The sequence below is a fragment of the Microtus oregoni genome, unplaced genomic scaffold (genome assembly GCF_018167655.1).
Source record: "Microtus oregoni isolate MIOR12 unplaced genomic scaffold, Mior012 000104F_ref0000108, whole genome shotgun sequence".
NCBI lineage: Eukaryota > Metazoa > Chordata > Mammalia > Rodentia > Cricetidae > Microtus > Microtus oregoni.
Window position 1 is genome coordinate 3,390,799 of NW_024544718.1, and position 137,493 is coordinate 3,528,291.

The 137,493-nt window shown below is 47.6% G+C and overlaps 5 protein-coding genes across 7 annotated transcripts; 3 read left to right on the forward strand and 2 right to left on the reverse strand.

Moving 5' to 3' along the window:
* The first annotated feature begins 16,689 nt into the window (after window positions 1-16,689).
* LOC121443306 (forkhead box protein O4-like) lies at window positions 16,690-22,559 on the forward strand. Its single transcript, XM_041645012.1, has 3 exons — window positions 16,690-17,376; window positions 20,831-21,887; window positions 22,172-22,559. The coding sequence occupies exons 1-3, from the start codon at window positions 16,924-16,926 to the stop codon at window positions 22,177-22,179; spliced, it is 1,518 nt and encodes a 505-aa protein (XP_041500946.1). The 5' UTR covers window positions 16,690-16,923; the 3' UTR covers window positions 22,180-22,559.
* Window positions 22,560-24,116: 1,557 nt separating this feature from the next.
* LOC121443286 (uncharacterized protein CXorf65 homolog) lies at window positions 24,117-26,802 on the reverse strand. The gene is made up of 6 exons (XM_041644990.1): window positions 26,778-26,802; window positions 26,572-26,658; window positions 26,233-26,367; window positions 24,998-25,066; window positions 24,365-24,531; window positions 24,117-24,209 (listed from the first exon to the last, which is right to left on the reverse strand). The coding sequence occupies exons 1-6, from the start codon at window positions 26,800-26,802 to the stop codon at window positions 24,117-24,119; spliced, it is 576 nt and encodes a 191-aa protein (XP_041500924.1).
* Window positions 26,803-27,763: 961 nt separating this feature from the next.
* Window positions 27,764-31,259, reverse strand: LOC121443322 (cytokine receptor common subunit gamma-like). The gene is made up of 8 exons (XM_041645042.1): window positions 31,129-31,259; window positions 30,776-30,914; window positions 30,376-30,557; window positions 30,031-30,170; window positions 29,286-29,448; window positions 28,718-28,814; window positions 28,284-28,353; window positions 27,764-27,949 (listed from the first exon to the last, which is right to left on the reverse strand). The coding sequence occupies exons 1-8, from the start codon at window positions 31,241-31,243 to the stop codon at window positions 27,764-27,766; spliced, it is 1,092 nt and encodes a 363-aa protein (XP_041500976.1). The 5' UTR covers window positions 31,244-31,259.
* Window positions 31,260-37,907: 6,648 nt separating this feature from the next.
* LOC121443292 (mediator of RNA polymerase II transcription subunit 12-like) lies at window positions 37,908-62,226 on the forward strand. 2 transcript variants are annotated; one of them, XM_041644996.1, is made up of 45 exons: window positions 37,908-38,006; window positions 38,508-38,612; window positions 38,813-39,004; window positions 39,137-39,296; window positions 39,739-39,920; window positions 40,081-40,191; window positions 40,302-40,556; window positions 41,182-41,328; window positions 41,650-41,749; window positions 41,865-42,001; window positions 42,230-42,361; window positions 43,265-43,391; window positions 44,365-44,594; window positions 44,989-45,069; window positions 45,183-45,353; window positions 45,773-45,917; window positions 46,085-46,135; window positions 46,431-46,549; window positions 46,735-46,878; window positions 47,313-47,476; window positions 47,687-47,818; window positions 48,161-48,388; window positions 48,545-48,689; window positions 48,860-48,980; window positions 49,388-49,489; window positions 49,588-49,701; window positions 49,955-50,130; window positions 50,293-50,472; window positions 51,488-51,559; window positions 51,988-52,121; window positions 52,241-52,402; window positions 53,667-53,778; window positions 53,949-54,038; window positions 54,561-54,670; window positions 54,871-55,006; window positions 55,750-55,911; window positions 57,081-57,458; window positions 57,673-57,823; window positions 57,959-58,167; window positions 58,329-58,406; window positions 58,495-58,712; window positions 60,809-61,073; window positions 61,538-61,681; window positions 61,873-61,954; window positions 62,137-62,226. In XM_041644996.1, the coding sequence occupies exons 1-45, from the start codon at window positions 37,908-37,910 to the stop codon at window positions 62,178-62,180; spliced, it is 6,597 nt and encodes a 2,198-aa protein (XP_041500930.1). In that variant the 3' UTR covers window positions 62,181-62,226. The 2 variants fall into 2 exon arrangements, with proteins under 2 accessions (XP_041500930.1, XP_041500931.1); XM_041644997.1 differs by having other exon boundaries at window positions 57,959-58,158; window positions 61,541-61,681.
* A 1,834-nt stretch (window positions 62,227-64,060) lies between these two features.
* LOC121443324 (neuroligin-3) lies at window positions 64,061-88,128 on the forward strand. 2 transcript variants are annotated; one of them, XM_041645044.1, is made up of 7 exons: window positions 64,061-64,185; window positions 68,798-69,460; window positions 74,053-74,112; window positions 75,752-75,901; window positions 82,970-83,155; window positions 85,551-86,340; window positions 87,001-88,128. In XM_041645044.1, exons 2-7 carry the CDS (start codon window positions 69,004-69,006, stop codon window positions 87,842-87,844), a joined length of 2,487 nt encoding a protein of 828 aa, XP_041500978.1. In that variant the 5' UTR covers window positions 64,061-64,185; window positions 68,798-69,003; the 3' UTR covers window positions 87,845-88,128. The 2 variants fall into 2 exon arrangements, with proteins under 2 accessions (XP_041500978.1, XP_041500979.1); XM_041645045.1 differs by lacking the exon at window positions 74,053-74,112.
* The last annotated feature ends 49,365 nt before the right edge of the window (window positions 88,129-137,493 follow it).

Sequence of the window (137,493 nt, forward strand, 5' to 3'; positions counted from 1 at the left end):
CTCTCTCTGTCTCTCTCTGCTCATGGCCTGGCAGTCTGCTGGCCCTGTTCTGTCTACTACTTTCTCTCCTGATCCAGACTCTCTCCCAGATGCCTCTGGCTGTACTCTCCCTCATCTCTACAGTAAAAACCGGCCCCTCAACCACACCGTGAAGCAGTCACGTCCTCATGTTATACAGAGAGTAAGGTATAGAAAAGAGGATCACTCAATTGTCTGGACAGGGAACAGGAGGAAAGGTTTATATCTCAAATGGACAAGTGTTGGACAGCTAGAATCAGTCCCCATGGAGATTGTGTGTGTGTATGTATATATATATATATATATATATATACATATATATGTGTGTGAGTGTGTGTGTATATATACACATTATATATATACAACCTCCATACATTATATATATATAATGGAGGTTGTATATATATATAATGTATAATATATATACAACCTCCATTATATATATTATAATGGAACATTATATATATTTGTTCTGGGAAATAGCAGAATTTGTTTTGTTTTGCTTTGTTTTCAAAACTCTGCTTCAGGAAGATGTGAAAAAATGAAAAGGCTATGGAAGCTCCTTTGATTCCAGATATGGTGAGGGGGAAAAGCCACCAGGAAACTCCCCAGGAAGAGAAGGTCGGATCATCTCCGTGGCCTCGGCCTTCCCCCGATGGCTGGTGGATGAGGAAGGTAAATGTCTGCTCTAAGCAACACACAACTAGACATGCACAAGCATAGAAGGAAACCATCAAGAGGTGAAGAGCCACTCAGCTGGCCAAGATGAAGGTGTAAGTCTAAACAAGCATTCTGTGTCGCCTTAGATAATGAGGTCATGCTGGGGACCACAGCTGCAGGATCTGGCCTGACTGACAGGCAATTCTATAAATGTACCTATTTGTCTCCTTATCTTTTCTTGTATAGTTTAGTAAAGTATTTGTATAACTTACTAAAGTACTGATAAAGTTTTAATAAATCCTTTTAGGTTGCAAGCCTTGATTTGTCATTGTTAGTTGTTGAAATCTGAGCTGAAAGAAATAAAGCTCACATATTCAATCCTGGAAGAGAGAGAGAGAGAAGGAGGAGGACAGGAGAGGAGAGGAGAGGAGAGGAGAGGAGAGGAGAGGAGAGGAGAGGAGAAGAGGATCTAACTCAAACTTGGGACAATCTAGAGGGCATAACCATAAACTTTAAACATAAGATTTAAAACCTTATGTTTTAAACTTTTAAAAATCAAAGTTCCTTCCCCTAGTGTATGAGTAGTGCATCTATTTATTTATCTATCTGTCTATTTATTTATTTATCTGTCTATTTATTTATTTGTTTGTTTTTCAAGCCAGGTTTTCTCTGTGTAACAGTCCTAGCTGTCCTAGAACTCACTCAGTAGACTAGGCTGGCCTCAAACTCACAGAGATCCACCTGCCTCTGGCTCCTGAGTGCTGGGATTAAAGGTGTGCACCACCACCACCTGACACAAATTATTATTTTAGGGCTAGCAAGATGACTCAGTAAGTAAAGGTGCTTGCCACCGGGCCTGGTGACCTGAAGGGAAGACCTGACTCCATGAGCTGTTCTCTGACCTCCACATGTGGTGCACACACACACACACACACACACACACACGTAAATGAGCTGTTCTCTGACCTCCATGTGTGGTGCACACACACACACACACACACACACACACACACACGTAAATGAGCTGTTCTCTGACCTCCACATGTGCGCGCACACACACACACGTAAATGAGCTGTTCTCTGACCTCCACGTGTGGTGCACACACACACACACACACACACACGTAAATGAGCTGTTCTCTGACCTCCACGTGTGGTGCACACACACACACGTAAATGAGCTGTTCTCTGACCTCCATGTGTGGTGCACACACACACACACACACACACGTAAATGAGCTGTTCTCTGACCTCCACGTGTGGTGCACACACACACACACACACACACGCGTAAATGAGCTGTTCTCTGACCTCCACATGTGGTGCACACACACACACACGTAAATGAGCTGTTCTCTGACCTCCACGTGTGGTGCACACGCGCACACACACACACGTAAATGAGCTGTTCTCTGACCTCCACGTGTGGTGCACACGCACACACACACACACACGTAAATGAGCTGTTCTCTGACCTCCACATGTGGTGCACACGCGCACACACACACACGTAAATGAGCTGTTCTCTGACCTCCACGTGTGGTGCACACACACACACACACACACACACGTAAATGAGCTGTTCTCTGACCTCCACATGTGGTGCGCACACACACACACACACACACACACACGTAAATGAGCTGTTCTCTGACCTCCCCATGTGGTGCACACGCGCACACACACACACGTAAATGAGCTGTTCTCTGACCTCCACGTGTGGTGCACACACACACACATATGTAATTGAGCTGTTCTCTGACCTCCACGTGTGGTGCACACACACACACACACACATACACGTAAATGAGCTGTTCTCTGACCTCCACGTGTGGTGCACACACACACACACACATGTAAATGAGCTGTTCTCTGACCTCCATGTGTGGTACACATACACACACACACACACACGTAAATGAGCTGTTCTCTGACCTCCACGTGTGGTGCACACGCGCGCACACACACACACACACACGTAAATGAGCTGTTCTCTGACCTCCACGTGTGATGCACACACACACACACACACGTAAATGAGCTGTTCTCTGACCTCCATGTGTGGTGCACACACACACACACGTAAATGAGCTGTTCTCTGACCTCCACGTGTGGTGCACACGCGCACACACACACACGTAAATGAGCTGTTCTCTGACCTCCACGTGTGGTGCACACACACACACACGTAAATGAGCTGTTCTCTGACCTCCACATGTGGTGCACACGCGCACACACACACACGTAAATGAGCTGTTCTCTGACCTCCACGTGTGGTGCACACACACACACACGTAATTGAGCTGTTCTCTGACCTCCACGTGTGGTGCACACACACACACACACACACACACGTAAATGAGCTGTTCTCTGACCTCCACGTGTGGTGCACACACACACACACACATGTAAATGAGCTGTTCTCTGACCTCCATGTGTGGTACACACACACACACAAACGTAAATGAGCTGTTCTCTGACCTCCACGTGTGGTGCACACACACACACACACACGTAAATGAGCTGTTCTCTGACCTCCACGTGTGGTGCACACGCGCACACACACACACACACGTAAATGAGCTGTTCTCTGACCTCCACGTGTGGTGCACACACACACACACACACGTAAATGAGCTGTTCTCTGACCTCCACGTGTGGTGCGCACACACACACACACACACACGTAAATGAGCTGTTCTCTGACCTCCACATGTGGTGCGCACACACACACACACACACACACACGTAAATGAGCTGTTCTCTGACCTCCACATGTGGTGCACACGCGCACACACACACACGTAAATGAGCTGTTCTCTGACCTCCACGTGTGGTGCACACACACACACACGTAATTGAGCTGTTCTCTGACCTCCACGTGTGGTGCACACACACACACACGTAAATGAGCTGTTCTCTGACCTCCACGTGTGGTGCACACACACACACACACACATGTAAATGAGCTGTTCTCTGACCTCCATGTGTGGTACACACACACACACACACACGTAAATGAGCTGTTCTCTGACCTCCACGTGTGGTGCACACGCACACACACACACACACACACGTAAATGAGCTGTTCTCTGACCTCCACGTGTGGTGCACACACACACACACACACATGTAAATGAGCTGTTCTCTGACCTCCACGTGTGGTGCACACACACACACACACACACACACGCGTAAATGAGCTGTTCTCTGACCTCCACGTGTGGTGCACACACACACACACACACACGTAAATGAGCTGTTCTCTGACCTCCACGTGTGGTGCACACACACACACACACACACACATGTAAATGAGCTGTTCTCTGACCTCCACGTGTGGTGCACACACACACACACACACACACACACACGCGTAAATGAGCTGTTCTCTGACCTCCACGTGTGGTGCACACACACACACACACACACGTAAATGAGCTGTTCTCTGACCTCCACGTGTGGTGCACACACACACACACACACACACATGTAAATGAGCTGTTCTCTGACCTCCACGTGTGGTGCACACACACACACACACACACACATGTAAATGAGCTGTTCTCTGACCTCCATGTGTGGTACACACACACACACACACACGTAAATGAGCTGTTCTCTGACCTCCACGTGTGGTGCACACACACACACACACACACGTAAATGAGCTGTTCTCTGACCTCCATGTGTGGTGCACACGCGCACATGTAAATGAGCTGTTCTCTGACCTCCATGTGTGGTGCACACGCGCACATGTAAATGAGCTGTTCTCTGACCTCCACGTGTGGTACACACACACACATGTAAATGGATACAAAAAAGGAAGCTACAAAATCTCATTTTAATACCTACTTCAAGTCAGATACCTAACAAAGCACTAACAACACAGAACTGATGAGACATCCAGCCTACAGAATATATTTAAATGTATATTTATGAAGTATCAAATTTATATTTATGAAGCCCTACAGTAATTTGAAAACCAGCTTATTAGTAAATGGAAAAGACAAGAACACAAAATTTTATGTATGATGTGATTACAACAGTCATTCAAAATCCATATGGAATGAACAGCTGATCCCAGAAGGGAATACAAAAACTCTGGCTGTGGGGCTGGAGAGATGGCTCGGGGCTTTAGCGCGTGTACTGCTACTGCAGAGGACCGGGGTTTGATTCTCAGCATCCATGTCGGAGAACTCATAACTGCCTATGAGTCCAACTCCAGCTGGACCTGACCCTTCTGGCTTCCAAGGGCACTTACAATCACATGAATATGCATACACATAATTACAAATAATTTTTAAAATACTGACTGCAGTTTTCAGTGGGTAGTGTATCAGTATGAACTTTTTAAGTACATTAGAGGTTTTTCTTAGTCAAGATGTACTACTTGTGCCAGGTTGTGGTGGCCCACACCTTTAATCTCAGTACTGAGGAGGCAGAGGCAGGTGGATCTCTGTGAGTTCAAAGCCAGCCTGGTCTACAGAGTGAGAGAGGACAGCCAGGGCTACACAGAGAAACCCTGTTTCTAAAAACAAACAAATTAATAAACAAATGGATAAATAAATAGACATACTACTCATACAGTAGGGAAGGAACTTTGATTTTTAAAAGTTTAAAACATAAGGTCTTAGGATAAGTGGAAGGGCCCTGGTCCACCAAACCACTATCACAAGTAAGTGGTGCTGTGTTTATGCCTTTCTCTTTAACTTATATCTTTTTTTAATTTATTTATATTTTCTATGTGCATTGGCGTTTTGCTATGGGTATCGGGTTCCTTGGAGCTGGAGCTACAATGTGGGTGCTGGAAATTGAACCTGGGTCCTCTGGAAGAGCAGTCAGCACTCTTAACCACTGAGCCATCTCTCCAGCCCCTTTAACTTGTATCTTAATGGCCTGGTATCACTTACAGGTTAATTGAGTGCATGATTTTATTGAAGGATGCTGTAAAGCTGAACCCAGCGGGGAAAAAAAGAAGGGGGATCAAGAGTGGAAACGGCCAAAAGCAGAGGGAGAAAAGGACTAAGCAGAGATCAGAGAAAGTAAACATGAAAGTGCAGGAAATGGAGGCCGGGGGTGGAAAAACAAGAGGATAGGTACACTTTCTATGCCCATATGAGAGGAGCTAGTAATGAGTGTTTATTACAGGCATAGCTAGCAAGTTTCATACCATTTTATTGTTGTCTGTATTAAGACTATATGTATCCATGCCTTTAAACCTCTTCTTATTCCTCCCAGGAGCAGGCTGTGTATTTCTTCAGCCCACATGAGCTGTCATAGCTGCCTGATACTACCGTCAAAGACACTAGATCTGGACATTGTGGAGCCCACTCTGGAAGCAAATTGTATAGCCTTGCGTGCCTGTGTGCGTGAACTAGAGATTTTGCAGGCTATCTGGAAGAGCCCGGAAACCTCTGGTGATAAAGGAGATCTAGCTGGGGACTCAGGGAGCCCCAGAGGCATTTACAGACAGCAAAAACACCCGTCAGTTCCCTCTGGATCTCAAGCCCGTTTATGACACACAACCAAACTAGCTGAACAATGCTGACTCTTAGCCAAGACCATTTCTGTAAGATGTTTATACTTTTCTGTTGACTTTGGGACATACTCTGTCATCCTCCAAGCTTTCAGTGAGCTAATGGAATGACTGCTGGGGCTTGGTTTAGTAAATGTCAAGTAAAGGTGTTGGGGTGAATTTCTACATAGACTAGTTATTTCCCAGAAAGACAGATGTTCCAGGAACCTTGTCTTTTCCATAGATAACACATGTTTTGACCCATAGAGAAGCCAGGAAAATAGAGACAATCCTAAAAGACCAGCACGTACAAGGACAAAGACAAGATCTTAGTGTCATCGCCCTGACCTTTAGAAGGTATTGCAATTGTCTCAGAGTTCTGATGATGCAACTTATAAAATAATTTTACCCTTACCATCCAACAAGATAGCCACATGTGGCCTAAGTTAGATTTAAAAAATCTCCAGCTAAGTACGTTGATACATGCCTGTAATCCTGGCACTGAGATATGGGCAGGGGATTGGGAGTTCAAAGTCATCCTCAGCCACATAGTGAGCTTGAAACCAGCCTGGGTTACAGAAGATTCTATATCAAAGAAAAAAAGTCTCCAGCTTCTCAGTTGCGCTGGCCACATTTTAAGTATTCAGTGGTGATATGTGGTCACTTGGCTATCTCCTTGGATAGTACAGATATGGCATTTCCATCTTCACAGAAAGTTCCACGGAAAAGCTCTGTGAATCTAGATGTCCAAAGTTATGTTAGGACCAAGTCTCTGCATTTGCATGATGAAGGAGTTCGTTTTTCTCACTTAGGTTGTCTGTTTGCAACTGGTGTTGCAGAGTGATAAGGAGTCAAGCAAGGCATCTTAACAGATGAACCCTCTTACCATAATGTAAAAAGTGAGAATTCATCCGGGAGTGGTTAAATAAAATATGGCAGATTTACTAAATGGTATAGAACATAAAAGTTAAGGGGAACAAAGTATATATATTAATAAAGATGGACCTCAAAAGTATCTGTATGGGAGGGACACAACTTGCTAAATGTAATTATTGATGCAAAGAAAAACACAAAGCAATGGCTATAGTTCGAATGTGTTGGAAACGTATTGCCTAATTCAACCAATTCAATAGTTTTCACAGATGAGACTTGAGAAGTGATAGGTAGGGAGGCCTCTGCCTTCACGAACGGACTAAAGCCATTATCATGACAGTCTCTTTGACACTATGGGAACGGCAACCTTAGGAAGGCTGAGTGCCTTCCCTGTCCCTCTTGAGTGCCCTCTAGTCTTGTGACCCCTTTCGCCACCTTATGGTGCAACACAAAGGCCCTCTCCAGGTGCAGTCTTTGATCTGGGATGTTTCAGCCTTCAGAACTGAGGCCAAAGCTTCTACTTCTTAGAAATGACTGAATCTGGGATGTTCTGGTACAAGCTACAGTAGAGAATGTACTGAGACAACATTGCTTCATTTTCCCTGTGCAAGAGTGAAAGTGGAAGAGCTGAGTACATGAGGTCCAGAGATCCATCCAAAAATAAAAACAGGTACACTCGGGACAGGAGTTTCTTCAGGGAGGAGCGGACAAAAAGGTCTGCGGGCTACAGGGCCAAAGGGACTTTTAGTTTTATTCTATAATGACCAAAATTATCAAGAAAAACACATACATGCATACTTGCGTGATTACCATTATCAAAACGGGACCCAAGCTGGTGTGAGCACAAATACGTAAAAGTGTGATGAGAAAAACAAGGGAAGCTTGTCAACCTTAGTGGTCGTTGTGTTAAAGTGCAGGATTGGAGTTAGATTCTTCATTTTCATTACTTAAAAAGAAAAAAAACCCTTTGCACTTTGTGCTGTAATGTTTTTATAATAAAAAATTTAAAGAAGAAACTTTATGCTACTAACATAGTTATCTTACCATAAGAGGTACGGCTCTGTTCATATTTAATTATTATTTCTACTGGGGGGATGCAGAGAGACCCGGAGGACAACTCTGTGAAGTCACTTCTCTTCTCCCAACTTTATGTAGGTTCCGGGGATTGACCTCAGGTCGGTGGGCTTTCATGGCAAGTATTTACCTTGTTGAGCCATCTCACTGGCCCTAGGTACAAAGAAGACACTGGCTCCTGGCACATGGTTAGTGCTAGAAATATCAACTCAACATCATTCAAGTAAAACAATTCGTATCATCCTTGGTGACAGGCTCCAAAATTCAATTGGTCAAAAGAAAACCTACTCAGTAGCTAATCTGTACTGGCAGGCACAGTGGAACACTACAGCTTCTAAAGCCAAAGCTTCCATTGGGACATTTTGAGACTTCCTTTTTAGACATACACAGACCACATGACTGGTTATGGGCTTTGCAACCAGTTCAAATAAAAAATAAAATCTCTCCTTTGTGGCGTGAAACTCAGTTTCAAAAGAAACTGCTTAAAAGAAAAAAAATCTGGATTTACCTGCACCCTACCTCCATAGGGACATGAGGTAAACTTCCATGCAGGCAACAACATTAGCCGGGGTTCTCAACTTTCAAGCCAGAATGGTAACCCTGTCACCAGGCCACCTGTTCATGTGACTCCCAAAACATATGGATCCTGACTGGGCCAACACTAGGTCTGGACTTCCCCAGAGAATAAATGGAAGTTGGCCTCTGAAGTCCTGTCAAATGCCTGACTCTGAGAAGAGATATTTATGGAATATATTGTAAGGGACATTCTATCCACACACTCCTTTAGGTGGCATTTTAAGTTGTGTCCTCAGACCAAGTTAGAGCACCAGAAGGTTACATGCCTGAACCATCCGAGCTCAGTCCCAGCAGAAGTGTTTTAATGTTATGCCCTGGCTTTCGACCAGGGTAGTTATGAGAAAGTAATATGGAAATCTCTTCTGCACATTATTAAACTGCTACTGAGGACATTGTCCCCTACGTTAGTCCCACAAGAGATATTTCTTATAGAATTTAGTGCCAGCAATGGCCCATTATGTAGCTGTTAAAAATTGTAATTATGGAAGACTAAATGTAAAAACCTGTTTATGATATATTCATAGAAAAAAGCAGGACACAAACTGGTATATAGACTCTAATTGCAGCTATGTGAAATTATGTGTGCCCATGGGCAAAGACTGAAAGCTGATAGGAAGGACAAAATTATACGAGGGCGATGGGACTTGAAGTATTTTTGTTTTGTAAAAACAATTTTGTTTGCTCTCGTTCTGTCTTTTCAATTGGGAAAAAAAAGATGTTAGTGACAGAAAAGTCTCCTTCTCTCTTTCCCCCTTTCTCTCTCCCTATCCCTCTCTTTTTCCCCACCCTGTTTAAGGAATGCTTATCTTCTTTCTTCCTGACAGTCTTGTGTAATTTGTTGCATACCAGGTTCTTGTTCCTATGCCTCAGGTTTGCTGGTTAGAGGCTTAGGACTGTGGACTCTTCGAACCCCTTGAAAATTTTGCCTCTAGGAAGAGGCAGAATTTAAAGTAGTTTCCCCAGTTTGAAATCTACACAGAAGCCAGTGAGACCCTGGTTTGTCTGTTTGTTTGACTGATTGATTTTTTTTGAGACATAGCTTCTCTGTGTAGCCCTAGCTTTCCTGAAACTCTCTGTGCAGACCAGGCTGTCCTCTAACTCACAGAGATCCATGCCTAAAACCAATAACTTTTTTAATTAAAAACTTCTAAGCTATGTGTGATAGCGCACACCTTTAATCCCAGCACTCAGGAGGCAGAGGCAGGCGGATCACCTGTAGAGACCAGCCTGGTCCAAGAGTGAATTCCTGGATAGCCAGGGCTGTTACACAGAGAAACCCCATCTCAAAGGAAAAAAAAAACTTCTGCCTATCATTTTCAATAAATCTTAACCAAAATTATGAACCGAAAATAATAAACTAGTCTACTCTCTTAACTGGTTCTTTTCCTGTAAGTTTAAAGCATGTGCATGTGCTCATGATCGGTAAACTCGTCTTGTCCTGTCTTTTCTGTACGACACATAAAACCATGGGCCTCACACATGCTAGGCAAGCACTCTACCACTAAGCTATACAATTCAGTTTTTCTTTTTCCTATTTTTGTGTTTGTGCCCACAACTATCTCAAGTCTTAAAAAGAAGGAAAAACAAGCCAACAAAATAGAAAAGAAAAAAACCAGCCAGTGTCATTGCCCATACCTGTAATCACAACACTTGAGAGGTGGAAGCAGGATCAGCAGTTTAAGGTCTTCTTCAGCTACCCACTGAGTGGCAGGCCAGCCAGAATCATAGGAGACCATCTCAAAAAGAATAGAAAAAAAACCACTTGAGGCTAGAGAGATTGCTCAGCCATTAAGAGCACTTGTTGTAAAGGACCTAGGTTCCGTTCCCAACACCCACATGGAGGTTCACAAGGCCCTTTTCTGACCTCTACAAGCACCAAGCACACATATGGTACACATACATGTGTGCAGGCAAAACACACATAAAACTAACAAACTAAATTTTTAGCAAAGGGAAAAGGAAACGGAAGGAAGGAAAAATTGAAAGCAAGAAGGAAATAGTAATCGCATTTAGCTTATTTAGTTGCGTATCTTAAGCTAGATAATTTGTGTAATACACTTAGGAAAGGCTCAATACTTAATATAATCCAGTAAACATTACTTATTAATATCGGTGTAACTTGCAATATTACTCAATTAGTTCTTTTTTTTTTTTTTTTTTTTTTTTTTGGTTTTTCGAGACAGGGTTTCTCTGTGGTTTTGGAGCCTGTCCTGGAACTAGCTCTTGTAGACCAGGCTGGTCTCGAACTCACAGAGATCCGCCTGCCTCTGCCTCCCAAGTGCTGGGATTAAAGGCGTGCGCCACCACCGCCCGGCTTCAATTAGTTCTTAACATGACCAGGATGGCAACTATCCCTGTGGTTACTACCAAACTCCTAGAAAGCCGGGCGGTGGTGGCGCACGCCTTTAATCCCAGCACTCGGGAGGCAGAGGCAGGCGGATCTCTGTGAGTTCGAGACCAGCCTGGTCTACAAGAGCTAGTTCCAGGACAGGCTCCAAAACCACAGAGAAACCCTGTCTCGAAAAATAAAAAAAAAAAAAAAAAAAAAAACAAACTCCTAGAAAACCTCAAGTAAGGTTTTCAGAACTAAATAGGGTACCAAGAAGTGAAGAAATGTCTGTCTTTGTTCAAATTAATAGAGCCAGTTTGGCAGCAGGCTTGGGGATGGTGCCAGAGAAGAGTGGGCAGTGGCAGCAGTGATAGCAGTGATAGAGGCAAGACAGCCAAACCCCCATGACCTTCAAGGGAAAGAAAGAAAATGTAACAAATGGGATCCATTTGAGAGCATGGACTGTGGGAGAACAGCCTTTGCCTCCCAAATCCTGCTGTGTCTTGTTCATCACTCAAACAGCCTCCTGTTGCTCCACTTTCCTCCTCTACATCTCTTCTATTCTCCACTGCCTCCTTGCTGACTCTACTTGACTACTTTTGTGTTGTTTTTTGGTTGCGTTTGACTAGTTGGATTTTGCTTGGTTGGTTGGTTGATTTGGTTTGGTTTGGTTCTGTGTTTGAGGCAGAGTCCTTCTGTGTATCCCTGGTGGGTCTGGAGCTAGCTAGCTAGATCAGCTTAGCCTTGAACTTGCAGTGAGTGATCTTTTTTGCTTCTGCCTCATAAGCACTGAGGTTGCAGACATATCAGCTTGACTAACATTATTCTAACACTCCCACAGCAATGAGTTGTTACCCTGATCTTCATAGCTTCAAAGCCATGTTTTCTTTTTCTTTATCATTCCGCCAATCCTTTTGCTCACTATCCTCAAACATCTGGTTCTACAGCATATCATTCACACACACACACACACACACACACACACACACACACACACATGTATGTGTATCTCCAGGGTTTTGCCATGCATGGTGGTGCATGTCTTTAATCCAAGAACTTGGGAGCCAGAGGCAGGTAAATCTCTCTTTATATAGACAAATCTCTATAAGCTCCAGACCAGCCAGGGCTACACTGTGATACCATTTCTCAAAAATAAAGATATGCTTTTATCTTGTGACAGCTTGACAAATTTCTGTTGATTGATGGAAGAGTTCGAAGTCTGATGAGGGAGACAATAATACTCCCATGAGATAAAAAGTCATGCAACCACAAGCACAAAATTAAAAAAATATAAACCAAGTTTATAGAGGCTCAGGAGGTACAAAGTAAATAAGTGATTTGTCAGGTTGGGCTAGTTAAGAAAAGTTTCTAGGAACACTCAAGTATTGACATTTGAGTTGGAGATTTAAGGGGGTAATGGGCATGAGTTAGTAGAGAGATGGACCTTTTCAAACAAATAGACCAAGGAGACAATGCAAGACATAACTCAAGCCAGGACAGATTCTTGCCCCACCCTACCATTTTTCTATCTCAGCAACTCTACATGATCTGACACCACACCTGCTTCAGTTAGAGGAGTGCTTCCTGTAATGTAATGCCCACTAGACTCTTGGCCATCAAATTTGATATTCACAAAGCACTTATTAAAGACTCTAGGTGGGGCTGTAGGAGGAAGAAGCATATGCAGAAGATGTTTACAGTCATTGTGAGCAAGTATTTCCCATCTCCCTATCCTAGATCTCATGTAGGAGCATATGGCCTTCTGTATGCAACAAAGGTTGTGCACAGGAAGGAAACAAATCAATGTTGGAGAAGGGCAAAAGAATATGGAGGGGCTAGGAGATAGTTCAGTGCTCGCTGTACATGCCTGAGGACCTTAGTTCAAATACTCAACATTCAGGTAAAAACTGGCCTTAAGGTATGCGTAGATACCCCCAGCTTTGTGAAGAAGACAGACAGGAGAGTCTTCCTTGCTGGCCAGTCAGTCTTGCTAAATCAGTTAGCTCTGGTTTAAAAAAATAAGGTGAAGAGTGAGTGATCGAGGAGGACACCTGACATCAACCTCTGGCCTCCACCCACATATATGCACAAATATGCATGCGCAAACACACGAATATATGCACATTATTTTTTAAGAATATGGCAAATCCAGCCCCTCCAAATGTTTCTTCCTCTTGCAGTCCCTCCTGGAGTCCTTGATAAGTGCTTCGTGAGTATCAAATTTGACAGTCAAGAGTCTAGCGGACAAAAACAAGATGGTTTCTCATACCCCTAGCAGGCTGATACCACCACATTGAAGGCCCAGAGTGTCAAGACTGCTGAAATATCATGGTTGTGTCAACATTTTTCCTCACAGGAGGAGAATCTTTTTTTTTCTTCTTTTGAGACAGGGTTTCTCTGTGTAACAGCCTTTGTTGCCCTGGAACTCACTCTGTAGACCAGGATGGCCTCGAACTCACAGAAATCCACCTGCCTCTGCCTCCCGAGTGCTGGGATTAAAGGTGTACAACACCACCACCTGGCACAGGAGGTAGAGAATCTTAACCTGACAGAAAATCAACTGGGCAGGTAAGACACCTCAGTGAGTAAAGGCACTTGGCCCCAAGCACCTCACAACCTGAGATTGATCACAGGAACCCACATGGTGAAAGTAGAGACACCATAACACCACACACACACACACACACACACACACACACACACACATTTAAAAAAAAACTTCATCCATGACGAATGCCTCTGATCCCATCACTGGGTGCTGCAGCCTGCACAGCCTGGATGCCGAGACTGGCGGGTGGTGCAGGGATTGAGACACGGAGGCTTTTTTTCAGGTGGAAGAACAGCAACCTTTATTTTGTCCTGAACTAAAGCCTTTTATACCTCTACTGCTTCTGTGGAAACCCACTGGCCAGAATAAACACAAACATTCTTGTCAATTACAGAACACAGGAAGTTCCACTGTTGGTCAGGAGTGAGGGTAGCTGGATCGCAGCAACTGGGGAGGCTGAAGCAGACGGATCTCTGTGAGGTGGAGGCCAGCCTGATACACAGAGAGAGTTCCAGGACAGCAAAGGCTATACACAAAAAAACCCTGGCTCAAAAAGAGCCAAAAGAAAGAAAACTATTTTTTTAGTTAACTGTATAAGTGCTGGGGGAAAGTCCTATTATACTAGGACTTGAAAGGTAGAAGCAGGGTGATCAACAGTTCAAGGCCAGCCTGGGTTTGTTGCTTGGGATTTTGTTTCCAAAAAACAAATGAGTAAGGAGAGGGAGAAAAGTATATACAGCAACAATTCAAACAGTAAACAAGTTATAGTCTCTCTAGCCTTGCTATCTAGCAGAAAAATTGCAATATGACCAGGCAAAGAAAAAAGTATTTATTTAAAAGTTGTTAAATACCTAAGTGTAATATGTAATTCTTGATCTTATTGTTTATTCATTTGGCCAACGTTAACTGTGACCCAGAACTGAGATCACACAGACTTCTGCCCCCAAGGCCTCACAGTTTACCGTAAGAGCAGCAGAGATGCCCTGCAGCTATAGAACAGAAGTTTGCCAGAGGTGCTTTAAAATGCACGTAGGGAACAACAAGCTGTGCAGGAGGAAAACCTGAAACAATGGATGGGATTTTTCCCAAGATGTAGACTGGAGGGAGGGATGATAAGGGCCATCAGTTTCCTTGACTTGATTGCTGAGATCACCAGCATTTTCATCTACAAAATGGATATAACAGCAGTATCCACTTTGCTTGGTTATGTGAGGAGTAAGGGAGCTAACATTTGTGTGGTGGTTTGAATATGGATGCCCCCCACAGGCTCATGGGGACTGCTCTATTTGAAACTATTTGATCAGAAGAATTAGAAGGTGTGGCACTGTTGGAGGAAGTGTGTCACTGAAAATGCCACTTTGAGCCCAAGCTGTGCCTACTGTCATTCTCTTTCTCTAGATCAACAGACAAGGATGCAGCTTTCAGTTACTGTCCCAGAGCCGCATGGGCCACCATGCTCCCTGCCATGATAATAATGGACTCCTCTGAAACTGGAAGCCACCTCCCAATTTTCATAAGAGTTGCCTTGGTCATGGTGTCTCTTTACAGCCATAGAACAGTGGCTAAGACAATTGGTAAAGTAATTAGAACAGTGACTGGCACAAGTTTTATTTCGAATTACCAGGTGCTTCTTAGAAAAAACTGTAGCAGGGGTAATGGCAGTGTTAGGCTAGTAGGGGTGATGAATGAACAGAGCTCCATTTAGGATGATGAAGCCATTTAAACGCAGAGATTGTTGGTGTTGGTTGTTGGGGGTTTGTTTTGTTTCGAGAGCTCAAGTTGTCCTGGAATTCACTATGTAGACTAGGTTGGCCTCTAACTCACAGATATCTGTCCGTCTCTGCCCCCTGAGTGCTGCAATTAAAGGCAACACCACTGTGCCAAAGCCCTTAAACACAATTATAATGCCTCCATTTGGGATTTGGAAGTAGCAAGTTATGGAACTGGAAAGGTGACCAGCAAGTGTGATTTGGAAGGCTGTGCACACCCAGGACAGCTGCTAACCAAGGTTAGTAGTAGCAAGAGGAGTGGGTGCAGGAAGAGATTTCTTAAAGAGTTCAGTTAGGGATCTGTTGAATGAGAAGCTGTTGAAGATAGGGAAAAGGAGACTATCAATATCTCATAGGGGGCCAGCAGAGCCGAGGGAGGAAACTGGCTAGAGATGCGTCTGTGAACTGCACACGGAGGATGGATGGGGGGGGGGGGACCACCACCATCAGTTAACACCATTTCTTACGCTATACAAGTTCCCCACTCACCTCCCCAGCGTGAATGTATCTTATTTTCTAATCAGTTCCCTACTTGTTGATACTCATTCGGCTTTTTATAGGGACAATACTTTTCGTTTTGCTTTCTGAAGACGGGAAAGTCTAGCGCCTCTCCAAACAGTCACTTGGGCGACCCTGAAACTCGAGGAGAGGGTGGTAAAGGAAGGAATGAGGAAAATGATTTTTAAGAAAAGAGAGTCCGGGACGACCTCTAATTATTAAAGTTCCACCTCCCCCATATCCTGCAATGCGCCGCGGTCCTGCTGCCTATTTCGGACTCCTGCTCGCAAGGTAAGACGGGAGATGTAGTCCTCGAGACCGACCTGGGTGGCACGACTGAGGAACTCGGTTTCCCAAGTGGCTCTCGAGGCGCGTGCGCAGATGGCTGCCCCAGCGAGTGGTAAACAGAGACGTCAGGCGGGGGCTGCTGCTTGGAGCAAAACAAAAGGGAAACCCGGGGGGCGGGGGGTGGGGGGGTCCGATAGGGGATTCTGTGCGGGGGGAAAAAGGGAGGCTGGGGCTGCAGGAACCTTGACCCTATCAAGAGTGACCTGGAGGGAAGAGGAGAGGGGAGGGCGAGCCAGGGGAGGGACAAGTGACGCTAGGGAGTGGGGGCGTGGGGGAGGGCAGCGATCCGGGTGGAGGAAATTTGGGAGGAGTGTGGGGGGGGGGGGCAGCAACTTGAAAGGGGGAGGGAACTGCGCTGAGACGTTCGGTGATGGGAGCGCAATGTATGAGGGGGATACAGTGCCTCAGGTTTAAAAGAGCAGGAAGCTGAGTGAGAGGGTGCAGAAAGTGCCTTCGCTAGGCGGAGGTTACAGGTGGTGCCTCAGAGTAGCGCTCTGAGGCTGCAGCCTGTAGTCGGGAAGGAGTTCGGAGAACTGAGTAGAACGGACAGTTTGGGGGTTAGAATCCTGAGACAAGGGAGAAGTTCTTGACTTTCTTAGAACTGGCAGGAATGTGCCTCCTGGCCCTCGATGCTTCCCCACTGAGGGGAGGCATGGTGAGGGACTGTGGCAGGCTCCACTGAACGCTGAGCTGCAGAGGTTCAACTCCACGTATGGATCCTGAGAATAAGAAGTCAGCCACAGAGGCTGCCGCGATCATAGACCTCGATACCGACTTCGAACCCCAGAGCCGTCCGCGGTCCTGCACCTGGCCCCTTCCTAGACCAGAGCTCACTACGGAGCCACCCGAACCGTCCGAGGTGGAGCCCAGTCTGGGACAGAAGGTACACTCGGAGGGACACTCCGAACCGATCCTGTTGCCCTCACGGCTCCCAGAGCCGGCAGGGGGCCCCCAGCCGGGAATCCTGGGGGCTGTAACAGGTCCTCGGAAGGGAGGCTCCCGCCGGAATGCCTGGGGAAATCAGTCATATGCAGAACTCATCAGCCAGGCCATTGAAAGCGCCCCGGAGAAGCGGCTGACACTTGCCCAGATATACGAATGGATGGTCCGCACGGTGCCCTACTTCAAGGACAAGGGTGACAGCAACAGCTCGGCAGGATGGAAAGTAAGTATGACCCTTACCTTCACGCCATCCACCCTTGGACCCCTCTGGGTACTCTCACTCCGGGACCCCAGTTACCGCCTCTCCACTCCGTTGGGAAGCCCAAAGATCCACCTTCAATCTTCAGTTAGACAAACATTTACTTAGTACATAGTATATGCCACACTCTGAGCTTGAAGCGGGAGGATCAGCGATGAATAAGACACTGTCCCTGCTCTGAGGAAAATCGAATTCTCTACTCCCTCCTCAGCACTTTGGCTTGAGCTGCTCCAAACATCTATTCCCACAGAGAAGTCTTTATCCTATGTGCAGCAGGAACTGTGTGGATTCTCCACCCGCACCTAGCCTTCCCTCCTCCCTCACCTCCCACCCAACACCTTTTGGTCCATTCCTGCGGGATTACTCGGATTCCCTGCTCGCCTTCCAATACCTCAGTGAACAGGAACTGTTAGAGGATTGCTCTGCCCAAGAGGGAGTGGGCGGTGAAGGGGGAAAAAAAGGGGTTGGTATCCACGAGGAAAGGTAGCTGATACTGTGCACTAAGGAAAAAGACTGTGAGCTGCTATCTGCCTCAGTTTACCTTCTACTGTCGAAAATTCTTCCTCGTAAGGAACTATCCAAACTCTCGGGGAAAGTCTTTGTTGTTGAGGAATGCTACTCGTGAGAAAGGAGGTCTCTTATAACTCTGATTTTAGAGCCTAGGTTGGAAGTTCTCATGGTCTTTCTTGAAGAAACTGAGAAGATCGCAGATGATAACTGAAATCTGCCAGAGAAATGAGGCTCTAACCACACAATGAGGGAATCGGAGCGTTCAACCCATAGCAGTGCCATGTACCTCTGTAGGTGGTTAGGGTTAGCGTACTAAGTACAGGGGACAGAATGAACGGAGGAGCTCTCCGTAGATGTTAGAGCGAGGGAACAGATCTGCAGTATGCGTAGGGGCCAGACAGAACAGAAGATGGGACAGCTGACTGAGACCCTTGGCACTATTTCTGGGTAGACTGCCATGGCACAATCTCAGGCTCACAAAGAGCTCCCCCTCCTTGGACCCAGCCTGTGCAGCTGTTTTTCTTTTCTCTTAAGTTGACTTTCCAGGGTAGAATGACCAGGAGTTAGTTGCTTGTTATACTGTGGGAGTAATCCCTCCTTGTGATTTATGCTTAACACAGCCTTTATAGTTTATGAAATCTTTTTTTTTTCTTTTGGTTCTGGGAACTGAACCCAAGGCAGCGCGGTTGCCACTAAGCTGAATCTATAACCTGTGAAACAATCCGTGAAATAATTTCAGATTTTTTTTTTATTTTGTTAGTCTCGGTGGCAGCTTAAGAATCTACATCTTGAAATTCAGGCACTGGAAGTTAGGTGCTACTTTCATTGCCAGACCTAGTCAGATGGGGTCTAGAGCTTCCAAAAGCCCCCCCCCCCACCAGCAGGAAGCTTCACACTTCCCTGGTGTTGTGCCAAGGTCACTCCCACCCCACCAGGGGGCGGCACTCACTTGAACAAGAACGCTTAAGTTGGTGGCTTAGTGAGCAGTTTATCCCCCCCCCCGCTCCCCCCCCCATACACACACCTCAAAGAGTTCAAGGCACCTGGGAACTGACCTCTCCTACCTGCTTGTCCCAAGATGTGACAGAGTGGTGATGTGGATGGAAAGGTAGCTTAGTAGTTAATCCTTGCACAGCGTGTGTGAGTCTCTGGGCTTGACCCCAGCACCACCATACATGCACGCGCACACACGCGTGCTCAGTTACTGAGTCGATGTGGATGGACGGGCTCAGGGAGGCAAGAAGTCTTACCCTAAAGGACCCTGGCTCAAGAAGCTGGTCAAGCCACGTTCTTTAAGACAAGGGTTACCATTCAGAGAGAAATGGTTTCTCTCTATATAGAGCCTCCGTTTCTTTTATTTATTTATTTATTGGTCTTTCGAGACAGGGTTTCTCTGTAGCTGTGGAGCCTGTCCTGGAACTAGCTCTTGTAGAACAGGCTGGCCTCAAACTCACAAAGATCCGCCTGCCTCTACCGCTGGGATTCTTCATGGTTCTTATCATGTAGCTTCCTCCTGAACTTATTTCTAAAGTAAAGAGCTCCACGTGGGAGGTCAAAAGACCTTTAAGGTGGAGGGATTATTAGACGACTGGGGGAGGGGGGACTGGGAAGGAGCTAGAGAAGTGATGGGAGGTGGGGCAGACAGCGTATACCAACCAGTAAAAACAAGCAGCACCAGAGGTTCAAGAAGTATCAGTCTCCATCTTGTACCATGGACTACTAGGAGGAAAGGTATATTTTTCTAAATGTCACCAGCGAAGCAGAGTAAATAATAGGTAGGTTCCAATACCCAAGACACCCGAGAACTGACAGAGCCTCAAGGAAAATCTCACTATAGATATTTAGGGGCTACCTACCAGTTAGACAAGTATTGATTATATATTGTGTACTTGATACGCTGTGGCCTTGGCACTCTGAGGGGGCACTGTTGGGAACATTGGGATTGGGGGGCATTGTCCGTGCCTTTGGTATTTACAGTTCACAAGACTAATTACATGAACCCCTAAACCATGTCATATAGATTGGGGAAAACTGGAAAACAGATGAAAAAATACTAGACAAGAAATTTGGGTATGGGGGATAAGCAAACACTTTTTTATTAAAAGGCATAGGATTTAAGCTTGGCCTCCAGTAGAATTTTGAGAGGGAAATGTCTTCCTAGGAAAGAGGGACAGAGAAATTACACCTCATGAAAGTATTGTGTGTGTCCCCATTGGCAGAAAGAAGACTGGGATTTTTTTCCTTCTGGTGTTTTGAGAAAGGGCCTCACTCTATAACTCTGGTTGTCCTGGAACTTGGATCTGTAGACCAGACTGGCCTTGAACTCACAGAGATCCCCTCTCTGCCTCTAGAGTTCTAGAATTAAAGGCCTGGCTTGGGATCTCAGTCTTAGAGAGTTATCTGGCTGACCTAAAGGGGTCTAGAGAAGAAAGGAGTACCAGCTGAACTGAACTTGTAGCCCTTTAAGCTTATTCAGAGAACCAGCCAAGGACAGGTCATACCCAGGCTGGTATGGCCACCATCCTGTACCCTCCACCATCTTGTATCCTCTACCTAAGCCTGCACATCAGGAAAAGAATGATACTATGGAATGCTTTTTCCCAACTGAGTCTATTTTTTTCCAAGGTCGAGTACTCCTCCGAGCCCATCAACCCAACCCTACACCCAGAGATCTGAAAGGAGCTATTCTAGAGTAGATAGCTGCTCTCCCTGGAGATTAGGTTGTTACTTTGTCTCCCTGTGAGAAGTCTGGGGGAGACATTGAGCTTGGGAAATGTGTATTTCTCCCCTGATTTGACTTTTGAGTCTTCTGCTGCTGTGTCCCAGCCTCCCCTTAGATAGGACTACTGGCTACCAACCTCCCCTACACATACCTCATGCCTCTTTTCTACACCTCTGTCCCATCCAGAACTCCATCCGTCACAACCTGTCCTTGCACAGCAAGTTCATCAAGGTTCACAACGAGGCCACTGGCAAGAGCTCCTGGTGGATGCTGAACCCCGAGGGTGGCAAGGGTGGCAAGGCGCCCCGACGCAGGGCTGCCTCCATGGATAGCAGCAGCAAGCTGCTCCGGGGTCGCAGCAAAGGCCCCAAGAAGAAGCCATCGGTCCTGCCAGCTCCACCTGAAGGTGCCACTCCAAGGAGCCCTCTAGGCCACTTTGCCAAGTGGTCAAGCAGCCCTTGTTCTCGAAACCGCGAAGAAGCTGATGTGTGGACCACTTTCTGTCCACGAAGCAGTTCAAATGCTAGCACTGTTAGCACCCGACTGTCCCCAATGGGGCCAGAGTCTGAGGTGCTAGCAGGAGAGGAAATGCCAGCCTCAGCCAGCAGCTACTCGGGGGGTGTTCCTCCCCCCCTCAGTGAAGATCTAGAGCTGCTGGATGGGCTCAATCTTGCGTCTCCCCATTCCCTGCTGTCTAGGAGCAGTCTGCCTGGCTTCTCGTTGCAACATCCTGGGCTTGCTGGCCCCTTACATAGCTATGGTGCCTCTCTCTTTGGCCCAATAGATGGGTCTTTGTCAGCAGGAGAAGGGTGCTTTTCAAGCTCCCAGTCTCTAGAGGCCTTGCTCACCTCTGATACACCACCACCTCCTGCTGATGTTCTCATGACCCAGGTAGATCCTATTCTGTCTCAGGCTCCTACACTTCTGTTACTGGGAGGAATGCCTTCCTCTAGCAAGCTGGCTACTGGAGTTAGCCTATGTCCTAAGCCGCTAGAGGGTCCAGGTCCCAGTAATGTGGTTCCCAACCTTTCTGTGATGGCACCACCTCCAGTCATGGCAGAGGCTCCCATCCATAAGGCCCTGGGGACCCCTGTGCTCTCATCTCCTACTGAAGCTACCAGCCATGACAGAATGCCTCAGGATCTAGATCTTGATATGTATTTGGAGAACCTGGAGTGCGACATGGATAACATCATTAGTGACCTCATGGATGGCGAGGGACTGGACTTCAACTTTGAGCCAGGTATAGCAGCCCCTGATCACTACTGCATCTCTGTTCTTGAATGCTCAGCTAATTCTATGATCTGAGCCAGAAGGAGCATTAGAGCTGATAACAGGTGTTCCTGGAGAGTTGGAGGGAGGATGGCATATTAGCTAGCATCACTTCTAAGTGGGACTTCCTGGCTCCTCATCACAGAAGGGGGAGGTGTGCGGAGGGAGAGAAGGAAGTATCTGGTTGGTATAAGTCTGGATGGTGCCCCCAAATGAATCTTTTATCTTGTCCTCCGTTTCTTTATTTTCCAACAGATCCCTGAGTCACAACCAGAAGCTTTGTCCCCTGCTTCAGAGGTGGAGCCCGGCCTGTCCTTACCTACCCACTTTTTCCCCTTGAGCCCTCACCTAGAATTTGGAACCCTGCTTTCTAGCTAGGGTTAGGAGGTCACACACATGAGTGCTGAGGGAATCATAAGGCTAAAGCTATGGCATGTAGGGATTGTGGAGGAGGGCGATGGGAGGAGAAAGGGGAGAGGGCTTATTCTCACTGTGCCAATTAGGGGGCAATTATGGCCCTTTCTCAGGAGCCATCATTGATTTCCCCATTCCCACCTCCTAGGCCTTGTAGCAGGGGCTAGCAATGCTGTTAGAACTGTGAAGTCACCAGTGGCCTTATTACCCCTGCCTTTGGGAGCAGGATTTTTTTTTCTTTTTTTTTTTTCTTTTTTCTTTTTTTTTTTTTTTTTGTAGAGAGTCTTACTAGAGCCGAGCCAGGCCAGGTTGGGCCTGGATTTTTATGCAGTGGGGTGGGGGGTGGGGGGTTAGGGGACCTAGAAAGGCCAAGTTTTGAGCACTGGAGTGGCTCACCAGGCCAAATCACTTTTGGAAGGATACAGATAACAGACAGGCTTTTTATAAACTTTTAAAGAAATATAAACACAAATATAGAGATTTTTAACAGTGGTGAGGTGCTAGTAATGGGGAGAATGCTTTTTTTTTCTTTCTGAAGGCTTTGGCATAGTGACATGATACAAACACTACAAATTCTAGGAGGGAGACACAGGAAGCTGGGGAGAGGTGGGTAGCAAAGGCGACTGGAGGGAAACCCTCCCTTTTGGACCAGGTCTAGAAAAAGTTGCATGCATATTTAGGTTAGAGTTTAAGGAAAGAAACCTAAGGCAAGCCCCTGCATCCTCTCCACTTGTGCCTAGAAGGTCCTGTTGTGGAGTGGGCACTCTGTCTGACTACCAGAGAGCATCCGAGGCCAGAAATTGGCTTAGGGCCTGGGAGGGGCGTGAAAGAAGGAAGGATTTAGGGTAGTAAAGTTAGGTACAGAGACCTCCCTGTTCAAGGCTTGGGACAGCTGTCCCTGCCCTTCTTCCCAGTCATGGACTGCCAGGGTTCTGTGGAAGACTGTGTGGTGGCAGGCTGGGCTGTGGAGAGGAACAGGGAAGGGGGAGCTTGGGGAGTTTGGCTGAGGGTCTGGGAAATGAGCAGGGATGGGGGGAATGTGGATCAGGTTTACTAGCACCTGCCAGAGAGGCCATCTGGGGCTCCTCCACCCCAGCCCCCAAGCAGCCCCTCCCCCTAGTGTCCTTTGCATTGTCCCCTCCCCCACCCCTGCTGTGGGTTCCCATCATTTCCTGTGTCAGCGCCTGGCCTACCCAGATTGTATCATGTGCTAGGTTGGAGTGGGGAAGTGTGTCAAATCAATAAATGAGTTCAATAAATGTCTATAATCAGATCTGGTTTCTGGTTTCTGCAGCCTTGCTGCCCCACTCCAATATAGGGGAGGGAGGGAGGCGGAAAAGCAAAGGGCAGTTAGTTGAAGGGCGGGTGGGGAGGGACTGCCCACAGGCTGGGAGGTGGGGGAATTTCAGCCTGGGAGGTAATGGAGTGTGGTGGGGGAGGGACACCTAACCCCAGCCGGAGTGGGCGGCTGCGAGATAGGCTTCCCCAGAGGGGAGGTAGTCTGGTTTGAGAAGACCCCACCCCCTTCTCTGGCCCTCAAAGGCTCATTGTACTAAAAGTCTAGTAACCAGACTTCACAGTCATTCCTCACCCCCCACCCCACAAGTGTTCACTCCAGCCCTCTGTTGTCGCTCAGGTCCACCCTCAGCGTCCCTGGTGCCTACTGAAGCCTTTGTGCAGATATGGGGAGAAGGAGTCTTTCTAGAAAAAGAAAGCCTCACATAAAATTCCACTAATTTCATGCTCTCCCCTGGTAGTTGCTGCTCTCAGTTGGTCATTTATTGAGTTAACGATGTCTCTTGAGAAAGTCTGCTCTAGTCTTATAGAATGGTCTGCGGGTGGGAGCTGGCCCATCTTCATCTGATCGTCCAGCTTTAGACTAGAAAAGAGAAATAAAGCTATTAATATCGAGGCTCTGCAGGAAAGGTTTCTACTGTCTAGGGCCGAAGGAAGGAGAAGAGAGGTTGGAGTCAGGTGATGAACATAGACATGAGATTTAGACAGGAAATTCTGAGGGGTCAGCAGGGCACAAACCTTCTGTTGACTGCTTTGACTAGCGCTCTGCTGGGTTCCACCACCCTTGGGGGATCTTGCTGGAAGATTTACAGAGGATTCCATGGCTGCCAATCTCTTAGCCTCTAGAGTTCTAAGCATCTTTATTCGGCTTCTCTCCAGGAAGTCACATTGTGTGCGCAGGGACTCTAGAAAACAAGAAAAAGCAGCATCACCTCTGAGGAAGAGATATGGAACCCACCATGACCCTCCATCATTCCGTTGATTAGTCAGGGTAACTTGACCTACAGAGGAAGTGAGGAGAGGGTGGTGTTTGGCTGGCTCCCACAGGTGGTTGGGAAATGGAAAAGACGACAAGGACATGGGGGAAGGAGTGACATGTATAGTTAGTTTAAACTAGACAACCCCCTAAAGAGTTGACCTAGACCCTTGTCCCCCTTTTCCTAAGCTCCTATGATCCCACCTACCCCAGTGTGCTAGCCCCACCCCCACATTCATACTCTCCCTTCCCTGATAGACTTCTCCACATCCAGCCTTGGCTGCCTTTACCTCAAAATCCTCTGGAGTATCAGGGTTACCAGTGTTGGTACTATGCCCAGCACACAGCTACATACACAGCTTCCTATGCCCTTCCTCCCCCATCACATGACTTACCAACTAGTTCAGGTTCTGGATTCTTCAAGAGGGGCACAACAGCTTTGTAGGAATTCTCGATCCTGGTGCCTGTAAACATAGCATTGTGCTATTTCCAGCCCCTGAGACATACCAAGTTTCTATCCTTTTTTTGGTTTTTTGAGACAGGGCTTTTCTGTAGCTTTGGAGCCTGTCCTGGAACTTGTTCTGTAGAACAGACTGGCCTCGAACTCACAGAGATTCGCCTGTCTATGCCTCCCTAGTGCTGGGATTAAAGGCATGCACCACCACTGCTCAGCAAGTCTGACTTTTTGAAGCCCATTATTTCAGGATTCTTCACTAAATATTTACTTGAGCTCGTGCACATTTCCCTCCCCTTTGGCATAAACCTACAAAAATCGTAGGATGAAGTAGGGCGACATGATATATACATGAACCTAACCTACTGCCATCAAAGCAATGTCCCTTCTTTGAGCTGATTAGACATGGTCAATTTGGATCTGATTAAGGATACCCTATTTTATTTACTAATTTGTTGTCGGGGGGGGATAGGATTTCATATAGCCCAAGTCCACTTTGAACACCCAATGTTCCTGGCTCCAACCTGTGGGTGTTTTCTGAGGCAGTGTCTTGCTATATGGCCCAAGCTGGCCTCCAACTCTCAATCCTCCTTACCTCAGTTTCTAAAGAATGTATTTATGTTGTGTGGTGGTTAGCAGGGGCAGGCAGGGAACTAGAGAACTATGCGAGTTCCAGGACAGCCAGAGCTGTTACAGAGAGAAACTGTGTCTCAGAAAAAGAAAAAAAAGAATGTATTTATTTTGAGGCAGGGTCTTATGAAACCCAGGCTGTCCTCACAGTTACTGTATGGTTAAAGATGACCTCAAACTTCTGATTCTCCTGTCCCCACCTCCCAAGTGCTAGAATTATAGGCATGCTCCACCACATAGAGTGTGTGCTGGGGATGGGACCCAGAACTTCATGCATGCTAGGTGAGCACTCTGCCAACTCAACTGAGCTACATTCCAGCCAGCCCTGCTTTATGTTTGTTGCTGTTGGCGTGTGTGTGTGTGTGTGTGTGTGTGTGTGTGTGTGTGGTGGTGTCTGGAATGAGATTGTGCTATGAAGCCCAGGCTGCCCTGAATTGAATTTACAATCCTTCTGCCTTAGTTCCCCGAGTGCTGGGATTACTAGAGAAAGGGGCCTTATTTTAATCCCTTTTGTGGGTCTCTATGGCGAATACCCCAAGCCTCTACCTGCAGCTCCACGCTCTACTTTACAAACGTAGTAGGTATTTCGTGCTGAAAGGAATTTGCTGGCGTAGTCCCCAGGTGTCTTTGTTAAGAAAAGTAACTTCATGGTCCCAGTTTCATCACACAAATCGATGGTGTCTAAAGGAAGGCCACGGGGTAATTGAGACAAGTAAGAAGAGAGAACGCGAGTGAAAAGGGCTAGTGACCCAGTACAGAATGGGCTGGAGTTGAGGAAGGCTCAGGGATATGAGGATAGTTCTTGTTGCTGGGAGGAAAGTTTAGATGCCAGAGTCAGCTTATGGCTTCTGACCTTCAGCCGCTGCTCCTCCCCAAAGTACTTACCTGTTTTACGCAACCCCATTTTCTTTCTAATGTAATGTAGCAACAGGAGAACAGAGCAGTTGCTGTTGACCAGAAACTCTTGGTTATCTAGAAGAGATGGGACAGAGGTATGCGGGCCCTTCTCTGGGTCCATCCCCTCTGTGATCTCTGCCGTCCTCAGCCCTCCCCAGGTCCATGCCCAGACTTGCTTTGTGCTTGTCCCTCACCTCCATGTTTGATGAAGATAAACATGCTATCAAGATCATCTCACTCTTCAAAGATCTCCTGGTGAGTCATGCAGAGGGCAGGTGTTCTAGTGGCCCCAGGCACCTGAGAGTGCCCATAGGGTTGGATGACCAAAGGGGCAGGTGTTTCTTACAAGGTGAAGAAGGCCCAGACCGGGCAGACAAGAGAGTGCTTTTGGCAGCTAGGGATGATCAGCATCTGGAGGGGTGGGGTCTGAGGCTGCAGCTGGAGGATTGTGAGGTCAGAAGGGGCACACAGACTAGGTGAAATGTGACCAAGAGGCGAAGACACTGGCTGGAATCTGTAAAAGAACTCTGAGGAGCTGGAACAACACGGCAAATGCAACTCTAAACTGGCCCCCAGAATAAGCCCAGAAATTTAGCAGAGAGAAGTAAGTTAGAAGAACAGTCCTCCCTTTCGTTACTTTGTAGCGCTCTTGCTCTGTACTACCATTGTCCATCCCTCCCAACTCCATGCTTCCCCTGCTTCCGGACCCCACAACAGACATTTCCGATGATCATTGGTAGAAACTTTATTTCTTGTTGGTTCCTGAACAATTGAATGGTAGGTGGGAAAGGGGAGAAAGGATCCTGTAACAGAGAAGGGCCATGCTGGGCATGGTCGTACATGCAGATAACCGGCACACTCTGGAGGCTGAGGTGGGAGGGTTGCCTGAGTTATAGGCCAACCTAGCCTACATAGTGAGTCCCCAGCCACCCAGGGTTATAGGGTAAGACTGTCCCCAAAAACAGGGGAAGGTGCCAGAAGGGGGTGGGGGTGGGGCTTGCGCAGGGAAAGGGGGCTAGGGGCATTTCTCAAGTAGGGCATATTGAGTGGACGAGCAGCTATATGGGGGCATGAAATTGAAATTTAGCCACAGGGAGGAAGCAATGGGCATTGGATTCAGACTGGCAAGATGAGCAGGGGGAAGTTAGCATCACTTAGGGTTCCATCAAGGGTTTGAGTCTTAGGCTTCAGGCTTCAGAGAATAACATGGAGGAGGCCAGTAGGGGCTATGCAGACTGCAAGGAGACCCTCCAGGCCCCTCTCCTAGGGCCCCTCCTTTGGGAGGAATCTCACTGACGAGGCAGAACCGTTCACTGTAATCTGGCTGCAGACTCTCAGTCAGCCCTTTAGACACACCACTCCAGGCCTAAAGACAGATATCCCCAGGTCAGAGGTCAATTAAAGACAGGAAGCAAAAGACCCATGCTTGGGGCCAAAGGAGCCCTCACAACTCTGCAACCATTGTGATTACAGAAAGGATACCCAAGTTCCAGGGCCCCTAATACCACAGTTGCCACCTGCATCACAAATCTCTTTTGCTCTGTCTCTTTGCCTAGCCCACCCTCCACTTGGTCAGCCACATCCTGATGATGCAGGCCCCCTCCTGCTTCCACTCTGCCCCCCTCACAGTCTGTCTCGCTAGCTGCTAGCTGGCAGTTGGCAGCTGATAGCCTGCAGTATGCGTATGGCAGTGTTCTCACCGAAAAGTTCCCGTTGTATTCAGTAACCAGATCCTCTAGATTCTTGATGGTGGGAATTCGAGGCATTGCCCTGAGCAGAAAGAGGGGGGAGCAGAAGCATTAAATTAAAGCTCCTTAGCCGGGCGGTGGTGGCGCACGCCTTTAATCCCAGCACTCGGGAGGCAGAGGCAGGCGGATCTCTGGGAGTTCGAGGCCAGCCTGGTCTACAAGAGCTAGTTCCGGGACGGGCACCAAAGCTACAGAGAAACCCTCTCTCGAAAAAAAAATAAATAAATAAATTAAAGCTCCTTTATGACCCTGCATTCAACTGGTCAGCGTGGAACCTATAGCTTCCTCTCCAAGCCCTCATCATAGCTCTTGATGCTCTACCTCTGCCAATCCTGAAATAACCCCTCCACCCCCCACCTCATTTTCAGGGCTTCCTGAACTCTCACCGTTCCAGCCAACAATACACAAAGATCAGGGTAATAATCAATCCCATGGAGCCAACAGAGATGAGCACAGCTTCCAGGGCAAACACGGAAGGATTCTCTGTAGAAGAAAAGGAAAGGAAAACGAGCCTTGCGTTTGTGGCACTCATAAGACATGGATGCCAGACACCCTGCCAAACACACTCCTTATGCTTACTTTCTCCACAGCTCCTGAAAGGGAGGAACATTGTTTATCTACATTTTACAGACGGATAAACCAAATCAAAGAGGTCAGCCCTGATCCAAGGGCATCTCCACTATGCAGATTCTATGGAATGCTGTCCAGACCTCCTACACATTCCATATTCCCTTTGAGCACTCTTTGGCCTCCTTGGGGAGCCACTCACCTACTCTGGCTGCACCCCTTCTCATCCCTACATAGAAAACGCTGCTTCATAATGATTGAGTTTGAACAGTGGGTGGAGGTAGAGGCTTAGGAATAGCGAGATAAAGCAAACAATAGTGGTAGTGTGTTACAAAGGTTGGGATACTGGGTTTATGATTTAAGGGTCATGTATTTGGGTCACTTTACCCTTTGCCGTTTGGCTTCCCCAGTGAATAGGTTGGCTCCATTTACTCCAGTGTTGAGCACTTCCACAGAGTGGGTTAAAGCGGCTCCGAACCCGGAATGTGTACAGTTTCTGCCCATCCACACTAGGCAGGGAGAATCTAGGGTTCTGATCCACTATTTGTTCCTGGAGAGAAGAAGGATGGGGGAAAGATGGTTGTCTATAAAGGAAGAGAGAATGGAAACATTCTTGCCTATACCTTAATGTCATCTTCTGATTCTTCCAATTTATCTTCGGGATCTTCTGACTTCTGGTTCTTTCCAGTTCCAGGAAAACAAAACAAGAAACTGGTTCTGGTTCCTCCCAGGTTTACTTCGCTTCTTTCCTGACTACTCACAACGCGCTGGTCCCTTTTCTAACTTGGCTCAGAAGTGGATCTCCCCTCCAGATCCACTCACTGTCTCCCTCATGTCTGCATCAGGAAGAGGAAAGCTCACTGGCGGTGATAGAAGAAGAAATGAAGCCAGGCGGTGGTGGTGTACACCTTTGACCCCAGCACCCAGGAGGTAGAGGCAGGTGAATCTCAGTGAGTTCGAGGCCAGGCTGGTCTCGGAAAACCAAAGGCAAAAAGAGAAAGAAAGTATGGCTAGAGGAGCTGGGAGGCAGAGAACTGAAGCTTAGCATTAGGTCCTTCTATCTGGCTAGTTGAGTCCTTTCTCCTCTCTTGCTTGGCCTTAGCTACCGCATCCACACCCGCAAGTCTCTCACCGTCCAGCTTCGATCTCTGTCACTCCGGTACTGCACCAAGTGTTGCAAACAGTGTTCCGTGTATGTGCTTTTCCAGCTCAGCTCTAGCTGGGATTCACTCAGGTTGTAAAGTGTTAGATTCTCTGGAGCCCATGGGATCACTGGAGATATGTGTGCGTGTGGTCATTGCCCTGGCCTAGACAAGTCAGGATCTTGGAGGTAATTCTCCTTATCCCTCCCCCTCCCCCATCCCAAACCCCTATCTTCTCCCTTCTGCCCATGGCCAACAACAAGGAAGGAAAAAAAATCCTTAAAGTTCAGTGCCCTCAAACTCCCTGGCCTCTTGGTTACTTCTTTCCTGATTACCAAGATTCTGCAGGTTTAGCTTCTGTTCAGCCTGCCTCTGGGGTCTCCGGGGGTCCTGGAGCTGGACCACAAATGTCTGGTAGAGCTGGATCTCCTCTTTTTGTATCTGACAGCCGGAAGTAATCTCTTCTGAGAACAGATAGTGGCGACACTCCCGGAATTTATTATCAAATCTCTGGTACCTAGAGAACGGTTATAAGAAAGAAGGATGACGGGGCAAACGTGGGCGCTGCATACATCCATAGCCTAGCCTCATCTCATAGGAACTGACAACTTAGCCCATGAGAAACCAGTATGGTGCCTGAGAAGCTGGCTACCCTCTTTTTGGATTCCCATGCAGTCTCTCTCAGCTAGTCCACCTTCTTTTCTTTCCTGTGCTACCCACCCTCCCTTCTCATACCTATAGTGCAGAGTCAGGTTGGTTGGCTGGGGCTCAGAACTGCTATTCCAAGTACAATTCATATACTCGACATTGAACACGAAGCATTGAACCTCTGGGAGGGGCCGAGGAGGAACACTGATGTGTCCATGGAAGAAACCTAATTTGGGAACAAAATGAAGTAGTGGAGTAGAAGAAAAGAAATCCTGATCAGGAGAAGCAGAGTGAGGCAGAGAGCTCTTTCCTAGGCCCTCCCCGCTCTACTCTTTAGAGTCATTATAATGGCCACTATCAGGCTCCAGATTTCTTCCATACAGTCCTTTCCCCATAGCCTTTCTCCTCTCAACAACCCCCTCTGGTCCTAGATTTCCTACCAGTTTTGGTGTCTTCATTTCCACTGGGCATGAGAACCTTGGAGCTCCACCCTTCCCCTAGCAGGAGCAGCTGAAGCAGTAAGAAGGATCTAGGTGGCAATAATGGTTTCAACATGGCGCTTGCTCCTCTTTCTCTCGGTGTAGTGGTGTAGTCTGTGTGGTTTGAACTGGTTTCTGAAAACCCCGCCCCACCCATACATTTCCTTTTGTCGTAGCATCCGGTGGAAAGAACCTTAGAAACCACGTCTGTGGGGGGTGGGGTGGTAAATGAGTTCAGTGACATAGGCTAAGTCCTCTGGGAAATTGGGTTCTGCTGCAAGGTGATGTTAGGTCAAGATTAATACTTGATCAACAACAGTGTTGCAGAGTTAAGAATCTTCAGGCCACCTAGGTCAAAGAAGGGGCTGCTGAATCCCCACCCCCCCACTACACTCCATCATTCCCAATCACCTTCTCCACTAAGTTATCTTTTAGAGTAGAGGGCCTGAACACCCCTCATTCTGTGTTATGATCCTTCCTTGACTAAGTCACCCTTAAACCTCTATCAAAGTTCTACAGTCTTGGGAGGGTGGAAAATGCTGGCTTGATTCATGTGGGCACATATATAGCTGTTTTTCCTCTGACCTAACCTGAACTAGAATAGCCACCCCTGGCTGTTGCCTGAGCTTGGTCCCTCTTAACACTGCTAGAGCTGGCTTCTCAAATGAAGGAACAACAGTACTAGCTTCAGGCTCCTCCATTCCCTGCACATCTGCTTCTCTTCCTGTCTTTCTTGTCCTGGTTAAAGGTATCATCACCTGCCAAATTTGAAACCTCAGGATCCTCTTCATATCCCCCTTCTCTCCCATGCTGAGAATCCAATCAGCCCTGGTTTTGTGGTATTTTTCCCAGCAGTTTCCTCTTTTCTGGTACCACAGCCACTGCACTAAATCAACCTCTCATTACCTCTAAGTCATGATTATCCCTGTCCCCTTTCTAAAGGGCCTGCTCTCTATCTAGTCCTTTCTTCATTCCGTGGCTAGATTTACCTTCCCTCAAAGCACAGGGTTGATTAGAGAAGCCATTTACTGAAATTGTTTATCCAGCCAACATTTATTGAGTCTTTATTATGTGCTAGGTACAGTGTTTATGTTCTGAGAACATAGGACAAATAAGATGTCATCATTTTAGAAGCTCATAGATAAGTGGGAGAACATATAAATAATACAATCTACTGTAATGAGTTCTCCAGAATAGATGTGGAGATTCTCTGAAACACAGTTGTACAAAGGTCGGAACCAGCCAGATGCTCTTTTCCTAAGCCTGATTTGCTACTCCATTTTCTCTCTGGTAAAATTACATTCATTTTTTTTTCAGATTCTGCTTTAAAAGCATCTCTTCAGTAAAGTGCCCTTGAACTACCCTCTTTCCATCTTGGTCAATTTAGTTACTTCTCTTTTTCTGGGAAAGGTGGGGTGGTGATGGTGAGACAGGGTCTCATGGACGCAGCTGGCCCCAAACTTGGTATGCAGTGAGGCCAGCTTTGAACTCCTGATCCCTCTGTCTCCCTCTCCTAAAGTGCCCGGAATTACAAGGAAGTGCCAGCATGCTTGGCTTGTGATCCTCACCTTAACCATACCTTCTAAAAACCCCTTTGGTCAAAGAAAATCACCAATTTGGAGTGCACATGTCTTTTGGGAGGCTACCATTTGGCCTATGACAGAGGGGGTTATTCACCTCAGTCTTCAGACACTATCCATAGCCTTTAGGATTAAGATTCCATTAATCTATACTAGCCACACTGCATACATGTTTGCATACTCTTTGATTTCGCTACTGCCTAACATAGAGAAGGATCCCCTCTTAGAATGGCCAAAATCTACCATCAAATCTGAGTTACCAGGGGAATCAACAGGAAGCAATAAGAACTCTTATTCAGTGCTGGTGGGAATGGAAGACTCCAGGTTAATTCCCGCTTCTTGATTTTGTTTTGTCTTTTTGAGACAGGTTTCTCTGTGTAGCCCTGGCTGTCCTGGAACTCGCTTTGTAGACTAGGGTTGCCTCTATCTCAGAGATCCACCTGTCTCTGCCTCTCAACTAAAGGCATGCATTACCATGCCTGGCGGCATTTTTCTACCCTCCCCTTAAAGCTCTCTGTACTTATATAAAAAAAAAAGCTCGCTGTACTTTGGGTGATAATGATGTACCAATGTAGAATATGAATTCAACAGTTTAACAAAATGTACCACTCTAGGGTGAGATGAGGAGGCCGAGGGAGTGAACTGGAGCAGTTTCAGCTTCACAGCAATATTAAGCAAACGGAACTAACTCTACCTTGCCAGGAACCTGAAATTGCTCCAATTTTTTCAAACAAAGTCTCAAATTCACTGTGTAGCTAAAGGTGATCTAGAATCCTGGTCTTTCACCTCCAGTCGAAAGTGTTGGGATTACAGGCATGTACCACTATCCTTAGCTGCCATTTCTGTCTTTGAAGGCCTTCAGAGGTGACTCAAAAGTCACACCAGTAGATTTTCCTCTACGCAATAAGATTATAGTTTTTTAAGGCGGCCTTTGTAATTCTCCTCCAATGGCCCCACTGCTAAGGGTTTAGATTTGTGGACCGTTATCAGTATTTCACTTGCTATTTATTCATTCATTCGTTCATTCGTTAATTCATCTATCTATCTATCTATCTATCTATCTATCTATCTATCTATCTTGCTGTTTGTTTGTTTGAGACAGAGTCTCTCTATGTAGCCTTGGCAGTCCCCAAACTCTCTATTGGCCTCAAACTCAGAGATCAGTCTGTCTCTCTCTCCAGAGTGCTAGAATTACTGTCATTATATCACCATGACCAAATACTTATTTTGTGTGCATGTGTGCATATTTGTGAGAACAAGTAAGTTCCTTCCAGCATATGGGTCCTGGGGATTGAACTCAGGCTATCGGGCTTGGTGGCAAGCACCTTTAGTTGATGAGCCGTTTTGCTGGCCCTGATTTTGGTACTTCAATTATGGCACTTTAACATTTTTTTTCTCTAAAAAAATTACCATAATAGACAGACTATCACCTATGTAATACTGGGCACGCAATTTTTTTTAAAAGATTTATTTATTTATTATGTATACAACATTGTGCCTGCATATATGCCCACACGCCAGAAGAGGGCGTCAGATCTCATTACAGATGGTTGTGAGCCACCATATGGTTGCTGGAAATTGAACTCAGGTCCTGTGGAAGAGCAGGGAGTGCTCTCAACCGTTGAGCCATCTCTCCAGCCCCCTGGGCACGCAAAATTTCACTCTTTGAAAACCAGCTTCCTTGAGCCAGGTATGTTGGTACACCTTTAATCCCAGCGCAGGAGAGGCAAAGGCAGGAGGATCTCTGGGACTCTATATAGTCTAGATACAGCAAGCTTTAGGACAGCCAGTACAACATAGTGAGACACCACCCCCCACCCTCCCACCCCTGTCTCAAATAAAGAAAACGAGCTTCAGCCGGGTGGTGGTGACGCACGCCTTTAATCCCAACACTCAAGAGGCAGAGGCAGATCTCTGTGAGTTCGAGGCCAGCCTGGTCTACTAGAGCTAGTTCCAGGACAGGAACCAAAGTCACAGAGAAACCTGCCTCGAAAAACAAAACAAAAAACAAAAAAAGAAAAGAAAGAAAGAAAAAGAAAACCAGCTTCCTCATCCAGAAAATGGAGACACAAACAGTTCTTAAATCACAGAGAGTGTGGATTAAAGGAGATAATGTCTAAAGCATGTGACATAGTAGGTGTCTCTCACTACAGCAAAAGTTCTTTTCTTTTCTTTTTTGTTATTTGTTTTTTTGAGTCGGGGTTTCTCTGTGTGATAGCCTTGGCTGTCTTGGAATTCACTCTGTAGATCAGGCTGGCCTCAAACTCACAGAGATCTGCCTTCCTCTGCCTCCTGAGTGCTGGGATTAAAGGCGTGCACCACTACCACCTGGCAAGTTCTTTTTTAAATTTATTTTTAATTTTTTAAAATTTATTTTTAATTTTTTTTAATTTATTTTTAATTTAAAAAAGATTAATGGCTGAGCGGCGGTGGCGCACGCCTTTAATCCCAGCACTCAGGAGGCAGAGGCAGGTGGATCTCTGTGAGTTCAAGGCCAGCCTGGTCTAAAGATCCTGTTTCAGGACAGCCAGGACAATACAAAGAAATCTTGTCTCAAACAAACAAATAAAAATATTAGCCTGGCCGGGCGGTGGTGGCGCACGCCTTTAATCCCAGCACTTGGGAGGCAGAGGCAGGGGGATCTCTGTGAGTTCGAGACCAGCCTGGTCTACAAGAGATAGTTCCAGGACAGGCTCCAAAACCACAGAGAAACAACAACAACAAAAAATATTAATAATTTTTTTTTAAAAAATAATTTTTTAGATTTATTTATTTTGTTTTTATGCATACTAGTGTTGGATTGCATGTGTATATATGTAGGACATGCATGTGTGGTGCCTGTGGAGGTGAGAAGACGACGTCAGCTACTCTGAAACTGAAGTCATGAAGGGTTGGGTGCCACCATGTGGGTGCTGGGAGTCCCATTTAGGTCTTCTGCAAGAGCAACAAATGCTCTTAAGCACTGAGCCATCTCTCCAGCCCTAGATGTATTATTATTATTTGGTTTTTCTAGACAGGGTTTCTCTGTGTAGCTATGGAGCCTGTCCTGGAACTCACTCTGTAGCCCAGGCTGGCCTTGAACTCACAGAGATCAGCCTGCCTCTGCCTCCTGAGTGCTGGGACTAAAGGCGTGCGCCACCACTGCCCAGCTCCAAGATTTATTAATTTTTACTCACTGTGTTTGAGTGTTTTGCCTGCATGTCAGTCTATGCACCATATGCCAAAAGGATCCAGAAGAAGGAGTCAGAACCTTAGGAACTGGAGTTATAGGCTATTGTTAGGTCATCAGATAGGTGCCATGAATTGACTCCTTGCCCTCTGGAACAGCAGGCAGTGCTCTTAATCCTTCTGCCACCTCTGCAGGTCCTCTTTTTTAAATTGATTATTTATTGAGACAGGGTCTCACTGTGTCGCCCTGGCTGTCCTGGAACTCACAGAGACTGCCTGCTTCTGCCTCAGGAATGCTAGGGTTTAATGCCCTTTGCCACCAAGCCTGGCAAATATTCTTTTTTCCATTTATTTATTTGTTTGCTTATTGTATGTACGTACGTGGAGGTCAGAGGACAGGTTGCAAGAGTCATTTCTCTGCTTCCATCATATAAAAAGGAAGGAGTCTATTCTGGTACTATGCAGTGGCAAAGATCTTCTGCCTTCTGGCTGGCCTTTAAATTGGAAGTGCATGGACACTTTGTGGGTTCATAGATGCAATTTTTCATGATAGAAAATATCTGATACTTTGTATAAACACTGTTCTGTGAAGAACATGACCATTTTCTCCTCTTCCTTTTCCCTTTTCCTTTTGATAGGGCCTGGAAGCTTTAGGGGGCAGGTGGCTCTCTGGGCTTTCTGTGAGTTCTAGGCCAGCTTGCACTATATAGAGAGTTCCAGGCCACCTGTGGTTACAGTGGGGTGACCCTGTCTCAAAAAGTAGGTGTGTGTGTGTGTGTGTGTGTGTGTGTCACTATGTAATTAGGGCTGGAAGTGAACTTGTCGGTCTACTGAGTTGTGGGAATTACAGGTGTGCAACACACTAAGCTACACCCTTTGGTCTTTTTGAGATAGGGTGTCAGTATGCTGCTGTGGACGGCCTGCTGACATCACCACATCTGTCTCTGTGTTGGCATTTTTTGTTTGTTTGTTTGGTTGGTTGGTTTTTTGGTTGTTGAGACAGGGTCTCTCTTTGTGTAGTCCTGGCTGTCCTGGAGCTAGCTCCCTGTGTAGAACAGGCTGACCTTGAACCCAGAGATTCTCCAGTGCTTGGATTAAAGGCGTGTGCCAGCAACCTGACTTTTGTTTTGTTTTTTGGTATTTTGAGACAGTGTCACATTGCATAGACTTGGTTGCCCTGGAAGTCACTATAGACCAGCCTGGTCTCAAACTCACAGAGTAAGCCTGACTAAGGGTTAATAAACAACAGAAAACAAGATTAGAAAGTTTTGGAGTAGAGGGGCTGTAACTGCCGGGGGGAGATGAAAGCAAGCATTTCAGCTTTATACAAATGTTTTCTTTTTTGAGACAGGATCTTTTGTATCTCGGTCCATAGGTGCTTTCTTAAACAATGGTGGTCTCTAATCTTTACGACTGTGGTTTAAAGGAAGTATTAGCATACCCATTATCCAGATGTGGAAACTAAGAAACTCAGTGATTAGTAAAAGAAGCAGTTATTAACCAAACCAAACATTCCTGAGCACTTATTTTAAGTCAAGAACTTAGTGAGGCGACGGGAATCCAGTTCCAGTTAGAGCTCAGCCCAGCGGCAGCCTTCCCCATTTCAGTTCTGCACCTCCAGCACAGGCCATGCCGGGGGGGGGGGGGGGGGGGGGGGGGGGGGGGGGGGGGGGGGGGGGGGGGGGGATTTTTAGTGGGTGAAATTGACTTTCCCTCCTAGGGCCCAAAGCTCCCGGGCTGTGCTCCGCCCTGCGCTGGCGAGGCCCCACCCCCTCTGCAGTCAGTATTGTCCGAAGGTACCCAGCGTCCCTCGGCAGTTTCCGGCAGTAATCGAGAGTTTCTAACGTGCCCCGCCTCCGCCACCCCCCTTCTTTCGGCCTCAGTCCTCTCCACCGCCGCCCAGCTTGCTCCCTCCCGTCCTCGGCCCTCCGCCCCTTCCCTCCCCACCTCGCCTGGCCCTGCAGGCGCCTCCGGCGGTACGGGCTGGGCAAGATGGCGGCTTTCGGGATCTTGAGCTATGAGCACCGACCCCTGAAGCGGCTGCGGTTGGGGCCTCCCGATGTGTACCCTCAAGATCCCAAACAGAAAGAGGTGCGTTCACAAATCCAGGTTCCCGCGGGGTCCGGGCAGGTGATTAGTATAGGAAGAGACACTGACAGTTCAGGGAAGGGGGGGCGGGGCGATTAGGTGAGAGCAAAAGTCCCAAAAGGGGGAAGAGTAGAGTGGACTGGTGCCGGAGTGTAGGGGCTGCCGGCAGTTCCGGTTGGTGTGCAGGCAATGGCTCGCGAGCCACGCCAGAGGTGCCCCCCTCCACACTCGTGCGGGCGCTCACACACAAACCTCAGAAAGTTGTTAGGGCCAGCTTGGTGAGGTGCCTGCAAGGGAAGAGTGCTGTTGAGGTATCTCTGGGGGATGTGGGAATCTCATTGACTGTGGAGGTGAGGGTGGGGTCCGAATGAACATTAGGGCTGGGCTTTAAATAACAACCTCTTCTACTCGGAATCCTCCTCCCTTTCTTCCCTTCTGCCCTTTTTTACACCCTCTTCTCCAAGGCGAATGGGGGTGAACTAAAATGCTGTTTTTCTGCCTTAGGATGAACTGACGGCTTTGAATGTAAAACAAGGTTTCAATAACCAGCCTGCTGTCTCTGGGGATGAACATGGCAGTGCCAAGAACGTCAACTTCAATCCTGCCAAGGTGAGAGAACCCTGCCAGGCTGAAGGAAAAGGCTGGAAAGCATCTGAGAAAGAGCAAAGGTTCTGGGTTGGGAAAACTTACAGGGATAACCTAAATGGCAGAGTTCATAGCCCAGGGCAGCTGCCAACCTGGTGCTCCCTACCACAGTGGCACCTGGCTACCCCTTCTTACCGCACTGAGGTACACTTTTCTTCCTCTAGATCAGTTCCAACTTCAGCAGCATTATTGCCGAGAAGTTACGCTGCAATACTTTCTCTGACACCAGTCACAAAAAGTCCATCATGAACCAGAAGGACAACTTCTGGCTGGTGACTGCACGATCTCAGAGTGCTATTAACACCTGGTTCACCGACCTGGCTGGCACCAAACCACTCACAAACCTAGCTAAAAAGGTGAGGTGCTGTTTCTCGTTCTTAGGGTCAACGTGGGGAATGTGTCAGGTACCTACCTATGTTCTGATACTAAGCTACGTGGTATCAACTCCTGGGGTAATAGAGACCTCACTGTTTGTGATGTCCATCCAGGTCCCCATTTTCAGTAAAAAGGAAGAAGTGTTTGGATACTTAGCCAAATACACAGTGCCTGTGATGCGGGCTGCTTGGCTCATTAAGATGACCTGTGCCTATTATGCAGCAATGTCTGAAACTAAGGTTAAGAAGAAAAATACTGCTGACCCTTTCACGGGTAAGTGACTGCACACCTGGTGTGCCACCGATGGCTTCAAGGAGTGACAGACGCCTTAGTCTATATTCCTTGCTTCTGCGTGAATCTCACACTCACTCAGTTGGTAAGCATGGAGTGATTTGCTTATCTACCATGGTCAGGTACTGGGCTGTAAAGATGACCAGCATATATTCTCTGCTCTTTGGATCTTAGTGGAGATGCGAAGGCATATGTAGCATAATTCATTATAGAAAGTGGTGAATGCCAACAGAGTAGGCAGACGATTCTCTGCGACTTCAGTGGATATAGTGATTACTTTATTTAAGGAGGTGGCATTTGTCTCCAGGGTAAGAAGATGAATAGAGCTCGGGATTGTGGTGATTGTGAGTGGAAGCAGGGGAGACAGGAGTATTCAAAGCCTAAGAATACTATCAAATAGCTCCCTTTTCCGTATTTTCTTTAGAATGGACTCAAATCATTACAAAGTACTTATGGGAACAGCTACAGAAGATGGCTGAATACTATCGGCCAGGGCCTGCAGGAAGTGGAGGCTGTGGTTCTACTATAGGACCCTTGCCCCATGATGTAGAGGTGGCAATCAGGCAGTGGGACTACAATGAGAAGCTCGCCATGTTCATGTTTCAGGTAGGCACAAGGGCATGTCGTACATGGCATTGACTTACACCTTACCCTGTGTTGTTGGTATAGAATGGAATTTGCCCATTGCCTTGCCCTCACTGTGGTTCTCTTCATCCTTCCATTTCCTTTATCTGCCTTACCTCTAATAGTTCCCTGCTATCCATAGGATGGAATGCTGGACAGACATGAGTTCCTGACTTGGGTGCTTGAGTGTTTTGAGAAAATACGCCCTGGAGAGGACGAATTGCTTAAATTGCTGCTTCCTCTACTGCTTCGAGTAAGACCTAGACCTAGAGAGGGAGTGTTTGAAGGGATCCGAGGAAGGGTTAGGATCAGAGCAGTGTCTCTTGGAGAAAACTAGGGGCTCTGTTGGTCATGTCTTCACAGTACTCAGGGGAATTTGTCCAGTCTGCCTATCTGTCCCGCCGCCTTGCCTACTTCTGTACCCGGAGACTGGCTCTACAGCTGGATGGCATGAGCAGCCACTCATCTCATGTTATATCTGCTCAGTCAACAAGCTCTCTGCCCACCACTCCTGCACCTCAGCCCCCAACTAGCAGTACACCCACGACTCCCTTTAGTGACCTGCTTATGTGTCCTCAGCACCGGCCCCTGGTTTTTGGCCTCAGCTGTATCCTTCAGGTAGGTACTAGAGGGCCGAAGAAAGTGTAAAGAACTAACAGCGCTCATCCTGGAGAATGGGGTGAGTCCAACTCAGAGGTGGGAGCTGGCACTGAGGATTCAAGAATTAGTGTTTCTCTGCTTTTTTGTTGTTTGTTTTTCCGAGCTGGTCCTGGAATTTGTCCTGTAGACCAAGCTGGCCTTGAACTCACAGAAAACTGCTTGCCTCAGCCTTCCAGGTGCTAGGATTAAAGGCATTCACCACCACCACGTGGCTGTTTCTCTGTAATAGGACGATCCCTTTTAGAGGTTTTGGAATTTTCTCTCAGAACTAAGTAGTAGGCCCAAGGCTTCTTAGGAAAGCGCTGAGAATGATAGTGTTCACAGTCCCAAACTTAGAAAGAAGAGGCAGGAGGATTGTGAGTTCAAAGTCAGCATAAGCGCCATAGCCAAATGAACCCTTGTCTGAAATACTATACAAATAATTAAAAAGAGGAAGGTGAGGAGGAGGGGATGATACTTGCCCCAAGGACTCAGTCATAGTAAACCTAATTCAGATGGGAAACCTAAGGGAGGTGGCTCAGAAGTGGGGATTCTAGAGAGGCATCCATGCTAACTGGGTTTGACTTATCTGTTCGTCTGGCAGACCATCCTCCTGTGTTGTCCCAGTGCCCTAGTTTGGCACTACTCATTGACTGATAGTCGAATTAAGACTGGCTCTCCACTTGACCACCTGCCCATTGCTCCCTCCAACTTGCCCATGCCAGAGGGTAATAGTGCCTTCACTCAGCAGGTAAGTTTAAACACTACCTTGGTATTTCAAAGTTGCGATGCGATGCTAAATTGTTTTTCCAGAAATAGTGGTTTGGGGGCTGCTACTGTTTTATGTTTCTGCTTTGTTTTTTGAGACAGACTCTTGCTAAGTAGCCTTTGCTGACCTGAAAGTTGCTCTGTAGACCAGGCAGGCCTCGAACTTAATGGTGATCCTTCTACCTCTGCCTCCCAAGTGCTAGATTACAGGCAGGCGTATACTACCATGCCCAGCTTTCGGCTATTCTTCTTTTAGCTTTTTATGTATCTGTTTCCTTAAAGCTTTTTTAAAAAAATATTGCAGGTGCGTGCAAAATTGCGAGAGATTGAACAGCAGATCAAGGAGCGAGGACAAGCAGTTGAGGTTCGCTGGTCTTTTGATAAGTGCCAGGAAGCTACTGCAGGTGGGTGTCAGAGGGCAGAAGCTAGGAAAGGATGGCGATGGGCACCTAGACATCTGAGACTCCAAATGCACGGAACCTCTGGCTAACTCCCCTCTGCTGTTTGTTTTGTCCTCAGGTTTCACCATTGGACGGGTGCTCCACACTTTAGAAGTACTAGACAGCCATAGTTTTGAGCGCTCTGACTTTAGTAATTCTCTTGACTCCCTTTGTAATCGAATTTTTGGACTGGGGCCTAGTAAGGATGGTCATGAGGTGAGTAAGAGAAACAGAAAGAACAAAACCCTTGCAGGAGAAGCAGTCTGGATAAGGGTAAGGTTAGTAACACATTGATGGTAGGAGACCCCTGAACTGATGATCTTCTTGGTGCCTGGTCCTGGTCCCAGGATGTTTTTAGGTGGGGCCTATGTTTTTGAAAGAGGAACTCAGTTCTTTTGTCCCCAGCCTTCCGTTACTTATCCTCATCAAATCCTTTGCTTGCAGATTTCCTCAGATGATGATGCTGTGGTATCATTATTATGTGAATGGGCTGTGAGCTGCAAGCGCTCTGGTCGGCATCGTGCTATGGTAGTAGCCAAGCTCCTGGAGAAGAGACAAGCTGAAATTGAGGCTGAGGTTAGAGGCTAAGAAAAGGGAGTGAGTTGCCCAATGGAAAGAATAACTAGGTTTGGACACATTGGAGTGATTGATTGAGATAGAAGTGGGACTGGGACTGGACCTGAAGGATTGGAAAGAACCCATAGAGAGCTCTCGTCTTGGCACATACCTGTAATTCCACCATGTGAAAGGTTTATATAGAGGATCATGGTTACAAAGCCAACCTGGCCTAGCTAGAGAGACTGTCTCAAAAGTTAAAAAAGCTGAGTGTGGTGGTGGACACCTTTAATCCCAGCACCTAGGAGCCTGAGGCATGCAGATCTCTGAATTTGAGGCCAGCCTGGTGTAATTTGGAACAGCTAGTGCCACATAGACTCTGTTTCAAAACAAAGTTTTAAAAAAATGCTGGGCTGAGCCATGGTGGTACACACTTTTAATCCCAGCACTTGGGAGACAGAGGCAGGCAGATCTCTGTGAGTTCAAGGCCAGCCTGGTCTACAAGAGCTAGTTCCAGGACAGGCTCTAAAAGCTACAGAGAAACCCTCTCTTGGGGAAAAAAAAGCTGGACATGGTCTTGCATGGCTTTAATCTCAGCACTCATTTGGGAGGCAAAGGCAGGCCAATCTCTTATGAGTTTGCGACCAGCCAGAGCTGCATAGTGAGACCTTGCCTACAAAACTAAATAAGCAAATAAATAAAAGTGGTAGAGACTGTACAGGGAATGTTAAGGACATAAGGCACAAATAGAAAAGAGCTGATGGATTAATTAGTTAGAGAAGAGATCAAGGCTGTAGTTGGGAGGTGGCAAAGGAAATGAGAAGTATGGGATGGAGGCAAGACAGGTGACTCTCCCGAGGTTACACAGTGAAGAGTGAAGAAGCAGGGAAAAGTAACTCCTTACTTTGTTCTCTCATCGTGCAGCGTTGCGGAGAATCTGAAGCAGCTGATGAGAAGGGTTCCATCGCCTCTGGTTCACTTTCTGCTCCTAGTGCACCCATATTCCAGGATGTCCTCCTGCAGTTTCTGGATACACAGGCTCCCATGCTGAGTATGGATACCTACAATCTTCTAGTTACCTTGCCTAAATTCAGTTATAAACTATGTACTCAGAAAACTTGAGGAAGGACCTTCTGGCACTGGACAGTGGTGGTGCACACCTTTAATCATAGCACTAGGGAGGTAGAGGCAGGTGAATTTCTGAGTTCAAGGTCAGTCTGGTCTACAGAGCAAGTTTCAGGACAGCCAGGGCTACACAGAAAAACTGTCAAAAAAGCAAAAGCCAGGCAGTGGTAGCACACACCTTTAATCCCGCCACTCAGGAGGCAGAGGCAGGCAGATGATCTCTGAGTTTGAGATCAGCCTTTTGTACAGAGTTCCAGGATAGTCAAAGCTACACAAATTCTGCCTCAAGAACACAAAAAAGGACCTTCTGGTTTATACTTCTGTCTTTGACTCTGAAAAATTACTTTTAGGCATAATTCTATTCCTTGATGGTCTCACAATTTTCATAGAATAGAGAAATGCAAAGAATAAACACAAGAACATTTGAGCAAAGCATTTTTCCTATATGCACAGGAGCAATGATAGTCTGTTCATTCTGAGGTGGTGGTGGTGGACAGCATGAAGTGATGTAGCCACCTGTTTTTTAAATATTTGAGTATGGTTACTTTTCCTGCATGTATGTTTGTGCACCATGTGCGTGTCTGGTACCTGCAGAGGCCAGTGGAGGGCTTTGGATGCCCTGGAACTGGAGTTTATAGACAGTTGTAAGTTGCTATGAGGGTGCTTGGAATCAAATCCTCTGGAAGAGCAGCCAGTGAATGCTCTTAACCACTGAGGCATTTTTCCAGCCCCACCAACCATACTTTGTATGTCTAGGCAGTTTCTGGATTTTTTTCTTCCTGTTCTTGCCTCAGGGATATCTCTGTAGTATTCTAAGAGCACCATTACTGAAGCATGTCCCTATCTCTTTTTGTCCCGTCTTGTGTTCTACTAACTTAGCTTTCCTCATTCCTTTCTAGCTGATCCCCGCAGTGAGAGTGAACGAGTGGAATTCTTTAACTTAGTACTACTTTTCTGTGAACTGATCCGACACGATGTTTTCTCCCACAACATGTACACTTGCACTCTCATCTCTCGGGGGGACCTTGCATTTGGAGCCCCTGGTCCTCGGCCTCCCTCTCCCTTTGATGATCCTGCAGATGACCCAGAGCGCAAGGAAGCTGAAGGCAGCAGCAGTAGCAAGCTAGAGGTGTGTGTCCTTTTCCTTGCTAGTAATTATTACATTTTGACACTCCCATTTTCACAGCTTCTAGAAGCTTCCGAGCATCTCTTTTACCCAAGAATGGTATTAGAACTTCGTGGTTTATAGAATAGTCTCATGTCAGTTTCTCACTTGCTCTTCACAAAAGGTCGGTGACGTACTCCTGCCTTCCTTTTAAAGCCGATGGAAACTGAGGCTTTACTTACTGGTTAAGTAACTGGACAAGGTTTGAATGCAGAACTTGGGCTTTCCTCCTGCCTCCTTGATTCAGTTCTCAGTGAACTTCCTGGACAGTGAAGAAGCACTCCGTGGGACTAAAGCAGGGAGTTGTCTTTGCATTTAAAGCTGCATTTAAGAAATGCAGTTTGTTGTGTGCCTGCAGGATCCAGGGCTCTCTGAATCTATGGACATCGACCCTAGTTCCAGTGTGCTCTTTGAAGACATGGAGAAACCCGATTTCTCAGTAAGATCCTGAGCATGGAAGAATCTAGCACCTTGGTTCTCCCCTTACGCCTCCTTTGGGAATTTCTTTGCCTCCTTTGCTCCTCCTGAACGTGCTGCCTTTCGCCCTCTTAGTTGTTCTCCCCTACTATGCCTTGTGAGGGGAAGGGAAGTCCATCCCCTGAGAAACCAGATGTCGAAAAGGAAGTGAAGCCCCCACCCAAAGAGAAGATCGAGGGGACACTTGGGGTTCTTTATGACCAGCCACGACATGTGCAGTATGCCACACATTTTCCAATCCCACAGGTACTGTTCTCCAACATTTGTGATGGCTTGTTTTGAGCCCAGATTTTCATCCAAGGAATTTGCTGAGGGGCTAGACCTGTTCCCAAGGGTGTTGGGTGTGTTTGAGAAGGGGCTTGAACATGGGAGTGTTGAGAGATACAAAGCATGCTCTTGAGAGGAGGGCAGGAAGCCGGGCGGTGGTGGCGCACACCTTTAATCCCAGCACTCAGGAGGCAGAGGCAGGCGGATCTCTGTGAGTTCGAGGCCAGCCTGGTCTACAGAGTGAGTTCCAGGACAGGCTCCAAACAGGCTCCAAAGCTACAGAGAAACCCTGTCTTGAAAAACAAAAAAACAAAAAACACAAAAACAAAAACCAAACAAAGAAAAAAAGAGGAGGGCAGGAGACCTGTGATGGAGTCTGACGGTGCTGCTGGGTGCAGGAGGAGTCATGCAGCCATGAGTGCAACCAGCGGTTGGTCGTACTGTTTGGGGTGGGGAAGCAGCGAGATGATGCCCGCCATGCCATCAAGAAGATTACCAAGGATATCCTGAAGGTTCTGAACCGCAAGGGGACAGCAGAAACTGGTGGGTTTGAGCCTCCTTAAACAAAAGTCTCCCCCAAAGAATGCCCTAGTCAGTCTTCCTATGCCCAGAGTAGGGCACTCCCCAGTCATGTCCCAATATTCCGTCTCTTAGAGTCTCCTGAGAGCTCTAGTCCTTTTGAAACTTCCCCCTCATTCCCCCCTCTACAGACCAGCTTGCTCCTATTGTGCCTCTGAATCCTGGAGACCTGACATTCTTAGGTACCTCACAGTAAGCCCCTTGCTGCCCTCCCTCCGCCCCTCCTTAACCTAGCACCTCCCTGTACACGTTCCTCTGAGGTCCACATGGTCTGTGGTCCTTTAAACCTGTGCTTCATTGTCCCATTTGTCCCTGCCCCAGCCCTTCCGTGACCACCCTTCCCTTTTCTCTTCCTACCCTCATTCCCCCTTCCCCTCCTCCCTCCCAGCACAGTCCCTTCTCCACACCCCCTACCCGACCCCCAGTCAACTAGTTTTCTTTATTGTCCTGACTCATTGCTTTCACCTGTCCCCGCAGGTGGGGAAGATGGGCAGAAGCGCCACTGCAACCGGCCAGAAGCCTTCCCCACTGCTGAAGATATTTTTGCTAAGTTCCAGCACCTTTCTCATTATGACCAACATCAGGTCACGGCTCAGGTGTGGGCCTAAGCCAGCCCCCTTCCCACCTTCTGGCCTCCTGTCCTATTTTCCTTTTTGTCTTATCTTCCCCCAACTAAGCAGGCTAAGCCTTGCTGGTCTCATCCCCTTCTGCCATCATCCTTTGCTCTGTCCCTAGGTCTTCTTTCCTTCAATTCCTGTCTCACTCACACTGCCCTTATCAGGTCTCCCGGAATGTTCTGGAGCAGATCACGAGCTTTGCCCTTGGCATGTCGTACCACTTGCCTCTGGTGCAGCATGTGCAGTTCATCTTCGACCTCATGGAATATTCTCTGAGCATCAGTGGCCTCATCGACTTTGCCATTCAGGTGGGGACGTTGGGGCAGAGAAGGGAAGAAGAAGGAATCCATGCTCGATAGGGTCCCAAAGACAAGAGTAGAGGCTCCAGGCAGTTTCCCGGGCTCTTCAGATGGCCCAAAGACAGCACAGTGGGAATGGAACATGAACCAAGAGGGCCAGAATAGAGACTTAAGTGCTCCCTGGGGAGGCCCAAGAGACAGATTAGAGCTTTGGGTACAGAGCATCCTCTCCCTGTGGAGTTTACAGCATGCTGGCCTGGAGACTGCTTAGAGATACTGCTAGTGGACACAGGACACTGGCACATGGGAACCTGACCCTTCTCTGCTGAAGTGACTCCGGCAGGAAGGGGCACAGGCTTGGCCATGGCAGCTTCCTTACAGAAAATGGGTTACGTCCAATGAAAGGGGCCTCTTCTCATGGTTCATCTACATTTCTCTGATAGCTGCTGAATGAGCTGAGCGTGGTTGAGGCTGAGCTCCTCCTCAAATCCTCTGATCTGGTGGGTAGCTACACAACCAGCCTATGCTTATGTATCGTGGCTGTCCTTCAACACTATCACGCCTGCCTCATCCTCAACCAGGACCAGATGGCACAAGTCTTTGAGGGGTAAGCAGGGTTTCAAAGTAACTGAAATGTGTGGGATTCTGGTGAATGCCAGTTAGAAATGGCCTAGGAAGGACATGTGGGGCCACACAGTGGGGCAGAGTCTGCTACCAAGGTAGGGTGGAATAGTTTTCCCAAGACTCTTAAATTGGTTTTCAGGGCCCCCGTCCCCTGTCTACCCCTGTTGATCCTCCCTCCCCTGCTCTGTAACAGGCTCTGTGGCGTGGTGAAGCATGGAATGAACCGCTCAGATGGCTCCTCTGCAGAGCGCTGTATCCTTGCTTATCTCTATGATCTGTATACTTCCTGTAGCCATTTAAAGAGCAAATTTGGGGAGCTCTTCAGGTAAGAGAGGTGAAGAGATAGGAGAATGGGGCTAGTCCTGCCTCCTTCCCATTACCGCACACCTCAGCACCCAGCTGTCTGTGCGGGATCACTTATGCACTGTGTCCTTTACCTGTGACTTCCTTGCTGAAAGTGAACCTTCTTCCTCCTTGCCTTCACAGGCCACTCTTTCTTAATCACATGTGGTTTCCTTCCTGCCACGTCTGCTGTGGCCCAGCTCCCTTTTTCTTCTCCCAAGGTCCTCCATCCTTCACTCCTTTTTCTTTTCTCCCCTGTCCTGCCCATCCCTGTACCCTACCAGACCTACTTCAGTACTGCTATTTCCTTTCCCTACCCCTGCAGTGACTTTTGCTCAAAAGTGAAGAACACCATCTACTGCAATGTGGAGCCATCAGAATCCAATATGCGCTGGGCACCGGAGTTCATGATTGACACTCTGGAGAACCCTGCTGCTCACACTTTCACCTACACGGGGCTAGGCAAGAGTCTGAGCGAGAACCCTGCTAACCGCTACAGCTTTGTCTGCAATGCTCTCATGCACGTCTGTGTGGGGCATCATGATCCTGATAGGTATGGGGCATACTGCGTTGAGGAATGGACATCATGCCGCCACCTGATCTGAGAGATGCTGTACCTTCCATTGTTACTGGGGCAGAGACAGAAAGTTGTGAATCTGACGTTTTGTAGAGCAAGACTTTTCCTGAGGGCTTTTGTACTTCTCCCTAGGGTAAATGACATCGCAATCCTGTGCGCGGAGCTGACCGGCTATTGCAAGTCACTGAGTGCAGAGTGGCTAGGAGTACTTAAGGCTCTGTGCTGCTCTTCTAACAATGGCACTTGTGGTTTCAACGATCTCCTGTGCAATGTAGATGTAAGCCTTTGGGTGGGGTCTTGCTGGAGAATGAGACAGGTACCTATTTGGTAGCGATCTGGCCACACTCAAGACCATAGAGGGTCAGAGTTGAGTCGAGTGGAGGCATGGCACACTGGCAAAGTCTCTTTCCTCCACACTGAGTCACGGTGTCTGGCCACTTTTTTCAGGTCAGTGACTTGTCTTTTCACGATTCCCTGGCTACTTTTGTTGCCATCCTCATCGCCCGACAGTGTTTGCTCCTGGAAGACCTGATTCGCTGTGCTGCTATCCCTTCACTCCTGAATGCTGGTAAGGTTCCAGTCCAGAACTCCTAGAATGTCAGTTCCCCGCCCTGTGCTAATACGTACTCCATAACCAGCCTCTTCTTGGGGAACGCCCTGCTGTAGTTCCCTGGCCAGCGCTTGTTGTACTTCAGGCTGGAAGGCTCCAAGGGCCTATTTTGAAATTGCAGCCCCGATAACACCTCCACACTGTGTGTGTATATGGGAATGGAACCCAATAACTCCCTCATGTGAGCCTGAGCTTCAGCCCAGCCTCTGAACCTTTTTGGCTTTTGCCCCTTCAGTTGTATAACATTTCTGTGCTCTGCTGCTCCTTTCTCCTCACTTGCATTTCATCTTATTCTTCCTCCCAGCACATATACACATGCATAGAGTTTGGCTTCGTTCTTTTCAGATCTGCTGTCTGTCTTTTAGCTTGTAGCGAACAGGATTCTGAGCCAGGGGCCCGGCTTACTTGCCGCATCCTCCTCCACCTGTTCAAGACACCACAGCTCAATCCTTGCCAGTCTGATGGAAGTAAGTGACTCTGATTGGAGCCAGGCAGCTAGAGAAACTGTGGCTCTCCCAACCCGCTGCTTTTTCTTCTGCTTCCCCTGACTGTGGCTCCCTTACAGACAAACCTACTGTTGGAATCCGGTCCTCCTGTGACCGCCACCTGCTGGCTGCCTCCCAGAACCGCATTGTGGATGGAGCTGTGTTTGCTGTTCTCAAGGCTGTGTTTGTACTCGGTATGCAAGGGGGTAGGAAGAGAGACATGCCAGAAGTGTGTATAGGGTAGAGTGCCAGCAAAACTACAGGGACAGTCTTTCTCCCTCCCAAAGGTGGTCTCTCTGGCCTTTGGAGAAAAGGGGAGGGAGATAAATATATTTCTGTTTCATAGAGCAGCATTTGGGGAATTTCTGCCTCTGTGGGACAGGGCAGGTCCCCACACACCATTCTGATCACACTCTGCCCTCCCTATCTCCCACCCATGAACCACAGGGGATGCGGAGCTGAAAGGTTCAGGCTTCACGGTGACAGGAGGAACAGAAGAACTTCCAGAAGAGGAGGGAGGAGGTGGTAGTGGTGGTAGGAGGCAGGGTGGCCGCAACATCTCTGTGGAGACAGCAAGTCTGGATGTCTATGCCAAGTACGTGCTGCGAAGCATCTGCCAACAGGTTAGTCTCACCTTCCCCCACTCCACCTAAATGCTTCCATGTAATATAGCCTTGTTTCTAGCCCATGAGCACACTACCTCCCTGCTATACATCGGGTCCTTTACCTGCCCTGATACAACTTCCTGGGGTTGCCTGCAGTCTTCTAATTACCATTCTCCTTAGGAATGGGTAGGAGAACGCTGCCTTAAGTCACTGTGTGAGGACAGCAATGATCTACAAGACCCAGTGTTGAGTAGTGCCCAGGCCCAGCGCCTCATGCAGCTCATCTGTTACCCGCATCGACTGCTGGACAATGAAGATGGAGAAAACCCCCAGCGGCAGCGCATTAAGCGTATTCTCAAGGTAGGTCAAGATGCTGGGTTGCTGGGAGCAGCAGCAGGATCCTACTGGGGAACGGTGGAACTGTTCAGTAGGTAGGAAGATGAATGAGCATGCAGGAGAATGGTAGCAAGGAAAACAGCTCCAACATGGTCTTACAGAGCAGATCTGCGGTCTGGTCTAGACTCAGGAGTTAGGCTGTTAGGTGATGACTGCACAGTCTGCAGTGAGTACAGCTTGCCTGTGGCAAGAATTGCCTCAGGGAGGCCCGATTCTGCTTTGCATGGATGGCACTTTGGTTGTGATCCAGTAAGTGAACAGGAATAGCTACTGTGGTTGAAAATGTACTTCATGCTCCGGTACTCTGTGCATGGCACTGTGCATTCATTTCTTTCATTTGATCTTTATGGCCCTGTGAAGTGAATAGGAATATCCTTATTTAACCAGTGAGGAAACTGAGGCTGGTGAGGTTGCTTCACACGAGCTAGGAAGTTTAGGGCCAGGATGAGGACATAGGTGTGCCTGTGTCCTTTCACTTCATCGTACCGCTTGCTTCAGACATATGGCTGATGGGGGGGGGGGGAGAATAAGGCCATGGAGGAAGAACTAAAGGAATGAGGTCTCTTTAGCTGGAGGGAGATACTGCCGGAGGGAGATTACCTACCAGTAGCTTTCCAGTCTCTAAAGGACTTTGTGTGCCCTGTAAAGGCCCTGTGGGGACTCTGAGGAGCTGCTGTGAAACACCAGAGTCAGGTTTCAACCTTAACATTAAGGATTTAAAGGTTAGGCATGAAGCAGAACTTGGTGAGGTGCTAGGACAGGAATCTAGGGGGATATGGAGTCATTTTTAACCATATGTAAAATATGCTTGTTTTCAGTAATTTTGGATTCTTATTTAAATGTAGTCTTTCCTAAAGAGAGGGACACAGAGGACCCTTTCCAACTTCTAGGAATCTGTTATGGGGGATTAGGAATTAGCCCTAAAACAGTAGGTTGTCATCAATGATGACTAGTGTGGGAATGGATTTTTAACCACCAGAACTTGGACCAGTGGACCATGCGCCAGTCCTCCTTGGAGTTACAGCTGATGATCAAGCAGACCCCCAACAATGTAAGTAATGTTTCCCAGGCTCACCTGCAGTTCCCCGTGTCAGGGATATTGGTCATCATAGAAGAACTGAGGTCCTACCCTCAAGCTCCTGACTGAAAGAGATAAGAGGCCGTGGGAATGGCAGACACATGGAGCTGTTGATAAGGGAAATGGGTTGAGAGTGTTGGTGCTTTCAGCTGTGAAAAGTATGCCTAGGGTAGGAATAGAGCCTGTTTCTGTGGCCACGGATATAAGGAGGTTTGCAAAGGAGCAGACAGTGGCGAACTGTAAGAATGCAGAGGTACAAGAGGGCACAGCGGACAGTTATGTTCCTACTGTGGACCACCACAATGCTCTCTCTCCTTCAGCCTCCTCTCCCATCTCTCCTGCTGTGTTCCCCTCACTGCTAGCTGCCTCTTTAGCACTTTTACACCTTTTATCCTCTCCAGGAGATGAACTCCCTCTTGGAGAACATTGCCAAGGCCACAATTGAGGTTTTCCAACAGTCAGCAGAGACAGGGTCATCTTCTGGAAGTACAGCAAGCAACATGCCCAGCAGTAGCAAGACCAAACCTGTGCTCAGGTGTGTAGAAAAATATTAGAATTTATCTCAAAATGGTGATGCTGGGCGTGCACAGGGAAAAATGATTGTTCAACCTTGCCTACCTGGCTCCCCTGAAACCCATGTCCTCTGTCTTCTAGCTCTCTAGAGCGTTCTGGTGTGTGGCTGGTAGCTCCTCTCATTGCCAAACTGCCCACCTCAGTTCAGGGCCACGTACTGAAAGCTGCTGGGGAGGAATTGGAGAAGGGTCAGCACTTGGGTTCCTCTTCCCGAAAAGAACGAGACCGACAAAAACAGAAGAGGTAAAGAGACTCTGTGGGTAAGGACTGAAGAGTAGGAAGAAGAGGAGACAGCAGGCCAGGGAAGGAGAAACTTTGGGGCTCAGGGTAGAGAATAGGCCTCATGAGAAAGTGGCACTTGGGTGGAGCATGGTAGTACATGTCTCTAATCCCAGCATTTGGGAGGCAGAGGCAGGTAGATCTCTGTGAGTTCAGGGCCAGCCTGATCTACAGAGTGAGTTTCAGAACAGCCAGGGCTACATAGACCTGTTGCGACAAAACAAAACAGGAAAGGAAGAAAGGTGTAGTTGTTTTTTTACTCTTAGTCTTTTCGGCTTTTTTGCTTTTTGGGGGCCCACCACTCAGCTCCCAAATAAATCACATGGCTACCCAGCTCCCAAATAAATCACATGGGGGCTTAGTCTTTCTTATGAATGCTGGCCTTAGCTTGACTTGTTTCTTGCCACCTTTTCTTATCTTAAATTATCCCATCTATCTTTTGCCTCTGGGCATTTATCTTTCTCTGTTTCTATATACCTTTCTTTACTTCTTACTCCGTGGCTTGTTGCATAGCTGGGTGGCTGGCCCCTAGTCTCTTCTCTCCTTTTCCTGCTCCTTGATCTCTCTTCCCAGATTTCTTCTCCTATCTATTCTCTCTGCCTGCCAGCACCGCCTATCCTTTCTCTTGCCTAGCTATTGGCTGTTGAGCTCTTCATTAGATCAGTCAGGTGTTTTTGACAGGCAAAGTAACACAGCTTCACAGAGTTAAACAAATGCCACATACATACAGCACATCTCTGCATCCTTAAACAAATGTCCCACAGCATAAACAATTGTAACACATCTTCAAATAATATTCCACAACAGGAAGGGAGGGAGGGAGGAAGGAAGGAAAGAAGAGAGAAAGAAAGAGAAAGAGAAGAAGAAAAAGAAAGGCAAGAAAAGTGGCAAGTCAAGAGCTGAGTGGCATGGCTTAAGCAGGAGGTCACACCTTAGAGTAGAATCTAGGGTGCCATGGGTAAAACCATGTTTGCTGCCAGCCCTGAGCTCGGTTCCTAGGGTCCACATGGTAGAAGATGAGAACCAATTCCTGCGAGTTTTCCTCTGACCTCCAAATATGCAGCATGTCATGTGTACAAGGATAGCTACCGGGAAAACCAAAAAATAAAAGATACATAGAAAACAGAAATGTAAAAAAAACGTTTTAAGAGTAGAATCTGGGACAAGAAAGTTGGGAGGTGCTTGACCCGCAGTCTCCTGTCTGCCCTTCCCCTCCACGCGGCTCTAGCATGTCCCTGTTGAGCCAGCAGCCTTTCCTGTCACTGGTGCTGACATTTCTGAAAGGACAGGATGAGCAGCGTGAGGGACTCCTTGCCTCCCTCCACAGCCAGGTGCACCAGGTATGGCTATCTGGGCCGTGGAGGTGGTGGCATCGGGGTGGGGAAGGATGCACCTGAGAGTCCACTACATGCTTGGACCTTTCATTATTTTCTGATTAAAAAAACATTTGGTGACTTGGATTAGAAAGGAGAAGATTCCTGGGCACATGTTAAACTCGTTTCTATCCTAGATTGTGATTAATTGGCGAGAAAACCAGTACTTAGATGATTGCAAACCAAAGCAGCTAATGCATGAGGCCCTCAAACTGCGGCTCAACCTGGTAAGGGGGAATCTGGGGTGAAGGAAGAAGGGGTGGAGCTGGAAATACAGTTAAGAAGCCCCAGGTTGGGGAGGACAGGTTTGAGAATGGAGGCACTAGGTTTTTTGAGGTCTTCCAATATTAACCCTGTTGTATTTCTAAAGGATGCAGGACCTTAAAATGGTTAGAGGAACTGAATCCCTGTGGCCAGGATCCAATAGACTGAATACCCTGTGTGCTTGCAGGGACCCTGCCTCAGTATTCGACACTCTGCCTGAGCCCTAGAAATACTAGAAATTTATTTTGGAATGGTGAATGTGATTATAGAATTTATTTAGTACAGATCCCATCTTTTTATGAGTAAGGAAACAGATCCCAGTATCTCAAATTCAGCCACTGACCCAAGGTTGGATAGTAAATCATAAGTACAAATGGCGGGACAGGGCGTCAGGGGTCTCGGGTCCCACCCACCCAGGTTCTAACCTAAGCTTTTCTCAAACACTTATCACCTTGAACCATCTGACTGATTTGTGGTCCTGGCAGGTGGGAGGCATGTTTGACACAGTGCAGCGTAGCACCCAGCAGACTACAGAGTGGGCTCAGCTCCTCCTGGAGATCATCATCAGCGGCACTGTGGACATGCAGTCTAACAAGTGAGCATCTCCTACCCTGCAGGCCATGCCCTGGAGTCTCTAGCGCATACCAGCTGCAGGAACCACTGACTCCATGACCCTGGGTTCCCCACACATTCTCAGGCCCCTTAGGATAACATGAGTATCCCTTCCTGCCTGTGACCTCTTGGGCCATTTTTTTTTCTTAACCTCTTCTCTGGTTTTTCTCCCTACGGCCACAGTGAGCTTTTTACTACTGTGTTGGACATGCTAAGTGTGCTTATCAATGGAACATTGGCTGCAGACATGTCTAGCATCTCGCAGGGCAGCATGGAGGAAAACAAACGTGCATATATGAACTTGGTGAAGAAGCTTCAGGTGAGCAAGGGAGACAAGAACAAGGTTTGGGGGTGCTGGAAGCTCAGTGCCTTCTACTCTCCTGCCTCGGTTTACAGTGTAGCCTGGGAGTGGGGAATGAGATGACTTGTTTTAGTCTGAGCCCTCTTTCTCCCCATTTCCTGTCTTTTTTTTTTATCTGTGCAATGGGGATTTACTCAATGCCATTACTTTTTTTGAATTTACTTTGTTTGTTTGTTTGGTTTGAGACAGGGTCTCATTTGGTAGCCCAGGTTGTCCTGTAACTGACTACATAGCTCACACTGCATTTGAACCCATAGTAATTTTTCCTGCCTCAGCCTCATGAGTGCTGAGATTAGTTTTGGTTTTTGAGATGGGTGGCTTTTTATATAGCCAAGGCTGGCCCACAAACTCAAAATACTATTGCCTCAAGCCTCCCAAATGCTGGGATAATAGTTGTGCACCACCATGCCCAGCTCTGAGTATCTTCTTTTGTGATAATTTATTTAAGTTTTATTTTATATGCATTGGTGTGAAGGTATCAGATCCCCTGGAACTGGAGTTACAGACTGTTTTAAGCTGCCATGTGGGTGCTGGGAATTGAACCCAGATCCTCTGGAAGAGCAGCCAGTGCTCTTAACCACCGAACCACCATCTCTCCAGCCCCCTGAGTGTCTTCTTTATGTTCTGTGCTACTCCTTGAGACTTCCTGTCCCTCTTGTTCTGTACCTTTGAACTCATGACCCATCTTCCTGTTCCTTCAGAAGGACTTGGGAGAACGCCAGTCCGACAGTCTGGAAAAGGTTCACCAACTGTTGCCACTACCCAAGCAGAACCGAGATGTCATTGCCTGTGAGCCACAGGGCTCCCTTATTGACACCAAGGGCAACAAGATTGCTGGCTTCGATTCCATCTTCAAGAAGGAGGCATGTTCTCTTATCTCCCGTGACCTCTACCTTACCCCCTACACCCCATGTTAATTCTGATCTTACAATTCCAGCTAACACACCAAGTTCAGGAGCCCATTAGGCTGTCCCCAATAAAACCTACAACCATCTGGGACTTTAAGCAAATCACTTAGCTTTCCTTCCCCTTTATGTCCCCTTCTTTTGGAGTCTCCCTTTTTTTTGGATTCTGCTTTACTTCCAACTGTCTCATCCTGACCCTCTTCCATTTTCCTTCCTCTCTGCCCACCTGTTCTCTTGTCCTCTCACCATCCCACTGACACCCTATCCCTTTTCTCATGTCTGTTTGCCCAGCTCAACTTCCTTTTTTTCACGTCAGTTTCAGTATATGGGTTAAAAATTTATGTATATGGGTGTATGTATGCCACTTATCTGTGTAGGTCCCCACAGAGGTCAGAAGTTGGAGTCTCTGGAGCTGGAGTTATAAGTGGTTGTGAGCCACCTGAGTGGATTCTGGGAAACACACCTGGGTCCTATGCAAGAGCAGCAAGGGCTCTTAACTACTGGAACATCTATCCAACCCTTAGTTTCAGTATTTTCTTGATTAACCGTATTACTCTGCATAGAAGAGGAAGAAAAGGGAATGCAGACTTTAAATGCAAAGTGAAACCCCTTAATATTCACATTCTCTTGATTTTTCTTTATCAGTCTCTCTCCTCCTGCCCTCCCTGTCTCTCTACCTCTCCTCTTTTTCTTCTGTCTCTCTGATTGCCTTTCTTTGCCGTCTTTAGTTTTTCCTTGTCTCTTTTCTCCTCTCCTCTCCCTTCTCCTCTTGCCCCTCCCTCCTCCCTCTCTGGCTTCTTCCTATCCCTCTCATCTCTGTCAGCCTCTGACCTCCCCATCATGTTTCCCTGTCTGCCCCTTCAGTACCTCTTTTTCTCCTGGCCTCGCCCTTCCCCTTCACACCTTCCCCCTGCAATTCAACAGTGTCCCAGCAAAAATGTTCTCTCTTGCAGACATCTGTATCAGTGTTTGTCTTTCCTCTTCTCATCTTGTCCCTTGATCTACTTACAACTCTTTCCTTGTTTGAAAACTTGTCCACAGATATTTTACCCTTTCTTTAAGTTCTCAAGTCCTGCTTCCTGTTTTCCAAGTCTCAACGGCTCATTGTTTCTCATTTTCTGGAGCAGGGTCTACAAGTTTCTACCAAACATAAGATCTCTCCCTGGGATCTTTTCGAGGGCTTGAAGCCGTCCACAGCTTCGCTCTCCTGGGCCTGGTTTGGCACAGTCCGAGTGGACCGCAGAGTGGCGCGAGGGGAGGAGCAGCAACGGTTGCTCCTCTACCACACACACCTGAGACCTAGGCCCAGAGCCTACTACTTGGAACCACTGCCACTGCCCCCAGAAGATGAGGAGCCACCAGCCCCTGCCCTACTAGAGCCTGAGAAAAAGGCTCCTGAGCCCCTCAAGACTGACAAACCAGGAGCTGCTCCTCCCAGCACCGAGGAGCGCAAGAAGAAATCCACCAAGGGCAAAAAACGCAGCCAGCCAGCCACCAAGACTGAGGCCAGTTCCCCATCCCTCTCCAACCCCTCTTTCTGATTTTGTGTAGTCGGGGTTAAAGTTGCTGGTTTAAGGGAGGTATGGGGTGTATGGAGAAGGGGTGCCATTAGAATTGTGATACAGTGTCTGTATCAGTACCGCTCTCCTTACACCCTTCTCCCTCACCCCCTCCAGAACTGCTATAACCCACTTACCTTTGTCCTCTGCACCCATGCAGGATTATGGCATGGGCCCAGGTAGGAGCGGCCCCTATGGTGTAACAGTGCCTCCAGACCTTCTGCACCATGCAAATCCTGGTTCCATATCCCACCTTAACTACAGGCAGAACTCCCTAGGCCTGTATACCCAGAATCAACCGCTACCTGCTGGTAAGTGCTACTCACTAGGAATGGTGGAGTTGAACATTCTTTTCTCCCCAGGGGAGATGTGGATGGCTTGAACTGTTTTTGAAAAAAGTTGAAGGGATGAAGATCTCAGAGAGGTCAATTTGCTCTCCTTTCCAGGTGGCCCTCGTGTGGACCCATACCGTCCTGTGCGATTGCCAATGCAAAAACTGCCAACTCGACCACCTTATCCCGGTGTGCTATCCACACCGGGTATAACTGCTGTCATGGGCCTAGAACCCACATCTTATAAGACCTCTGTGTACCGGCAGCAGCAACCCACAGTGCCCCAGGGACAGCGCCTTCGCCAACAGCTCCAGGCAAAGATAGTGAGAGGGGCAGTAGGGAGGACTGTCAGGGGGAGGGGTTTTAGTGGGTCACAGGCCTGAGGAGATACTTGGGACCTTCACAAGAACATGCAGGGTAGGAGGTATAGAAGAGACACGGCAGAAAGCATTTCCTGAATTTGACTTCTCCATTTCCTCTTTAGCAGAGTCAGGGGATGTTGGGACAGTCATCTGTCCATCAGATGACTCCTAGTTCTTCCTATGGTTTGCAGACTTCCCAGGTAAATGCCTGGGACTATGAGCATCAGGGAGAGGGCAGCAAACTGCTAAACACCCTCATGCCCAACTCTGTCTCATCCTTCCCTCTAGGGCTATACTTCTTATGTTTCTCATGTGGGACTGCAGCAACACACAGGCCCTGCAGGTACCATGGTGCCCCCCAGCTACTCCAGCCAGCCTTATCAGAGCACCCACCCTTCTACCAATCCTACTCTTGTAGATCCTACCCGCCACCTGCAACAGCGGCCCAGTGGCTATGTGCATCAGCAGGCCCCAACCTATGGGCATGGACTGACTTCCACTCAAAGGTACCCAAAGTAGTGGTGAACTGGGAAGGGACACTGAGGTATAAGCAAACATCTGATTTGGGAAATCCCATACTTGAGGTAATAGATGGGCCTGAACTTTGGGAGCCACGAGGAATAGTAAATCTTGTCATATAACCATTACCACAAACAACTGGAGTTGGAATGGACCCTAGAGACCAGTAGTCTCCCATTTACAACCTTGTCACTTCCTTGAGGATCAGAGAGAAGAAACAAATGTAGCTAGTTTTGATAAGAAGGGATCTAATGGACTTTCCACAGGGCAGGGAACACTGACTGCTCTATGGACTGGAGAGGGAGGGGGAGAGGAGTTTGGGGGAGGGGGAGAAGGGTGGGAGGAGGGGGAGGGAAATGGGTGGCTGGGAGGAGGAGGATACTTTTTTTTCCTTTTCTCAATAAAAAAAAAACAAAAACAAAAAAAAACAAAAAAAAAGAAGGGATCTAGAGGGGCTGGAGAGGTAGCTCGGTGGTTAAGAGTACTGCCTGCTCTTCCAAAGGTCCTGAGTTCAATTCCCAGCAACCACATCGTGGCTTATAGCCATCTGTTATGAGATCTGGTGCCCTCTTCTGGCCTGCAGGCATGCATACAGGCAGAACACTGTATACTTAATAAATAAATAAATCTTTAAAAAAAAAAAGAAGGGATCTAGAGGTTTTAGACATAAGAAACAATAAGGAGTCCTAAGTCCGGTATTAAACAGTTAACTCTAGGGCTAAGGATATGGTTTAGTTGATAGCATGTTTATCTAGTGTCATGAAGTCCTAAGTTTGATCCCAAGCACAACATAAAACCTGGTGTATTGATGCACGCCTGCAATACCAGCACCTCAAGAGGAGGATCAAAAATTCAAGGTCATCCTTGGCTACATAATGAGTTTGAGGCTAGCCTGAGCTACATGAGACCCCTGTCTCAAGGGAAGAAAAAGTAGTTGAACTCTAGAATGGTCTAACAAATGAATTTCATGGATAATTTTAGTTGACTCTTAGTTAAGACTTGGGTAACTATCACGAGGCTCTGCACCTTAGGATTCAGAATACTCTAGAGTGGACTGATGAATTGCCTGCTGTGTAGCCAAAATTGTGTTAGGACTAGAGTGAAGAAAGATAGTAAAAAAAAAAGTACAAGGTTCCTCACCCCAAAGATTTTTTTTTACCCTAGTTGAGAAGTAGAGGTCTTATGTAGAAGAAGATACCGTGCAGAAGAATGTTTAGAGAATGGTATGAACAAAGTCATAATAAGGTGTTCAGTTGTGCCAAGAAGTAAAATGGGACTTGAGAAGAGATGGGCTACTGCCAGTTTAGATCAGAAGCACTAGAAAGATCCATGGATTCGAGCTGGTCATGGAAGGATAGCTGTGATTGGGATGTGTAAAGGAGGGGGAAACGAAGGGCATTCCAGGTAAAGGAAGCAGCATGAGCAAAACCATGGGAGTGGGTTGAGTGTCTGAAGACAGAAAGGAGCGGAGCTTACATGTAATATGAAACTTGTTCAAGGGAAGGAGCAGGAGCTAGGTTAGAGGGGGCAAGTTGACATATGACATTACAGTGAGCTACAGCATTGAGACACAACCCCAGAAAGGACTGCTTTGCTCAGGGGAGTGATAGGAGCTTGGCGTAGCCACAGATCACTGTGGACAGAGTGTAGGGGAAGGTGGGAGAGGACGAGCGAGGGAGCCCAGCTGCAGATTGTCAGGGATGGGCAGATTTGGGTAAAACGGGCATATGGAGTAGCAGAACAACTGGGGGTGTTTCTGGGGCACAACAGCAACCATAAACCCCTTGATAGGTGTTTATAGAATGCTTATCATGTGCAGACTGTTTTTCATAAGAGAAAAATAGCTAAAAGAGAATCGAAAAATTCCTGAGCATTAAGGTTATGAGACAGTAAAATGGAGTATTGTCTTTGTGTTTTATTCCCTGACCTAGAAATCTGTCAGACTCCAGAAGGGCTCCTCTAGTTAGTGCCAAGAGGAATGAATACAATGACTTGTTAGTTTCTTTCAGGTCAGGGACCCAGGGTTTGTACCACCCCCTTTCTCTGGCCTGTGCTTTGACCTCTGGACCTCTTGTCTTTGGAGGTTTTCACACCAGACACTGCAGCAGACACCCATGATGGGTACTATGACTCCATTGAGTGCCCAGGGTGTCCAGGCAGGCGTCCGTTCAACTTCCATCCTGCCTAAGCAGCAACAGCAGCAGCAGCAGCAACAACAACAACAGCAACAGCAGCAACAGCAGCAGCAGCAGCAACAGCAGCAGCAGCAGCAGCAGCAGCAGCAACAGCAGCAGCAGCAGCAGTATCACATCCGGCAGCAGCAGCAGCAGCAGCAGCAGATCCTACGGGTAAGGCCCTGGGATTGTGGCTGAGTCTTAGGCGCCCAAGAAGGAAAGGGTATATTCTTCCCACACTGGCTCCAAGATGAAACATGATGTAATGTGCTAGGCACCCAGCAGAATGGGTATAGTTGTACTTTTTGTTTTCTTTGGTTTCTTTAGGCAGGGTCTCATACTCCTGCCTCAGCTTCCTGAATACTAGAATTTCAGGCCTACACCACCATATTGGGTTTGAACATGGTACTTAGGTGCTTCCTTTCCCCTCTTTTTCATTTCCTGAGTATCATAATGAAGGGGAAATTGGACACTGTCTGCCAAATACACTGTTTGGGTTCTTTCAGATGTGAACCCAGAATTCCCTCACTGTTCCTTGGCTCTAACTTCCTTTTCCCTTCCTGCTCCCATTTTTTCAATACAAAGTCATAGCTTCTTTGCTCTCCTTAAAATTATCTCTTGTATGCTTATAGCAACAGCAGCAACAGCAGCAGCAACAACAACAACAGCAGCAGCAACAGCAGCAACAGCCACAGCAGCCTCAGCAGCCGCAGCAGCCACAGCAGCCACACCAGCAGCAGCAGACAGCTCCTCCCCAACCCCAGCCCCAGTCCCAGCCCCAGGTAGCTGCTGAACTACAGCCACAGGCTCAGGGATGGCTACACAGGATGGGCACACAGCCATCCTATGCTAGGAACAGTGTGTGACAGGGTAGCATCGGGAGGTCAGGCACAACACTAATAGGTTTGGAGGTATGGGTGAAGAAGGAGGTGGAAGGTTGGAGTTCCATCTTCCACTTTCCATTTCCACCCAGTTCCAGCGCCAGGGGCTTCAGCAGACCCAGCAGCAGCAACAGACAGCAGCTTTGGTCCGGCAGCTTCAACAACAGCTCTCCAGTAAGCCTGCCTCCTTCCCAAGAAGAAGCTGGGGAAGAAGTGGGGATGGGGTCGGCAGAGGTGGCTGAGATGCTGGCTTCAGGCCCATATTATGGAGTTCCTTCCCCATTTCCCTTTCCCTTCTTCATGAATCTGAGCCATGATTGGTCTTCCACCCCCTGACAATCTCTCATTTTTCACAGATACCCAGCCACAACCCAGTACCAACATATTTGGACGCTACTGAGTCACCTGGAGGAACTGCTTGTACACTGGAAGTGGCCCAGCCTTTCTGCTTAATTCCCAGTCCCGTTCCTGGGCGAGCTCCAGTAGTGGTTGGAGCCCTTCCCTCAGGCTCCATTTTTAATGAATTTTTAGTATTTTTGTTAATGTGAAGCATTGAACTGTCGGGTTTTGTATATTATTTATATAGAGACCCCAGAGCTGTTGCACCCAATACATAGAGCTTCTTTGCAAAGGAGGTGTGTGGATCTGCACATACAAGAGTCTCCTGAGAGTGTCAGGGAAAGGATGAACAACTCAGCCTTCGTGCCTTCCATATTACCACCCCCCAGCTCACTCTACTCTCCTTTTCGGAATTCTAACTGCTATCCTTTCTTCCTGCTCAAGCAACCTGCAGTGAGCTCCAAACCCTCAGTCCTTTAGGGCGGCTTACCTCCTCAGCTAAACAGTGCAGCTTCTTCAGAGCTGTCTTCCACTGCGGATAAAACACTAGAAGAGGGGTTCGTTAGACTGGAGAGAAACCGGTGGAACCCTGTCATCCTTTCACAACACCCCAGATACTTGGTCCCAGACAAGCTGAGAGTAGGAGCAGAGATGCCAGACCTTTCCTTTTGTCCATGATAATGTGGTCCCCATCATACACCAAGCTAGCTAGAGAACTTCCCTAAAGGTGACATTTCTGGGCTGAGAAGTTGCTCTCCAGGGGCGTGTGATGTCAGATAGGTGACAGAAGTCCGGAGTATCTCTAGCGGGAAGAGAGGCCAGCAAAAAGCCACACCTGCTTCTCTGGCCTGCTGCTAGAACTTCATGTTTTACACAACCCACCTCGGCAGTTTCCCAGGGTAACTGTTGCTCGCTCCCAATTCAAAACTTCCTTCCAAGTCACTTTTGGGACAAGGGCTGGGCCGTTCTCACTGTCTTTGTGGTCTCTCTGCCTTGGGCCTTAGACCCGAGGCTGTGCTAGAGACCCCAATTGCTTTATGACAGTGCTTATTTCTGGTCTACCCAGCTGGGGCTGGAAAAGGACTACACCAGCCAGGTGGTTGAGGTTGGGACCCTCCAGCTGTGGTTGCACCCTATCACTGGGAAGTGTTCAGAATGCTGATAAAAGCGGGAGTGCCAGTCAGTCAACATCCAAGTTCATTTTAAAAGTCCCTCTGAGCCCACAAAGCTCTCCTACACATGGGATTTGTCCAAGTTGTGAGTAAGGAATGGGGCTCCCAGGTATGGTAAAGCCAACACATGTGAAGCATATTTTTCCTGACTTTCTATCCTGGCATAGATAGTCCTGGAGCCCTAGTGGGTAGAAGTTTGGCTGGGATAAAGGACATTCAGCAGGGATTTGGGTGCTAGGTACATTAAATACAGAAGCTAGGTAAAGACATTGGCCATTGGGGTTGGGGTAGAAGCCACAATGGTCAGGCAACTAGTATGCTGGCAGTCGGAGTCTAATCTGCCTTAGTAGAAGCAGAAGTGGATGACATTGACCTCTGGGAGGGTAACAGGATGAGGGTGAAGTAGTCCCACCGGTGCTTGCTGCCTGGGTGGTGCTGAGGCTGAGGAGAGGTGATGGCTGCCAAGTGAGGTCTCTGTGGCAAGAAACGGATTTTCTGCATACAGTACCTCAGTTTCTCCCTGTGTGTTAAGGTCTCAAGCTTTGCAGATAAAAGTTTGGACTTGCAGTCCTGGAAGATCATCTACCTGTCTGATAGCTTGGGATATGAGGTGTGGAGGGGGTAGGGAGAGTGCGAGCAGAGCTTGCTTGAACATGGAATGGGGGTATTGGGCCATGCCCCAGGACTTGAGCCATCACTGGCACAAAAGGAGTTAATGCCAGGGACCGCGCCCCCCGTGTCCGGGCACGCGCAGCGCGCCCCCTCAGTGCGCGGGCACAGCAGCCAGGCTGCCGGAGAGCTGATCTCGGGGATTCGGGTGCGGAGCCCTTGGCCTGGAGGCGATATGGGTGGTCCTTGGCCGGGTTCAGTCGTTTGCAGCCGCCTGGGGAACAGGTGAGGCCGCCTGCTCCGGTCTCTCATCCTCTAGCTGCCCACACCTTTCCCCAATCCTGTCCCCTCCCAATCCCGGGTCCCTCCACCTCCCCAGCCAGTGGCTCCCATCCTTCTCAACCCCATGTTCTCCATAGGTACCCCTGACCTCCCAACCCTCCCTCGCTTTGCTTTTCTCTTCTACCTCCTCCCTAAATCCTGCATCCCTATCATTCTCCCGCCCATGGTCCCTCTATTTCTATGGTCCAGCCTGCATGCTCACCAAAATACCCCTAACGGGAGCCCCCAGCCCCATTCTAGTATTGCACATTGCCAATACCCCCTCCCCTGCAGTGCACCCCCATTCCCCTTCCATCATAGCATCTTATAGCCAGGTTCCCTCCCCCACTCTCTGCAGCCCCCCCACCCAACGGAGGCCTTTATTCTATCCTCCCCATTCTAGGGCAATTTCATCCTCCAATACCATTCCAAACCCACATAGCCCCCAATTCTGCAGTTCTCAACACTGGTCCATTCCAACACAATGCCCCTTACCCAACACCGCTCCAGCCCCCAAAGTCCCCTTAGATGCCATTCTCATCCCAGCATTGCTGCCTCCCCTTGTCTTCTCCCAAATTGCAAGTTGGACCAGAATGGAGATCTTGCTTGGCCTTGGGAACTCACAGCGGGTCCTAGCATACAGAGGGCATTTGGGGGTCGGTTGGTTTGTCTAGGTGTTCACCAGAGGGAGGGGCTGCAGCGAACTGACTCAATAGGGGAATTTGGCATTTGGCGCCGAAGGGTTACTGGAAAAGAAGGCCTCTAGAAAGGGTTAATGGAATTTATGAGGTGGGGGCAGCATCTAGGGGGTTAACGGAGGGGGGGGTGCTGGCAGGGAAGCCGTGTGAATGAGCGGTCTGTGCCCCAGAGTTGCCATGGAGACGGTGAATGGGGGGATTGTGTGAACTCAGCTGCGGACTACCCCCCCCCATATACACACCCACCCACTCCCTCCTGCCCCACCTCCCTCTACCCCTTCCTTCCCCTTCCCCTCCTCCTCTTCTCCTCTTCACCCAGGTGCATTCTGGGCAGTGTCTGGGATCTCCCCACCCCATACTTTGCTCCCCATTTCCTCTGAGCCCCCATCCCTTTAGTCACTTTATCTGCCTGCCTGCTTTCCTGCCTCTCTCTCTCTCTCTCTCTCTCTCTCTCTCTCTCTCTCTCACACACACACACACACACACACACACACACACACACACACATTCCCCTCCCTTGGTGGCCGTTTGCCTGTTGGTCGTTCCCAATTTCCCTCCCCCACCCCTTCAGCCACTTCTTTTTTTTTTTATTCTTATGTTTTCCTTTTAATTAACATTGCAAATTCAAGACTGACAATAAGAATGGCCATTTATTTATCCTAAAGTTAGTCTCAATAATCTATAATTTAAGGAATGAAATTTTAGTTCCTTACTCTGTTTTCTAATAGCTTAATTGGTTTTTTGCATTATTTCCCAAACAAGACTCCCTCAAACCAGAATTGTTTTATGTACCATTGCATTACCATTATCACTTAAGGAACAACTTTTTATCACATCATTTTACATTTTTATTGGGGCTGTGGCTGATAGCAAAAGCCATGCAGATTTCCAGAAGGATTTTTTTTTACTATACTTCAGAAAGAAAACCCAAGAATAAACAAAGAGTGGACTTAAAATTACTCTTAATATTTCACTAAGGCAACCTATGCCTAATTATATGTAAGGCTATAAATATTTCAGTAGAAGTCTGTTAAAATTTTCAGTTCTTCCTTAATAGGCAGTGGTAAGACACAGGAAAGTGACTATTACTTTAAGGGGTTTAGTTCTAGCTTCATCCTTCCATTTAGAGAGGGAAATGCAGCTGATTGTCCTGTTCTGTGTAGGTAAGTTATATACTGAAGGGGAATGTCAAGCACTGAGATATCTTCTGAGTCATATTTTATTCTAAGGTAAATGAAATAATATAAATTTATAGAATTGTGATATTTACAAAAATAGTAACATATAGACAAAATAACTGCTACAATTCCTGGCACATAGTTGACTCAGCTTATAGTAGTTCCTGTTACGGAAAATCAGTGCTGATTATCCATTTACATTTTTTGTACAATTTGTTTCTTTTTTTTTTTTAATAATTTTTTTTATTAAGAAAAGAAGAAAAAAACATAAACAAAAAACAAGTTTCCACCTCCTCCCAGCCTCCCATTTCCCTTCCCCTCCTCCCACCCTTCTCCCCCTCCTCCCACCCTTCTCCCCCTCCTCCCACCCTTCTCCCCCTCCCCAAACTCCTCTCCCCCTCCCTCTCCAGTCCACAGAGCAGTCCGGGTTCCCTGCCCTGTGGTAAGTCCAAGGTCCTCCCCCCTCCGTCCATATCTAGGAAGGTGAACATCCAAACTGGCTAGGCTTCCACAAAGCCAGCACATTAAGTAGGATCAAAACCCCGTGCCATTGTCCTTGGCGTCTCATCAGCCCTCATTGTTCGCCATGTTCAGAGAGTCCGGTTTTATCCCATGCTTTTTCAGTCACAGTCCAGCTGGCCTTGGTGAGCTCCCAGTAGATCAGCTCCACTGTCTCAGTGGGTGGGTGCACGCCTCGTGGTCCCGACTTCTTTGCTCATGTTCTCCCTCCTTCTGCTCCTCATTGGGACCTTGGGAGCTCAGTCCAGTGCTCCAGTGTGGGTCTCTGTCTCTGTCTCCATCCATCACCAGATGAAGGTTCTATGATGATATGCAAGATATTCGTCAGTATTGCTCTCGGATAGGGTCATTTCAGGTTCCCAATCCTCAGCTACCCAAGGAACTAACTGGGAACCTCATGTTGGGCACTTGGGAGCCCCTCTAGGGTCAAATCTCTTGCTCACCCTAAAGTGGTTCCCTTAACTAAGAATTGTGGTTCCGTGCTCCCCTATCCACCTTTCCTTTATCCCAATTCTCCTGATTCCCTAAATCCCCCCTCCTTCCCTTCTACCTTTTCTCTCCCCATCTCCCCTTACCCCCATCCCACCCCACCCCCAAGATCCTAATTTTCTCCCCGGCGATTGGGTCTACTTCCCTTAGCCAAGAGGATAACTATATGTTTTTCCTTGGGTTCACCTTCTTACTTAGCTTCTTTAGGTTCACCTATTGTAGACTCCGTGGCCCTAATTTATGGCTAGAAACCAATTATGAGCGAGTACATCCCAAGTTCATCTTTTTGGGTCTGGGACACCTCACTCAGGATAGTGTTTTCTATTTCCATCCATTTGCCTGCAAAATTCGAGAAGTCATTGTTTTTTACCGCAGCGTAGTACTCTAGCGTGTATATATTCCATACTTTCTTCATCCATTCTTCCATTGAAGGGCATCTAGGTTGTTTCCAGGTTCTGGCTATTACAAATAATACTGCTATGAACATAGTTGAACAAATGCTTTTGTCATATGATAGAGCATCTCTTCAGCCACTTCTTAAAGGAACATGCCTGCAATCTCGGAAGGCGGGAGAAAAGGGGGGAAAAACTAAATGTGCTTCTGTGTGTGCGTGTGTACAAGTGCGTGCTTGCGTGCTCATTGTGTGCATGTGTGTCCATGTGGGACACACATGTCCGTGTGCCTGTGTATATGTGTTGACTGTAACTGTGTCAGAAGACCTGTGTGTCTGAGTGTGTTGCTATTTCTGTTTCTGTCTCCACCTATGTGTCACCGTTATGCCGCTTGTGTCTGGATATTTACCTATGCGGGTATGTGTGATTTTGTTTCAGTAGGTCTCTGTGTGTGTGTGTGAATGTATCACTGTGAGGCTCTGGCTGTGTGAGGCAGTCTGTTTTGGAATGTGGGACTGAATGAGGGGATCTCTGTGGGTTTGGAATGTATGTCTCTACCAGTGAATATTGCAGTGTCTGTGATCCTGGCTTGGTCCCTCACTCCCTCTTTGAGTCTTTGTGAGTTTATTTCATGAGTTCCAAGTGTATGTCCCTACACCCTGTTGTTTATTTTACACTAGACTAGCATCCACAATGCCTAGCGTGCTCAGCAGACAGATTTTTACCTTTGGTTCTAGCATTGGCTGTGAATGAAGAGCTAGACAGCAGCAATGACAAAGGTTTAAGGACTTGGCAGCTGCGGAGGCTGGGGAGAACAGTCAAGGAGGGGCGGGGAAGGGTCTTTGGACTTAGGGGAATAGCTGTGGTGCTCCCTGCCCTGCCTGAGGGGAAAGGGCATATCTTGGTGGGACCCTCTGCCTGGCTGCAGCTTTTATTTTCTTGTCCTGGAATGAAGTTGGCAGCCATACTGGAAGCCGTACTTCCAGCTCTTCCTATCACTGCATGCTCTGACTCCAGAAGACCATGGTGAACTCCACTAATGATGGAGCCAGAGTCGGGAACTGAATTTGCAATGGCCACAACTGTCACTCTGTTCATCTCCTTAGATTTTTTTTCCCAACCATGGCCAGGCACATAAAATAGCTTTGAAAAGCAATGGGTCGCCTGTGAGTGCCCGGAACCCTGGGCATGTGAGACCTCTAATTGTGGAAAAATAGGCTATGCCCACCAGGGTCCCAAAGACTGATTGTCCAGCCCTCACAGACCATCTTGGATGACACATGCTTCCCTCTTTCCACAGGCCTGTCTGGCCCTAAGGGAGCCCTCTTTCGAAGTGGTGGTGCTTGGACGACCCGCTCTCTGCTCTCTGCGTTGCTGGGCACCTGTAGGTGTCCCTCGAGAGCTCAGTTTTGAGGTTCAAGTCAGTGTGGCCATGAAGGGGCTGCCTATTGGGCTGATGCTGTGACCCCGGAGTCTGCCTCTCCTGCCAGTACCCCTGCCCGGAACATGTGGCTGCAGCTTGGCCTGCCCTCGCTGTCCCTGAGCCCCACGCCCACAGTTGGCCGGAGTCTGTGTCTCACGCTGTGGTTCCTCAGTTTGGTGCTGAGGGCCAGTACACAGGCCCCAGCACCCACAGTCAATACTCACTTTGGGAAGCTAAGGGGTGCCAGAGTACCATTGCCCAGTGAGATCCTGGGTCCTGTGGACCAGTACCTGGGGGTACCCTACGCAGCTCCCCCGATCGGCGAGAAACGCTTCCTGCCCCCTGAACCACCCCCATCCTGGTCAGGCATCCGGAACGCCACACACTTTCCCCCAGTGTGCCCCCAGAACATCCACACAGCTGTGCCCGAAGTTATGCTGCCAGTCTGGTTCACTGCCAACTTGGATATCGTCGCTACTTACATCCAGGAGCCCAATGAAGACTGCCTCTACTTGAATGTCTATGTGCCCACGGAAGATGGTGAGTGCTGCGGCCAGGCATTGTGCCCTCCTTGCCTCCCGCCTGCCCTGTTGTGTTTGTGGCTTGCATGTGGTTGTGTGCCCTGCAGCATGAGTCTGTCTGTCTGTGAAGATGCTTCTAACCATCACTCCGCTTGGCCTTTCCCCTCCCTATTCTTCCTCTCCCAGCATTGTCCGAGCTCCCATGTATGAGTGACACTGGTGCCAGAAGGGGGCTGGCCAGGCCTGAGAGCTTTGACAGGTCTAGGTCCGGTGCTGGATGGGGGTACCCTGGGGGAGTATGGGTGACTGCTGGCAGCTGCCCGCGGGAGGATGCTGGCTCCACCAGGACCCCCTGTTGCCATTTCCACCTGCTTCAAAAGGTGGTAGGTGTGTGTGGCTGAGGGAGCTGTGTGTGTGTGTGGGACAGGGGGGCAAGCCTGGTTGGAGATGCTTAGGTGCCTCCTCTTCCACTAGCTGATGCCTCCTCCCGCGGGGGTCACATTAAGGTAAGTGACAGAAACAAGGAGATGGTGGGACAGGCTCTCTGCCATGCGCCGCCGCTGCAGAGCAGCTCAGCTCCTGGGGCCTGGGTGGGGGGGATGCATGCCCCTGGGCAGAGGCCTCCTGTTATTTTTTAGTTTTTTATTCATTTTACAGTAAAGTGGATTTCCAAGGAATGCGCCCGAAAGCCCAACAAGAAAATTTGTAGGAAAGGAGGTAGGTAGCGAGCCGGCGGGGAGGGAGAGAGAGAGAGAGGGAGGGCTGCTTGCCCACCTGCCCCTGCCCCTGAGGACCCAGCCTTCCTTCAAGTAGCCCAGGTTGAGAGGGTTGTAAGCAGACTTAAGGTCCCAGGCTTAAGTTTCCACCTCCTCCAAGGGCCCTGGCTGTTTTGCCTAAGGCAGGTTCAGAACAGAAGCAGAAAGTCCATCGCTTCTAATCTTCCCAGCTTCCAGCTTCCCTAAGGAGTGTGCCGAAGACAGACCCAGTGCTTCTTTTGGTAACACCTCAGAAGAAAGCCGGCAGTCAAGATGGAGCCAGAAGCTCCACCTTCCCCTGCAGCCAGTGCAGATATGAGGACCATCTCTCCAGTACTCAGTCCTGGGTTGAAGGTCTATACTTGAACCTCCCCCACTGAAACCTAGGAGAAACTCGGGTACATAGATTTAGCTGCTCTTGTGTAGCGCCCACCCTGCCCCTGCCTCACCACCTCTGACCAGAGCTGAAGGAGTCAGGCTACTCCCGTGGCAGAAACTGGAAACCTCGGCACACTGGAGACTCTAAAGAAAGCCAGTTTGAGATTCACCCTCCTGATGAAGGGATTTGTTTCCCCATATTGCAGTGTTTCGTTTGCACACCACTTTATGTTTTCTGCCAGGGTTTTTATATTTACCTCTTAGATCCCTCTCCACATTAGGGAAGCAAGCAAGGCAGAAAGCAGTATTCCGATTTTACAGATGAGGAACCGAGCCCAGGGGAGTGACTTGCTGCACAAGGCCCTGTTGCCAGTCTAGAGCAGATCTGAGGCCAAAACCTAGGGCTCTTAGCCCTCAGGGAATGTTCTTTCCACTGTAGCCCATGAAGGTAACTTCCACCTGGCCAATGCCACCTCCCTAAAGCATAGATCAGAAGTGACTGGGTTGGGTCAGTCGACTCTGGTAACAGCCTAAGGAACAACGACAACCACAACTCAACCCTTATGAGCCTGGCCTTTGTTTTCCCCTGATGCTCTAGGGCAGGGTTTCTCCCGTGTCATCATGATTCTTGGGATGGAACAATCCCTACTGAATGAGAATCTCTAAGGACAACCGTAGAATCAGCACATTCTATAGCTCCTGATGTGGAGGGCTTTTGATGCCCACTGGAGAAGGGAGTCCGACTAGCTGCCCTTAAGAACAGTGTTTTACCTCTCTTGACATCCAGCCCAGGCCCCTCCTGCGCAGTAGGAAGTGAGCAAAGGCTCTCATGCAAATGAAGGATTTCTCTAGTACCGTCTGCCCCCAGCAGCAAGAACGCTGGCCTAGGAAGCACAACCCCTGTGACCTAGCCTCCGCTGCCAACTCATATGTCACTCTTTTGATTCTCTCTCGTTTTTCTTTGCTTTGCTGTGTTTTGTTTTGCTTTTGGAGGCAGGGTCTTGCCATGCAGCTTGGGCTGGCCATGAGCTCTTTATATAGCCCAGGCTCAGAGGTCAGTCTTCCTTTTTTTTTTTTTAAGAGCCTCCATTTCCACATGGAAAGGCAGAAAGATCATCGTGGCTGTAACCTTCCATTAACCTGCACGTGTATTTAGGGAAAGGGTTTTGAAGCTGCTCTCCTGAGGTACTACTTAGTGGGGTGCAGTGGGGGTGAGGAAGAGATGGTATTACTATTAGCCACTGCTTAGGAAGGTCTTTCAGGACTCCAGGAAGAGCCTATGGCAGGCCAAGCTCATACTGAGATTTTGGCCAGATTGCTGACTGGAAGCCACCACGCAGTGTGAATATTTTGCCAATTTTAACTGTGGACGATGGGCAAGGTGCTGTTGGGATGTGAACAGAGTCTAATCATTGTTTGGAAGAAGCTCCTAGGCTGGTATTACAGCTCTGCTGGATTTCTTAAGTCCATAGGCACTGGGAAGGGGGCTTTAGATAGGATAGGGCAGGTCATTTGTTTAGCTGTTCAAATTAGTTCCCTATCCTGGGCCTGTTAGCCATCTGAAAAAGCTACAAATCTTGCCTCTTTGAGCACACAGGGTGTGTGTGTGTGTGTGTGTGTGTGTGTGTGTGTGTGTGTGTGTGTGTGTGAAATGGACAGGACAGCTGGGGTGGCCTCTGTAGGATCCTACATGGTGCCATGTCTGGGGGTGGTACCTGGTAAAGCCATGGCAGCAAGGAATTGTTCATCAAGGACATGCTGAAGGAGCAAAGACATCTGTACAGGGGAGACTGGGGCAAGGCTGGGGTGATGTAACAAGCCAAGAACCCCCAGAGCTTCGCAGAAGGAGTTCCCGAAATGAAGGGTATCCTGAGAAGGACCTGCCCTAGCCCTGCCTCCATGGAGTTGAAAGGAATTTATGTTTAGGAAGGAGTGATTCTGCTGGGTGGCTGATTCACTGTGCGGCCATGTCTCATTGAGATTCTGAGGGCAAGACCAGCAGGTGCTGAGCTAACGTGTTAAGACAGTAGGTGCCACCGGAAGTTCAGGAAGCCAGAGGTTATTTCTACTAGAGCTGGGTTTTTGCCCGAGTTGGAAAAGCATCTTGTAGCATAAGGGTTGTTACTGTTTTGATCGATAACTCTAAGGATATTCAGTCACCAGAGTGCAGACCAACAGAGAAAGAGGGCCCTCTGCTTGCTCCAGGTTCAAGGTATCTGTGATCATGGAAGCAAGAGGGTAAGGTGTGGTACCAGCAGAATTACTTCCATTTTGACACTGACCAGCAACCAGGCAGTAGTAGATCATGTCTTTTTACAGCCATTCTAAGATGTTCTTCTAGTCTCCTCAGAACTAGAAATGGTGCCAGCCAACCCTCCCAGGTCCTAAATCCCTTCCTTCCTCCTCTAGTCTCTTTCCTCTCCTCTCCTGTCATGCTCCACCTCTTCTCTCATCTATTTCCTCGTTCCCTTTCCCTCACCCCTGAGAGGTGGCATGATGCAGTGGAAAGACCATAAGGGCTTCGGAGTCAAGCAGACCTGGGTTTGATCCACACTCTAGCACTTCCTAGCTGTGTTATCTTGAGCAAGTCACTTTACCTCTCTGAACCTCAGTTTCCCCATCAGTGAAAGAGGAATAAAAATGATGCCAACCTCACTGGGATGTGAGGATCAAGCAGTAGAAGTAGAATATGTCTGGCGTGTGGTAGATGTTCAGTACTCAGCATATGGTAGGATCCATTTCTCTCTCTCTTTCTCTCTCTCTCCTCTCTCCCTCCCTCCTCCATTCCCTTCTCCTCCCCTCCTCTCCTCCCCCTCTGGCTCTCTCCTAGAGCAATACTTGCTGCTCTTAAAAGTGGTTCCTATTTACCATTATCAAGAGCAGGGGGGCCCAGTGAACAAGGCCAGAGGAAAAATTTCATCTCCCATCTTCTCCTGCGGGAATCAGGGTCAGCTGAGGCCGGGCTCGAATCTGCCCACTGGGACCTGGGAGCTCAGACCTGGGGTCCCGGGTAATCACTTCTGCCCTAAGTATATCACATAGATATCCGCAGATGCTGGCAATGCCACTCCTCACCTTCAGGACCTTTCCCTGCCCTCCAGCTCAGCCTGCCTGTGCCTACACATGCAGCCCTTCCATCCATCCGAAATGAAGTTTCCACAAGTGGGCCTCCGGCTCTGTGCCCCAGCCCACCTGCTGCTACCTCCTTCCTAACTAAATGAACTTGGTTGGGGACAGGGAGGCGGGGCAGGCAGGTGTAGGGAGGTCAGCACAGCAGAGGCCTGCAACACCATCATCCTGATGAAGGTCTGGGCCTCAGCCCACCCATTCCCTCAGTTCTTGCCATCCCTCCTGCCTGTCCTGGGCCCAGGCTCAGAGCTGGCTTGCTGGGCCACACTGCAGTCATGCTGTTTTTGAATTCTCTCTCTGTTTTGTTCTCTGTTCTGTGCTGTTGTGTCTCCCCGTGTCTGGTCCCCAGGATCCGGCGCTAAGAAACAGGGCGAGGACTTAGCGGATAATGACGGGGATGAAGATGAAGGTATTTGGGGGCTGCAGGGCGCGGCGGCTGGTGCATGGCACAGAGCCCCTCCCCTTCTCAATGGGGAGAAGCCCCGTCTGTCTGTCTGTCCGTCCGTTGGTGTGTTTCTGTTCCTGTACAAAGCCGCTGGGCTGTTCCTTCGTCTTTGGCCTTATTGGCCACTGGGACTTTTGGGGTAATGAATACGGCTGGCAGGAGCAGGAGACTGACCATAAGTAGAGCCATAGGGAGGGTGTCTTCCTGGCCCTGGCTTCTGCCCCTCTCCCATCTTCTATGATTCATGGGCACCTGCCCATATGTGGTAGCAGAAATGGTGAAGGGCAAGCAGGGCCAGGGAGGGTGGGAGGAGGGACAAGTAAAACTGGGAGGTGACAGGGTGTCTGGGATTCACTAAGGAGGCCTCTGGGTCTCATGAGGAGCCTAGCTCCCGGGAGAGCGGCCCTGCTAGGATACACCAAGGGGCAAGGGAGGGACATTCAAGGCTAGCACTTTCCCAGCTTTCTTCCCCAGAAGAAAGATGGCCACAGGGCCAGAGGTTGCAGTAGGTTGGGGACAGGACCAGAAAAACTGTGGCCTAATGAGCCAGGCTGTGGCCCAGATACCACAGCCATCAGCAGATGAACTAAGGTTCTCGAGTAGTGATGGGACCAGCCTTCCTCCATGAGGTAACAAGATTGTTTGTGCTGCAGCCGAGAGCAGTCCCTTCTCCACCCATGCTCTGGGCCTGCCCCTTTGGAGGCCCTGGAGGGGCCAGGCAGTTCAGGGGATTCACTGGTGACTGGCAGGGCTGTGCCGGTGTGGCAGAGAGTGGGCCAGCTCACAGACTGACAGGTGACAGACAAGCCGAGGTCGGGTCTGGAGCCTTCTCTTGACTGCTCCAGCCCAACACGGTGCTGACTGGGCTCAGGAAGACCCCTTGCTGAGCCCTCAGGCACTGGCCTGAGTAGAGACTTCTACATCTTAACTCATACCACGTTCTGCTCCACCCCAGTGTTTCCAGCTAAGTTTGCCCAGGAAGAATGGGGGATACGGGCATGTGGTTAAGAAACCATGTCTATAAGGTTCCCCCACCCCATCTCTACCATCCACTCCCCCCCTTTCCCCACCTTCCTGTTCTCTCCCTGTGCCACCCCTTCTCCCCACCCTTTTCGTCTTTGTCTGCACTGGGGGGGATCCAGCTGCTGCCAATGGCCGTTTTTCCATGTAACTGGTCTAGTCCTGGGGGTTTCAGGGCTCCCCAGCTCCTGCTTTCTAAAGCCATGTCAGGTCCCAGGACTCCTGGGTTCTCAGGGCAGGATCTCACCTGGTGCTGCTAAGGGATTACCAAGCCCTTGTTATTCCTTACTATCCCAGAAGCCAGCTGTGGTCACCCAGGCCAGAGGAATTATGCCCACAGGGCCATTTTCAGTTGGGGGGGGGTGCTTGAAACTCAAATCTTTCAAAATATTATACAGGTTCAGCTCTCTGGCCAGTACTTGAACTCTGGGCCTAGCAGCCCCGTAAGTCCTGCCCTCAGAGATGGCAGTGGTGTCCTGGCACCTGGAATAGCTTTGCTGCCCGCACCCACCCCCCAGGGCTGGCAGGGGTAGGGGAGCAAGGGCATCCTACCTAGCCTGTGTCTCACCCCTTCTCCTTACAGACATCCGCGACAGTGGTGCTAAGCCTGTCATGGTCTACATCCACGGAGGTTCTTACATGGAAGGGACAGGCAACATGATTGATGGCAGCGTTCTCGCAAGTTATGGCAACGTCATCGTCATCACCCTCAACTATCGGGTCGGGGTGCTAGGTATGGTTCTCTGCCAGGTGCCTAGAAGGAAGGCTGGCTTTGAAGGGAGGGGAAAAGAATTTGGGGGAAGTTGGTTCTCTAACTGCTGTTAATGACCAGTGACCAGGGGCTTTCTTGCATCCCCAGGCCCCATTTCAGAATATTTAGATGCCAATGGAAATTCAATTCAAATTTTATACTTTTTTTTAAAAGGTGGGGTTAGACAGGGTATAGCTTAGGCTGGTCTTGAACTCCTGGTCTTCCTGGTTCCACCTCCCTAGTGCTGAGATTTTGGGCATGGGCCACCAGGTATGGTTTAAACTTTGCACCAACTTTCAAGTCAGGCCTCTATTACCAGACCTCTGCTTGGCTGGGTTTTGTAGGCCCTGTTAGTTTTCTGGAGTCTTATCTTCATGGCTACCCACCCAGCCCCACAGTCCTAAGTACATATGCACATACAGATATGCCTTCTAATCCACCCTGTAACCACACACCCTTATACACTCACACATCACGTCCATCCACCCACTCCCACGCATACAAATACTTTTCGCTCCCTGAAGCACATGCGCACACAGCTCCAGCTTCCTCCTACACAACCCGCACAGAGCGAGACACATCCAGTCTCGCTCACACATATCCATAGACCCACACACTATATGCTCCACATGCACACCCCACACAGACTTCTCCCACCTTCCCTATATATACACACACGCTCTTAAACATGCTGCGCGCTGCATCTTTTAGCCACAGCCACGCCATAAATACCATACACTCCCAGAGTCGCAAGTTTTGCTGCCCTTCTATTGCACCTTACATAAACACCTAGACTCTGTACATCCACACCCAGATTCCACATAGTTATGTATACATAGCTATGCCTTCCACTAGCCCTACATACACACCACATACAACACATGCACAGCACACATCTGTATCCTCCCACATGGCTCACTTGTGCATTCACTTCACACATGATGGTACTTCACATATGCATACACCTCTCTTTCTCCTACTCTACACAGCACAAACCAACATTCTTTCTCTTTGCATGCATTTAGCTTCCTACGTGTCCACAGCACCCACCCCACAAATTTACAGCTACACGTGCACGCGCGCACACACACACACACACCCTCTGCTTCCACACCAGTTACCATTCCCATTCACTGGACATATAACCCCTCACACATGCACACCAAATAGACCCCTCCCTCCACATACCTAGTTGGATGCACATGTCCACAGTCTTCCCACATATTCTCTGCCAAGATATACCCAATACATACACATGTGCTCACCCCTTACCACTCAAATACTCATACATCCTTGTACCTAGAGCTGCATCTGCGCACACACACTTCTATCTACCCTAGCCACATTCAGACTCCCTCGTGTACATACGTGTGCACACATTCATCTCTTCACTCTTACCCATTATGTGTGCCTATCCATACCCACACACATGTATTTGCCAAAGCCTCTCCCCATGTACCACCGTGGATCCTACCTACCACATACTCTGGCTGTTTGGGTGCTTTAGGCTATTTATCTATCTTGCTTATGCCTCCTTTGATGACTGCCAGGATCCATCGGTAGCCAAGGTCTTGAGGTAAACAAACACCCAGAGGAGGTTACAGAGCATATAGGCCCTTGCTCCCTTTTAGATGATCATCCAAGCTTCCATATTCTGGTGGTGGCATGAGGAAGCCATCTTCTTCCCTGGGGGATTGTGTCCTCAGGGTTTCTGTGGGGGTCTGTGGGCCCAGATGTTGAATCAGCAGTTCGTGTGCTTGCTGGGCAGGAGCTTGTTTGAATTTGCCTATATTGCTTTGCCAGTTCCAGGCCCAGCGGCCCCCATGGCCCTGCATTTTGCTTCTGGGCGGGGTTATATGCACAGAATGGCAGTCTCCTCTTGACTTACCCACAAGTCTGTGTGGGATATACACATATTTGGTGTCAATCTGGAGAAATGAGGCCAGGTGTGGTGGTGCATGCCTTTAATTCCAGCACTTAGAAGGCACAGGTAGGTAGGTCTGTGTGAGTTCAAAGTCAACCTGGTCTACATATCGAGTTCTAGAATACCCAGGCCTACATAGTGAAACTCTATCTCAAAAACAAAACAAAACAAGAAACAAAGGAAAAAAATACCAAACCTCTGGGGAAATGATACGCCTGAAAAATGCTTTAGACTGTGTCTTCTTCAGTGGCTCCCTGGGATCTTGGGTATGGAACACGTAGGGCACCTCTTTGGTCTCTTCATGATCTGATGGGCTTTAGATTTCAAGCTTCTTCCATGTCCCCCTGTCTTCCTGTACTGCCTCAGACACCATGGCAAGGCTCCTGTGTCCCGTTGAGAAAGGGGATCTAAGTGTCATTGTACCACAGAGGTGACTGTAAATTCACACACCAGGGCCACACAGTTCTGAAAGAGCAACAAAGGCACAAATGTAACCGCAGACAGACAACATACATCCACACACAGTAACCCCAGACAGACAACATACATCCACACACAGTAACCCCAGACAGACAACATACGTCCACACACAGTAACCACAGACAGACAACATACGTCCACACACAGTAACCCCAGACAGACAACATACATCCACACACAGTAACCACAGACAGACAACATACATCCACACACAGTAACCCCAGACAGACAACATACATCCACACACAGTAACCCCAGACAGACAACATACATCCACACACAGTAACCACAGACAGACAACATACATCCACACACAGTAACCACAGACAGACAACATACATCCACACACAGTAACCCCAGACAGACAACATACATCCACACACAGTAACCACAGACAGACAACATACATCCACACATAGTAACTAGTGGCCCAAAGCAATTCGCTGATTTCTTTCCTCTAACTAAAAGAAAATACTCGATTCAGTGGCTTTCAGGAATTCTAAATACGAGAGTGCGTTTTACAAGGTGTCCTGGGATGTGCAGAGAATACTAAGCATATGAGCTGATGCTATGTTAGCAGAGCGGCAAGGAATGGAAGAAAAGAAAGGACTGAAGGAGAAAGAAAGTGAGGTGAAAGTAAGGAAAAGAATAAAATGACAGATGAGAGAAAAGAAGTTGGGAGTGCCACTGGGATGTGAGGCAGAGAGGAAACACCAGATTTCGGTAGGATTCAAGGTCTCCATGGAATCAGCCAGGAGCTGTGAGCTGTATGAACGGTGGCTGGTCGGGAGCCCTCTGTGTGCTGTCCTGGTTGGAATGTCCCTCTCGTCTCCTCAGCCACTCTACTTTTCAGCTTCTCTATGAGAACTCCTTACACTCTCCTGAGATTATGGATCTTCATCAAAACAACACAGACACACACATGTAATTTTTGTTTTTAAAGACTGAGTCTTGCCAGGCAGTGGTGGCACACACCTTTAAGAGGCAGGCAGATCTCTGTGAGTTGGAGGTCAGCCTGGTCTACAGAGCAAGTTCCAGGACAGCCAGGGCTGGTACACAGAGAAACCCTGTCTCAAAAAAGCAAAAGCAAAACACCCAACTAACCAACCAACCTAACCAAACAAACAAACAAAAGACTAAGTCTCACCGTGTAGCGCAGGCAACCTTAACCTTGAGACCCTCCTGCCATGCATCTAATTACTGGGAATAGAGGCACACATCACCACACTCAGCACACTAGTAGTTAAAAAGAGGACTTGGCAGTGCCCCCTGAAGCTCAGCCATGGCACTCAGGCTAAGAACACTGACTTTAGCACCTCCTCTCATCTGAGTAATCAGAGAAGTACATCCTTGAGCTAAGCAATTAGTGTTACAAAGAACACTACTCCACACTTCGACAGAGTTCTGGGCTGAGATCCGGTCAGGAGTTCCCAACCACTCCCTACATCCTCTTCAGTGCCTGTTCTGGAACACAAATATAATCAATAAGTCACTGATTGCCTTCTGGGTACATACAAGATGTTTTTGTCTCTTGGCACTCGCTGTAGAACATGAGTTTGTTCCTGATGCTTGGGGAGCTTGCTGTGTAGCTGAGGCCCTGTTGTTTTGTTTTCCAAAGTATATTTTAAAAAAAGCAGGTGGCCAGTTTTGGACTCCAGTTACATGCATTCACTTGCCTGCCCTCCTACCAGCATCTCCTGAGCACTGAGTACAGCCAGTCCAAGGAAGAAGCTTCCCTAAGAATCTTGAGAATGTCAGCAAGTTAATTCCGGGAGATCTCCCCCAACCCCTGACCTGCCAAGCCAGAGGGGTAGCTGTTATTTGAGACACTCCCACTGGACTTGGGGCCAACAAAACAAAAGGAATCCTCCAGGATATAGGATGTGGGTATATCTAGAAATAGTGGATATACTGAGAACATACGGACTTGCCAAGTTTTATTCGGGGTTCCAAAATTAACTTAATTCCACATCATTGCTCAGGTATCTTCCAGGCAAACTGACTGCATGGTGAGTGACAGTCCTGGAGTGACACAAATACCTAGTTTTGATACAATCTGCCAGATTCCTCCATCTTCTGTTGACAAGCAGCTTATGTATACTGCAGTATAAACTTGGGTTCAAGGAGGCTGACTCAGATTTATTTTGACAACTTGTGGAGTCGGGTATTGGAGTCTTTATTCTCACACAGTTTCTGTGAATGGCCACAATTCTAGGAAACAATCGATGAGTGGCTTCTTTCTTAGACTGCAAGGCTTTGTGCATTCCTGGTCAGTCATTCTTAACCCATCACCTTCTGAGCCTGCTGGCTAGGGTACCAGAAGAAGAACTCTGTGCAGTGAGGATCAATGGCTGGCCCCAGGCACATACGTCACTATTCCTTCTCTGGAAGCTCATGAGGTGTGAGGGAACAGAGGTATGGCCAAACCCTCTACTTGGGCTTTTCAGGCAGATCTCTGACTGTGTGAATCTGTCTCCCTCCCTCCCTCTTCCTCCCTCCCTCCCTCCCTCCCTCCCTCCCTCTCCCTCCCTCCCTATCCTTCCCTCCCAACTCCCTGCTTTCTCCCTAGAATCTTGCCCTGTAGTCCAGGAGGCCTTAAACTCACTCCATGAGGCCTTGAACTCAAACTTCTGCCTCTGCCTTCTGAGTGCCATGGAAGTGTGCCCCAACCATGCACAGCGAGGACAGACAACTTTAACATATCTCACTGAACATGCCTTGACAAAGACTGGAGCCAAATCGGCTATTGTCTAAGTGAAAGAAAGGGGAAAATGATACAGGGGAGTGAGAGGAGAGAAGGCAGACACATGATAAATTTTGCTAGCACACCTCAAGACTTAGGTAGCTGAGATGGGTGTTGGCTGGCATAGGGTTTTTTGTTGTTTGTTTGCTTAGTTGGTTGTTGGGGTGTTTTTTTTGCCACCACCCCCAGCCCAGTATAGGTTTTAAGATTCACGGGAGTCACTTGCGTTTTTGAATGGGACTTCCCACAACAGAGATGCTGCCCACCCCGCCCCCTCTGAAGGAACTAGAGTCCTTCCACTTACTGTTGCTCAAGCTTACTCTAATCTCCTCTCCTTTTCTTATCTGGAACCTGGGGTTATGAAAGACATGTGCCAAGGTTCTGGGGGGGAATTAATAACTACTTACATACTTAATTTTACCAAAGGAAATTAATAACACCCTCAAAGATGGTAAAATGAATTTTTTTGCAGAAGCTAGGCATAGAAAGACCTGGGAAAGACAGAGATGTGGTTTCTGCCTGCTTGGCTCTGCTCTATTTGAATTAAGCTTTTGCCTGCAGACTGCCAGAAATGCCAGCCAGCTCTCTGCGAGCTGTGGGCTCTTCTAACATGGCCCTGAACCAAGCTGATTCCAGGTGCTGCGAACAGGCTTTTAACTGCAGAGTCAAAGAATACTGATCCAAGTTTGGATTTCCAGTGTGTAGGAGCACAGCAATTACACCCACCTGGAAAGGACCCTTCCAGAAGCCTAAGGCAGGAGAAAATAGACGGAGCCTTCCAAGGAACCCAGGGATCAAGGAGGAGATAGAGGAATGAAGCAACAGGATCAGCCTAAAATGGGAGGGGGTGATATAGGGCATCTCTGTGGGATAGCCAGCAGGTGGGCGGGAAGGTAGTCTCCATGGTAACAAGTCTCCACAGCAGCAAATCCCAGCAGGTGGGTGGGAAGGTAGTCTCCATGGTGACATGTAGTCTCCTCAGCAGCAAATCCCAGTGGGTGGGCGGGAAGACCTGTTTCTGTGGTAACGCAGTGCACTGACTTCCTCGTCTCTCCACCAGATGAAAAAGATGATCTGACCCAGTGGCTTCTCAACTTTAGCAGGCGTCAGCAGCACCTGGAGAGCTTGTTAACACAGACCGCTGGGCTGCATCCCCTAGAGTTTTTGATTGCTTAGGTGTTGGAGGAAGGGAAATGAGGACCTGCCCTGAGAGTGATGGGAAGGGGGCCTTACCAAATCCCTGGGAAGAATTGGAGCTGGACAGATTTGCACGGGGTGGGCAAGGCGAGCTTAGGGAGTGCTGCCTGTGTGCTCCTCACTTCAGAGAGAGAAAGAAGGGGAAAATGTAACTGTAGCTCTACCATGTGCTTGCCTTCTGCTCATTTTATCCTCGTTACAACCCTTTGAGGTATTTTTATCCCCATTTTACAGAAGAGGAAACTACAGCCCAGAGATTTTAAATAACTTGCTGAAGGCCACATGTCTTAAGATGCTGAATTTAACCAAGGGCTGTTTGGCTCCAGGGTCCTTGCTTTCTGCACCGTATCTTGCCTGATGTCAGGATCACACCCCCAGATACTACATCAGGGCAGAGAATGCTGAGTTCAGGCCACTTGCAGGCCCTTCAGTTGTTTCCTAGAGGAAACAACAACTTCAAATGCTCTGGCCCCTCTGTCCAAACCGGATCATGGGAGGGAAGCAGGGGCTTTACCCTGCCTGTATTGGTGATGCTGGACCTTGCAAAAAGAAGCAGCGGTTTGTGTTAGCATTAGTGAGGTGGGAAGTGTTACATGGCTGCATGCATCTCCTCCATGTGACACTTTCCCAAATCCATTCCGTGCCATCATAACCCAAGTCCTGCGTCCCTTCACCCTCATTCTCCTCTGCCTTCTGTTGAATCTAGGTTTCCTAAGCACCGGGGATCAGGCTGCCAAGGGCAACTATGGACTCCTTGACCAAATCCAGGCCCTCCGCTGGGTGAGTGAGAATATTGCCTTCTTTGGAGGAGATCCCCGTCGAATCACGGTCTTTGGCTCGGGCATTGGTGCATCCTGTGTCAGCCTCCTCACACTGTCTCATCATTCTGAGGGTGAGTAGCTCTTGAGGACCAATGTAGAAGAGTTTGATGCTGGTACACCTTAAGTTTCAGGTATCCCAGGCCCCAGAATGCCTGGCTTCAGATCCCAGATGTGCCCAGGAGAATCAACCAGGCCTTTGCCATCAGTTCCGTGTCCCTTGAGGGGGAGGGGGTGGGAAGGCAATTGTTCGTGCAGGGAGAGCTACTTCTCCTCATGCGGAAGAATAATCTCCATTTGCACCCTGAGAACGATGTGCGGCTCACATGGGAGGCTTATTTGGGAGAGCGGGAACAGAACGCTTCTCTGAAGGGACAATAGTTCCTTACAGGCGAGGAAATCTTTCCGTATGAAGGGCATGTTACTTCAGAGTCAAAATCTAAGGTGAAAATTGGTTTCTAGGTGTAAGAAACACTCATTGTCTACCTTTCTTGGGGAAAAAGTCTGAACAAGAGGAGAAATGGTCTAGCATGAGAGATGGGTCTGAAGTGAGACTCTGGCCTAGGACATCGGCTGCTCTGAGGGAGGCAGACCATTGTTAGACCAGAGACTCCCTCCAGGGCTCTACCCCTCACTTAAAGAACACTCATATTTACCCTGTTTCTGATGTGGGTCCCTCTGCCAGTGACTTTCTGAAGGACTTGCATAAGCCCTATTTTGCTAGGCAGGGGAATGTTCTCTTTCCATCTAGACTATAGAGAACAATATATCTCTGAGAGGCAAAGCTGAGCTTCTTATGGAGAAAAATTGTCCTTGAAACAAGTGCCCTTCTCTAAAGTGAGGAAAAACGTGAGCGAGAACACATTTTTATAGTTGAGATTGACCCCGTGAGGGAGCACTCTTTCAAGAAGCCTGACCATCTTTTGAAGAAGGTTTGTCTCTGAATGCGAGGAAGCATTGTTACTACACCAGAAGCTATGTCCCTGTGTCCCTCTAGAAATGACACTGATGGAAAACTAAAGTGTCGCTTGCATTTGCAAAGAGAGGGAATGGGAAGTCGGGCGTGGTGGGGCATACCTGCAATCTCAGTGCCTAGGAGACTGAGGCAGGAGGACTGCCACAAGTTTGAGGCCAGCCAGGGTTACCTGCAGGACTTTGTCTCAGAAAAAGAAGGCACACACACACACACACACACACACACACACACACACACGCATGCACGCGCATGCACATACAGACAGGGAGAGAATATGAATGAATGAATGAATGAATGAATGGAAGGAGACCTGAGTTACATCCCCAGCACCACCAGAAAGAGTATCGGTTTCTAGGTGAGAGTAGAGAGAACAGAGTCCTCTTTTTTTCCCCTAGAGAAGGGTGAGATGACTGGCTGTAAGGGTGCCCGTGTCTGGAGAGAGGCCTGGCACCTCTTCTGACTGGAACAACACTGTGCTGTGTATCTTAAGGGGGATTGTGGCTCTAGAGACCTGGCTTCTTTAAAGATTTGTTCTCTCCGAGTAGAGGTGTGGCTCAGTGACAAAGCACTGGGATGCTTTGGGTTTCATCCCCGCACTAATAAATGTATCATGGAGGAGATCTGAGAAAATGGCTCTCTCCCCCCTCTCTCCCCCTCTCTCCCCTCCCTCCCTCCCTCCCTCCCTCCCTCTCTCTCTCTCTCTCTCTCCCCCCTCCCTCTCTAACCCATACTTCTCTCCTCCTCTCTGCTCATGCAAAAGCATCTTTCCTTTGGCCCTGAGTACATGAGAGCCAAATTCTCCCTTGGGAGTATTGCAGCTAGAGAAAGATAGTTCTTTCTTTTGAGAGCTGGAGGAATCTTCTTTTTGAATTTGGGGGATGGGGTCCCTCTAGCTATGGGGAATCTGGATGTGATATGTCCATAGCTTCAGCAAAAGAGGATCTGTGGAGAATCCACACTGCTAGGGCACGTGCCAGGAGATTCTCAGACCCCAGGGCCTTTGCTCTTGGGATTCATCCCTCAACTCCCAGAATGTGGGGCTCTCTCCTGCCTGCATTTCTCATCTCTCATGAAAAAGACCCCTTTGTGGTGTAAGCGCCAGCTCTCTGGTGGTGCGTTGGCACAGAACTGGGCCTAGCTGGGCAGGAAGCAAGAGAGAGAGAGACAACGAGTGATAAAGAGAGGAAAGAGCATAAGGAGGCCCATTTCTGGGCCCCAAGGGGTTAATTCTTCCTGGCATTTCCTTTAACCCCCAAGTTACCAGCCCCTATACCAGGACTGGGAAACTGTGTGTATGTGGCAGGGTGGTGGGGGGAGGGATCCACAGGAAGGGAATCAAAGGAGCTCGGCAGCCCCACTCTGGTTCTGCCCTGCCATCTCCTCCTTCCTAGCCAATCCACAGCAGAGGGTGACCTCAGTGAGAAAGGATAAAAGGTGTTTTATGGTCATATGTGACATGACAGCTCTGACCCAGTGCCACCTGTATTCTATAGGGCTTTTCCAGAGGGCCATCATCCAAAGTGGCTCTGCTCTATCTAGCTGGGCTGTGAACTACCAACCAGTGAAGTACACCAGTTTGCTGGCAGACAAAGTGGGCTGTAATGTGCTGGACACGGTGGATATGGTGGATTGTCTTCGACAAAAGAGCGCCAAGGAGCTGGTAGAACAGGACATTCAGCCAGCCCGCTACCATGTGGCTTTTGGCCCTGTGATTGATGGTGATGTCATTCCTGATGACCCCGAGATCCTGATGGAACAGGGAGAGTTCCTCAACTATGATATCATGCTAGGTGTCAACCAGGGTGAGGGTCTCAAGTTTGTAGAAGGGGTGGTAGACCCTGAGGATGGTGTCTCGGGCACTGACTTTGACTACTCTGTCTCCAATTTTGTGGACAATCTGTATGGCTACCCTGAGGGTAAGGACACCTTGCGGGAGACCATCAAGTTTATGTATACAGACTGGGCAGATCGTGACAACCCTGAGACCCGCCGTAAAACCCTGGTGGCGCTCTTCACTGACCACCAGTGGGTGGAACCTTCAGTGGTGACGGCTGATCTGCATGCCCGATATGGCTCACCTACCTACTTTTACGCCTTCTACCATCACTGCCAGAGCCTCATGAAGCCCGCGTGGTCAGATGCAGCTCATGGGGATGAAGTGCCCTACGTCTTTGGTGTCCCTATGGTAGGTCCCACTGACCTTTTCCCCTGCAACTTCTCCAAGAATGACGTTATGCTCAGCGCTGTTGTTATGACCTATTGGACCAACTTTGCCAAGACTGGGTGAGTAGAAAATGGGGTGTCTTCTTTGGGACCCCAGCATGCTCCTCTGCCTAACCTCTTCTATTACCTCCCTTCCTGTGCAAGTCCCTAGATCTTGCTTGGTAACACCTTTATTCCCCATCTTGTCACGGTTCTGCACTATTTTCCCTCCTTCAACTTTTTGTTGAAGAAGGTAGTAGAGTTCTTGTTTAGCATGCCCCAGGCCCTGGTACCCAGCACCACCAAACAATAATTGTGTCTGTTGAGGCATCTGAACTGAACAGGAAGGCATTACTGGTAGAATCGTGGGAGTCAAGGTTAGCTGGCCAAAGGCAATATGAAAGGGGAAGAACGCGCACTTGGAAAGAGTCTTCCAAGGGCTCTTGATAAAACTGGGCAGCTGAAAGGACTGATAGATACTCAATGGCGTGTGAGAAGACAAAGCATTAGCACAGCCTGATGGCAGCGGATGAGCTCAGGGAAGAATGAGAGGTTTTCATGCTGCCTGCCATGGGAACTAGTTCAAGCCCTGGGGAAGAAAGGAGTGGGGGCGGCGACAGGACCCTGAAAAACATGGGAGCGGTGGGAAATTTTAGAGCGGTGGGTGTGAAAGAAAGGAGGCTGGGCCTTTTCCTTTCTCCAGGTAGCATGGTGACCCTAGGTTTCAATGTGGTATTTCAGGGATCCCAACAAGCCGGTACCCCAGGATACCAAGTTCATTCACACCAAGGCCAACCGCTTTGAGGAAGTGGCCTGGTCCAAATACAATCCCCGGGACCAGCTCTACCTTCACATCGGGCTGAAACCAAGGGTTCGTGATCATTACCGAGCCACCAAGGTAGCCTTTTGGAAACACCTGGTGCCCCACCTGTACAACCTGCATGACATGTTCCACTATACATCCACGACCACCAAAGTGCCGCCCCCGGACACCACCCACAGCTCCCACATCACTCGCAGGCCCAATGGCAAGACCTGGAGCACCAAGCGGCCAGCCATCTCACCCGCCTACAGCAATGAGAATGCCCCTGGGTCCTGGAATGGGGACCAGGATGCAGGGCCACTCCTGGTCGAGAACCCTCGAGACTACTCCACTGAACTAAGTGTCACCATTGCCGTGGGGGCCTCCCTCCTGTTTCTCAATGTGTTGGCCTTTGCTGCCCTTTATTACCGTAAGGACAAACGGCGCCAGGAGCCCCTGAGGCAGCCTAGTCCCCAGAGGGGAACTGGTGCCCCTGAATTGGGAACTGCTCCAGAGGAGGAGCTGGCAGCATTACAGTTGGGGCCCACTCACCACGAATGTGAGGCTGGCCCACCCCATGACACACTGCGCCTCACAGCATTGCCCGACTATACCCTGACCCTGCGGCGGTCCCCTGATGACATCCCACTCATGACCCCCAACACCATCACTATGATTCCCAACTCCCTGGTTGGGCTGCAGACCTTGCACCCCTATAACACCTTTGCCGCGGGGTTCAACAGTACTGGGCTGCCCCACTCACACTCCACTACCCGTGTATAGCTCTAGCGCGGAGCACAACCCACCTCCCAGCCCCCTCCCTCCCAGCCCCACAAACACACATGCACACACATACACATATATGTACACGCACGCACCCACACCCTACAGCAGACCCATCTGCACAAACACAGACAGATGTGGACATGCACCCGCATGTACAAAAACACAAATCCAGAAGTGAACCTGAACAGGCCCTTCAAATGGGGACACATATGAGTCCTTGGTACCAAGGGCCCATGGAATAGCAGCTGGAGCCAGATCCCTGAACCCGACCAGACACTCCTGGGGCCCTGGAAAGCCGCAGCCGGACACCCCCTTGGTGCTCGCCTTCTTGGAACTGCACCGTCTAACCAACTGCAGACTTGGGAGCTTTCAAGAGCAGGATAGCTCTTCCTCCCCCAGACTTGGTCTTTTCTCTGGGTCTTGTTTTTGTTGATTTTTAAAAAAATTGGAACCAATGTTTTTCCAGCCCGTTGAATGCTAAGCAACTCTGGAAGGGAGGGCTTGAAGATCAGGACTCTCTGGTTCTGGGACTCCCAGTGTTGCTTTATACGACCAGACCAAGGAAAAGGACCCTCCAAGACAGTAACAGATGGGAGCAAGACTATGGGGTGAAAGGAGGAAGAGGCTAGCAATGGATGGGGCTGGAGGGCCATCAAGGACAGAGCACCAACCTGGCTGTGGCCCTGTAGAGGACTGCAGCATCAGCCTGGCTAGACCAGGAGAGCCTAGGTTCGGTAAACTAAGTACTGTGGAGGCCCGGATCTTATTGGACCTCTGGGTATATAATCTGGGTTCTGCCTCTGCCCTTGGGGAAATGATATCAGAAATTTGCCCCCTTTTCTTTACAGTCTCTTTGTGTCTTTCATTTCTCTTTCAAAACAGCGGTGGTTTTTTTTTTTGGTTTTTGGTTTTTTTGGTTGTTGTTGGCTTTTTCTTTTCTTCTTCTTCTTCTTCTTTTTTTTAAAGAAAAGTTCTTAAAACACTAACGGAAACTCACGGAGTTTGTCCTTTGTAAAAATTTTAAACACAGTGTCTTGATATAAAAATAATAAATCCAGTTAGCACTCCCAACCTGCCTCCCGTGCACAGGCCTGCCCGAGCAACCCCTGGAAGCCAGGCGCCTGCTCAGGCTGGAAGCGCAATCCTCCAGAAGCCTGAGACCTCCTGCCTGGTAGCTCCTGCAAGTCCGGGCTGTGCTCTACTTGCCCTGGGCCCCCTGCCTAAAGCCTCTCTGATGCTAATCCATGCTGCTCTACCACCCTCCTGCCCGCAGCGCTCAGAGTTCCTGCAGCTGAAACCTGTCATCGCTTCGGGCCTCCTAATGAAACAGCAAAAATAATACTTCCTTCCTCCTCTGCCACCAGGCCACCACCACTGCTGCCACCACCTCCTCCGATGCCACCACTACCATGGTCATCACCCTGCCCCCAACTTGGACTGGGGGCTAGGGGGAGGCTTGACCTCTGACCTGCTGAAATTCTTTCTCCTTTGGAAATGCAGTACACGTGGCCTCTGCCTCCATTGACTTACAGAAGGGCCAATCTCCTTCCCTCAAGGGATGCAGGTTTCCTTTTCTGTGAACTGGAATAGCAGAAGTCATCGGAGATCAGTTTCTCTCGGGGACTGTCACTAGTGGCTCCCTGACAACTCTGGGGGATGGAGTCAGGAAGAGGTCCCATAGGGTTAGTTAGCATCATGGGGTTTTCTATTGTCCTCTGTGACTCGAAGGGCTGAACTTGAAATCTGTTCATCAAGTGTGACAGTTGGGCAAGGCTGCTGATACCTCAGAAGCCAGGAATAGAATTTGTTCAAAGTGACCCTGAGAAAATCGGGAGATGAGCCATCCCATGGCAGGCTGATGTGCAGAGGGAGCAAGGGCGGGTAGTGCACACAAAGACCCAAAGCCAGGACTAATAGGCTAATGTGGTGCCTGGCACTGGAGCGGGGCAATGGTTAACAGAAGGGCTGGGAGAGGAGTGCGTTTTGAGTGATTTCATGATTGGGAAATAGCTTCTTTTCTTTATTCTGTTTGAAACAAAGATACTAGCATATAGTAACAAAAACATCAGGGAGGACCTGGGAAGTGATCATAGAGTGACTCTTAAAAAATAAGTCACCCCAGAGGTGCATAGTCCAGCCCACTTACACCTGGGAGGAGGAATAGGAAAGGGAAGGTCAGGAGTTCGAGGTTATCCTCAGCTACATAGTGAACTTGAGGCATGCCTGGAATACCTGAGGCTCTGTCTTTTTTTTTTGTGTGTGTGTGTGTGTGTGTGTGTGTGTGTGTGTGTGTGTGCGCGCGCCATACATATGCAGGTGCCCTGGAGGCCAGAAGAGGGTATCCAATCTCTGGGAGCTGGAGTTACAGGTGTTTGCAAGCTGCCAGACATGGGTGCTAGAAACCTAACTCAGGTTCTCTAGAGGAGCAGGAGGTGCTAATCACTTAACCATTCTTCCATCCCCAAGACCCTGTCAAGAAAGAAAAACAAAAGTAAATGAAAAAGAGACCTAGAATTTGACCCAATAGTTTATGAGCCTGTCGTCAGTGCCGTGGTGAGTGGTTAGGCACCCAAAGCAGCAGCAGCTCTAGCTTTGGTGAGCACACTTCAAGTTGGTGGGGAAGCAGGAAAGCTCTGTAGAAAAGTGACATCTCTAGGCCAAATGCTCTGCTGATGGGTTGCTTTGTTTGGTTTGATTTTGATTTCTTTTCTTTTTTTTTCTTTTCTTTTTTGAGACAGGGTCTTACTATGTAGCCCTGGCTGGCCTGAAACTTGCTGTGTAGACCAGGCTGGCCTGGAACTCACAGACATCCACCTGTCTCTGTTTCTGGAGAGCTGGAATTAAAGGTGTGTACCACCACATCCAGCAAAATGTTCTCTTTTTAAAGATTTTATTTTTATTTTTTTAGATTTATTTATTTTATTTTATATGTATGAATGTTTTGCCTGTATATATGGATGTGCAACATCTGTGTGCCTGATGCCCATGGAGGTCAGAAGAAGGGATTGGATCCCCTGCCTGGAACTAGAGTTACGAATGATTGTGAGCTACCACGTGGGTGCTGAGAACTGAACCCAGGTCCTCTGCAAGAGTAACAAGTGCTCTTAACTATTGAGTCATGTCTCCAACCCCGGATTTTAGTTCTATGTATATGTGTGTGCACATCAGATCCCCTGGAGCAGTAGTTACAGGCAGCTATCAATCATAGGTCAAGTGTGCTAGGAACTGAACTCAAGCCCTCTGCAATCATAACACATGCCCTTCGCCACTGAGTCATCTCTCCAGCCCCCCAGGTTGTTTTTTATGTTTGTTTTGTCTTGTCTTGTTTTGTTTGAGACAAGGTCTCTCTATGTAGCCCTGGCTGTCCTGGAACTTACTCTGTAGACCAGGCTGGTCTTGAATTTACAGAGATCTGCCTGCCTCTGCCGCCGAGTGCCGGGATTAAAGGCAGTGTGCACCACCATGCCCGACCCTAGGTTGCTTTTTTTTACTATAGAAAGAAGAAAACTGATGAAGAACATCCAATGGTTTGCCAAATACCTACTATGTAACAAGTGTGTTCTGAGCATCTTTAAAATGTGACTCCTGAATAAAGAGCGAGCTGTGTTCTTTTATGGCCTGTGTGCTGCACTCCTTCTGAGGATGAGAGTAGAAACAAGACTAAGAGAAGACCAACGAGTGGCGAAGGTGTGTTGAGGAGGGGCTCTGGGTACCCTAAAAACCCTCAGCGGTAGCTGCCGAATAGAAGGACCATGCGGTATCTTTCACCCTCTGAGAGCCTGGCTAATGCCACCTTTTGGGGCCATTTTGTCTGTATTTTCAGGTTTAACCTTTAGATGCCCCATTTCCGGTATTCCCTTAAGTCCTCTCATAATACAGAGGCTCAAAATTAGGGTGATTTAGACAGCATTTCTTCTCACACCCTCAAGATATCATAACAAAGTCAAGGACCCCCCACCCCCAGTGAGAAGCTTCAGTTGCTCCCCACACCATTCAAAGGCTTGAAGAGATAAGGCAATTTCCAAGCCAGATGGGAATTTAAGATGACTGACAGCCATCCTAGACCCATGGTGTTTTCATGGTCTGGGCCTCATTGCTGAACAGCAGCCCTGAGCTCACATCTCACAGATCATTGGTATTTAAGTATAGGGCACTGGACACAACTATCTTAGGATCTATATTTGCAGTGTGTATGAATACTCAGAGGTTTAAAATGTCCATGCAAGAATGGTAGCCATGACTCGAGGGGCTGTCGCTGTGCTATCTTATATAACTATCAGGGCTGAAGACACTCATCTGGGCACATATTATCCGGAACCAGGGTGAAAGGAAAACAGTGTAGCCCCCGGAAGCCTCTGGCTGCTCAGAAGTGCTCCACGTTACGTCATAGTTTGCTCGGCAACAGCCCACACAGCATATCTGCAGAGCACCTGACGGTGGTTTTGAAAACCCCACAGAAAATGCAATGGATATGTTCTTCAGCCTCAGGGTGACCTGTTATGAGGAAAGGTGAATCCCACGGTTACAGATCAACAAATGTGGAACCCATGGAAGGCAAATGAATGCAAGGCCCCTTGGGTATCACTCACAAAACAAAATAAAGATTGCTCAGCCCTACAGAGTCCAGAAACAGAAATCATTTCCCCACTCAGCTCACCCCTTTCGCTGGGGAGACCAGAAAAATCCATGAAGAAAAGGTCATGGCCACATTTCCTGAGATTAGACAAAGCATTCTTGGGGCAAGACAGAAAATCTCTGAGTGGGTAAAGGTAGCTGTGTGGGGGTGGGAACACGACTCTTAACTGCTCAAGCGATCATATGCAAAAAGATTCTGTTTTGGTCACTAGGTCAGTTTTACCAACTAACTTTACTAGAGGTAAATTCCCTTTCCTGAAGTCCGAAATGTAGCAGCGTAAGTGAAGGATGTGTGAAGTGTCACTGAGAGTATAGCCCTCAAAATGAGAGAGGAGCAGCTTGTGTCCTCTTCTGTCCCCCTCAGATCATACCTAGTAACCGCTCTTCAGTTCCAGGCACCAGACTTCAACAAAGATGACCACAGATGCTTAGAGCAGAGTGGTGGTGACAGCAAGAGGACAAGAGTGTGCCTGGAAATGGGTGTCTAATGTGGGCAAAGTATTATGGGATCGTGGGGGAGAAATGTAGGCCTGGTATATTGGTTTGGTTTGGTTTGGTTTGAGACAGGATCTTCATAGGTAGCCTGGAATTCTCTCTATAGACCAGTTTGGCTTCAAACTCACAGAGATCCACCTGCACCTCCTTCCTGAGTGCTGGCTTGAAGCTGTAGGCTTGTTCTGTGGATGTAAGTCCAAATGCCCCAAGAGCTGATGGGCGGACATTCTAGGAAAACAGATTTGGATTTAGCATTAAAAAGATGATCTTTTAAATAAACAAAAACCTGCTATTTTTGCCTTTTAAAAATATTTATTTACTTGCTTATTGTTTTGTGGGGGTTTTTGTTTTGTTTGTGGGGTTTTTTCTTTTTTCTTTTTCTTTGCTCTCTGCATGTAGCCCAGGCTGGCCTCAAATTCTCTGTGCAGCGAATATGACTCCAGTTTCTGATCCTCCTGCTTCCATCGCCTGAGTCCTGGGACCACAGGTGTGTGCCATCATGTCCAGATTCGGCACTGGTAGGAATGGAAGCCAAGGCCTTATGCATGCTCACTAAGCTCTGTACCCACCGAGCTCCATTGGCAACCCTGCTTTTTCCTTTTTTTAATAAAGAAAAATTGTGATAAAAGTTTCAGTTCATGATTGCAGTCCCTTGGAGTCTTTTGGAATTTCTTATCAATGGTTTTAAGGGGGGGGGGACGAATGCCCTAAGATCTTAACATGCGCGCTTTGATGTGTTAATAGCACTCTACAATTAGAGCGGACTGCCCGAAGGGCAATAGTCCCCATCACCAGAGACAGTCAAGCTGTGACTGGACAACCACCAATCAGGGCTGATGTGGTTGATTAAAGGGCTGACCAGGTAACCTCTAGGCTTACTGAGATCTTGTGATACTTCATCTGGAAGGTCCCATGAGAAAGTATTCAGGAAAATATTTCTGGAGCAGAGGGTCAGAGTGGGCCAGAGGCAGGGAGATTGAAAGCAGAGGGTTAAGAGGTACCTTCTCAGCCGACTATAGCTAGTTTTCACCTCCCGTCTCTGTTTGAACTCCAAATTCAATTCACGCTGTATGGCCTCACTAGGTTAGGCAAACTCTTCGCCAAGGACTGATCTTGCCCCTGCTTGAGTAATTCCAGGGAAGAGAAAGTCTCCTTAGCACAGTCGGACCATTGCAGACTGGATCTTCTCAATCTGTTCTGGAGTCCCAGATTGGAAGGAGCTCGAGTCCATTTTCCATATTCCCCACACTCTGGCTCTTAGCGATGCCTTTGCCTCAAGCAAAACAAGGTGAATCTTCTGTTGTACAGGGTTGCAAGCTGGTCCCTGACCCAGCACACTGTCAGTCTGTCCATCTCTTCCCCAGGATAAGCAGCTCCAGCAGCTGGGATGCAGTCCTCTCCCACCCCCGCATTCTCTTTTCCGTACTTTGCTCCAGATTGCTAATTTCTCTCTGTAATGTTCAGGTCCAAGCTCAGAAGGATCTTGGATCCTCAGTGGCCTACTGTGCACAACAGAAGGCAGAGCTGCACCCTCCCCCCTTGGAGAGCTGAACTGATTAGTGTCTGACGAGCTAATGCCCAAAACTGATGAGCACACAGTCACCTCCAACACCTGAAAGCATGCACGGATGGGAAGTCACGTCTCTCCTACCAAGTGCTGAAGCATTTGACAAATTGGGTTCTGAAGATTTACATTTCATTTCATGATGGCCTTTTGGGAGCTTTCTGAAATCAGGTTCATGGCATTTAGTGTGCGTGAGTGAGTGAGTGTGTATGTGTGTGTTGCTGGGGATTGAACCATGGGGTTTGTGGCTGCTAGGCAAGAGCCCTGCCTCTGAGGTACATTCCTTAGCTTTTCAAATTTGAGCAGCATGCCATCAATACCTTATCCAAGTCATTAATTAAATTACTGGGCAGACGTGGAGAGAGTGGAGAGTTGGCTTAGCAGTAAGAGTGAGTACTGCTCCAGCACTCAGGAGGCAGTGGCTGCTGGATCTCAGTGAGTTCGAGGCCAGCCTGGTCTACACAGCAAGTTCCAGGCCATCCAGGACTGTTACACAGAGAAACCCTGCCTTGAAAAACCAAAAGAGAAAAAAAAAAGAGTGAGTACTGCTCTTACGGAGAACCCACGTTTAGGGCCCAGCACCCACATCAGGGGGCTCACAACTACTTCAAGAGTCTCACACATAAAGAAAAATGAGTCTTTAAAAGGGGGTGAGGTCTGGAGAGATGGCTCAGTGATTAAGAGCTCTGGCTTCTTCTCCAGAGAACCCAAGTTCAGTTCCTAGCACCCACATGATGGTTCAAGACCATCTGTAACTCCAGTTCCAGGGGATCTGATGCTTAACAGAAGTGTACAGACATACATGCAAGCAAACATTCATACACATAAAAATAAATCTTACTTTTTTTAATATTTTTTTATTTATTATGTATACAATATTCTGTCTATGTGTATGCCTGCAGGCCAGCAGAGGGCACCAGACCCCATTACAGATGGTTGTGAGCCACCATGTGGTTGCTGGGAAGAGCAGGCAATGCTCTTAACCTCTGAGCCATCTCTCCAGCCCCCTAAATCTTACTTTTTAAAAAATAAACAAAATCATCAGGCAGAACCAGCATTGGTGGATCTTGTTTCTCAACCCAGTATGGGGGGCTGGGGTGCTGAGGCAGGAAAATCTTGATTTCAAGGTCAAGGTTACAGAGTGAGAGGAGCCAAGGACTACTGTCCAAACTGACACAAATTCGTTAGTCACCAACTGTGAATGCACATTCTTGCCTGATCTACCCCAGAGTTCCTCCTTCTTCTCCACCAGAACATCTCATGCCAATCATTCTTAATCGAAACCCGATTGCACTGAAACACAGTTGGAAACAGGCAGAGGGAGGATGGGGAGTAGGAACAAAAGGAAAGCAACCTGGCCTTTGGATGTCCCCCCTCCTCTCCAGGCCTCAGGATGAGCCCTCATGGTTTCAGACTCCAAGAAGGAATTTCCAGACAAGAACTCAGGCGCAGACAGATGGAAGAATTAGACAGGGGCTTAGCAATCCTGCATGCAGATCTACCTCTGCCTCCTCCCAGCAGAATAACCCTGGGCAAGTTGCTTAACTTGTCCGTTTGTTCATCTGCAAGCTAGACAAGATAACACCTACCTCACAGGGCTGTCATGAGACTGAAACGTGAAAATGTAGTGGCTATGCTCTGTAAAGTGTAAGCACTTTGCAAACATAACATATTGTTCTGATGACGTGGTGGGCCCCGGCTGTTTTCATCAGAATAGGGTACAAGAAGGTAAATAAGACCTGGTCCTTGTAGAGCAGATTTGTCACAAGTCAAAAGATAAAGTACAAGAACAGGGCACAGGGCACACGTCGTTCTGACAAGAGGGACGGTCCCCCTGGCTGCAGTGACACATACCTGTAATCCCAAAGCTCAGGAGGCAAAGGCAGGAGGATCATGAGTCTGAGCCCAGCCTGGATTACAAATCACAAAAGCAAAAGCAAAACGAAATGTGCGGGCAGTCCATCAGACTCAGGGGCAGAAAAGACAGACTTCCAGGCATCCTGATAGGAGCTTCAACAAATGGACCAGATCAAACAAAAGAAATGACTGAGGGGCCAGGCAGTGGTGGCGCACGCCTTTAATCCCAGCACTCGGGAGGCAGAGGCAGGCAGGTCTCAGTGAGTTCGAGGCCAGCCTGGTCTACCAGAGCTAGTTCCAAAGCTACAGAGAAACCCTGTCTCGAAAAAAAAAAAAACAAAAAAGAAAAAGAAAGAAAGAAATGACTGAGGGAAGACAGTATTTCCAGGACAAGAGTCCAGCAGCGAGAAGTTCTCAAGTGTGACTTGAGGTGCTGGGAACAGTCATGGCTGACAGAAAGAGGCAGTGGGGTGGGATGGTCACATCACAGTGTTCTGCCCTTCACAAGAAGTGGGTGGCCTGCCGGGCGATGGTGGCGCACGCCTTTAATCCCAGCACTCAGGAGGCAGAGGCAGGCGGATCTCTGTGAGTTTGAGACCAGCCTGGTCTACAGAGCTAGTTCCAGGACAGGCTCCAAAGCCACAGAGAAACCCTGTCTCGAAAAACCAAAAAAAAAAAAAAAAAAGTAGGTGGCCTAACGTGAGCAGAAACACTTAGTTCTCATGTTTGACCAGCTGACTTCCTTGCAGGATTCTAGGGAGCAAAGGCATCTAGAAACGCCCCCTAGAAGATCACTTTTCTCCTTTTTAGAAACATTTTTTTGTTATTATTTTATTGGTATGGGTGTGTGCATCACTTTTATGTGGGGTGGGGCTGGCTTTTCAGACTACAGCTGAGCCGCACTGTGGGTGCTGGGAATTGAACCCGGGTCTGCTGGAACAGCAGTCAGTGCTCTTAACCTCTGAGTCATCTCTCCAGCCCCTCCTTATCTGCAGCCGAGAAACGGGTGTCTGGGAAAAGCAGGAGCTATGGCTGTATTTCAGGCAATCGGTGCTCCAACAATTGAATAGATCTAATAGGCAGAGGTGGCTGAGAGAAGGCAGCACTCCTGGTGAAGGAGTTGAAGAAGCTTCAGCTGGAAGTGGCTCCCTGAAGAACGGCTATCCATCACACCTGAAAGGCTTCTTATTCTCCAGTTCTGTATGGGGAACATTGAGTAGGAAACTAGTTCAAGGGCTCTCAAGGTCCGTTTTCCAGATGGGGCTTTCAGAACTACTGTTGGGATTTAGCGCCACCTGGTGTCCATATGTGCTACAGCCGCCACCTTTCCGAAGACTTTTCCAGCACTCAGGGACAAGACAGGATTCCTTCCCTAAAGGCCTGTTATAAAATGCTGTTTGGGGTCTGTGGAATGGAAGAGGAGAGGGCAAGTGCCGCTTGGAGCCTCGAGAAGCTCTTTTCTATGTTGTCAGGGTTTCCATTTCCCCAGAGTGCTTCTGGGGATGTGTATTTTTCAGGAGCACTACAGGATCGGGTTTGCCAGACTCTCTCATATGAGGACGAGTATCTGTAAATCTCTGGGCCAGACCAGAGAGCGTGCCCTGAGCCTTTACAGTGAGCAAAAGGGTCCCGTTCTCCATGAACTCAGGCTTACGTGATGCTTCCTTCTAATTAGGTTAGCCTTATACTTAGGACTCCTAGAGCCCCACTGAAAGGTTGAAAGAGAAGCTGTGCCTCAGAAAACTGAACTGAGAGATGGCAACCCTGCTTTCTCTCAAAACCCATTTTGGATCGGGTTTCTAATGAGCTGTGAAACAGGAAAAAAAAAGTTAGGGGCCAACTGTAACCTCAGATACAGAAGAGGCTGCCGCAGGAAGATCACAAGTTCAAGACCAGTTTGGACAACAAAGAAAACTCCTGTCTCAAATTGCAAATATCCACTAGCATTGTCCTGGCGATGCCTCATAACATGGTATTGGATAGCCCACAGAAGCAATAGCATGGAGGGGATGAGCAGAGTGGTGCACCAAAGACTAAGTAGTGAAGACATTACTCTGTCAGTCTCCATCCCAGCTACCCTTGAAGTTTGTTTCCGTCATCACCCATCCCAGGCTTAGGCTTTTCTGCCTCTTCTGTTTGCTTATGAATCATGGGACAGCTCTCAGCTTAGGGCACCAGTGAAGAGGGCACATAACTGCAGAGGGTATTGAAAAACAGCAGAAAGAAAAAAAAGAAAAAGCGTCATCTCTACTTTAGACTGTTTGGACTCTTAGATAACTGCCTTTTAATTTTTCTTTCCTGGCCCCCACAATGCAAGCAGGGCTCCGCGAGTAAAGGTCCCTTAACTATACTAGCCGAGAGGTGAACACATTCCTTTTTAATCCTTCCATTAAGATGCTTTTCGAGCCCAGTGTGGTGGTACACACCTTTAATCCCAGCACTCGGGAGACAGAGACAGGGGGATCTCCATGAGTGAGAGGACAGCAAGGTGTTTTATAAAGAGAGTTCCAGGACAGCCAGAGCTGCATAATAGAGACTCTCTGTCTTTCTTTTGTTTTTTGAGACAGGGTTTCTCTGTGTAGGCCTGGCTGTCCTGGAACTCTCTATGTCGATCAGGCTGGCCTCAAAACCCAGGGATCCATCTGCCTCAGCTCTGGGTGCTGGGATTAAAAAAAAAAGTGTGCAATACCACAACCTGTGGGGGGCGGGGGGAGACTTTTTCAAAGTAACATCTGTGAGCAATTTCATAAATTACATAGAGTGACATATTTTATCTTGTAAATTGTAAAGATTTCTGACCCTGAATTAACTACATTGTACCCAGCAATGAAATGGATACCAAATGACAGCCACTTAAACTGGAGAGGGCTCAGACATTAGACCTCACTACCTGGAACTAAGCCTTACAAGGGCCTTTGGGATTCTGAGTATTAGGCAGAATCGGCTTTCCCTTTCTGCTCTCCCAACTGTAAAGACCTGGGTGGGTGCCTTCTGTCTGGCTTGTGCTGTCCTACTGCAGTTTCTACCACCATCCTAGCCTGGGCTTCGCCCCACCCCTTTTCAAACTGGCTGAGGAAAAAAGGAAACCAGAGAAAACCCCGCCCCTTCACATAGCTGTACGACGTGTTTAGAATACGAGCGATAACTAGAACAAATGTGCTTGCGAATTGGGGGGAAAAAACCACTTGGAATTCACACAGCTTCTGAAAATCTGGCCCCATAATGGCCGTCCCTACTGTTGTTCTCGGCTAGTCTTTCGTTTTAGTGCCCTAAAGTGGCCATGTGACCTTGACGGCGAACGCCATTTTCCTGCCAGGGGGCCTGCGCGTTTAAGCCTCCGCTAGCGCCCGTCAGCGCCCAAGCTTTTCGGATCTCAGCGGCTTTTAGACCTCCTCCCAAGACCCCCTTTCCGGTCTGCGAGGCCCAAGAGACTCCCAGATCATTGGTGGAGAAAGTATGATTGACATGATCTGCGTGTAATGACTGACCGGCTCTTTCCCAGCTTGGATGACTAGTTCCGCTCTCGAATCTTTTTGATGACTCATCCCTCAGTCTTCGCAGGAAGGCCTTTCCTGGCCCCGCCCCTGCCGCCCACCACCGCCCGCCCCCCCCCCCCCCCCCCCCCCCCCCCCCCCCCCCCGCTGAAGGGAAGGAGCTGCGGGAATCCGCGCACACTCGTGTGTGTGTGTGTGTGTGTGTGTGTGTGTGGTGTGTGTAGTTGAGGCACACAGAAGCTGAAAACGCTCTTTCTGCACCAGAAAGAGGCTCATTTCCTTATAAGGAACTTAACCCCTTATTTTCCCTTGAGGTTTCTCTTGCATTTGTTGGAGGCCAGAGGGAGAAAAGATTGTGGGGGTTCTACCCCAGCTTCCAGTTCAGCCCCAGATCATAGGGTGGGCTGAGTTACCAGACAGGTCGGCTTCCTGCTCCAACAGCTAGCCACTCGGAGGGAGGAGCCTGGGAAGCTGCAGTTAGGTGGAGGCTTACTGATCACCCTGTAGATCTCTGGGGACATGCGTGTCAGGCACCTTACAGAGATTGCAATCCTAAAGAAGAATCCAGCCTCCTGCTGATAATGGGAAAATAGGGAACCCAGGCCGAGCTAAGAAACTGACCTGCACCCAGATGAAAGAATGGATGGTCACTTGAGCCGGGGGTCCTAGCCATCTCATGTTCCTGCGTGTCCCCACAACAGGTTTTCCTGGCCTGGGTTAAAAGAAGCCCGAAGCTCTGTAAAAGGAGCTGGCTACAGCTGTCTCCTTCGGGCTGCTTCCTATAGAATCGTTTGCTCTTTTCTGCAGTCACCCCTTTGCCAAGTTTCCCATCCCACAGGTAGATCTCACTGAAAGTACCAGCCTCACCTAGATTGTAATAAGCTCCGTGCACAGTAGGTACACAGTAGGGGTGCAATAGACACCCCTAAGCCTGAGCGTCGCATCGAAGACTGGAGACTCGGGAACCACAAGGTGGGCAACGTGCTCTGAACTTGAGCATACATTGGTGCTGGGGGATGCAAGAGATTGTGTTTAGGTATCTCCCGTAGAGGAGACTTTTTCCAGCTTGAGGGCATGAAGCCGGTGGTAAGAGGTACTGGCACTAGCACCTTCCTTTCTAGGCTGCAGCCCCTGCTCTCCCTGTCGAGGCCCCTTGACTAACTCCCACCCAGAGTTCATTTGCCTTGTCCAGGCTTGCCCCTCTGACCTCTGCATGGAATGTAGCCAAGGAACAGGAAAGAGGCAGCATGCTTTTTGCCCCTGCTGGGGTGAGGAGGAAATGGAGACAGGAGACACAAATTCTATCCCTCCTCCTCTGCTTCCAGTTTCTCATCTTGACTGTAAAGGATTTCTCCACTCACTGCCCTGCCTGCGTTAGTTAGTTTACCTGTGGTACTTGCTCCTATCATCAGTGACACTGAAAGCTCTGGCAGCGTGCACATTGGTGGGGAGGATGGGGATCAGGTGAGTGCGAAATAGGTAGGTAATCATAGCCGCGCATCCGGGAGTAGTGCCAGTGGGAGGCAGGCAATCACGCTAAATACAATGATTGTGGCAGTTGTCAGTCTAAGAGGTTTCTAGGCAGATTGCAAACTGCAGAGCCATTGGCTTTCAGCTGCAAGAGAATTCCTAGAGGAAGCTGGATTCATTTTACAGATTTACTAATTGTAATTGTGTGTTCGTGTATGTGTGTGTGTGGGTACGTGCATGCCATTGCACAGGTGTGGAGGTCACAGGACAACTTGGGAGTACTTTGCTTTTACCACACAAAGCTCAAGGGTAAAACTCAGGTTGTGTGGCTTGGTGGAAGTTGCCAATGAGTCATCTTCTCAAGATGTGAGATTTAAGAAATAGCCCCAACGGAGGCTGGAGAGATGACTCATTGATTAAAAGCACAGCCTTCCAAAGCAGCCAGGTTCAAGTCCCAGCACCTACATAGCAGCTCACAGACACCCATTAACTCTGGTTCTAAGGGATCTGATGCCCTCTTCTGGTCTCTGTAGGATTTGTATGCACATACAAGCAAAAAAAAAGGCAATTCACACAAAAATTCTAAGGGGGGGGTGGTCGTGAAGAGAGTATCAATTAAGAACAATTGTTTTTGCAGAGGAACAGGGTTCAGTTCCCAGCACCCACATGGCACTCACAGGTGTCCATAACTCCAGTTCCAGGGGATTCAGCGCCTTCTGAATTACGAGGGCACCTGACATTCACGTGGTGATCAGACATACATGCAAGCAAAATAGTCATGACGTAAAATAAGTAAATCTAAAAAAAATTAAAGAGAAAAAAAGAAAATAGGACAATGACAGACCCAAAAGGCCTTAAAATGTTTGCAATCTGAGGGAGGGGTGGGATTAGCAGGAGTTGTTAATCCCTTAACCTTTCCCAACGTGTATTTGTTGAGCGCTAATCCTAGCTATCCTCCCTACTCGCAATGTATAAACAGCAATGCTAGCAGACGGTTACTGGATATATATCCTGTGTGTCAGCTATTGTATTATATGCCTTAAGGACAAAGCCTTGTCTTATGGTGACTCAATTTACAACTCTTGGGACCATCCAATGTGGAGAAACCACTACACAAATGGTAGAAAATTTGTCTTTTCCCAGTCTACTGAAAGACCGTGTGATCCTCTGTCAGGGCGCTGGGCTGGGATGTAATCACCCAGCAGCTGGAATATTCTACTAAGAGACTTGTGCCCCTTTCTTCTGCTATCAGACTAAACAAGGGACACCAAAGAATCCCAATTTCCTGGTGATCCCGTGCTGGGAGAAGGGGAAAACTGAAGCCCTGATGGCAGCCAGCAGAGGAACTTGTTTATCTGAAAGAGAGTTCATATAGTTCTGGCAATTTATCAGACCATCTTATTGACTAGACTGAGCCCTGACCACACCTTGACAGGGCTACTTGCCCTCTATTAAAATTTGAATTTCATGCTAGCACCCCAGAAAATGGACTTGGCGGTCATTGGGCCCTTTATTTGTTTCACTTCTCAATATGGCCACAATTGACTAAATCTCCTTTCTCAGTCTTTCCCTACTACTTATCTCTACTTGCTGTATTGGAGACAAGCGGCTAAGTCTATATAAGAACTACTGTTAGCAGTGGAACTGAGCCCAGCTCCCAATCAGCTGAATGATCGTGATTTCGAGGGGGAATAGTATTCCACAGTATATTGAATTACCATGTCCGGTAGGTTCAGTATTTTCTTTTCTTTTTTCTTTCTTTCTTTCTTCCTTTCTTCCTTTTTTTGGAATTTGTTTTGTTTTGTTTTTCAAGACAGGGTTTCTCTGTATCTTTAGAGCATGTCCTGGAACTAGCTCTTATAGACCAGGCTGACCTCAAACTCACAGAGATTTGCCTGCTTCTGCCTCCTGACCGAGTGTTGGGATTAAAGGCGTGCGCCACCACCGCCTGGCTAGGTTTAGTATTTTTAACGTAGGATATTTCCAACTTTATGAGGCTGGTCTTGAACTTCTGATCCTTCTGCTTCTGCTCTGAATGTTGGGTTTACAGCGCTGTGTCACCATGCCTACCTATGCATCACTTAATTCTCATGGTGGAGCTAGGGATGTAGTTCCGTGGAGAGCAGCTGCCTAGCCCTCGCATGTGTGGGGCCCTGAGTTCATTCCTCAGCACCACAACAAAATAAATAAATACCTCAGTCATCTTATGGTATAGATATTATTATCTTGCCTTTTTGGCTTGAATTTCTCTGTGTAGGCCTGGCTGTCCTGTAACTCACTTTGTAGATGACCAGGCTGGCCTCAAACTCAGAGATTCGCCTGCCTCTGCCTCTCAAGTGCTGGAATTAAAGGTGTGCGCCACCAAGGCCATCTTATCCTTCTTATTTTTAAAATGTTTATTTCATTATTTTTATGTGTCAGTATGCTGCCTTTGCATGTGTGCTTGCAGAGGCCAGAAGAGGGCATTAGATTTCGTGCCACTACAGTGGTTGTGAGCCACCTGCAGTAAATGCTAAGCCATCTCTCCAGCCCTAGTCTGTCCATCTAGAAGATAAGTAGGCTGTGACTCAAGGCGATGAAATGACCTGTCCGCGATAATACAATCCGTTGTAGTCAGAAGAGTTGGGATTCAAACACTGGTAGTCACAATGACTATAATCAGTACGTTCACCCCAGTCTTCTAGTTGGACAGTTACAGAAACCGGATTCATTTTGTGCCAAGAGAAAGCAAGCAGTGTTGGAAGTTTTTTCAAAACATAGCCTCTCGCCGGGCGGTGGTGGCGCACGCCTTTAATCCCAGCACTCGGGAGGCAAAGGCAGGCGGATCTCTGTGAGTTCGAGACCAGCCTGGTCTACAAGAGCTAGTTCCAGGACAGGCTCCAAAACCACAGAGAAACCCTCTCTCGAAAAACCAGCCGGGCAGTGGTGGCGCACGCCTTTAATCCCAGCACTCGGGAGGCAGAGGCAGGCGGATCTCTGTGAGTTCGAGACCAGCCCGGTCTACAAGAGCTAGTTCCAGGACAAGCTCCAAAACCACAGAGAAACCCTGTCTCGAGAAACCAAAAAAAAAAAAAAAAACCATAGCCTCTCTGTGCAGCTTTGACTGTCCTGCCACTCGCTCTGTAGACCAGGTTGGCCTTGAACTCACAGAGATCTGCCTGCCTCTGTCTCCCAAGTACTGGGAATAAAGGCGTGCGTCACTATCACCCAGAGAGTTAGAAATTTAAGAACACATAGATGGGCCGGGCTAGGGTAAAGCAGAAGATTCCAGAAGTAGCAGCAGGGACTCTAGTTGGCTGCTTGGCACTCAGGTAGAAGAGGTAGGCACCTGAGGGTGCAGAATGCCCAGAGGGAGCCTAGACAGGCAGCTGGTTAGCAGTCACAGTATCTGGCAGAGGCCCAGTCTTGGGGTTTGGGCTTCCAGAACAGGATGCCAGATGTCAAAAGGTCTGGCAAGAACTAGATGAAACATTATTCCTTTAAAGACAGAGGTACTCCGCAAGACACCAAGGTAGGACTCTGCAGCTGGGAACATCAGAATAGGTGCCTAAAGCAGGGATTTTATTCAATAGACAAGAAATAGCCCAGTTATTAGAGTTAAGGACCAGCTCCATTATGTCTCCTTTCCACATGTTTTTTAAACGATTTTTTTTAGGCACTTATGTTCCAAATGCTATGCCAGGTACCAGGCCAAGGCACACTCCTGTAAAGGAGTAAAACCTGTAAAACAGGCATGTACAAGGCTGCGTGATAAGTTCTCTATTAGAGGCACAGGGTGCAGAGGCAGGGCAGGGAGATTCATTTGTTGAGAGAATTTAAAGAGACTATATTGATCACAAATTGGAGGCCAGCCTAGGTTAGATGGTGAGAGCCTGTAACCACACATAGTAGATGTGGTAAGATGGCTTGGCAGGTGAAGGCACTTGCCGCCAATCCTGAGGACTTGAGTCCTTTCCCCAGGCCCCACATGCTAGGAGAAAACTAACTCTGCAAGTTGTGCTCTGACTTCCACCCATGCGCTGTAACACACACACACACACACACACACACAAACACACACACACACACAGAGACATACACACACACACACTCATACACACATAATAGATAAGTAAACATGGCCCGGCCCAGCAGCAGCCAGGGTCTGGGTTGATAGCCCTGGCTCCTGTTGCTCTCTGGGGCTGTGCAGATGCCTAGGGTCTGGCAGTCACCTGAGACCATGTTGGTGTTTGAGGGCCTTACTGCTGCCGGGGCCATACTGATCTGGGTGGCCTGCCTTGCCACCCAGATCAGTATGGCCCCATGGTGACATCCATACCGGAGCCACTGCCAAGGGTCATGTCAGTCATTTCTGGGTCTGTGTTCCTGCTGCAGCTAGGGTCTGTGATAATGTCCATGGCCTATGTTACCACAGGGGGTCATGCGAACAAAGCATGTTGAAACCTTGGAGCTGTGCTGAGCCATCCCTGCCCTTCATTGGCCCTAGGAGAGCTGGCCCTGCCCCTTGCTGGTCACTGCAGCAGGAGAGCTGGCCCCACCTCCCATGGGAGAGCTGCCCCTCACGACCCCTCCCCTGCACATGGGAGGGACGACCCCACCCCTCGTGGTGGTTGTGGGAGAACTAACCCAGATGGCATGAGCCTAGGAGAACTGGCTCTGTCCCTTGCCTGAAGGGGCCTTCACAGTGTGTGTGTGTGTGTGTGTGTGTGTGTGTGTGTGTGTGTTCTGTTTTAGGATTTTAAAGAAGAGAAATTTTTCTTGGCCCAAAGTGTGCAAAAATAAGGGCCAAGGCACAAAAATGTGAAAAGTAGTACCCATCAACCATTTGGCGATCAGTGAAGAGTTCACACTGGGAAACTGGTGTCTGACAGGGAGCAGCGGGGGCGCATGAGTCTGAAGCAGTCTGAGGGCTGCTGAAGATCTTGGGTTTCTTCCAAACATAAAGTAGAGCCAGGTATGGTCTTTATATTGGCAAATGATTGGATTGCATCTGAGTATTTCAGGAAGACCACATAGAAAACAGTATCCAGAATCATTGGAAGGAAGTAAGCCCCTCAGGATGTTACTGCAGTTGTGGAAGGATGAGTATAGTAAGGGGCAAGCAGGGTGTGGACAGGAGAGATGGCTCAGTGGTTAAGAGTGCTGGCTGCTCTTCCAGGGGACCCAGGCTTGACTTCCGACATCAACATGGCAGCTCACATGTGGGGATTCGCCATTGTCTGTAACTCTAGTTCCAGGGAATCTGACTCCCTTCTCTAACATCCATTGACACTCGATATACATGGTGCACAGGCCTAACGCAGGCATGACACCCATACAAAAAAAGATAAATACAAAATGTTTAAAGATCTAGTGAGCTGGTGCAGCAGAAAAGGCACTTACCAACAAGCCTGTGCCACCAAGCTCTTCTCAAGCTGAAAACCTAAGTTCCATCTCTGGAACGCACGTGGGGGAAGGAGAAAACTGACTCTTGCGAGTTGTCCTATGACCTCGACCCTGTGACATGTACTCATGCGCATGCACATACATACATACACATTCCTAAATACATAGATATAAGATCCTGACAAGAGAAGATTCGTTTAGGGAGATGTTTCTGAGTGAGAATGGGTATAGCTTGATGATTGCTGTGATCAGTGATCAAGAAAGGAGTTATTAACAATTTGAGAGACCTTTTTCCCCTGGAGAAACTGCTAATATAGTGACATCCGTGATGAAGAGGTTAGGCCTCTAGGCTATAGAGCAGGTTTTCTATGGGGCGGTGAGGAGGCAGTTTGTGTTGTATGAAGCTGGAAATGCCCAGAGTGTGCTGGAAGGTGGTTGTGTTAGTTAGGATTTCTATTGCTGTAAAGAGACACCATGACTATGGCAACTTTTAGAAGGGACATTTCATTGGGGCTGGCTTATGGTTTCAGAGGTTTAGTCCATTATCATTGTGGGACCTGGCAGCATGCAGGCAGACATGTGCTGGAGAAGGAGACGAGAGTTCTACATCTGGATCTGCAGGCAACAGGAGGCAAACTAACTGTGTTCCACACTGGGTGTAATGTGAGCAAAAGAGACCTCAAAGCCCACTACTACAGTGGCCTTTCTCCAACAAGGCCACACCTACACCAACCAAGTCACACCTCCTAATGGTCTCAATTCTACCCAAAGAACTACAGGCAACCAAGGAATGCTGAGAGCAGGAGAAATAGTCTTCCCCAGGGAAGAGTATATCAATTGGTTATCCAATACCAAAGGCTTGGCTCTGAAAACATACAAGTAACATTATATAGATTGAGCATTTTTTTTGGGTTTTTTGAGACAGGGTTTCTATGTGTAACAGCCTTAGCTGTCCTAGAACTAGCTCTGTAGATCAGGCTTCACTTTTCCTCTTCTCCCAGCATGGGATTATCAGGAAATTTGTGAGTCTTAACCAAATTCTTAATTTTTCTGCTTCCTTCAGTATCTGGCTACAACTCTCCAAATTGATTTTCCCAGTATTGTTACCGCCCTCCTGACTTTTACCACTGAGAACTAAAACCTGACTGCCCAGATCCTAACTGAGTCTCTGGGTTGTCTTGCAGATGGCTTTTCCAAAGCCAAGTCTAAAGAAGGTCCTACTCACAGAAGCAGGGTGACTTGCTCTACGTTTCAAAGGGCTAGTTACCACAGCAGACCAAGTTCGGGCACCTCTGATGCCTGCTGCTATATGAGCAGCAGAGGGACGCCTCAGCCACAGGCCTTTCCCAGGACATCCAGATCTCCCAAGCCATGCAAACTGCAGACCAGAAAGCAATTAGGATTGCCACACCTGTCCTCACATCTCTGTCAAAAGATGCTTTAAGCTGCCTGAGCTCAGTTGGTAATATCCTTGCTTTGCGTGAGGACCTAAATTTAATACCCAGCAGGCTCACAAACAGCCAGGTTGAGTGGCGCAAGCTTGTATTCCCAGCACTGGAGAGATGGAGACAGGAGGATCCCTAGAATGTTCAGGCTAGCCAGGCCTAGCCTAATTGGTTAGCCTCGGGTCCCTGGGCGCGACCTTGTCTCATAAACAACGTGAGAATGAGAGAAACGGTTGAGCAGGTAAAGAGTCCTGCCGCCAACCAATCCTAATCACCCGAATTTGATCAGTAGTCCCACACGGCAAAAGGAAATAACCAAACTCCAGCAAGTTGTCCTCTGACCTCTGTATTTGTCCCATGGTGTGTGTCCCACCTCCCATTGAAAAAAATTAAAATGAAATAAGGAACAAATAAGGTGATTGGCTCCTGAGGAACAATATTTGATTTTTTTTTTTTTGGATTTTTCGAAACAGGGTTTCTCCGTAGTTTTTGGTTCCTGTCCTGGAACTAGCTCTTGTAGACCAGGCTGGCCTCGAACTCACAGAGATCCACCTGCCTCTGCCTCCTGAGTGCTGGGATTTAAGGCGTGCGCCACCACCGCCCGGCTAGGAACAATATTTGAAACTAACCTCTGGTCTCTCCACATACACAGGTGTGCACTCGCGATGCTTCAAGATCAATATATGGAAATCTCGTTCCCAGAGGTGGCGCGTGACTTTAATCCCAGCATTCAGGAGGCAGAGTCAGGCCTTTGTGAATTTGATGCCAGCCTGGCCTACAGAGCGAGTTCCAGGACAGCCAGGGCTACATAGAGAAACCCTGTCTTGAAAAATGAACAAAAGAAAGAAAGAAAGAAAGAAAGAAAGAAAGAAAGAGGAGGGGGGAGGAGGGAGGGAGGGAGGGAGGGAGGGAGAGAGGGAGAGAAAGCAAGAGTTGTAGCTTAACGGTAAGTAAACACTTGCCTAGCTTGTGGAAGGCGATCTGGATTTCATCACCAGTGCCACAAAGAAAAAGAAATGTCAATAGATTATTTGCTGGACTCAAATTATAGTCTGTCTACACCAATCTTTTTCTTCTTTATTGTTTTTAAGCTAGGGTTTCTCTGTGTAGCCCTGGCTGTCCTGAAACTCACTCTGTAGAGCAGGCCTCACACCCAGACATTTACCTACCTCTGCCTCTCCCGTGCTGGAAATAAAGGTGTGCACGCCCGGCTTCCAACCATTTATTTTTCAATATTATCCAGGTATGAATACAGGGCAAATTCTCTACCTCTGAACTATATCAACAACTCTTTTATTTTGAGACAGGATCTCACCACACTATGTTGCAATGACTGACCTTGAACTCCATAGTCCATTCTGACTTTAAACTTTCCATCTTCCTGTTCTGGCCTCCTCAGTAACTAGGATTAAAGGTCTGTACCACTAGGCTCATCTTGGCCCAATTGTTTTTTCTTTTATTTTCCTAGAAATATCTCTCTCTCTCTCTCTCTCTCTCTCTCTCTCTCTCTCTCTCTCTCTCTGGTTTCTCTGTAGCTTTGGAGCCTGTCCTGGAACTTGCTCTGTAGACCAGGCTGGCCTTGAACTCACAGAGATCCTCCTGCCTCTGCCTCTTGAATGTTGGGATTAAAGGCTTGCACCACCACCGCCTGGGGAAATCTTACTTTTAAAGCCAGGTGTAGTGGTACATTTCTTTAGTTCCTGAACTCAGGAGGAAGAGACAGGAGAATCTCTGTGAGTTCAAGACCAGCCTGATCTACATAGAGTTCCAGAACAGCCAGGGCTACATAGTAAGGCCCTGTCAAGAAGAAGCAGAAGAGGAAGAGGAAGAATGGGAGGAAGGGGAGGAAGGAGAGGAGGAAGAGGAAGTAGTAGGAAAGAGATGGTCTCATTGGTTAAGAGCATTTGCTGCTCTTGAAGTCTTGAAGAGGGTAGAGGTTTGGTTTCCAGCACCCATATGATGACCCACAAATGTCTGTAATTCTAGTTCTAGGGGATACAATACCTTCTTTTAGCCTCCCTGGGCACTAGGCATGAACCTGGTATGCAGACATGCAGGCAGGCAAAACACACATACACAGAAAATAAAAATAAAGCCAGGCAGTGGTGGCACACGTCTTTAATCCCAGCATTCAGGAAGCAGAGACATGTGCACCTCTCTGAGTTCGAGGCCAGCCTGGTCTGCAGAGTAAGTTCCAGGACAGCCGGATGACATGGAGAAACCTTGTCTCAAAAAAAAAAAAATTTTTTTTTGAATAAAATCTTTTTTTAAAAGTAAATCTCCCTTTTTTGAAAGCCCGCTGGCTCACCCCAGCTAGCAAATTTACTCTGCTACCAATCTTAACACATGCTCAGCTGTGCCTTAGTGAACTAAATGCAGCTGGGCATGGTGGCGAGGGAGGCTGGCAAGGTCCAGAGAACATGAGCTACAAAGCGAGTCTGTTTCAGATAATAAATAAATAAAACAAGATTGGCACAAGGATGAGATGCATTTGTAACCCCAGCACTTGAGAGGCAGAGGAAGGAGGATTTCTGCAAGTTCAAGACAAGCCAAAGCCACATAGAAAATCCTGTCTTAAAAAAATAGCAAAATGAAGAAAGGGTAGGGGAGGGTGGACAGGGTGGTTGATGAGAGTGGTCAGCATGCAAGGCAGACATATGTTAAATCATAAAAAAGACCACAAAAATGTAAACTAAAACGACAGCTCTAGGCTGGAGAGATGGCGCAGGAGTTAATAAGAATCGGTGCTTCTCTTGCAAAGGAGCTGAGTTTTGTTCCCATCACCCACATCAGGAAGCTCACAAACACCTCTAACTCCAGCTCCAAGAGATCTGATATCTCCATAGTTACCTGTACTTACTTGCACCCACCACACACACACACACACACACACACACACACGCAGCTGGGGGGAAAATCTGCCAAGCATTGTGGTAGCTGCCTTTATTCTCAGCACTCGGGAGACAGAGGCAGGTGTATCTCTGCCAGCCTGCTGTACATGGTAGTAAGTTCCAGACTGGTCAAGGCTGTACAGTGAGACTATGTCTCAAAAAGAGTAATTCTTTTGCGGTACACTAAATTTCAGTGGCTGTTAGACCCATCTAGAGAATGGTTGGAAATGTGTATTAAATTATGAAAGGAAAGCACGGGCCAGGAATTTGTGAATCACCTTATAGAAATAACAGTTGATGTGGAAGATTGTGGCTGAGCCTCTGTGGGACTGAGAACTGGACCTCGTAGAATATTCACCATTGCAGGGGTAAGAGGAGGGGGGCAGGAAATTAGAAGTGTCTTTGGATTGCTCGCTGCAGTGGCTTTCCTCTAATTGCTCAGTCCCTGCCACCTCTGCAGCGGTGGATGCAAACGACCTCTTCATGCCTGCTTTTAGAAAGCCTTCTCCGGTTTCCATGGTATTCTGCACTCTTCGATCTTAACTGATTATGCATAGATGTCACAGCTGAAAGCTTCCTAACACTTCCTTCCTCCAACCCCCTCATTTTACAAACGTGGAGACTAAAGAGCCAGAAAATGGAAGTAGCTCTACCGAGGTTTACAGGCAGCCAGTCCTCCTTTGTCCTTCCCACCCCCTCTCGCTGCCTGTGGCCCTTGGCTCTTTGTTTTCCTACACACTCCTGGCCTCTTAGGAGCTCATCTGTGTGCACGCTTTTAAGCTTCTAATTGCCGAATGGAAATTTCCCACCCACCTCTCTTCAGAGCTGCTATCTCGCCCTTCCTGCAGCCAGCTAAGTGGTCCTCGAACATCTCACACCAGGATGACTGGAAAGCATTTTTTCCCATACGGCAGAGGGTGAAGCCTTCCTCACTGGCTCCACTGTCTTATTAGCGCCTCTCCATTCTTCTAGTTGGCTAATTCTTTGTCAAATCTTGTCGGCTAATCCTACAAAAGTGTTCACACACGAGGACTAGCATGTGGCTCAGTAATGGAGTGCCTGCCTAGCACGCACAATACCAGCATCACAAAAAGGAAATGCCCACGGCAAGCTGCATGCCATGGAATTTGCCTGTAATTTCAGTACTAGTAAAGCTGAGGCAAAAGGATTGTGAGTTCAAGATCTGTCTGAGCTACAGAGAGAGACACAGAGCAAGATCCATGCATGCCAAAGCTGTGAGAGACCTCAGTGATAAGGACTCTCCCACACTTCACTCGTTCTTCAGATGATAAAGGCACACAGCCTGGCAGATGGAAGTCTACCCCAGAATCCAGGGCCACTGAAACTGGTGTATATGGGGTTTCTGATGGTGGTGGTGATGGTGGCGGTGGCAGGTAGTGGCAGGCAGTGGTGGTTATTTTGTTTTGAGACTGGGTCTCTTATAACCCAGGCTGGTCTCACATTTACTACATGGCCAAGGATGACCCCGAACTCGTGATCCTCCTGCATCCGCTTCCCAAGTGCGGGCAAGTCTAGTGTACTTTGTGCCCCAGTCTGCTTCATATTGCCCCTTGCGATCCTCCTGGCTCTGTCACTTCTTTTCCACCTGGTTGCCACTTGCCTAGATTAGATCTTCTAACCTCTTGCTTGGGTCGCTGACACCGCCGCCTACCTACCTTCGCTTCCTCTCATCTCTTCCAACCCCAGCTTGTCCTGCCAAGGTAATCGCCCTAAAGCATCATGTACCTCATCGAAAAGTTTCTAGTCCTTCCTTCTTGCATATTAAATAAACTTTCCAAAATTTCAAGCCAAGCTTTAGAACTCCAAAATCTGGTGCCTACCCACCCTTTCATGCCTCATTAGCAGCACTGGTCTTTTATGTTCCTAAGGCCTATGGGCAGCCATGCCCAATACTCTGCGTTCTTTAACCAGCTCATGCACTTCCACGCTCTATTGCTTTTTTACATACCGTTCTCTCCACTCAGAGTGATGTCCCTTTGAGGTTTATTTTTTTCCTTCTACAAAGTTCTTATCTCCCAAGGCCCAACTGAAAACTCCTAGGGTACAGACTTCAGCTAATTCTGCTCCTCAGGATTAATTTCTGCATGAGTCTGGGATGTAGCTCAGTTGGTAAAACGCTTGCCTGGTGTTAATGAAACCCCCGATTCAGTCCTCAGCACAGCAGAAATGAGCCATGGGCGTGGCTGTGTTCCCAGCACTTGGGAGACAGAGGCAGCGGGATTAAGAATTCAAGATTATCCTTGGCCTCACAGCCAATTTGAGGTAACCCTGGAATACATGGGACCCTGCCCCCAAAATGAAAAAAAAATGTTAAAAACAAAACAAACAAACAAAACCCAAGGTGGTTATGGTGATGTGTGCTTTGAATCCTAGCTCTTAGGAGGTAGAGCTCTGTAAATTCAAGGCCAGCCTGGTCTACACATCAAGTTCACCTGTATGCCCATTACAGCCTTCTTCTGGTTTACATGAGCTCTGGAGTGCACTCAGGCAAACACACGTACAAATAAAATAGATATAGAAATACTTTTTAAAAAACCACACTGGGTGAGGAGCTGGAGAGATGACTCAGCACTGAAAAGCACTTACTGCTTTTCTAGAGGGCCCAGATTCAGTTCCCATACTCACATGGTGGCTAATAACCGTCTTTAACTCCAGTTCCAGGGGACCCAAAACTCTCATGACCTTTCGCTCCTACACACACACGGTGCATAGGCATACACTCGGGCACACATGTACTAAATATTTTAAAACAAACAAAATACAAGGGATTGGAGAGATAGCTCAGAACAGTTAAGAGCACTTGCGACTCTTCCAGTTCAGTTCCCTGCACCTACATCAGGCAGCTCACAAGTGCCTGTCACTCCAGCTCCAAGGGGTATAACAACCTTCTCTGGCCTGCACAAGTACACAGTACACACACAACACATCCCTGAATAAAAATAATAAAATGGGCCTTTAAAAATGAAAACAAAACAACGAATTGGGGACAAGAAACTGTCGTGCAAGAGTGAGGACCCGTGTTCGATCCTCAGAACTTAAATAAAAAAGTCAGGCATGAATCAGCCTTCCAGCAAGAAGGAAAAGGGGCTCATAAGACTCACTCCTAGTGGGGGACTATTGGCCACTGGTTTCTTCTGGAGACAGAGCCGTTTTTCATTGGGTGTGTGACTACTCATAGGCTGCCCATGCTCTGGTGGATGGCCCTATGCCCATGCATATGCAGGCAGCACTAATTAGACTTGGTAGGTCATTTTAAAAAGAGCATATATGGGCTGGAGAGATGGCTCAGTAGTTAAGAGCACTGGCTGCTCTGTCAGAGGAACTGGGTTCAATTCCCAGCAACCACATGGTGGCTCACAACCATCTGTTATCTGATTCCCTCTTCTGGTGTGCATGAAGACAGAGCACACACATATATTAGATAGATAGATAGATAGATAGATAGATAGATAGATAGATCTTAAAAAGATTTTTTAAAAGAGGATATAAATATGGCAGTAGGTGTGTTGAGAGGCATGGGGGTAAGGAGAATGGGAAATTTGGGTTGGATATAATTAAAGTATATTGCAAACATGAATGAAATTGTCAAAGAAAAAATGAAAAATGTTCTTTAAAAAAAAGCAAGAGCCAGGTGGCGGCACATGACTTTAATCCCAGCACTACGGAGGCAGAGGCAAGTGGATCTCTGTGAGTTCAAGGCCATCCTGGTCTACAAAGGGAGTTCCAGGACAGCCAGGACTGTTACACAGAGAAGCCCTGTCTGAAAAACAAAACAAAAAGCTTGTTATAATGGCTCACTTGTAATCCCGGGTCTGGGTTAATGAAGATAGGAAGAGCTCTGGGATTCACTGGCCAGTTAGCCTAGTGTAGCTTTTGAGACTCAAGTTCCAGCGAGAGAAGCCACACCCACTTCTTCTCCTCCCACCCCCCCTCCAGACAGGCTTCCAGTCTGAGTTCCTTCCTTTTCCCTTTTCCATCTCCCTCTCAAAGAGACAGCTTCTGCCTCTCCCCACTTCCCCACTTCTCCCCTTCCCCCTTCTGTAGCTATCTCTCTTTCTCCCTCTCTCCCTCTCTCCCTCTCTGCTCTTCTCTCCCTCTCCCTTCCCCCTCCATAGCCCACTAAATAGATATCCAACTTCAAAAATAATAAGGTAAGGGGCTACAGGGATAGTTCAGTGATTAAGAACATTTCTACCCTTCCAGAGGACTCGAGTTCAGTTCCCAGCACATCTGTAGGGTGGCTTATGACTGCCTATAACTCCAGCAGATCTGGCACCTTTGGCTTCCATACGCACCTGTACTCATGCACACACAAACACAAAAATTAAATAATTTTAAAGATAATTTTAAAAAGTTAGCTGGGCAGGGGTAGCACACGACTTTATTTCCAGCACTCAGGAGGCAGAGGCAGACAAATCTCTTTGCATTCTAGGCCAGCCTGGCCTACAAAGTGAGTTCTAGGACAGCTAGGGCTACATAGGGAAACTGTGTCTTGAAAAACCAAAAACAAACAATGAAAACAAGAGCTGAGTGCAGTGGCATACGCCTTTAATCCCAGTACTCACTTAGGAAGCGGAGGCACGAGGATGCCTGTGAGTTCCCGGCCAGCCAGAGCTACATACTGATACCCTATCTCAAAAAAAAAGCTAAAGACAAAAATATATACATAAGTACATAAATAAATACGTGGGGGTGGCTCCTGAAGAATGGCATTTAAGAGTGACCACCGTCCTCTACACAAACAAGCATGCATACCCACACACACACCAAAAGAGAAATGAAAAAGGAATTAGCTTTGGTGGCGATAGATATATTTGACAAGACTGCCATCATAATTAGGGGTCCAGTCGACGTGAGTCTGAGTTTCCCTCCCCTCCCCTTTGCACAGTTGGTCCCAAGCATACATGCATAACTGCTTGCCAGTGAGATTTGTCTCATTTGTGTTTGCACACTTCCCACCCCACCCCCCACCTCACAGCCCTGAGATCCTGGCACATAAAGGGTACTTAACAAGTATTTATTGAAATGAGCACTCTGCAACCACGTCTTGAAATATCAGCTCATTAGGAATGCAGCAAGGCCGACTCCTGTTGCTGATCACGGAGCGACATGTTGAGAGAAGAGAAGTCATGTTGGCAAGTCTCCAACAATGTGCCTCCGAGCAGCCACAATCACTTTCAACCTGACAGTTTGCTTGAGGGTGATAAGGTAGGAGGGGTGACAACTCAGATAAGGCTTTTTTTTCCATGCATGGAAAAGCTCAAAACTGGAATGATGTTAGATCCAATTTGATCTTCTGCTCTAATTATGAACAAATTTCTAATATTTGTTGTCAGAACTTTCATTAGGGTATAACGATTGAACAAAACTATGGGCTTCGTTTCATTATGAAATTTCTTGCAGATAAGATTCCTGTCCACATATCTGTTCCCATACACTGTGGTCATGCCCATCATCCTCATCCGGGGGGACCATGGGTAGCTGGAGAGAGAGGGGATGAGCACCAAGCAGGAAAAGAGGCAGAAGCAGAGCTCCCTGGAGCTTTAAAGAAGACTATGAGTGCCCAAAAAAGAATCTTCCCCTGGGAAGGGATTGCTGACTGAGAGCCTGGATCGCTTCTCTCAGAAGATGAATGGCCATGGGTGATGTTGGGCAAGCGCTTGGCGTGTGTGGTGCACCTTCCTGGCCTCTGGGTTGCAGGATCTGTTTCAGGCCAATCAGGACACCGCTTTGCACTCAAGCTGTTGTGTGGACCATTCTAGTTCTAGAAACAATGTTTTGTATGAGGGCGAGATAAAAGGATGGCTGCGAGGAGCTGGAGAGATGACTCAGTGGTTAAGAGCACTTGTTGCTGAGCAAGCCATGGGGAGCAAGCCAGTAAGCAACACTCCCCCATGGCTTCTGCATCAGCTCCTCCGGGGTCCTGCCCAACACCCACAGGGTGGCTCACAACCATCCATAACTCTAGTTGCAGGGGATCTGACACCTTCTTCTGACTTTCTCAGGCATCAGGCACACACATGATGCACACACAGATAGACAAAATACTCATATACACAAAAATAAGTTAAGTAAAGCTTAAGCAAAAATTTTTAAAATGTTTCAAGTCTCATGCTAACAGCTTAAGGACATCTTGAAGGCCATAAATATTTTCTTTGTTGGCCACTTTCATTCACTGTCACTCATCAACCTTATTCTAAACACCAATATGTGCCAAATATAGACGTCCCGATTCAGAGATGAATGGGCCTTTTGTCTAAAACTACTTTTCCTAATGGAGGAACCCAATAGGGTGAACTATGATAAGTGCTATCACGTACATACACAGAGAGGAGAAGAGACGTAGAGAACTAGGGGGAAACAAACTCTTAGCTATGCATGGTGGCTCGTGCCTGAAATCACAACCCTCAGGAGGCAGAGACAGGATGATCACAAATCCTGTAATAGCCCAGGCTACATACTGAGACTCTGTCAAAAAAAAAGCCCATACAAACCAAAACCTAAACTCCTAAATGTGGTGATTTGGGGGCAGGGCAGGCAAGGAAGAAGGCTGCTATAAAGATCTTTCCATATAGTCCAGGCTGGCCTTGAACTCTTTTTTATGGCTGTGTGGGGTACAATCATGTAAGTACAGTTCTGGAAGAGGCTAGAAAAAGGCTTCAGATCCCTTCGAGCTGTAGTTCTAGGCAGTTGTACCATGAAAGCAGATGCAGGGCAAGTCTGGTGTCTCATACCTTTAATCTCAGAGACAAAGGCAGGCAGAGTTCTGAGTTTGAGGCCAGCCTATTTTACATAGCTAATTCTAGGCCAGCAGAGACTACATAATGAGACTCTAGTGAAGGAGAGAAGGGGGGGGGGGTGCGGGGTGCAGGAGAGAAAACCAGTGAACAAGCAGAAGGGAAAAGAGAGGCAACCAGTTGAAGGGGAGGGGTCAAGTAGAGAAAGGCAGTTACGAAGGGGAGTGAATGAGGCATTTATATGAAGATACATATGTGTGCTGATTAGTTTTATGTCACCTTGACACAAACTATAGTCATCTGATAGGATGGAATGTCAATTGAGAAAATGCCTCCAGATGATAGAGCTATAAGCAGGAAGCCTATACAGCATTTTCACAATTAGTGATTGATGTGGAAGGGCCCAGCCCGTGGTGGATGGGGCCAACCCTGTGCTTGTGGTCCTGGGTTCTATAAGAAAGCTGACTGAGCAAGCCAGGGGAAGCAAGCCAGTAAGCAGCAATCCTCCATGTCCTCTGCATCAGCTCCTGTCTCCAGGTCCCTGCCTTGCTTGAGTTCCCAGCCTGACCGCCTTCAGTGGATTGTGACTTGGAGATAAATATATATACCAGATAAACCCTTCCCTCCCTAAGTGGCTTTGGTCATGGCATTTCATCACAGCAATAGAAACCCTAAGACATACATATAAAATTGCCACTAAGAAACCTATTGTTTTGTAAACAAACCTAAAAGATTAACAAAAGAAAAAAGAAATTGGAGCCATCATACTATGTATCCTATAAAAGTACAAATATTAAAGATCAGCCCAAATATATTAATAAATCAATAAAAAGAAAAGAATGGACCTGGCTTACATAAACTACCATTAAGTACTAAGGCAAAGTTGCTTACCAAAATGCTTCAGGGTAAAGGACTCTACACTTGTGAGACTGGCCAGAGATGCGGCCCAGTGGTGGAAGGCATATGTAGCATGCACAAGGCCCTGGGTCAAGCCTCAACAACAAAATCCAAGTTGTATAAATGCACATATTTCTTATAGTGTTGTGGAATACTTTCATAACATACCACAGACATCATCTCAGTTACTTTTCAATTTACTGTGCTAAAATGCCCTTACAAAAGCAATTTATGGTTTATTTTGGCCCACATTTTAAGGTTCCAGTCCATAATGGTGGAAAAGTTACAGCAGCAAGAGCTTGAAGTACCTGGTCAGTTGCATCCACAGTCAAGAAGCATAGCAGCAATAGGTTAGTTACTACATTGGGCCTGTCAACAACAGTCATGGGTAGTCATGGGTGGGAGAGGGGCTCACAAGCCCCCCCTTCCCTGCTGAACTATAGGATACTGAGTGATAGTGGAAGAGGGGAAGTCTTCGTCTGCTGTTGTGTACCCACTAGTTATCCCACCAAGATCCAAGGATGGTTAGTTTCAATGCCACTGTCACAGAGATGGCCCTGGTCACAAACAAACATGAATGTGGGAAAGAAGCTTGTAGAGAGACTTGCCACCACCGCCCGGCTTTTAATAGTCTTTAAATGTAAAAAGGACATGAACTGCTGGGAGGTGGTGGCACACACCTTTAATCCCAGCACTCAGGAGGCAGAGGCAGGTGGATCTCTGTGAGTCTGAGGCCAGCCTGGTCTACAGAGTGAGTTCCAGGACAGGCTCCAAAGCTACACAAAGAAACCCTGTCTCAAAAAAAAAAAAAAACAAAAGAAAAACAAAAACGAAAATAAATGAACTAAAAGGTATAACTAAGTAAAAAAACTGATCATGTTTTGGGGAAGGAAAGAAGAGAGCAAGCAAATGTGTGTGCTCAGCTCCCTTTCTCCTTTTTTCTGCAGCTAGAGTCCTGTCCCAGGAGATGGAGCCACCCACATCTTCCTCCTTCGATTAACATAATTAAGAAAATTTCATGCAGACATCCCCCAAGGCTCATCCCCCAAGTGGATCTGGGTCTCTTTAATTTGACAGTTGAGATTAACCTTCCAGGTACTATGCTGTTAAAATTCACAAGGTGTATTAGAGCGATGACTTGGAGAAGAAAGGACTTGCCCCCTGCCCTGTAAGCATGACAAGTAGCGTTCAAGAGCCCATGAAAGGGAGAAGGAAGCTCACTACACCAAGTGGCCCTCTCATGTCTACACGTGGGCCATAGCTTACAAGCCTGCACTCATACATCAATATTTTTTATAAATTCACATCAATTCGACTAAACCAGGTATCTCATACCTATAATACTCACACTCAAATTCAAGATAATCCTCATGTACATAGCAAGTTCAAGAACAGCCTGGGCTACATGAGACCCTATCTCAAAAACAATTTAATAATACAGTGAATATCCTGCTATCACAAACCACACTCCATAGATGGAGGGGGGAAAAGAGAGTGGGTTAAAAAAAAGTCACATTTTTATGTATTGCTGAAATCTGAAAATACACTATTATTTGTTTGTTTCTTTGTTTTCTTTGGTTTGGTTTTCCAAGACAGGGTTTCTCGGTATAGTCCTGGCTGTCCTGAAACTCATTCTGTAGACCAGTCTGGCCTCGAACTCACAGAGATCAGCCTGCCTCTGCCTCCTGAGTGCTGGAATTAAAGGTGTGTGCCACCACCACTTTTTTGCTGTTGTTTTAACCGCTTATTTCTTTTCAAGACAGTATTTTATTCTGTAGACCTGGCTGGCCTGACCTAACTAGACCAAACTTATTGTTATCCTCCTGTCTCAGTCTCCTCAGTGTTAGGACTAAAGGCACAAGATAGCACACTCTACCCTTTGGTTTGCTGTTTTAAGTGTTTGTCAGCCCTGGATTGATTTGCACAAGCTGGATGAGGATCCACTAGGTGCCTAGTTTGAGACCAACCTGGACTACATGCGAATAAGTCTCAAAATCATTGTATAGTTAATTGATGGAGGAAGGTCATTGGTTAATTATAATAAAGAAACTGCTTGGCTCTCATAGGTTAAAACATAGGTGGGAGGAGTAAACAGAACAGAATGCTGGGAGGAAGAGGAAGTGAGCTCAGACTTGACAGCACTGCTCTCTGGAGCAGATGCCATGCTCCCCTCTCCCAGACACATGCCATGAAGCTCCGACCCAGGATGGACGTAGGCTAGAATCTTCCCAGTAAGTGCACCTTGGGGTGCTACACATTATTAGAAATGGGCTAGTCCAGGTGCGAGAGTTAGCCGAAAAGAGGCTAGATATAATGGGCCAAGCAGTGTTTAAAAGAATACAGTTTGTGTGTTGTTATTTCGGGGCATAAGCTAGCCAGGCAGCTGGGGTGCTGGGGACGCAGCCCTGCTGCTCCTATTACTACAGTTAATGCTTAGCATGGATTCACCTCATCACACATATACACACACAATTAAAAAAATTGTTTTCGAGACAGGGTTTCTCTGTAGCTTTGGAGCCTGTCCTGGAACTAGCTCTTGTAGACCAGGCTGGCCTCGAACTCACAGAGATCTACCTGCCTCTGCCTCCCGAGTGCTGGGATTAAAAGTGTTTGCCACCATTGCCTGGCTAATTAAAAAAATTACATTTAAACTTTTATTTCTATGTATGTCACAGTGCACATGTTAAGGTCAGAAGACAACAGGATCTGGCCTTCGCCTTCCACCACGTGGGTCTGGGAGACGGAGCTCAGGTCTGGCTTGGTAGCAGGTGTGCCTTCACCTGCTAAGCCATCTTACAGCCTCTTCAAATCCAAATGGATTTTTGAGACAGTGTTTCATATAGACCAGACAGACCTTGATCTTGCTATCTAACAATTCCCTGTCTAACTGAAGATGACCTTGAAATTCTGATCCTCCTGTCTCCACTTCTCTCCAGTGTTTCGAACTGCACCATCACCTCAGGTTTATGCAGTGCTGGGGATCAAAACCAGGGCCTCATAAGTCTATCAGCTATTCTATCAAGTGAAGTACATCCTTAGCTCCACCTCTCTACATTTAAAATTTTAAATGAAGCCGGGCGGTGGTGGCGCACGCCTTTAATCCCAGCACTCGGGAGGCAGAGGCAGGCAGATCTCTGTGAGTTCGAGACCAGCCTGGTCTACAAGAGCTAGTTCCAGGACAGGCTCCAAAACCACAGAGAAACCCTGTCTCGAAAAACCAAAAAAAAAAAATTTTAAATGAAAAACAAACAACGAAAACAAGAGCTGAGTGCAGTGGCGTACACCTTTAATCCCAGCCCTCACTTAGGAAGCAGAGGCAGGAGGATGTCTGTGAGTTCCAGGCCAGCCAGAGCTACATAGTGATACCTTATCTCAAAAAAAAGCTAAAACCAGAAATACATCTATTTTTTGGGGAGTGGGATTGCAGACAGCAGCAGGGATCCGCAGCTGCACTCTCTTGCCTGAAGCATCCTGAGGACTTCCTTAACCCTTTAGGGGCCTTGAGTTAGGGATCCTTATCTTCAACACAAAAAGAATTTCAGAATGAGCCAGTATGAAGCAAAGTTGGAGTGTATTAAAAATGGAAAGAAAGGTACTCAGGGAAAGAATAAGTCATAGGTGTGGAATTCTCAAAGGAGAGTCACAGTTTATTAAAAGATTTGTGTGTTCTCAAATACGTGTATGTGGCTGTGTGTATTCTTTCACATATGTATATATGTACTGGAGGCTGGAGGATAACACTGGCTATCTTCAATCATTTTCCATCACACACACACACACACACACACACACACACACAAACGTACATGTACATATGTGTGTGTGTGTGTGGAGAGAGAGAGAGAGAGAGAGAGAGAGAGAGAGAGAGAGAGACAGACAAGGTCTCTCCTTGAACCTGGAGCTCCCATTTCCACCAAACTGGCTGGAACACAGGGATTAAGGAAGAGATGTGGGGGGCTGGAGAGATGGCTGCTTTTGAGAAGGATTCAAGATTCGGTTCCTGTTACTCACGCAGCAGTTCATAACCATCAGTAACTCCGGTTCTGGGGATCTTATGCTCTCTTCTGGTCCCCATGGGTACTGCACACACATGGTGTATATGCAGGCAAAACACATAAAATGACAATAAATGAAATGCATTTATACAGAATATAAATTTAAAAAAGAAATAAAATGCTCAGGGGAGAACTGAGACACACTCAAGTATGGATATAATCTTTGGGAGAGTCTCGCTGAAGTGTCTCACCAGGAGCCATATGTACCATTGCGTTGTTCTCAAGTTATATCTCAAAAGATTGCTGGGAAACTTTCCCCTCTATTCTTTCTCTTTTGTAATATTGCAGGGTGGCTCCAGAGGTGACTTGGATGGGATTACAGAAGCCACCAGGATTGCACAGGGGCTTAGGACACTTCTGTTACTGTAATGGGGTTTCTGGTGAGGTTGGGTTTAGAACTGGGAAAGGAGAAAGGTCTTAAACAAGTATCACTAATTATGTAGGGATCCTTGCTTCTCAGTTGGAGAAAGGAATGAATGTGCAAGCACACACACACACACACACACACACACAGAGGACTCCTGGATAAGGGCTCCTTTTCCCTTCATGTCTATAATTTCTTCTATTCTCCTATCCTGCCTTAAGATAAAATGCATACAGCATAATTAGATTTTTTTTGTTTTATATGACTTTTAAGTATTGTGACTATGGTGATTTTAATTTCTTTCTCCTTTCCCTTATTTGTTGTATTTCACTTATTATGTGTTTGCATGTATGTGAATATTTGTCTGCCATGCTGCATGTGTGGAAGTCAGAGGGAAACTTCCGGAAACAGGCTCTGAGACCCAAACTCAGGCCCTCAGCAAGTGCCTCTTCCTCCTGAGTCATCCCACTAGCTTCCCTAAAATTGCTTATTTTTTGTTTCAAAAGACTTTTTTTGAGACAGGGTCTTACTCTATAGACTTCAACTCACACTCTCTGTGTAGACCAGGCTGGCCTTGAATTCAACAAGGATCCGCCTGCCCACTTGCCTCTGCCTCTGCCTTTTGCTTGCCGGGATTAAAAACTTTTAAATTTCACAATAGTTTGGTGCCAGTAATCCTAGCTATTAAGGAGGCTGAAGCAGCAACAGCATTTGAGTTCACGCGTTCCAGACCAGCCTGGGCAACATAGTGAGACCCATTTCCAAACCAGAACAAAACTTTCAGAAGAAAGGAATGTTAATAATTTTACCACAAAGAAATGATAAATGCATAAAGTGACAAATGTGCTCAATATCCTGTTTAATTATCACACAATGTGTAATGTGCTAAAATGTCACACTACACCCCATCAACACGAACAATTTTTCTTTGTCTCCTATAGTTTGGATATTTGCTTTAATTTGGGGGTTCACTATTCCCAAAGGCCCGTATATTAAAGGCTTGATCCCCAGCTTGGTGCTTTTGAAAGGTAGTTTGATCTTTATCCATGGGAAGGCCTGGCTTGCAGTTGTTGAGTGTGTGCCCTGGAAAAAGAAATAGGATGCTAGCCCCTCTTTCTCCCTCTCCTTCTCGCTCTGTCTGATTTCCAGCTACAACATTGAAGGGCTTTGCTCTGCCACATACTCCCACCACGATGTGCCACTGCAGACTGAGAGTGATACTGGTCTCAGACCGATGCCAGCACACAAAAGAGTTCCACAATAGCCCGGAATGGAGTATAAGAAAGGTTTATTTATGGCCAGGTGGTGGTGGGCACACCTTTAATCCCAGCACTTTGGAGGCAGAGGCAGGTGAATCTCTGAGTTTGAGGCCAGTCTGGTCTACAAGAGCTAGTTCCAGGACAGGCTCCAAAGATGCAGAGAAACCCTGTCTCAAAAAAAAAAAAAGAAGCCGGGCGATGGTGGCGCACGCCTTTAATCCCAGCACTCGGGAGGCAGAGGTAGGCGGATCTCTGTGAGTTCGAGACCAGCCTGGTCTACAGAGCTAGTTCCAGGACAGGCTCCAAAGCCACAGAGAAACCCTGTCTCGAAAAACCAAAAAAAAAAAAAAAAAAGAAAGAAAAGCAAGAAAGAAAGAAAGAAAGAAAGAAAGAAGAAAAAGAAAAAAGAAAAGAAAGGTTTATTTATTTGGGGATAAACTCACAGAAAGAGTAGTCATCTGAAGTCCTCTGCAGTACTGGGAACTGGAACCAAATCCAGTAGCCAAGAGACCCACACATTTTCTGTCTGCATTTATAGTACATGAGACCACGCCCAAAGTGGGCCGTTATCTTAAAGGCTATTGGCTTAAGGAGTTCCCACAACAGACTGAACCTTCTAAATCTGCAAACCAAAACCAACCTTTCCTCTTTAAGAGATAATTTTCCTGAGGATCAGTAATTCAAGCCTAGCCTTGACTACATGACAGGTTTGAGGATAGCCTCAACTATGTGATACTTTCTAAAACAAATAAAAACAACGTGCCCCCCCAAAGAAAAGAACAAAAAAGAGTTGATTTGCCTTAGGTATTTGTTAGAGTAATAGTTGAAAAACTGAGCAGCACATAATCAATTAAAAACAAAGTGAAATTTAAGCCGGGATCAATGGTACACATCTATAATCCCAACACTGAGTCGTAGAAGTAGAACATAGTGATGGAATCTAAGACCATTCTTAGCTACAAACTGAATTTAGGCCAGCCTAGGGTACATGAGATCCTGTCTCAAAAACAAACAATCATGTTTAGGAAAAAAGGGTTCAACAGTTAAGACTGGGTACTGCTGTTCCAGAGGACTTGAGTACGGCCCCCAACACCTGCTTCGAGTGTTAACTCCACCTCCAAGGGGTCCAACACTCTCTGACCTCCAAGGGCACCCCTACATGTGAGTTATTCACTCACACATATAAATAAAGATAATACAAATAAATCTTTTGGTTTTTTTTTTGGTTTTATCAAGTCAGGTTGGCCTCAAACTCATGGAGATTTGCCCGTCTCTGCCTCTCAAGTGCTGGGATTAAAGGTGTGTGCCACCACCACCTGGCTTGCACCTGTTGTAATAGCTGCGGTGGGCTGCATTCTCGCCCAGCTCCGCACGGCTAGCTTTATACCCGCAATAATTACATGGAAACTGTATTCTTTTTTTTAAATTTATTTATTTATTAAAGATTTCTGCCTCCTCCCCGCCACCACCTCCCATTTCCCTCCCCCTCTCCAGATCAAGTCCCCCTCCCTCATCAGCTCGAAGAGCAATCAGGGTTCCCTGACCTGTGGGAAGCCCAAGGACCACCCTGAGTGAGGTAAGCCAGACCCAAAAAGAGGAACTGTATTCTTTTAAACACTGCTTGGCCCATTAGCTCTAGCCTCTTATTGGCTAGCTCTTACATATTGATCTAACCCATTTCTAATAATCTGTGTAGCCCACAAGGTGGCTTACCAGGGAAGATCTTAACCTGCATCTGTCTGGAGTGGGAGAATCATGGCGACTCACTCACTCGGCTTCTTTCTCCAAGCATTCTGTTCTGTCTACTCCGCCTACCTAATTTTCTGTCCTATTAAAGGCCAAGCAGTTTCTTTATTAATTAACCAATGAAAGCAACAGATAGATGACCCTCCTCCATCATGCACCACCACCGACCAGCAATACAAATAAATCTTAAAAGAAAATAATTAAAGGGTAAAGAAAAAAGAGCAGAGAAACAAAATCAATAAATAAAATAACAAGACATTTTCTCTTTCTTTTTTTTAAACTAATTTTACATTTATTTATTTATTTATTTAAAGATTTATTTATTATGTATACAGCATTTTCCCTACATATATGCTGCAGACCAGAAGAGGGCACCAGATCTCATTACAGATGGTTGTGAGCCACCATGTGGTTGCTGGGAATTGAACTCAGGACCTCTGGAAGAGCAGTCAGTGCTCTTAACCTCTGAGCCATCTCTCCAGCCCCCTGACATTTTCTCTTTCAAAGTAAGTTAAAGGGATGAAGACATATGTATCTCAGTTGGTAAAGGGTTTGCCTAACATACAGGCAAGCATGAGTTTGACCCCCAGCACTGCATAAACCAAGTACAGTGGTGCACACGCCTAGATTTCCAGTACTTGGGAGGGTCAGTGATTCAAGGCCATAATCCCCTAAACAGAAAATTGGAAATCAGTCTGGGATATCTGAGACCCTGGGCTATTTGAGAACTGGGCCTGAAGGCACAGATTGTAATCTTACCAGCTTGGAAGGCAGAAGCAGAAAGACTGCCTTGCAGGGCCTCCCTGGGTTATACAGTGAGTTCAAGGGCAGTCTGGGCTGATTGTTGAACCCTTGTCTCCAAGTACTAAATAGAGTTGTCGATATAGCGGAGTGTTTGTCTAGCACACGGGCAGCCCTGGGCTCAGTCCCATTCCCCACCCTCCCATAAAAGCGGTGAACCTAAACCGGTGGTGGCGCACGCCTTTAATCCCAGCACTCAGGAGGCAGAGGCAGGCAGATCTCTGTGAGTTCGAGGCCAGCCTGGTCTACAAGAGCTAGTTCCAGGACAGAAACCAAAAGCTACAGAGAAACCCTGTCTCGAAAAAAAAAAAGCGTTGAACCTATAATAGGGGTGTCTGCCATCACACCAACTAACCAAGAGGCTGGGGCAGGAAGGTCAAGAGCTTGAGGCCAGTCTAGGTTACAGAGAAAAAACCTCATTCCAAAAATAAAAAAAAAAGAAGTACATTTTAAAAAGCTGAACTCACGAGAGTGAATGGGACCACTTAGGACCTAGATATGGTGGCATATACTTGCCATCCTTCCACTCAGGGCACTGAGGCAGGAGGATTAGAGTTCCAGGCCAGGCTGTGATATAATAACGAGCCCTTGTCTCATCCTCCCTACCATCCAAAAAGTATAAAAAGCAACAAGAACAAGAGTAGAGGACAGAGACTGGGACTCAGAAGAGCATCAGCATTTAGGGGTCATGGTGAAAGGAAGGCATGGAGCAGTCAAAAACATTAGCAAGATAGAGGCGGACAAAAGGCATAGAGAACTAGCCAGCTGTACTTGCAAGCCTACAGTCCTATCACTCAGAGACAGGGACTAGCCACAAATTCCAAACCAGCCTTGGCTACATAATAAGATTCTCTCTCTCTCTCTCTCTCTCTCTCTCAAACAAAGTCATAAGAAACTACAAAATCATAGGTCACAGAGATGCACACCTTTAATTGCAGCACTCAGCAGAGAGAGGCAGACGGATCTCTGTAAGTTCAAGGCCAGCCTGGTCTACAGGAGCTAGTCCCATGACAGTCAGGACTGCTCCACAGAGAAACCCTGCCTCAAAAATAAAATAAAATAAAGACAAAAGAAACCTACAAACCCACTAAAATTTATGTTTAAGAGAAATATTTAATGACATTGTGATGAAACACCATGACCACAAGGAAATTGGAGAGGAAAGGGTTTATTTGGCTTAGACAGTAGTTCATCATCGAAAGAAGTCAGGACAGGAACTCAAGGAGGGCAGGAACCTGGAGTCAGGAGCTGATGCAGAGGCCATGGAGGGGTGCTGCTTACTGGCTTGTTTCCCATGGTTTGCTCAGTCTGCTTTCTTATAGAACCCAGAACCACCAACCCGAGGATGATACCAGCCGCAATGGGCTGGGCCCTCCCTCATCAAGAACTAATTAAGAAAATGTTCTATAGGCTTGCCTCCAGCCCAGTCTTCTGGAGACGTTTTCTCAATTGAGGTTCCCTCCTCTCAGATGACTACAGCATGTGTCAATATTGACATAAAACGAGCCGGCACAACATTCTGATATGGCTGAGATATAATAGCAAGTGAGAAAGCAGGATTCAGAGTAACATACTGTGCGTGACGACAACTTCCTTTTCCGACAGTGGTGCTGGATATGGAGCCTAGGCAAGTACCTCGCAACTGGGCTGTACCCTTAGCCCTAAAGGTGTATGTGGATATTCGTCACTGAAAAAAATGTTTTCAAGGTTTCACACCTAGTATCTCAGGGGAGGAGAATTGTTACAGACTATTTTTATTTTCATCCTTGTGGTGGTTTGAATGTGATTGACCCCTATAACCTCATAGGGTGGCACTGTTAGAGGTGTGACTTTGTTGGATGAAGTGTGTCACTGTGGGGGTGGGCTTTGAGGTTTCATATGCTCAGGGTACCACAGTGTCTCAGTCAACTTCCTGTTGCCTGCAAGATGTAGCACTCTCAGCCCCAGTGCCACATCTGCCTGCATACTGCCATCCTCCCCATCATGATGATGATGGATTGAACCTCTGAAACTCTTAGTGAGCCGCCCAAATTAAATGCTTTCTTTATAAGAGTTGTTGTGGTCATGGTGTCTCTTCACAGCAGTAAAAACCCCAACTAAGATAATCCTTATGGAACTTTTAAAATATTCTCTAGTTTTTTTTTTTCTGGAAAGCCTATGCATTAGTTGAATAACCAGTAAATCTAAAATTAATATTTAAAAAGGGTGAGTAAAGAAAGAAGGCTGGAGAGATGGCTCAGCATTTAAAAGCACTAACTGATCTTCCAGAAGACCTGAGTTCAATTCCAAGCACCCACATGGCTATCAGTCTCTAACTCTATGTGGTGATTTGAAAGAAAATGGCCCCCGGATGGAGTGGCGCTGTCTCAGTTAGGGTTTCTATTCTCAGCTCCTTCTCCAGCACCATGTCTGCCTGCACACTACCATGTCCCACCATGATGATAACAGACTAAACCTCTGAAACTGTAAGCCACCCAATTAAATGTTTTCCTATATAAGAATTTCCATGGTCATGGTGTCTCTTCATAGCAACAGAAACCCCGACTAATACAAATTAAAAATCTTTTTTTTTTTTTGGTTTTGCTTTTGGTTTTCTGAGACAGGGTTTCTCTGTATGGCCCTGGCTGTCCTAGAACTCATTCTGTAGACCAGGCTGGCCTCGAACTAAGAGATCCATCTACCTCTGTCTCACAAGTGCTGGGATTAAAGGTATGAGCCGCCACTACCAGGCTGAAGTAAAATCTCTAAAATAAATAAAAATAGGAAGGAAATAGATTGGGATAAGAACAGGTGCTAAAACTTTTGCTTGGTACATACCTAAAGCCCTAGGTTCTGTCCACAGCAACCCACAAACTAGGCGTTGTGTGCATGCCTGTGATCCCAACAACTGGAATCTAAAGGCGGGAGGATCAGAAGTCCAAAAGTCCAAAAGCTCAAAATAATCCTTAACTCCATGATGGTTCCATGCCAGCCTGGGCTACATGAGATTCTGCCTCAATTTTTTTTTATTTTTTTAATTTAACTTTATTTTATATGCATTGACATGAGATCCCCTGGACCTGGAGTTACAGACAGTTGTGAGCTGCCATGTGGATGCTGGGAATTGAACCCGGGTCCTATAGAAGAGAAGTCAGAGCACTTAACTGCTGGGCCATTTCTCCAACCCCTCAAAAAAAATTTTTTAAGGAAAAGAATTTACTCAGTTGTAGTAATATGGGGCGGCAGGGCTGCGTCCCCCACACCCGGCCGCCCACATGGCTAGCTTATGCTCCGAAATAACAACACACAAACTGTATTCTTTTAATCACTGCTTGGCCCATTCTCTTCTAGGCTAATTCTCACATATTAATTTAGCCCATTCCTAATCATCTGTGTGTAGCACCCCAAGGTGCGCTTACCGGGGAGATTCTAGCCTAGTCCATCCTGGGTCCGAGCTTCATCACGTGTGTCTCTCTCAGGCGTCTGCTCCCTAGAGGAGAGCTGTCAAGTCTCTGACCTCACTTCCTCTTCCTCCCAGTGTTCTGTCCTGTTTTCTCCTCCCACCTATCCTCTAACCAATAAAATGGGCCAGGGCAGTGCCTTTATTAGCCAATGACCTTCCTCCATCACTCAGTATGGTGATGGCACTTGTAAAATCTCAATACTTAGGAGACTGAGACAGGAAGATAAGTTTGAGGCTAGCCTGTACTACATAAAGAGTTTGCGGCCTGAGTTACAAAGTTAGACTCTATCTCAAAAAGTAAAATTAAATTGAGACTGGAGAGATATCTCCGCATTTCCGAGCACCGGCTAATCTTCCAGCAGACCTTGGTTTGATTTTCAGCATCCATATGGCGGCTCACAACCAGCTGTGAACGCCAGTTCCAGGGGATCTAGCGCCCTTTCCTGGACGCAGACACCAGGCAAGCACATGTTGTGCAGACATACATGTGGGCAAAATCCACCTAAGCATAAAATAAAAGAATTAAATTAAAATGAAAAGTTAAAAAACAACAACAAGAAGAATGTTCCAAGGAAATAGGAGTGGCCAAACACCGTAGAGGGCTGGGGAACCTCATTCTGAAGTATGGCTAGCGGAGGACCTTGTAACCAGGTGGCTGCTGAAAATGATTTCAGTAGAGAGAGGAGTGGGAGCAGAAGGCACGTGGAGTGGAACCGAAGAAGGACTGGGAGATGGAAAACTAGGAACATCTCAGGCCCGTGAGATGGTGCAGTGGACAAAGGCACTGTCTAAAGAGGCTGGTGGCCCATGTTTGATTCCCAGGACCCACACAATGGAAGGAGGGAGCTGACTCCCACAAATTGTCCTCTGGCCTCCATGTGTGTACTGTCGAATGTGTACACATACATGTGTGCTAAGTAAAAAGGAATGAAAATGTTAATAATAAACAAAAAGAAATAGAGGCATCAAGCATAGAAGAAGTGTCTTTCAAAAATACAGTTGAGAAGGCTTGGAAAGAACTCGATGGTGGAATGTTTGCCTAACGCACTCAAGGACTTGGGTTCCATCCCCAATACCAAACTGGGGCCGGGGAACCACAAAAAATGAAAGCAAAAGGGTAGGAGTTCAGCTCAGTTATCAGCCAGACTGGGAGTCACATATGGTGTCCTTGAGACGCTACAGAGAGACAAGTGGTGAAGGATTTCTGACACCGTGGAAGGGGTTCAGGCGCAGGACAGGAAGAGCGGCCCACCTCAGGGCACCAGCATCAGCAAAGGCTCCGCTACACTCAGAAACAAAGTTGCCACTGACAAAAACTGTGGAAAGTCCTCCAACGCTTGCCCTCAAGGACGGCAAGTCAAGCCGCTGCCTGTTCACTTGCAATGCATCTGCTTGGTGCCATCCCTTTGCTTCTGAATGAAATTTCCTTGGAAAAAAAAAAACAGAACAAAACCAAAGCATAAAACCCACTACAGTGCTGCACACACAACCACGTCATTCAGAGTTCCAACTAATCTTCAGAGAAAGAGGCCCAAAAGCTTGTGATGGGTGTGAAGTAGCTACGGAAATGTTTGTGACTCACTCATACGGTAACAGTGACGGCTTCCTTGTCAATACGAGAAGACCAGTCCCATAGGTGATACTGTTTCTCTAGGAATGAACCAAAGCTTGGTGTATTCCGTGGCTCAGCCCAGCCCTGACGCAGTGGGGTGCAATGTCAGCAAAGAGCAGTTAATGTTTATTGTAAAGCACTCACTCAGCTTCAGAAATCAATAACGGCCTGACTTTCTGCAGAGTGCCCCCACACTGGCAAGCCAAGTGTCACAGAACACTCATTTTCTTAGGAGACAATAAAACAACTCAGTCATCTTCGTCTTTTGTGGAAGAAAAGCTGCACAAATCGAGGTACCTTCAGAGAATCTGAAACCATTTATACCTGAAATGGGACCCCCACAGACTGCTGGATAAGCCTGCTTCTGGGGTGAGCAGAAGGAGCAGGATCCTAAGGAGCCAATGGGCGATGGTGGCGCACGCCTTTAATCCCAGCACTCGGGAGGCAGAGGCAGGCGGATCTCTATGAGTTCGAGCCCAGCCTGGTCTACAGAGCTAGTTCCAGGACAGGCTCCAAAGCCACAGAGAAACCCTGTCTCGAAAAAAAAAAAAAGAAGAAGAGGTTTTCACCTGAGGAAAGTTGGGGCAGCAGAGTCACCGAGGAGAAGCAGTCTTCACTCAAGAGTGAGGCCAGGGTCAGGGTAGAAGGATGGAGACAGTTTTTGGCCTGAAGGCCCGAGAGAAGTACTATCCCATTTAGGCTTTGGCTCGGAGCAGACTAAGGACAATAGGCTAAAAAGGTGTACAAAGGGAAGTAGGATGGAGCATGCCTGTAGCCCAGTGCCTGGGAAGCTGAGGCAGAAGAATGCTGAATTCAAGGCCCTCACAATGAAGGCACACGGAAGCTGGGTGTGGTGGCACTCTCCTGTACCCCAGCATTTGGGAGGTGAAGGTGTGTGGGCCAGAAGCTCTGGATCCCTCTCCGCTACACACTGAGTTTCATGTCATCTTGGGCTGTGTGAGGCCCTGTCTCCAAAAGCCAAGATAAATTTAAAAAAGAAAGCATACAAAGCTATATGCTATTTCCCTTTGAGTTGTTCATGCGTTGTATAGGCCAGGCCCAGATAAACTGGCTTTACGGAGGCACCAAGGCATTATAGAGGGACGTCAAGGTTGGATGAAATCTACTGCAGATGCTTCTCTGGACAAGGTGCTGAAATTCTCCATGGTGGGATTGTACAGGAGCCTCATCAACGGCATGCTCTAGCTCCTTGACCCTGATAAAACTGGTGGACATGTATGGAAAGAGGTGGGGAATTTCAAGCAGAGGGCGATGGTGTTCCTAGGTTCTGCAGGTCAAAAGACCCTATGAATCAGTCCTTACATTTGCACCGTCTTGGCTGGGGCAGGAAGAAGGCAGCCCTCGTTTTTTACCTGGACATTCCATCATCCCTCCCATGAATAATGTTTGCCACCCGAGGTCTGGGCCCATGGGTGCTGTCGGCGCTGCCCTATCTAGTGATCTGGAAGTACTGACTGATTCGTGGAAGTAGCAGGCTTCGTGATTGTCGCTCCTGAGGCTAGGGGAGTCTGGGGGAGGCATTGGTGGGTTCTGTTGGCAAGCTTGACTAATCGAGAGGGGAGTAGGGTAGTCCAAAGCTTCTTTTAACAGAAACGGTGACTACAAGGGATCTACTTATGGTATATAGTTTATATGCTTTATTATTAATTTATTATTTTTATGTGTATGAGTATTTTGTCTAACTGTAAGTCTGTTTATAACATGCATGCCTGGTGCCCACAGAGGCCAGAAGGGAGCTTTGGATCCCTTGGAAGCCATGGAACTGGATTTACAGATGGTTGTGAGCCACCATGTGGGTCCGGGAATCAAACCCATGTCCTCTGCTAGAACAAGGGCTCTTAACTGCTGAGTCATCTCTCCAGTCCCCTATGTTCCAATAAATCATCGGTCTGAGGTGTGGGTGATGGATGGGTAGATTTCTCCATAGAACACCCGGGGGAAGAAAACCTACAGGGGTATGCCCTCGTGTAGATTGAATGATGACTGTGCACACACAGACTGGAAATGGAAGGGAATGTACTTTAACTATTCACAGCTTCATGGGCAGGACAACAACTTATCAGTTGCTTGACCAACACAGAACAAGCTCAATTCTCCTGTGTCATTTGTGCCTCACCCTTCAGGTTTGACACTTGGCCTCATTTTCTCAGGTCTGAGACTTGGACTTCTCTGTGATTACTTTGCCCTACCTTCTAAGTCTCTTGGGTGAAAAATCTAGCATGGAATTTAATGTGGGTGCTGTTCCTACCCCCATGTCTCTCTACGGGTTCTACCATGTTCTACATCAAGGGCATAGAGAAGAGGGTGTGGATACTGATTAGTAGGGCCCATGTTAAGCAATATTATGATAGGAGCCCCAGAGTTCCAAGTTTCCCATCTTTTCTTTCCTCCACTGTACATTTTATTTGATTATTTCGTGTGCGTGCATATGTGCCACCGCATATGTGTTTGTCTGTCCACCAGCCCTAGACCTGAGCTCGGAGCCAAAGGAGACCTATCTTCCTTGTCACTTGATGTTCCTCGTGTCTTTAGTCACAGCGATGGCAATCGGACTAGCACAGTCTCTGGGGAAACCTTTAGAAAAATATTGACAATTACCTCCAGCTGGCCTCCTAAGAACATGCATTTCTGGTGCACAGATTCATCCAAGTGATGACATAGCCTTTTGCAAGGACATGTAAATAAATAAGTAAGCACGTAAACGATAAATAACCATGACAATTGGAACTGCACAGCCACCTCCGTTTTCCCCAGGAGCCCGGGCTGAGGTGGGAACTATTGAAACAGTATGCAGATTTTCTGGGTCAACCATCTCCCCCATCCCATGAGACCCACTTAGGAAGCTTTTGCCTATGTGTATTGAAAACTGTCATTTGTACTGAAAAAGTGTACCTTTGACGCCTGAACCATACAGCGACACTGTCTCATTGATCAAAGTCACCCAAAATGGCTCATTCTGTTTGGTAATGAAGCCCAGGGACATCCAGATGATGGACTCCATGTATGAGGCAGTGCGGCTGTCTGCCAGCTGAGACTGCTGTTGCTGAGGCAGCCGGCCACGCTCCTGTGACGTCATGAGCAGATCTCTCTCACTGCTGTTTATGAAGCCCAGGCTTCTGAACTATGACGGTGTTGCTGGCCAGATGTACCCTACAGAATACAATCCGTTTTCTCCATCCTTTGTACCAGTCTTGGGTGGAACAGGGATGAGAGCCCTTGTTTGAGCTGACAATGGCGCAGTGCTGGAGACAGCAGGCTCATTGTCTTCAGGGCCTCTTACCTTGTGTGTGTCCAGGATCCAATGAGGAGCACCTTGAGCGGACTCCGGGAACTCACCAGGCTGACCTAAAATGCTTCAGCACTGGCCCCCAAACATTCATTAGGAGAAGAACGTCTGCTGAGGAGCCAAGGAAGAAGCTGCCTTCAGCTGCTTGTAGGGAGTTGATAGACAGGCCCTGCGCTGGAGCCCTACTCCCCCCACCCTCCCCCTTTCCTTCCTCTCTTCAGCAGCTTCTCAGCAAGGAAATGAGCTGAGTGGTAACAGGGCTTGGACAAGCTGGTTCCAACAGCAATCTTTTAAAATATTCATTTACATCAGGTAGTGGTGCATGTGCTTGGAAGGCAGAGGCAGGGGCATCGCTGTGAGTTCAAGGCCAGCCTGGTCTGCAGAGTGAGTTCCAGGACTGCCAGGGCTACATAGAGAAACCCTGTGTTGGAAAAAAAATTACTTTTGATTTTTTTCTTTTGTTTTTAGTAATATCTTTTCATAGCTACAAACTACTCAAATAGACTTCCTGTGGCCCAGGAACTGCAAGCCTCTCAGAGAAGCCCTGCCCGAGTTCCTAGGAACCTTGAGTATGCTGATAATTGACCTGGAGTTTCCCTCTCAGGAGTTCTTAAAACATCCACAGCTTCCTGTCTCCTGAAATGTCCAGCCCCTCTGTGTCCTGTAACCAGTGTGGTCCTGCCTCTTTTGTGAATTGTACCCCTGGGAGCTATTCCCTGACTGTTGATCTCTCTGCCTATTTCACCCCTCCTTCTAGCTTATCGGGGACTGCTTCTTACTCACAGTCTTTTGTGTGTTTTGTTTGGGGTGTGTGGGTGCTTTGAGACAGAGTCTCACTATGTAACTCTAAGATACCTGAACATCGCTATAGAGATGAGACCCAGAGTCTTCTGCCTCCACCTCCCAAGTATAGATCCCTACTACAGAGGTCTGCAAACACGCATCTCCATGCTTGGCTCTTATTTTGGTTCTTCTTTCTTTTCTTTTCTTCCTCTTTTTTTAAGATTTATTTATTATTATATATATAATGTTCTGTCTGCATGTATACCTGCCCACCAGAAGAGGACATCAGATGGTTGTGATGGTTGTGAGCCACCATGTGGTTACTGGGAATTGAACTCAGGACCTCTAGAACAGCAGCCTGTGCTCTTAACCTCTGAGCCATCTCTCCAGCTCCAAGATTTATTTTCTTGTTGTACATAGTGGCACACACCTTTAATCCCTGCACTGGAGAGACAGAGACAGGCAAATCTCTGAGTTTCAGGCCAGCCTAGTCTACAGTGTGAGTTCCAGGACAGCCAGGACTGTTACACAGAGAAACCCTATCTTGAAAAACAAAACACTGATTTTATTTTAATTTATATTTATTATTTATTTATGTATCTATCTTGTGTGTGGGTGTTATGTCCACATATATGTCCTTGGATTGCATGCATGCCTGGTACCTGTGGAGACCTGAAGAGGGCATCAGTTCTCTCTTGGGACTGGAGTTAAAGATCACTATGTAGGTCCTGGGAATTAGACCTTAGAGTCATCTCTCTGGCCCCAATTTAATATTACTTTTTTGCTAGTGTTAGCAAATTTAATATTACTTTTTTTGCTAGTTTGTTAGTCTATGAAGTCTGTGCCATGTGTGTCTAGGTGTCAGACAGTTATGAGTTGCCCAATGTGGGTGATGGGCACCCAACGTAGGTCCTCTGAAGAGTAGTAATTGAGCCATCTCTCCAGACCCTTACACCAATTATTGTTGTTGTTGTTGTTCTTAACTAGTTTATGTTGATGGACATTTTGCCTGCGTGTCTCTGTATAACATGTGGGTTCCTGATGCCCATGGAGGTCAGAATAGGGCATTGAATCCTCTGGAACTGGGAGTTACAGATGGTAGCTGAAATATGGGTGCTGGAATCAAACCCAGGTTCTTCAGAAGAGCATCCAGTGCTCTTAACCTCTGAGCCATCTTCCCAGCCTCTTAGGCCAGTTCTTGATGGAAACTGCAGAGCGCATCAACTCTGGTGTAGTGCTAATGCCAGAGTGCCTGGGTTCAAATCCAGCCTTGTTACTTACTAGCCGAGAGATCTTAGCTATGTTACTATGTTACTGCTCCTCTCTGTGCCTTAATTCCTCAATAACACAGTAATATTGCTTCACAGAATGAGTTTGGGGCTCAAA

Excerpts from the sequence above, each read along its gene's own strand:
- LOC121443286 (XM_041644990.1), bottom strand. The coding sequence starts at position 26,802 with ATGTTTATCTTCATCAAACATGGAG. Across the intron at positions 24,532-24,997 it reads TCCAGAACCTGAACTAGTTG|AGTCCCTGCGCACACAATGT; the intron begins GTAAGTCATGTG and ends CTTGTTTTCTAG. Across the intron at positions 24,210-24,364 it reads GTCAAAGCAGTCAACAGAAG|TCTAAAGCTGGACGATCAGA; the intron begins GTTTGTGCCCTG and ends TCTCTTTTCTAG.
- LOC121443324 (XM_041645044.1), top strand. The coding sequence starts at position 69,004 with ATGTGGCTGCAGCTTGGCCTGCCCTCGCTGTCCCTGAGCCCCACGCCC. Across the intron at positions 74,113-75,751 it reads TGACGGGGATGAAGATGAAG|ACATCCGCGACAGTGGTGCT; the intron begins GTATTTGGGGGC and ends TTCTCCTTACAG. Across the intron at positions 83,156-85,550 it reads ACTGTCTCATCATTCTGAGG|GGCTTTTCCAGAGGGCCATC; the intron begins GTGAGTAGCTCT and ends TGTATTCTATAG.
- LOC121443292 (XM_041644996.1), top strand. The coding sequence starts at position 37,908 with ATGGCGGCTTTCGGGATCTTGAGCTATGAGCACCGACCCCTGAAGCGG. Across the intron at positions 50,131-50,292 it reads TGCGAAGCATCTGCCAACAG|GAATGGGTAGGAGAACGCTG; the intron begins GTTAGTCTCACC and ends CATTCTCCTTAG. Across the intron at positions 58,168-58,328 it reads AACAGCTCCAGGCAAAGATA|CAGAGTCAGGGGATGTTGGG; the intron begins GTGAGAGGGGCA and ends TTTCCTCTTTAG.
- LOC121443306 (XM_041645012.1), top strand. The coding sequence starts at position 16,924 with ATGGATCCTGAGAATAAGAAGTCAGCCACAGAGGCTGCCGCGATCATA. Across the intron at positions 17,377-20,830 it reads ACAGCTCGGCAGGATGGAAA|AACTCCATCCGTCACAACCT; the intron begins GTAAGTATGACC and ends TGTCCCATCCAG.
- LOC121443322 (XM_041645042.1), bottom strand. The coding sequence starts at position 31,243 with ATGTTGAAACCATTATTGCCACCTAGATCCTTCTTACTGCTTCAGCTG. Across the intron at positions 29,449-30,030 it reads ACAGAGATCGAAGCTGGACG|GAACAAATAGTGGATCAGAA; the intron begins GTGAGAGACTTG and ends TCTTCTCTCCAG. Across the intron at positions 28,815-29,285 it reads GGGAAGCCAAACGGCAAAGG|AGAATCCTTCCGTGTTTGCC; the intron begins GTAAAGTGACCC and ends TTTCTTCTACAG.